This window comes from Gavia stellata, chromosome 8 (genome assembly GCF_030936135.1).
Source record: "Gavia stellata isolate bGavSte3 chromosome 8, bGavSte3.hap2, whole genome shotgun sequence".
Taxonomy (NCBI): domain Eukaryota; kingdom Metazoa; phylum Chordata; class Aves; order Gaviiformes; family Gaviidae; genus Gavia; species Gavia stellata.
The window spans coordinates 44,978,472-45,120,640 of NC_082601.1; the positions used below are offsets into that span (position 1 = coordinate 44,978,472).

Below are 142,169 nucleotides of genomic sequence, written 5' to 3' on the forward strand. Positions count from 1 at the left end.
CTGTTTCTTCGACTTCTTTTGTGTCTTCTTTTTCTTCTTCTGCTACTTCTTCTGCTGCTTCTTCTGCTTCTTCTGCTTCTTCTTCTTCTTCTGCTTCTTCTGCTTCTGCTTCTTCCGCTTCTTCTTCTGCTTCTGCTTCTTCTGCTGCTTCTTCTGCTCTCGCTTCTTCTTCTGCTTCTTCCTCTTCTGCTTTTTCTTCTTCTGCTTCTTCCTCTTCTGCTTTTTCTTCTTGTGCTTTTTCTGCTCCTGCTTCTGCTTGTGTTTTTCCTTCTGCTTCTGCCTCTGTTTTTCCTTCTGCTTCTGCTACTTCTGCTTGTGTTTTTCCTTCTCCTTCTACTACTTCTGCTTGTGTTTTTCCTTCTGCTTCTACTACTTCTGCTTCTTCTGGTTCTCCTTCTCCTGCTTCTTTTTCTTCTGCTTCTTCTGCTTCTTCTGATTCTGATTTTTCTGCTTCTTCTGCTTCTTCTGATTCTGATTTTTCTGCTGCTTCTGCTTCTTTGTCTTCTTCTTCGTCTTCTTCTTCTGCATCTTCGTCTTCTTCTTCTGCTTCTTCTGCTTCTGTTTTTTTCTGGTTCTGCTTCTTATGCTTCTGCTTCTTGTTCTGCTTCTTAAGCTGCTCGTTCTCTTTCTATTTCTGCTTCTGCTGCTTCTGCTGCTTCTGCATCCTCTTCTTCTGCTTTTCCTGCTTCTTCTGCTTCTGTTTTTTCTACTCATTTTTCTTCTGCTTCTTCTTTTCCTACTACTGCTGCTACTGCTTCATCTGCTTCATCTGCTTCTGATTCTTCTTCTGATTCTTCTTCATCTGCTTCTGCTTTTGCTTCTTCTGATACTTCTTCCTCTTCTGCTGCTTTTTTACTGTTTCTTCTATGTATACTTCTTCAGATTCTTCTGTTTTTTCTTCTGCTGCTGCTTTTTCTTCTTCATTTGCTTCTACTTCTGCTTATTCTTCTGCTTCTTTTTCTGCTTCTTCTTCTGCTGCTGCTTTTTCTTCTTCATTTGCTTCTACTTCTGCTTATTCTTCTGCTTCTTTTTCTGCTTGTTCTTCTTCTACTGCTTTTTCTTCCATTTCTTTTTCTTCTGCTGCTTCTTTTTTTCTTTTGCTTCTTCTTCTTCTTCTTCTGCTTCTTCTTCTTCAGCTTCTTCTACTGCTTCTTCTTCTGCTTCTTTTTCCTGCTTGTTCTTCTTCTACTGCTTTTTCTTCCATTTCTTTTTCTTCTGCTTCTTTTTTTCTACTTTTTCTTCTGCTTCTTCTTCTACTGCTTCTTCTTCTGCTGCTTCTTCTACTGCTTCTTCTTCTGCTGCTGCTTTTTTTTCCTCTGCTTCTTCTTCTTCTGCTTCTTCTGCACCTTGTGCTTCTTCCTCTGCTTCTTCTTGTTCTTCTGCTTTTTCTGCTTCTGCTCCTTTTTCTGCTTTTTGTTCTGCTTCTTCTTTTTCTGCTTCCACTGCTTCTGCTTCTGCGTCTTCTACTTCTTCTTCTTCTTCTTCTGGTTCTTCTGGGCTTCTTCTTCTACTTCTTCTTCTGCTTCTTCTTCTGGCTGACTTTTGCATCTTCTTCTGCATCTTCTTCTTCTTTCTTTTGCATCTGCTTAGCAACAAATTGATAAAAATAACATAAAAATCACATGAAATTGCACATAACAACATAACATAATATAAAATAAAATAAATAAAAAAATTAAATAAAATAAAAGAAAGTATAATAACATAAAGCAATATAAAATAAATTAGAAAAGAAAGAATTTAATATAAAATTTATTTTGCAATAATACAGTATAATAAAAAAATCATAAAATAAGAGAAAAACGCATTAAAAAAGAGAGAAAAAAGAAAAGAGAAGAAAAGAAAAGAGAGGGAAAGATGAAAGAAGAAAAGAGAAGAAAAAAGATGAAAGAAAATACAAAATGAAAAGAAAGTAAAAGAAAAAAGACAGAAAAGAAAAGAAAAGATGAGGAAAAGAAAGGAAAAAGAAAAGAAAAGAGAAGAAAAAAGAAAATAAAAGAAAAGGAAAGTAAATGAAAGAAAAAAGAAAAGGAAATGAAAGGAAATGAAAGGAAATGAAAGAAAAGGCAAGGCAAGGCAAGGCAAGGCAAGGCAAGGGAATGAAAATAAAAGAAAAAAAGGAAAGAGAAAAAAGAAAAGAAAAGAAAAGAAAAGAAAAGAAAAGAAAAGAAAAGAAAAGAAAAGAAAAGAAGAAAAGAAAAGAAAAGAAAAGAAAAGAAAAGAAAAGAAAAGAAAAGAAAAGAAAAGAAAAGAAAAGAAAAGAAAAGAAAAGAAAAAAGAAAAGAAAAGAAAAGAAAAGAAAAGAAAAGAAAAGAAAAGAAAAGAAAAGAAAAGAAAAGAAAAGACATATGAAAAGAAATCCTGCTTCAACCCATAACCTTTGTGATTTGTGTGCTTGAAATTTCTTTTTAGAGCTGAAGAACCCCTGGCATTACAGGCTCAGCCTGTCGACTGATCCCAGATGTCAGAGGTGGTCTGCCATGGTACATTCCCTAACATCCCTCCCCTCTCAAGCCTTTTGACACTAATTTTTACATTACAGGTGGAGCTTGAGTGACTCTAGTCATACATATCTTTGTTGGAATTGGTGTCAAAGTTTCTCGCTTTGCTTGTAAAGGTATAGACCAAGAAAAATTCAGAGCGCAAGCTCAGCGAAGGGTGGTCACACCTTGGAGGCGGGTAGCTTTTGGGATGGAGGTGTGTTTTGCTGTTATGATGAGATTATAATGAGCAAAGTTCACCCAAGGATAGTATTTTGTCAGAAAAGTGAGAGTCTGGGGGCCCATTCCCAGGCATATTTATCAGATTCAAAAATGCTTCACTGCACAGCATTACACACACTAAATAGGTTCTTGTATCTTTGTACAGTAGCATTGTCTTTGACCAGGTACGCGTATCCTGGTTACCAGGGTGGGTCTCCATCTCTGTGTCCCATAGTACCTTCCAGTTCCCGTCTTATCACAGAGCCTGGCCGCAGTGTCTCCACGCTGCTCCACCCTCCGTACAGTTTCTCTCAGAGTCGGCACACCATGTTCCCCAGGTGTTGCCAACATCTAAGGTTGCCTAGGGAACTTCTGTGGGATGGAAGCCTTCCATAACCTCCATGCTCCACCCTGAAAGTTTCTTCAATGCTGTACCTTTCCTTAAAATGCGAATATAAATTTAATTTCTAAGTCACCTCCAGCAATAATTCCAGAGACCTGCACTGCAGAGAGCCGCTCTCCTCGATGGAGCAGGAGACCTTACCTACATTGTAAGGAATGGTGAGGAAATGCTGCATGCTGTATTGGGTTTGCGTGGCAGTGCTTTGGTAGCGGGGGGGGCTACAGGGGTGGCTTCTGTGAGAAGCTGCTAGAAGCTTCTCCTATGTCTGATAGAGCCAATGCCAGCTGGCTTCAAGACGGATCTGCCACTGGCTAAGGCTGAGCTAATCAGCAACAGTGGTAGCGGCTCTGTGATAACATATTTAAGAAGGGGGAAAAAAAATGGGAAGCGGCAGCCGGAGAAGAGAGGAGTGAGAATATGTGAGAGAAACAACTCTGCAGACCCCAAGGTCAGTGAAGAAGGAGGGGGAGGAGAGGCTCCAGGCGCCGGAGCAGAGATTCCCCTGCAGCCCGTGGTGAAGACCATGGTGAAGCAGGTTGTCCCCCTGCAGCCCATGGAGATCCACGGTGGAGCAGATATCCACCTGCAGCCCGTGGAGGACCCCACGCTGGAGCAGGTGGATGCCCGAAGGAGGCTGTGGTCCTGTGGGAAGCCCATGCTGGAGCAGGCTCCTGGCAGGACCTGTGGAGCCGTGGAGAGAGGAGCCCACGCTGGAGCAGGTTTGCTGGCAGGACTTGCGATCCTGCGGGGGACCCACGCTGGAGCAGTCTGTTCCTGAAGGACTGCACCCCGTGGAAAGGACCCATGCTGGAGCAGTTCATGAAGAACTGCAGCCCGTGGGAAGAACCCACGTTGGAGAAGTTCGTGGAGAACTGTCTCCTGTGGGAGGGACCCCACGCTGGAGCAGGGGAAGAGTGTGAGGAGGAAGGAGCGGCAGAAACAACGTGTGATGAACTGACCGCAACCCCCATTCCCCGTCCCCTTGCGCCGCTCGGGGTGGGAAGAGGTTCGGGAGTGAAGTTGAGCCCGGGAAGAAGGGAGGGGTGGGGGGAAGGTTTTGTTTTTTTTTTTAAGATTTGGTTTTACTTCTCATTATCCTACTCTGATTTTGATTGGTAATAAATTAAACTAATTTCCCCAAGTCAAGTCTGTTTTGCCCATGATGGTAATTGGTGAGTGATCTCCCTATGTCCTTATCTCGACCTACGAGCCTTTTCCTCATATTTTCTCTCTCCTGTCCAGCTGAGGAAGGGGAGTGAGTGAGCAGCTGTGTGGTGATTAGTCCGGCTGGGCTTAAACCACGACACATGCTCTCTACGTCTCTGCAGAGTTCATGCGGAGGGAACCAAAAGCCTTTCTTTCAGCTCGGGCATCCTCACATCCAAAGGCATGTCTATGGTGCAAAAGCCCTTCTTTACCTAGTCTGGACACGCAGATGAATTGAGAGGGATGCCCAGCAGCTCTGCCCAGTGCGTGGCCACCAAGGGCAGGGACGGCCCGCTGGGCCTCCAGGGCACGGGGACTGCCTCGGGGCCAGCACCGAGGAAGGGTGCTGGGCGGAGGGTGGAGGGCGGAGGGCGGGGCTGCGCATGGCGGGCCTCGTCGCCCCCAGGTCACAGGGCCACCACCCGGCAACGGCGCAATCACAATGCCCTGGGACAGGATAAAAGGGAGCATCGTCCCCTGTCCCGCTGCCAGAGGGCAGCCCGAAGACACCCGAGAGGAAGCCCATGAGGAGACGGTGGAATTACTTGGAGAGGGGGCTGAGGGAGGAAGAGCGGAGGAGGTGGGACGAGGCTGCTGGAGGTTCCCCACTGCCAGGCCAGCTCCCGACAGGGCCCCCTTCACAGCCCATCTGATGGATGAAAATCCTGCCTCAGCCTTCAGGGATCAGACAACGGCTGCTCAGGAGATGAGAAGAAGCACCGAGGCCTGGAGGTGCCCAAGGCTCTCAGGCCTCTTCAGCTGGATAAGCGGTGGCAAGACCAAGGGAATGCCTTCTTGAGGAGCCCTGCAGAGCTCGCCGTCCTCACCCTCTGCGGAGCCAGCGGCAGCAGCCGTAAGAAATGGGATGCAGAGATGTTGCCAGGGGTCCCAGCGCTTTGGAGCACCCACTGGTGCCCTGCCAGGCGTGGGAAGGATTTTCCCCCATGGTCGATCAGGCCGGGGGCCTTTGGCCACTCTAGGAAGCCCCTGAGGTGGCTCCAGGGTAAGGGAGAATAGGGCTGGGGCATCTCCTGGGAGGCGTGAGCAGCCTGTGGGAGGAGGAGGCAGGTCTTGCTCACATGCTCAGGGACTAGCCGATCGCCAGCACTGGGGTCAGGAAGGAATTTTCCCCCGGGGCAGATTGGCACCGGTCCCCGGGGGTTTTTTGCCTTCCTCTGCAGCATTGAGCACGGCCGCTTGTCAGGGCTCCTCAGGTCCCTTTTGGCTGGGTCACTCATGCACCACGAAGACGGCCTCTCGTGCCCTGCAGCTGGGGGGAGGAAGGCTTTTTTTCCCCCACGGTGGGCTAGCGAGTGTTCCCGGGGGTTTTTTGCCTTCCTCTGCAGCGCGGAGCCCAGCCACCTGCCAGGGCTCCTTTGGCCATTGTGGCTAGGTGCCTGCTGCTCCTGCTCCACGAAGGCGGCCCTCGTGCCCCGCATGCGGGGGGAGGAATCTCTCTAGACTCCCAGGGCGGGCCCCCAGGGTGGCCCCCAGGGCTTGCTTCTCCTCCTCTGTAGCATTGAGCACAGCCCCTTGGCAGAGCTCCTCCGGGCCCTTTCGCCTCGCTTCTTGCCTGCTGCTCTTGCACCTCCGAGGCGCCACTCGTGCCCTGGCTTGCTCGAGCGCTCTTGCCCAGGGCCACTTTGGAGCGGGAGCGAGCTCTGCTCTTCCCTCGCCTCCATTTCCCCAGGGGCTCTTGCCTGCGCTTGGAAGGGCTCCAGGCTCGCTGCACCATCTGGAGCTGCCACTTTTCAGCTGTCCCGGCGAGCACTTTTCATGCGTCACTGGCCAAGAAGCGCAGCGGAGCAGGTTTGGGAAGGCAGAAAGTGTGCTTGTCATCGATACGTGTCATCCTTTGGAAAATACCCCACGGTACCACACACCTCTTCTTCTTCTTGTCCTTTTGTGTGTGGTCGGGACCGATGCTCATAGTTCAAGTTGTCGCTCTTCAGGAACCAGGGACTGCTTGGCCTGTATTCCTGCTGCGACTTTCCGTGGCTCTGTGGCATTCCTTTGCCAGACAACAAGGGCTGGTTTTTTCAAGCTACACTGAAGAATGCATCTGCCTGCTCCTGGCTACACACGCGCACTGTGTTAGCGCTAGTGAGCATTGGCTCTGCAAGGGATTCAGAAAAACAACATAAAATCACACAAAACCACATAATAAGCCTTAAAATAACAAACCATAAAATAACATGTCATAAAATAAAACAAAGCAAAGTAAACCCAAACAAAGTAAAGGAAAAAAAACCTAAACTAAACTAAACTGAAATAAAATAAAAATAATTAATATAAAATACGTACAGTAAAATAAAAAATTATAATAAAACAACATAGTAAAATATAATAAAATATCATAAAATAAGAGGAAAAAATGTGAAGAAAAAGAAAAGAAGAGAAAAGAAAAGGAAAGCAGAGAAAAGAAGATGAAATGAGTAAATGAAATTAAATGAGATTAAATTAAATGAAATAATGAAATGAAATGAAATGAAATGAAATGAAATGAAATGAAATGAAATGGACAAGGAAATGATAGAATGAAATGAAATGAAATGAAAGAATAAATTGGAATAATGAAATGAGAAAATGAAAAAATGAAAAATAAGGTGAAAGAATGAATCAAATGAATAAATGAAATGAAAGAATGACAAATTTAAATTAAAGAGAGAAATGAAATTTAAGAATGAAATGAAATGAAAAAAAGTGAACTCATTAAATGAAGGAATGAAAGGAAATATAATAGTGAAATAATGAAAAAAGGAAATGACTAAAATAATTAAATGAAAGAATGAAAATAAATGAAAGACAGAAAATATATGTAAAATTGAAAAATGAAATGAAGAAATATAATTAAAGGTAAGAAAATTTCATTTCATTTTGCCATTTCTTTTCATATTTTCATTTCATGATTTCGTGTCATGATTTCATTTAATCTCATAATTTTATGTCATTTCATTTCATTTCATTTCATTTCATTTCATTTCACTAAAATGAAATGAAAGAACACACAGAAATGAAAGAAATTTAAATGACAGAATAAATAACATTAATAAGATTTAAAAAGAAAGTGAAATTAAAGAATTAAATAAAATAATGTACTATCATGCAGTAAACGAATCAAGGGAAATAAAAAATGAAAAGAAATGAAATGAAAGAATGAAAAGTAAGAATGAAATAATTAAGTCAAATAATAAATGAAGGAATGAAATGCAATGCAATTAAATGATATGAAATAATGAAAAAAAACAAAAAAAGACTTGAAAGAATGAAAAGAAATTAAATAAAATCATCAAACGAAACTAAATGAAATAATGAATTCATTAAAAAAAGGAAATCATGAACTGAAATGAAAAAATGAGTTAATGAAATAAAATTAAATGAAAAGAAAGAATAAAATAAAAATAAAAAATAAAATAAAATAAAATAAAATAAAATAAAATTACATGGAATGAAATGAAATGAGAAAAAAGAATGAAATCAGATGAAGAAATGAAGGAATTTTTTAAAAATATTGACATTAAACAAAGGACTAAACAAATCAAAGATTGAAATTAAATGGAAGAATAAAAACAATTGAAAGAATGAAACTAAAAAAAGCAATGAAATTAAATGATGAAATGAAATGTAAGAATGAAATGAAGTGAAGCAATTAATGGAAATCAAACAAAAGAGTGGAATGCAATAAAATAATGAAATGAAATGAAAGAAAATGAAATGAAAGAAAATTAAATGAAATGAAAGAAAATTAAATGAAATTAATGATAATGAAATGTAAGAATGAAATGAAATTGAAAGACTGACATGAAATGAAGGCATGAAATGAAATAAAATAAAATTAAATGAAATGAGAGAATCTATTTAAAGATTGAAATAATTAAATGGCATGAGAGAATGGAAGAAAATTATAAAATGAATTTAAATGACTATCATGAAATGAGCAAGTGAAATGAAAGGAAATGAAATGAAAAAATGAAATGTAAGAAAAATTAAATGAAGGAATTGAAATGAAAGAATGAGATGTAAAAATGAAATGAAATAATGAAACAGTAAAGGAATAAGAGAATGAAATGAAAAATTACATGCAAAGAAAGAATGAAAAGACTGTATTATATGAAATGAAATGAAATGAAATGAAATTAAATTAAATTAAATAATGAAATAACCGAAGAATGGGTTGAAAGAATGAAATACAATGCAATGCAATGCAATGAAATGGAAAAATTATAGGAAATTAATTGAAAAATAAAAAATGAAAGAAAGTAATGACAGGATTAAACTGAAGATAATATGAATGAAATTAAAAGAATGAAGTGAAAGTATGAAATAATGAAATTAAATGAAATAATGAACTTGAAAGAAAAAAGAAATTAAATTAAATTAAATCATATTAAGTGAAACAAAACTAAATGAAATTAAGTTAAAGAATGATATCAAAGAATGAAGTGAAAAATGAAGGAATTAGTTTAAATGTAATGAAATGTAATGTAATGTAACCGAATTTAATGAAATGAAATGAAATGAAATGATTAAAAAAGGAAATGAAATGAAAGAGGGAAATTAAAGGAAAGAATGAATTTAAATAAAAGGCATGAAAATAAATGAAAGAATGAAAGAGAATAAAATGAAAGAATGACTTGAAAAATGACATGAGAGAACAAAATGAAATTAAATGAAAAATGAAAAATTAAATGAAAAATGAAATTAAAGAATGCAATGAAATGAAATGACATTCAATGAAATAAAATTAAATATTTAAATGAAATTGAATGGAAGAATGAAATGAAATCAAATGCAATGAAATTAAATTAAGGAATGAAAGGCAATGAAATAAAATTAAAAAGCAAAAGAAAGTAATAAGTGTAGTAAATGAAAGACAAAAATGAAAGAATGATAGAATGAAATGAAAGAATGAATTCATGAAATGAAATCATGCACTGAAATGAAATGATGCACTGAAATGAAATGCAAATATGCACTGAAAGGAAATAATGAAATAATGCACTGAACTGAACTGAAATTAAACTAAATTAAATTAAACCAAAACAAAATGAAATTAAATGAAAGAATGATATTGAAGAATGAAGTGAAAGAATGTAGGAATGAAATTGAATAAAATTAAATGTAATTAAATATATCGTAATGTAATGAAATGAAATACTGAAATGAAATAATTAAAAACTGGAAATGAAGGAATGAAATTGAAAAATGAATACAGATTAAATGAAAAAATCAAATGAAATTGAATTAAATTAAATTAAGGATGAAATGAAATGAAATTAAATGAAATGACACGAAATGACATGAAATGAAAGGAAAGAAGGTAATGAAAGAATGAAATTAAATAAAAAGACATTAAAATAAATGAAAGAATGCAAATGAAATGTGAAATTACTAGAAATTAAATTAATTTAAATGAAATGTAATTAAATTAAATTAAGTTAAATTAAACATTGAAATTAAATGAAATGATGTTATGAAATGAAATTATGAAATGAGATGAAATCATAAAGTGGAATCATGAAATGACAATATGAAATGAAATGAAATGAAATGAAATGAAATGAAATGAAATGAAATTAAATGAAATGAAAGAATGAATTGAAATGAAAATATTTTATTTCTTTATAGCATTATTTAATTGAGTTATTTAATTATTTCATTATATCTTTACAGTATGTCTTTATTTCATTGTTTCCTTATTTTATTATTCTTTTCATTATTTCTTTTTGTTAGTAGTTCATTTTCTCATGTCACTATTTCATTCTTAAGTTTCATTTCATTTCATGCCATGTCATTTCATGTCATTCCTTCATTTAATTTTTCATTTCTTTCATTCATTTGGTTTCTTTCATTTTTTCTTTCACTCTCTCTTTTCATTTTCCATTTTCTTTCATTTTTCATCTCCTTCTTTCATTTCCTTTCTTTTCATTGAATTTCATTTTAATCTTTCATGTAATTTGCCGTTTCATTCTTTAACCAGGGGTTTTACGGCGTCATAGGGGAAGACAGGGAGTCGGACATACGCTACCCCTTCGGCGATTTAGACCGTGCAAGAGAAAAGCACCTCAGAGATGACCAGGAGGCGGCCCTGAGGCCCCTTATAAAGACAGAAATAAATGTCGGGGTGTGGAATTTGGATAAGGAGGTGGGACTCCTGTGCTCACAGAACCATTAAGACTGACCTTGGCATCTCTTGGCATCTCTTGTGCGACCCGGGGGAGTGGAGACTCGCCTGCAGATAAGGAGGGGGCCCCGTGGAGGCAGGACAGCTCTGCTTGTGGTCAGCAAAGACAGCGAGATAACAGGAACCTGAATGGGTCTTTGTTTCTTCCAAAGGCTTCGTGTCCCATCACTGACCTTTGCCTCATTACCGGTGAAATGCATATTCCAACTCACACCCTGCATATGCTAATGAAGACTACAGAGATCATGCTAAACATGTATGACTATAGCACTCGTCTCTCCACCCAAATCATGCTACACATCAAAGATGTGGGGGGGAACCTCGTAGTTTTTGGGGATGAAAGACAGAGAAAATGATTGTTAAAGTGGGAGAGAAGAACCTGACACCTGACGGAGCAGTCGACGGGCTGCGTTCTCTTCCCCCACCCCAGGCAGGGACGCCTCTCTGGGTACGCGCTGCGCCTCCCACCCTCCGGGTGACAGTTATCCCCGGGTTCGTGTATTACTGTCAAGTTTGCTAGCAAGATTAACCTTAATTAGTAGCACTATTGCAGTTAGTGAATTTATCAACAGCAATCTCGAATCTGGTTCTGTCGCTTTCAATAAAATAACTGATTTTCATTTTTGTGCACCTGCTCAGTGCAAGTCCTTTCTCTGGGGCTCTGATAAACGAATCAGTGAAAGTCCCGGGACTCTGACAGACAAATTTTGAAACCACATTCCTTTTAACACAACATGAGGCTGATGAGGAACCGGAAATAACAACCCACACCGTTCCTTATTCCCCCACCGATGTAGCAAAAATTCAGGAGAAATACTCAAGAGAATCAGGAGAAACAGAGACAGAATATGTGTGGAGAGTCTCGCTTACGGGTGGGGATACCATAATGTTGTCCAAGGAGGTGCCCAGGAGTCACTCAATTATGGACAGAGAATGGGGTTTATGAACACAGGAGGGACTAAGTCTCAGGGAAACCTCCGAAGGATAGCGGGACAAGGGGAACGGAAACAGCAGCATCCCACAGGCCCCTGTTCCCAAACCCATCAAAGAAGGATGCTGAACACTCGGGATCATAGGAGATACGCTCTGTGGGCCGAAGGCATTGCAAAAGGGATTCCAAGGGAGGTCATGGACAAATTGCCCACGCCTAACCTGGAGGCATTAATCAGGACATGGAAAGGACTCCAGGAAAGCCAATGGCTCCCTCCTATCCTGAGAAAGGCCGGAGCCAAACGCCCTCTCCAACCCACCGCATAGGGACTTGATTGATTTAAGGGGCCCTGGTTTGGGAAACTCCCCTTAACCTGTATGCCTGCACAGCCACCGATGCCCATAGAGGGGAGCATAAAATTGACACTCGGTGCATTATCCCTTCCTTTTAAAACCGGTCCTCGTTGGACTGGGGTTTCTGGTTTTTTTCTGTTCTCTTTTAGGAGGAAATATCACAGGTGGTTAGAGAAGACCTACAGTCAAGCCTATAATGAACAGTGATTGTGAGCATTTGCAGCCGGCGTAGATCGACAGGCTAGTAACTGCACAAACCATAGCTGCTGGCTCGCTGATCTTTGCGGAATGTGTCTATTGGCACCACAAACGTTGGTTTGGGGGATCCTTTTCCTCGCCCTTACTGCCACAAGCGGCTGGGGAGATGAGGCCCCAAACCTTGCCTGGGAAATGATAAAGGGCTTTATGAGAATATGGGGGCAACCGGATCAAGGAGGATATATTACTTTACCCCGAGCAGCTGAAGAGGGGCTGAGATTTTTCATGATGCCGGTGAATTTGAGGTTTATTTTGAACACGACTAATGCCACCTCTCTTACATTTTTGGCAAAGAAGTGGACGACTGTAAACCCTGATAGCCAGGTACGATGGAAGGGTAAGCCACTGATGGGAGGTGACATCTGTGAAACATGGAAGGAGCCTCCTAATTTGTCGAGGAATGCCACGTTAATGAATCTGCTCTGTAATGTTACCAGGCCTTTGTTTAATGTAACGGACCTGTCTCCAATAGAAGGATCAAACCCTTTGTTACGATGTGGCAATTTGTCTAGCGGTAATATTAATTTTGAAAACAGTAATTGTCAGTATCCATGTAGACCTTATCCATGGGATCCGATGCTCCATCCTCTCCAGAAGCCTGATGCCTTTGAAGCCAACTATACCACAAAGTGGGAACCAAGTTGGCGCATCCAGCTCCCCAAGAGAACATAAAGGTCTCCAAAAGACGGAACTAATCTGATCTGGGCCTGGTCTGGATCTACCACAACGCAACCGCCCCAAGACCCTCAATTCAAACCACCCATTAGGGGGGCACCCAGTCCTCTTTTTAACTGTACCAAGGTGATGACATGTGACACTGGACCTGGAGATCCTCCTGAAACATGGTTGATTAGTAGGCTCAGGACCCTGATCAGAGATATGTGCACCTGTTGGGGATATGCATCAAAAGGGTGGCAAAATCAAGATTCACCTTGTAACACCACCAATACCTCCTACATTCCCTCAGGCGGCATGCCACATACGCATTGTCCTATAAAGGGAACCCCCCGGAGACAGAGCCGCAAATAACTGTCGTAAGGTTTGCTGACCATTATAATTGCAAGGCAGCTGTATACACGGCTCCTCTGGGATTGGCTTGGGGATGTTCCGATGGAAAGTTCTAGTCATATTTAACACTGGAACAACGTGCGGGATTGAAGTGTGGTGTTGGAATCCCCTCTTTGTGTCCCTCTAGAGTATTTAGTTTCACATCCCACCACCACAGAACACACACAGAACACAGTAATAACCCCACAGCACGGCCCGGGTGGGCGACACACGGAGTTGAGATACCTGACTGTTATACCCCAGGGATGGTAATTTCTTTAATGTTGTAAAACATGTTTATCCTGTATCACAGAATCACTAAGGTTGGAAAAGACCTGTAAGATCATCAAGTCCAACCATCAACTAACACCACCACCATTAAACCATGTCTCGCAGTGCCACGTCCACAAGTTCCTTGAACGCTTCCAGGGAGGGTGACTCCACCACCTCCCTGGGCAGCCTCTTCCAGTGTTTCACCACTCTCTCAGTAAAGTTTTTCCTAATATCCAGCCTAAACCTCCCCTGGCGCAACTTGAGGCCATTTCCTCTAGTCCTGTCACTAGTCACTTGGGAGAAGAGACCAACACCCACCTCACCACAACCCCCTTTCAGGCAGTTGTAGAGAGCGATGAGGTCTCCCCTCAGCCTCCTCTTCTCCAGACTGAACAACCCCAGCTCCCTCAGCCGCTCCTCACAAGACTTGTGCTCCAGACCCCTCACCAGCTCCGTCGCCCTTCTCTGGACACGCTCCAGCACCTCAAGGTCCTTCTTGGAGTGAGGGGCCACAGCATTCGAGGTGCGGCCTCACCAGCGCCGAGTACAGGGGCACAATCACCTCCCTGCTCCTGCTGGCCACACCATTTCTGATACGAGCCAGGATGCCTTCTTGGCCACCTGGGCACGCTGCCGGCTCGCATTCAGCCGGCTGTCAATCAACACCCAGGGGTCCTCTTCTGCGGGGGAGCTTTCCAGCCACTCGTCCCCAAGCCTGTAGCGTTGCGTGGGTTTGTTGTGACCCAAGTGCAGGACCCGGCACTTGGCCTTGTTGAACCTCATACAATTGGCCTGGGCCCATCCATCCAGCCTGTCCAGATCCCTCTGCAGAGCCTTCCTACCCTCCTGCCCAACTTGGTGTGGTGTGCAAACTTGCTGAGGGAGCACTCACCTTACTCTTCCTTCTTCACACTTACTCTTCCTTCTTTTTCCTTTTACCCCTTGTTTGAGAATTATATAACTATACAGGGAGATAGGGATATTCTATCACTTTTGTCTGCAACTGATAAAGGATTTCTATTGACTCTCCCGGTCACTTGGTGTTAAGCTCGCCTTTATTTCTCTGCAGGGGATCACAAAACCAAAACAGAACTTGTCCTTTAACCCAGGGCTTTAGGACTCAGCTTGCAATAGAAGGTGCAGGTTTTCTTCTTGCCGTTCATCCTGGCACTGAAGTTGATGAGCGAGGCAGGGTAAGTGCTGGACTTGCTGAACAGGGCTTTCACTGACACCCTTACTGGGATGATGGCAATGGTCTCGCCTCCTTCACAGATGCTGGGCTCAATCACCTGCAAACGGAGGAGGGGTTGGTAAATACAGCAGAGGACAGCCTCTATCTCTGTCCCCTGATGCCACCCCAAGTCCCCATCAGCTCACCCTCCCTGCTTAAACGCCTCCTCCAGAGCCAGAGCTTCAGCTCTGCTTAGGAAGCATCACAAATGGTTTCTGAAAGACTTGATTGATTTCATATGGATGAGAGAGGGTTCCCCAAATAAAGCCTTCCTTCCTGAAGACACAGGTCCTGCTTACACTCCCAAGACACGGTGTGCTAACACCGCCTGGCCCAGGCAGCTCACCTGGCACTGCAGGATGGGTTTGTCCTCAATGCTCATTTCCATCTTGGGGTGGAAGAGCAGCTGGACCTGCACGGGGTGCCCGGAGGCAGTCAGCACGCCCTTCTGCGGCTGGAGAGTGAAGTGGGATGCCAAGTCACGTATGTCGGTATCCATGGTTTCCAGCTTGAAACTGGGGTGAAAGGGAAGGAACAGACCTCTGCAGTTAAAAATACCGGTGCCACCAGCACAGCCGGGACTTTGCATAGGACCATAAAAAGTAATACAAGGTAAAGGGTACAGCTCTGCTCGGGGAATCCCAGATCTTGACACAGAGAGCAGACAATCAGCACTGCTGTAAGCTGACACCAAAGTTCTTCATTCCCTCCTTTCAAGAGTCTCATAAAGAGAAATGAGCTGACCCTCAAAGGCGGCAATGAATCTCAGCAGTGAGGGGCTTACATTTCAGGGTCTCTCCTTCTGGTTCCTGCTGAGCTGTGAAGAACTGCTGGTGCGTGGCTGGATGCTCTATTAAAGTATTTGAGATTAGAGAGCCCAGGTTTTGTATTTACTTGCACCATGAGGTAGCCAGCATGGGAACAAGTTCTAACCATGGACAGAAGGAGAATGCAGGCCTGGGCAGGTGGTGGCACCATGCACTCATGGACCAGGCAGCTGGACCCACCTGCACGCAATCTCGTACTTCCCTTGGTTCTTCAGAGTCAGCACTTGCTTTGCATCATCCAGGACCTTAAGCATCCCAAAATCCACGCTGCCACCTGCACCTGCAGAAAACCTGCAGAGAGAGGTAAGAAATGGTGAGTATTTGTGAGCTGCTGCAGACTACACCAGGTGACAAGATACAGATTTGGAGTTCTCAGGTGGCACAAACCCCTTCTCGGCAAGTTTCCCTTCTGGGAAGTTTTCTCTAGCTACTTTGCTGCCCCTTCCCTTACTCAGAGAATATCTGCAGGGTTTAGCAGCTAAGGAGCTCGCTTTCCATCTCCTTGCTTCCAAGCACAGATCCAACCACTCTATGTGCCATGCCGAGCCTTCAGAAGTTGCCAACTGCTTGTTCACATCACTGTTGTTTCAAAGCCCCCAAATCCATCTGCACATGAAGTTGCACACTTCAAAGTTTGGAGGTGGGAGACTCAAGGCTCTCTCTGTGCCCTGACAGTGCTTCACTCCACGCAGCTTGGAGGATACATGCGTTACGTATCCGTGCCACGCTTGCATGGTACCCCATCCCGTCCCAAGTGCTTTGGTTGCCCACCTGCCAAGGCAATGCCATGCACCCGGACTACTTGGCTTCGGGGGCATCCACTCACCTTTAGACATGCTGATGCTCAGAGCAACATCATACACCTCCGCAAGGATTTGGATATTTTCAATCTGAACGATCCCCAGCATGTTTTCTGCACCTGAAACCTGAGGTGGAAGCAAACAAACACTGCTTGGACCATTCTCCTCAATTCTTTTGCTAGACAATATACGAGGAGGCCTTGCCTCTGCCGGCTGCTTCCACCATGGCCTCCCCTGCTTGACAAGCATTTGTGGACTCCCAAGCTTTCCTAACCTGTTCATCTCATGGGCTGACCCAGCGAGATTCTGACGCAGGAAGAAACCCTGTCAGCCCACCTCGGCACTCCTCTAGCAGCAGTGTTGCTGCTAAAGCGCCCTGGGAAGCAAGGGGATGTTAGAGCAACCACAAGAAGTGTGAGGTGTCCCAGAGCATTGACGACCAACCCTCTCCTCTTCAACCACCCAGCACCCTCACTGAAACACAGCCCCTAAACCATGGGGAACAAAATCCCAGGCTGAGAGTTTGTTGCTCTATGTTAAGAGCCCCAGATGGACTCCAGGATGGCTGCAGGGAGCACACCCAAGTCTGGACAACCAAACGACAGCATTCAACCATGCACAGCAGCAAATTTATGCATGGGCTCAGGATGAAGCCTTGTAACCCAGACGTAAGCCATGCAGAGGCAGCACCTCTTCCTGAGGTGCTGTACAGCAGTACATCTCTTCCGGACTCCACAGAGTACTTGCCCTGTGAAGCTCAGCTACAAGAGCACCCTAGTAGTCACCTAGTTTCCAAAACGTTATCCTTCAGTGAGAGCTGCTTGCTGCTAAGGGCCTGGCCCTCAGCAATGCAGGTAGAAAGGAATCTCGGGAAGGCTCATCCTTTTGCCCTCTTGGCAGGGTACCCTTCAAGCACAGTCTCCCTCCCTAGGAGCACAGCGATCACTCTGCCCTGCTCTGCCAGGGAGGGCACAGTCCCCCTCACCTCTAGTCGGATCATCTTCTTAATGCTTAGAGCCTTCGTGGCCTTGAAATAGAGATGCACACCAAACTCTGTGCGGGGAGCAACGATGCCCTCATCTTGTGACGTGGAGAAGTCCTCGCCGAGGTTTTCCAGCCCACTGACCCACCAGGCCACGGGCAGTGGGGTGCTGTTTTGCAGCACCAGGGTCTCGCTGTCCCTCCTGTAGAGACAAGAAGACACTCAGCACTGGTTGCTCGACGGTCATGCTAGCCTTGGAACTGAATGCAACTTGGAGTAGCCCTAGCCATGCGTATGAAACCATACTTTAATTGTTTCTCTATGTCACAAGTCTGAGAGGTGAGGTCCTTGGGGGGCAGCTTGGTGTTACAAGTGTATCCAACAGAAGGGAGATAAGGAGGAACAACTGGACTGCTCTGCAACCAGCAGACAAGATACAAATGCATCGAGATGCCCATGGCACAGCATTGCTGGGGGGCTATGGAGCTCGTGGCTGTTACAGGATATCGAAGCCAGCGAGGAATGGTGAGCAAGAGACTGGGAATTGCTGGGAGAAAAAGGGATGCTAGCCCAGCCAGCTGGGCAAAACCTCCCTGGCCTCTCCCTTGTCCCTGCCCCAGACTCTTCTCAGGATCCTACAGACTTCATATGCAAGAGTGCATTCAGGGCCCACAGGAGCAAAGATGGCACCAGGCTGCAGTGAAGTGATGGAGATGACAATGAAGTCCTCCACTGAGGCCCTGTTGCCACAACAGACATAAAATAGGTGAAGGGCTTTGCGTTATTACCTGTCCCATGTCTTTCTTCAGTGCCTTCCTCCTCCTCCTCCTCTCCACATTCAACTTTAGAGTCCACCTTGCTGGACTGGCTTTCATCAAGAATGGAGGAGGGAACGACTGAGTTATGGGATGAGATGGTGTGAACAATCCCAGCAGAGTGCTTTCTTCCTTGATCTGACAGAGACTGGACATCTTCAAAGTTTGCTGAGGAGGAAGGACATGGGGAGGGAAGAGGAGGGTGAATGTGGCCAGGCAATCTGCTCTTGCCATTCGTCACTTTGCACGGCCACGTGCAAAAGACGGAAAACTTCCCAAGAAGAGAAACTCCCAAGGCAGAGTTTCCCTGCCCAGGCTGTCTCTGCCCTCAGAATTTTGAGCTTGTGCTTTTGTTACTGGGAAGGAGCGAATACAAAAGAGCTTGTGATATTAGACCTGGTTCTACCGGCTGAAGAACTCATCCAGTCCTACTCTTTGTGGATGAGGGACACAAGGGGATATCCTGATTATTCCCCCAGTCCATGGTAGGCAGATATGAGCTTGCTTAGACTGCACGCAGGGCTGGTAGAGGGTGCGCATTCCAAGCCACAGACTTTCACCCGGTAATTCCTCCACCAAGCTGGGGAACTGGTGGCTGCTAAAAGCATGGGCTTTCCATGGAGAATGAGGTCACGGAGAGCTCAGGGGAGGTGGGCTGGACTCCCTGCTGTGTCCACACTCAGGACAGCCAATGCCAAACCCTCACCGTTGTCCTGGCCTGCTGGTTCCCCAGTCTTGCGCTTTGCCTGCTCATCCTGCAGTCTTTTCTGGTCCTGATAGTACTCCAGCACCTCTGGGGGCAGCTTCTCACCCGGGGCATGTGGAAGCAGCAAGAAGGTGGTGTGGCAAACGCAGTCCTTGAGCATCCGCAGGATCTGTGTGCGTAGGGAAGAGAAACCATAGACGGGATGTGTTTCTTCACCTCCATCCCATGAACAGACTCCCCACCCAACCTATCTTCTCCCTCATTCCTTCCTCCCAACAACACAGACTATCCAACCCCGCCACAGCCTGCCAGCCCAGTTGGCTAACCCTCAAATGCCACCAGATTTTGCCCTGGGGACTGCCTCCATCTCCCCGGCACAAGCCTGGGAACGCTGGAGCCCTGTGGAGCTACAGGAGTATGCACGTGCAGACCAGACCTTCCCTCTCACCTGCTCCTCAGCAAGTACTGCTGGTCGAACTCCAGCGAGTAAAACTCGATGGGGAACTCGCATGGGTTCTTCACCACCACCGTCCCCTCCGCCCCACAGCTGTACGGCAGCACCGGGGGCAGCAGGGCAGCAGGGGCTACGGCACCTGCATGCTGGCTCTGAGTAATTGGGATGCATCCTGCTGTGAAGTGGAACTGCGTATTTGGGGATCAGATGGATCTAAAACAGACTACCACATGTTTCCACTAGTCATGAGGGAGCGCAACGCTCATAAGAAAGGTCCTCATGGGTGGACTCAGCTCCCACAGGACTCAGGGGCTGCTTCACCTCCTTCTTCAGGGTTATGTTGCCCAGACACAGTCCTGGCTCTGCTGCATCAGGGAAACGTCAGCTACGTGAAGGAGGCAGAGGAGCTCTCACTGGCTAGAAATAAGGGTCTTCCTCTCTGCTCAGTGCTTGGCTCTGGTTAAAGCCAGAGACAAGATGGTTACAGCCTGCAAGCACGCCCATGCAAGGAGGAAGATGAGGGGAAACAGGCAGATTTCCCCCCATGTGCTGAGAGGGAGCCACACCGCAGTGCCCTGATGCTCTCTGTGCCAGCTCCCCATTGGCATTTCAAAGACCCTCTCAGAAGAGTGCGCTGCAGGGGAAACTGAGGCACCGTGGGTACGGGGCTTGCAGAAAGCTCCGTGTGCAGGCAGACCTCATCTCCTCCTCCCTGTGCTGGGCTCTTGTTACCACACTGCCCTGCCACACCTCCTGGGGGTGACACCTGCCAATCTCACCTCTTCTGGGGGTGAAAGCCTGACTTGCACGTTGCAGTGCTGTCCTGGGGCCAGGGCTCCAGCCGAGGGCAGCACCTTGAAAACACAGGGCTTGGCCTTCGACTCCTGCAGCAGCTTCTGATGCACCCTCGCTGGCAAACGTTTGTCCACCTGAGCACAAAAAACAATTGTGGGAGGTCTCCCTGGTCTGCGAGAACAGACCCTCAGGTCCTGCAGTGCTCTGAGATACTGTCACGGTGCTGAGAGCATCCACATTCAAACCAGCCGCGGCCACCACTGGTCTAGAACTGGAGGGAAGACACATAGGCAGGGCAGGCAGATGGGGAGGCACTGTCCTTGGAGGAGGAATGGGGGAAGATGGCAGACAAGTGAAGCACCAGCTAGTGAACAGGTCCAGGCGAACCCGATTTGCTCGGTACTCTCTAAAGCTTCCTCAACGAGCTGTAGCCCAAGTGCTCAGGCAGCCACAGGGGCAGAAAAGGCAAGAGAGGCAAAGAAAACCCAACCAAGAAGTTAGGCGCTACACGTTGTCTGTGCTTTACCTTCTTAACAGGCTCATTCATGGTGATGAACCATTTACAGGGGACCTGGAGCTGATTGTGGAGCTGGGCGGTTTCTTCCTGGCACTGCCCACACTGGACAGCGGAGAACTCCAGTCTGTCCCTGGAGAGGCAGAGGGACGGCACAGTCACGTTGGCACGGAGGTGGACGTGAAACGTGGGGCCTCTTGCTGCCTAGTGAAGGACAGAGCATCCAGCTGAGAGCCCAAGTGACATCTACTGCTGTCCCCAACCTGCTGCCTGCCCCAAAAGGTGGTGTGGGCACAGGGAGGCAAGGGACCGTGAGGTACCTTGATGGGCAGGAGCACGTCCACGGCTCCCAGTGGCAGATTGGCACTTGGTGGGTCGAAGCGCACTTCAAATGTCTTGGTCTTGCAGCAGGGCAGGTGCTTCACAGGGTCCAGGTCTACGCTGAAACCTTGAACAGATGAAAATAAAGCAGCTGAGACACTCAAGCGACAGGAAATGTGTCACAAGCACGTTAAGGCCATACGGGTGTCCTGGCTGGTAGCTCTGTGAAGAAGAGGGCAGCTCTTTGCCTCTCTGGAGAAGCCTGCCACTCTTTCTCCCTTGCCACTGCTCAAGGAGAAAGGCTTTTCACAGCCAGAATCCAAGGTTCGCATGGTCAAAAGGAAACATAATAGCTGACGAGCACCGGTAATTCCTTTATCAGGCAACCCAGGGAAGGATGCGCAGACCTCTCCAAAGGAGAACTTCCAACTACGATTCCCACAGGCTGTGGTGCTCCCTGGAAAACAACTTAGAGGAGACACCTGACCATCCTTCAGACACAGCCAGTCACTGTCTGATGGCACTGCAGCCTTACCTCAAGGCCTGTTTCGCAAGCCTATTTTAATACACCAGAGGACCTCACAGGCTGTTTGCTCAATAAAGGCTGAACAGAAGTGCTGTGACATTATGAACTCTAAACCAAAGCACTTCCAAACCACCAAGGGGCCATCTGTTTGCAATGCAAACCCACTGCATGCACAAAAACTCAGATGATGCTCACGGTAGCCAAGAGCAGAAGATGCTCAGAGGTGACCACAGTGATCAGCACATCCAGCCCCTGCAATCACGTGTTAGGGCAGCCACAGGCAGGCCAGGTCTCTGAGCACTGCTGGCCAGGACAACTCAGGCTCCGAGGCACCAAGCAGGGGGTACTAAGGAGGACAAAGCTATACAAATAAGCACTCAGAAAAACTCCCCATGTCCAGTGGCTTAAGCTAATCTGTCAGAGGCAGCTCCTTCAAGCCCACGTGAAGTCTCCCCAGCACTGGTTACCTGTGTCACACAGGACACGTCCGTCGGTGTGAAAGGACACAGGGAACTGCTTGGTGTTGGTGATCTTCATGACGTGTGTGTGGATGTTCCTGAGAATGACATAGCCAAAGTCCAGGACATACTCCTCCGGCAGCTCAGCTCTGAAAGGAGGAGTAAGGAGCACCCTTAAACCACAGCCTGGCTATGTTTCCAAGTGGATGGAAGATGCAAATAAAGTGGGTATTTCTGTATTTACTGCTGTAAAAACTCAACTCTAGCCAGTGAAACCCGAGCCTTACCACCTGGTAATAAGTCTTTGGTAAGTCATGGGCAGTGTAGGTCCAAGGCTTTTTCCACTACCAGTGGGACCTTAACAAAAAATTCGTTTGTACTGCTCTGCAACCAGATCTGTCCCCAGAGGAGCACTGGTAAATGCAGTAATCAACACCTACAAGATTCATGGGAAGGTCCTTTGCCAGAGTAATCCCACTCACGAAAACACCTAAACAATCTGTTTTGCAGAGCCTCTTCCTCCTGAACTGGAGCCTACGGTGCCCGTCCCTCCTCATGAAGGAGCAAAAGGAAGGACAAGTTACTTAGGTAAGCCCTGCAGTCCCACCAGCACCCAAGCCACCTGATGTAGGGCTTGTCAAGGCTTTATCAACCTGTGCCATTGCCTGCTCTTTTTGCTTAGTGGGATCTGTTAGTTGGAACAAAGATGCCAGCTTTGAGCTGCCTCTTTCAGAGGTGGTCAGCAGGGATGCTGTCTGTGCTGTTTGGATGGGCTTGACGGTCAGCACTGGACCCCCTCAGCTCCAAGAACAGAACCCATCATCGGTGGGGAGCTGAGTGCCCAGCTATTCCCAGCTCTGCAGGCACAAGGAGCTCTCAGGAGCAGGGGTGTGCCGCCGGGTGTTACCCTCAGGGTGCCTGGAGATAGGGTACGGGAGTCCCCACTAACTTGAGAAGCCTCCGACGAGCACGCTGGTCAAAGGCAGTCTCCTCAGAGGGACCGGAAGCGAGAACTTTCTGCTGCTCCAGGGCGTGTTCCTCCATCAGCACCTGCTCCGTCTGCATCTGCAGCCGAGTGTCGAACTGAGGAAAGCAAAGACAGTGGCTGGTTAGCAAAGGCCCTTCCCAAGGGAGAGGCTTGTCTATGAAAGAGGATCCCACCCTGCTTTGTTGAGAGGGGCGATGGGGTCCTCCTGTCTCGCTGCTCAGTCTCTGTGACACCTCCTGCTCTCTTAGACAGGACCTGAACTGGGGGGAAATGAACTCCAGCATCTTTGCCTGTCCGGTCACTGTTATAAAAGCTGATCTGGCCAGACAAACAGACAGACAAGCCAGGAACCTTTCAGCGCTCCAAGTATTTGCCTGCCCCCAGCCACTGCCAAAGCAGCTTGGACAAAAGCTCTCTCCAAAACGGAACCACAACAAAGCTGGTGCCTCTTGGAGACGAACACTGACAGCGCAGTCCCAGGGCGCAGTCAGGCTGCTGCTATGAAGCTCTGTAAACCTGGCAGGGCTTGGCGTGTGAGTCACAAACACCCCAGCGATGACCTGCATCTCCATTCACAGAGTACCATAAATTCAATCACATGAGCATGGTCTTCAGGATCTCTCCCTGGGGTAGTCCGGAAGCTGGTGCATCTACAGGAGGGACAACTACCAGAGGTGGGCAGCCCCCGGGGCAACGCTGAGATGATGCGTGATCATGGCCAGATGCGGGCAGGGAGGTCCCAAGTGCCAGCAGGGTACCGGGAAGCCTGCTGCAGGGTGCAAGGGGCCCAAGTGACACGGCGGGAGGGTGGCACGTGACAAACGGGGCAGCAGCCTTTCTCACCACGGTGCCCGAGTCGTTCGTGGGTGGCTCCACGGCCGCAGGCTCCCCCAGAACCACTGCTTCGACCCTCTGGCTGTCTTCTTCCACCTTTGCTGTCACCTCGGAGGATCTTCTCATACTGTTTGTTTCCTGAAGGAAGAAAACATCCACAAATAGAAGTGTGGGCGCAGCACCATGCCCACTTAAGCTGGGAAGTCCCACTCCCCCGATGCTGGCCTCTCCCAGAAACAAACTCCTCGAGCAATCTATGCAAAATGGATGCTGCTACTCCTCTCTGAATCCTGATGTTCACTCCCACCCATCTTCCGCCCCACAGAGGAGCATCTCATCCCCTGCAACGCGATGCAAAGCCAACCCTGACAAAATCCCTGCCAGCCCGCATTACAGCTTTCCCAAGCTTTTCTGTCTAGGCATCATCTTTGCAGGCCACCAACAGATACGCTGGCAAGCTCTGCAGGATGGTTCCCGGGGCAAAGCCCACATGGGCTCATCTGCTAGACACTCAGGAAGCAACCAGAGGGTTGAGTGTTGGTCTGACAGCCCTGAAACCTCCAGGCCTGGTGGAGATGGGTGGGAGCTGCCCTATGGGCATATGATACGACATGGGGGAAAAAGCCGGGGACCTACCTGGGGAGCAGACAGGCAGTGCTCACCTTTGGTGTTCTCGGGCAGGTCCAAGTAGGTCCTGGGAAAGATCCCCTCTCCTTTGAGGGAGATTTCTTTCGGCTCCAGGTGACCCACTTGGACCTGGAAAGTCCTGCAAAAGACTCCCGGCACTCCTGGCAGGTAGTAGACTTTCAGCACTTGCTCCTTTCCTGGTCCAATGTAACCCTGCAGGGCACCAGAGAAGAGGGAGGAAATGTAAACCAAAGAGGGATTGGTGGAGGGATGGCTCAGACGATAGACACGCTGAGAAGAGAAGGCAGGTTCTCAAAGAGAAAAAAGCATCAGACAACATCGCCTTCTAGCTCTCTTCTACCCAAAAGCTCAAGTCTCCTACACCAGGATGCACTGTGTCCTTCAGAGGGCCTGTAGGGATGCATTCTCACAGCACAGACTACCCTCAGCATGAGCACACCTCTGCTAGCAAGAGCCAGACCGAAGAAATAAAAGCTCTTTTACCAGCTGCTGTGGAAGATGAGTGAACTGCCTGCACTCTCAGCAGACCCAGCAGCTCCTCTCACAGCATGTCAGTGGTTCCCAGGCTGCTGTCGAAGGGCCTCACCCCTTATTAACGACCCCAACCAAACATCTCCTGCCTGTGCGGTTACACCGAGGGTGCACGAGCCTATCTGGACTCACGATGACCCGCAAACATACATCTCTGGAAACGCAGGAGCAGAGACCAGGATGAGATCTCAGGAAGAAGGTGTTGCCAGGAAGGTCACCTCCTCTCCGGGCTTCCAGAAGGACTGTCCGATCCCCGGGCTGGGCTCACGCCAGCCAGGTCGAGAGCAAACTCAAGCAGATGGCAACATGGCTCGGGGTGACAGGACACAGCCGCAGCTTTCCTCGGCTCGCCCTCTGCACGCGGGGCTGGACCCTCAGCTCCCCGCTCCCCTCCACGCTGCAGGGACAAGCTCCTGAGCGGGACACATCCTGCCACTTGGTCCCCCGAGCCCTTATCCAGCGCACAACACAGCTGCAGCGAAAGCGAGCCCTGTCAAGCTGCCAGGGCCGACAATGCTGCTTACGGCAACAACTGCGCGGGTCTGAGCAGAGCTGTGTGTTGGGAAGCTCGCAGGAAGAGGGCATCTACAACCCTCTCCTAGGCAGCCTGACAAAGGGCCAGGGTTAATCGCTTGTGCTACCTCCGTACTCACCGTGCTGGGCACAACCAGGGGCACGCCGGGCAGAGGGCTGTTGGCAGTGGCCGCGCTGGGGCTGAGCACCGCGAAGGTGAAGCCCACCTTGCCGCTGTTCTGCAGGGTGACCTCTGCTTTGGTGACTTTGTTAAACAGCTGAAGAGAGGACAGAGGAGCGGGAAGTTACAGACACAGGCCTGATGCTGGGCATCTCCTTCCTCTTTCATTGGCTTGAAAGGAAATGAACACAGCACAGCAGCAGGGACTGCAGAGGACATATGGGCACTTGACTCTCCCGGGTTAACCCGGGGAACCCACAGCCGCTGGGTACCTCTTAGCCCGACACAGGAATAGATATTTACGGCAGCACGCAGAGGTGCAATAACAACCATGTAAAGACCAGTAACAAAGAAACGAGGGGATACAAGCCCTCTGCCCTTTAAGGTGTCATCCAACATCTAGCTGAAACAAAGAAGGAGGCATCGAGGCATTTCAGAGGAAAAGCCATCTGCATACAAGTACTTGCAAGCAAAATACCAGCAAAAAGGGAGACAGACGGTGCAACACATGCAGGGCCAACAGCTGGAAATATCTGTGGGGTTTTTAACCAAAAAGAAGTAAAGTGGGGATTATTCTGGGACATTCTCTCCAGCTTCAGTGACAGGAAGCCCAAGTTAACTTCCTCCCTGGTTTATTTTGTTGATTAATCGAGAGCACTGAAAAAGAGCATCTCCTTGCACCTCAGGCTTTAGGAGCGGATCAGTGGATGGATGTCTCAAGGCACGTCCCTCTGGAGATCACCGCTGGGATCCTGCCTGCCCCAGGAGGCAGCGTTAGGAACCTTGAAGAAGAGCAATTCCCAGCTTTGGGGGGGGATGGAGATGGCCATTAAAAACCACCTTGGATGCAGGACCTATCACTCAAAGGTTGTACAGCTGACAAAGTAGCTGGGAAGGGGAGAGACCCCTAGACCAAGGTCAGCAGCAACCCACCGGTGATGGTTTTAAAGACCGCTGCCAAGAGAAGTGCGTGGTACCTTCAGCCCGCAGTCGATCTCCGTGGTGTCTAGGAGGTAGTCAATGAGCGAAGCCTCCCCACTCAGCCCGATCTCATAGGTCGGGCCTCCCTCCACCTTGCACAGCGCCGTGACGCTGGCCACGATGTTTGCGTGGCCAAAGAAGGTGAATGTGACCCGCTCGCTCTCGCCCGGCTGCAGCACACCATACAGCGGCAGGATGTCAAAAACCTGGAGGGAGGGGAGGAGAGATCAAGATGTCAAGCATCCAAATTGATGCAGAAGAAGAGCCATGGCTTGAAGCAAAGGACAGACATGACTGGAGGGGCCTGTTCCTCAAACACAGGCAAAATCATCCTAATGTCATCCTGCATCCATGACACTTTCCACTGGAGAAACCATGGGAAAAATCTCCCATACTCACTAACTAATACATTCATTAATACAGTACATCAAAGTAACTTGGGATGTCTCCTCTCTCTCTCTGATTTGCATGCTGCTCTCTCAAGATGCTGCAGCAAAATCTACTGCAAAAATTTCCTATCGACCACTTGATTAGTAAGAGCAGGACGAATAATGCCCTCCATAGGTGCCACACAGGTAACGTCCTTGGTCAACCCTACGACATGTTCTGCACGGCCTCTCCAATGACCGGTTGCTTCAGCAGTGCTGTGCGACGTGCTGGGAGGGCTGTGACGCCACTCTGTGAGCAGCGCCGAGGGCCACCAGTGGGAGCGGGGGCTACATAAGCAAGTCAGATTCCCACTTACCTCCTCCACTCCCAAGGTGAGGGGCTCTGCCTCCGTGAACGGCATCAACTCCTTGATCTTCACCCGGCTCTGAGTCTCCGCAGCACCCTCCATCTCTGCAGCACCTTCCAGCTCCGCAGCAGTGGACGGCAGCAACTGGAAAACAAGCACCATGAGCTGCAGAAAGCAGCTGCCTGGTCTGGGTGAGACCACTCTGCTGCAGGCTCCACCACCTCACCAAGCCAGGAGCAGCTGAGATGGGACCTGGGCACAAATCAAGCAGGGGTATGTCCCTCGCATCAGTTGAGCGTGGGTCCGAGCCCACCCACAGATGAGACATGGGCTCCATCTGCACTTCCTACACGCAAGCTTGCACGAGGAAGCTGTGTGCGCCCAGCACTGAGTCCTGGCAGAGACCTCAAGGGTACTTTGCACCCTCGTGCCAGCCTGGCTTTGCTCACTCCTGCCCGAGGAACACACCGAGAACCCCATGCCTTGACGGGTTAGGTTTCTGTGACAAAAAGAGGAACACAACTGCAAGTGAGATGTATTAAAAACAGGAAAATAAGGACTTAGAAAGTGCTCAGCACAACTATCCCGTTTCAGATGGTGCTTAGGCTTCATCTCATGCACTCATCGGTGCTGGAGAGCTGAGGATCTCTGCTCGGTCATTCTTCTCCAACAGCACCTTCCTGAAGAAGGCAGCTGAGATGTTTTTCTGTCTTGCAGCAGCCAAGAGCTGGTATTGAACCTCAAAGGCACCATGTCTCAAGAGGACCCTCATCCCTGGACTTCTGACCCCTATTTATAAAAGAGGGCTTTGCGACTGCTCTTGACATTTAAGAACACCCCCTTGTTCACTAATGTGAAGAAGTGCTTTGTGCTGTGGCCGTGACTTCAGCAGAATCTGCAAGAATATTTACAGGACATCCTTAGACCTAATCAGAGGCTCCATCTCCCCAGTAGATAAAGCACTGGGGAGGGAAGAGTTTTCTCTCATCTCAATGCTCTTTCTGTTGTCTCTACGTTTTCAAGCTTAGCAAAGCTTTGTCAAGTGTATATTCCCAAAGATGCTAACCCACATCTTTCCTAGGCCTGTGGTCTCCCACCTCCCCAGGGAGGTTATATGGCGATTGCCTTGATGGAGTGACACAAGCAGGAGACCAAACTGCAATCTAGAAGCATCCTTTGAATCCAGAAGAATCCTTTGAAGCAATTTTGGATCCTACTTAGCCACGTCCACTTGTATTTCCCTGGTTTACTTCCCATGCATACATGTCAACAGAGCACGAAATAAAGATCTTTTCATGCTTCTATCCAAAAAACATTCAGCCACACTATTCTTTACGTCTACAGGGTATCATTTCTCCTGATTCAGAAAAAATGTGCAGAGTTACAACATTAAAACTGCTGATATTTGGATGTAAGCATGTGCAGGTCCCCTCCTTGAACTTAATGTCAATGCTGGCACTTTCAGAGCCTCTCGGGCTCTCTTACACCCTTTTCCATGGCCCTAGGAGCAGCCTCTGTCCCACATGATGCACAACAAGGTGCCAGCTCCCACTAGTACCAAGGTCAAGCTCCAAAGCAGCGAGGTTCACCAGGAAGGTCAGCACATCAAAGGCAACTTTGTCTGCAAAGCCTTCTTTTATAAAAAGTCATCTCTGCGGCCATCACTGCAACACGGGCTCTTGGGGGAAGGCAGAAGCGTGAAAGCGGGTGGCTCCAGCTGGGCTTGAGAAAGTGCTACATGCAGATCAGTACTTGGCACAGCTTGAGACAGAAAGGAAACTGGAAGCCCTCACATCATGATGCAGATACAAACCTCCTTTGATGTTGTAAACAAAAAAACCCAAAACCAAACAAAAAACAAAAAAATCCCAAACCCAACATAAGTCAGGAGAATCTGAGTGGCCTTCTCCAAGCAAAACTGTCCTATTTCTCCCTCCCCAGAAGTCCCGTGTCCAGCCGCTGGCCCTGCTGCCCAGCCCGCTCTCAGGGCATGTGGCAGCAGGGCAGCAAAAAGGGAGGTTGGCACGAGCACGGCTTTTCAGTGGAAAGCTGGGGGAGGCAACACAGATGGTAGGCAGAGAAGAAAATCTACCTTTGCTTCCAGGGAGTCATCTCCAACTGCTGGCTCTTGGGCAGGATCCCCCACTGCTGCCAGGGCTTCGGCTGGCTCCTCCGCACCCCCGTCCCTGGAGCTGCTCTCTGCAGATGCTGAGCGCGCCGACCGGCCTCCCTCCTTCTTAGGTGGTTGGGCTTTGATGAAAAATTTAGGTGCTGGAGGGCTGAACCTGGAAAAGAACGTAACTTTGGTCACAGACCTGCAGTGGGAGGAAGGGGAGCCTGCACCAGCGGCCCCTTGGCAGGATGCGGCCCCTGGCTGGGCACTGGTGGTGTGAGCTCAGTGATGGGTCTGACCCAGCAGCTCCGAAACCAGGATGGAGCAGGACAACGCTTGGGGCTGCCCAGGGACGATGCTGGTATAGCAGCTGTGCAGGCAGCTGGCAACTGGCTGCAAGGAGAAATGGAAGAGGACAGAGGGGAATGGCTTGTAGGGAGGTAAAAAGTGCAGCAGAAAAGAAGAGACACAAACTGTGCAAAAAGGTGAGGCTGAGATGCAAAGGGGCAGATCTGGACCGCGATGAGCCAGTACAGACCCACCGGTGCCCTCCTGAAAGCACCCACCGCCGCGGACCATGCCTTCCTCACCCAGAGGGCCAAAGCAAGAAATTTTGCAGCTCTACTACACCTTTATCCTGAATATTTCCCCTGATAATTACCCGCAGCCACAGGTCACTACGAGCAAGCAGCGATGCTGGTGGCTTTCTCAAAGCACCATCAGGCAGGAGCAGGGGTGGAGCCCGCAGCCTGCTGTGCCCGGACCGGACAGAGCCCAGCACCGCTCGGGGCACCCACGGAGCCCAGCGTGGGACACCCTCGCACGCGCAAGGCAACACGGAAAGACACGTCAAACAATTCCAAGCAGGGGCTCGCAATTAAACAGCCCATTGATCCCTGATGAGTGCCAAAGCAGCAGCGATTAGTACTTTGGGGAAGGAAGCTCTGGCCATTTTTAATCAATATACAGCAAACGTCGATGACATCATTCAGCTCCCTGCTGTGCCGCAGGTATTCCCCGATCCCAGAACAATGGCTCCAACAGCACCTCACGCTAAAAGGGCAGCAGCTCTGCTGAAAGAAGGTTGGAACCGACGTGGCATTTACCGATGGCGTGGTTACCTCCCCAGCAGTTTCTAAAAGCAAACTGGTTGAGGACCAATTTGGCAAATGATTCAGCAAAGCAGTTCTACGGCTCGTTTTACAAACAGAGCTGAGTTTATGGTTTGACCAACATCTCTCAGGAAAAAGTACATGGTATAACTTTTTCAAATGTTCCCAGGTGACTCAGATTATGTTCCCTGTTTCAAATCGCACAGTAACTCTGCTCCTATTTCAAATGCCACGCACTCGAACCATGCCTGCCTGTCACCGTGCCTATTTGCAAGTGTTCCCCATAGGCAAACAAGGCAGATTTTTTTACAGCAGCCTGGGTGCTTCCTTCCCAGCTGGGAATTTGGTGCCTTTAATGACACGCTCCCAAATGAATATTTCTCTTTAGCTTTGTAGCTTGTTATTTAAGGCTGGTTTTCTTTTCTGGATTAGAGGCTCTGCTCTTCACAACCCCCAGGAGGTCTCACCTGACTTGGCCTTCCTGCAACCACATGCAAGAACAAGGCTTGGCCCAGGCAAGCTTCCCCAAGCAGGGACCGATGAGCAGCGGTGCTATCACCCCTCCCCAGCCCTCCCTCTGCCTCCTGCTGGGACCCCATGGGGGACCCCAAAGACAACCGCGGCACTGTCTGCGTGGAAGAACAAACCAGGACTGGAGGGGACGAAGGCGTTCGCTTGCCCCTGCAGAGCGTCGCCCATCTCCAAGCCCATCTGCACAACCTTCACTCCTCTCATCCGAGGCACCTTAATATGTGTTGGGGTGCACCGATGGGCGACCAAACTGCTCAACACCTCCAGCAGCCACGATCTTGGGCATCTACATAAGGATGAAATAAATTGAGCTCAGCTGCAACAGCAGTGCCTCTGGGCAGCCTGCAGCTGAACACTACTTCTCCTGGGTGAGCAGGGACATGCCTGCAGCATGGGAGTACAAATATCCAGGGCCAGGAGCACCTTGAAGCCCTCCAGCTACGCACCAGGCCACGCACCAGTTCGGCGCATGAGCCTGGCCATCATCACAGTGGCTGTCCCAAAACTGCTACCTGTGATCCACCCTAGCAAGGAAATGAAACTGCGGCTCTTAGAGCGCTTCTGATGAATACTGTGGGTTAATATCAACTCCTGAGAGTTATTAATAACAACTCCAGCTCCTTTGCAGAGCCCCATGAAATCTCCCTGTGAGCTGAAGTCCTCCCCAAGCTGCTCTGCTGTAGAGAGCTAAAGGGTTCCCCTCTCTTTGCCCCTGCCTGCCTCCCTCTCCGAGTCAGGAGATGTAGATTTATGGTGATACCTCCTCAACATCCCAAAGTCCTCACCCGAGCTGTTTGAACACAGGGGCCATACACTCTTAACACAATTGCTACTTGGTTTTTGAGTGGGCAAAGACAATCCACCTGCTTCTGCGAGCAGCACGGCAATCTGTCAGAGTTCAAGGATCGTCTGGGCAATGTTCTTAGGCATATGGTTTAGTTTTAGGTAGTCCTGCGAGGAGCAGGGAGTTGGACTCAATGGTCCTTACAGGTCCCTTCCAACTTGAGATATTCTATGATTCTGTGAATCAATGCTCCTGTGCAGCTACGAGGGCAGAAGGAATGGCAGTTCTTCACACTGTGGCTATTTTCAGGGATAAAGAGATGGGCCAGCTGGATGAGAGATTTTTTTTTTTTTCCACAGGGACCTTTAACAGAGTCTATCGCAGCACAGAGTGGCTCCTCACCTACAGCACATGGAGCTGGTGGCGGTGGCCAAAGAAATCATTGGCAAAGAAACCACTGAGGACCAAAACACTGGCTTTGGCCACCTGACTTTGAGAGGAACAGCACGCATTGCTGCTACTCCACGCTGGGACAACCTCCTGCCTCCTCAGTGATACAACAGGAAAACAGAGCACTGGCACATGCCAGACAGATCCCGCCCTTTCTAAAAAAGAAATGTGTGATGATGTCTTGGGAAACGATCTCCCTGACTGGTACTCTCCTCATCTGCCTTAAAAAAATAAATTAATTAAAAAAAAAAAATTAAAAAAAAAAATCAACATTTTGTTTCATAAACAGTAAAGCTCTGCGGAGACGGGGCCTTGAGCAGCAGCCCAGCAGCAATTAAAGCATGAGCCATCCAGGCAGCACAGGCATAATGGCATTTATAGGGAGAGGGATGCGTTTGCAGTGCAAACGTACCGCGGGTTCCCACTGTGAGCCTTGGGTAATGAAGACATTCAGAAAGCAAAGAGAGAAGTCGGCTGCTCCCCAGGTTCCCTAGCTGAACATTGCTGGCACAGCAAGAAGTCACCTTCCAACCAGCGTTTGCTGGCCAGCTGTAAAACCAGAAGGCAACCCCCGTCCAACCGCAGCCCACTCAGGGCGTGGATGACACATGGACATCTCCCAAGCTTTGTCCTGATGGCACAGGACAAAGCCAAGGAGAGAATCAGCTGCCTGACAGCACCTCAGGGGGGATGTGCAGCGCTTTTCACCCAAGCAATGGGTTCTCCTTCACCTCCCTTGCCCTAAATCCACTCCTCCAACTCCCTGGGGCTGCTCCCCCATCTGCCAGGGCAAAGGAAAGCTCTCGGGGTCTGTCACCCTCATACAAAGGAGGAGGCTGAGCCTCAGAAAACACAAGTGTAATACTTGAAGTGATTCCCACGCAGCCATTCTGGGCTCCAACCTCCATCGCGATGGCCCAGGTAAAAGTCCTCCAGGTGCTCAACAGTGAAACCGTTGGTCAGAAGCCCCGGGGCAGCAGAAGCTGTCTCAAACCTGCAGCTTCCCAGCAAATGAGCTGGGAAAAAGCAGTGTCGTGCTGGAAGGCACAGAGCTGGAGGGTACGTGGTGAGGGTCACCATGCTGAAGGGGAACGCAGAGAAGCAGCAAGCTTACAGACATGTTTCAAATAGGAAATCATCACCCTCCAACCTTTGTTCTGATAAAGCATCACTGTACACACCTAGTATATGGGTTTATGTCTCTAATACAGACTTGGTAACAACATATGCTCACTTACTCCTGGCTCCAAACCCCTCCTTGGCACTCACTGTATTTACTTCTCATCCTTTCTGGAGGGGAACAGGTCGCAAATTTCCCCAAGTCTCCCTTGCTTCAGCTCCCCAGTGCCTCTGTCCATGAGTACAGAGCCTCTCCGTAAGCTGCTCACGGCAGCCGGACTGCCACCCCAGAAGTGAAGCCTGCCCGGCACCCAGCCCTTGCTCCAAGAGACTTCGTCTCCAAGAAAGAAGAGGCCACTTCTCTGTTACACTGAGCAAACCGCTTCTCGGCTGCTGCCAAACCACACGCAGCTGAAAGACTCCTTCAGCAGCACATTTCCATCATGACTCAGTCCTCCTTTTCTGAGTTACCCATGGGATTGAAGCAGGAGAATGAGCACCCATAGGGCTACCAAAGCCCAAAACGTACTGCCCCAAGGAGCTGATAGCACTGGGGGGTGACAAGGGGGTATGCTCTACTGTCACCCATCCCAGACTCCCCAGCAGCAGGGGCACGGTGGATGTATGCATTTCTGATGTATATTCTCGCTGCTCATGTTGCTACCTCTCCCCTCTGGTTGCTGACAGAGCACTGCTGTCAAATTTTTGCCTTGCCCGGTTTCTCACTCTCTACGTTTTCCATCTTCCTTGTTATAAAAACATCAGCAAAGCAAAAAACTCATCAAATATAACACAGACTTGGGGTTGTGGGGTTTTTTTGTCACTACCAAGTGACAAAATCTGGCTCGCAGGGTCCCTGGAGGGCAACCTGCCAAGGGACATGCACGGAGAGATGGCAGCGGCATAAGGAATTCCTAATGCTATAGGAAGATCCACTTGGGAGGAGATAAGGCTGCTGGTTTGTTCAAAACAAATTGGCTGAAAAAATCCTGGATGGAAAGGGAAGAGTCATCTTCTACATGTTTAGCCCAACAATCCCTTTCCCCAAAGAATCTACCGGCAATTCATTACGCTGGATTTGTAGCCAAGACGCTCCCACTCTCCAGAGACGTCGGATCAACACACGGAGGGGACCTGACATGTGCCACGGAGGTGCACAGCTCCTGCTGATCCACCCTGGCACACGGACCGCATGGCGTGTGTTAGCTCTATCCCAGGGAGGGAACATGTCTCGCGTGAAGGGGACAAAGAGGTGATGCAGGAACAGCAATGCTCAAAGGAAATGACAAGGCATGGATCCTTAATAAAGGATGGAAACTCTAGAGAACAGCTAAGTTTGGGGAGGAGCCTTTGGCAGCCTTTGTCACAGGTCTCTAAGAAATGCCTTGTATAGCCCTTGGATTTAATGTCTTCCTTTTGATGGGAATCCCAAACAAAGCTGAGGAGCTGGGTACTGCCCTTAGAAAGGGGAACAAATCTGCATTTCAGGAAGAAACCTTTAAGATAAGAAAGATGAGGAAACGTTTGAAATTGACTCCAGATCTATTATCTCCTGCTGGGCCATTCTGGAGGTCCTTTCCAACACTGCAGAAAACATCTTGGTGCAAAGGCTTAACTTGGCTTTGAGCTAGCAAAGGTCCAAGAGGTAAGGAGAGCCTATTCCTACTCTGTCTCTAACCACATAGAAGAAGAGTAACCAGGAGAGAGTTATGGCTCAGCCGTATCAGAGAAGGGGCATGGGTTGGCATGAGTTCGGCAAGTCCAACCACACAGCAACGGTTGGACTCTGCTGCTTCTATGATTGCTCTGCTCAAAGTAGCAGCAGTGACTGAAGAGTAAGGAGGAAAAAATGGGTTGAACAATTAGAAGAAAAAAAAAAAAAAGATCTAAGCACACAGCATCCCTTCCAGGCAGAGAAACAACACTCTTCTCTCCTGTCCAAAATAAACATGTGTGTCTGATTGATGCTGCTGGGAGTCTCTGATGATTGGCTCCAGCAAGGTTAGATGTATGGACGGTTAAATTCTATTGATCTCACCTTCGTGAGACCTGATGTTTGATTCCCTCAGTGTCAGACTGAGTGACCTTGATCTGACAATCTAGAATATCAACAGTGCTTAATGTGGACCAGAAATAGTATCTGACATGTTGCCCTTCTGCAGGGCTCTTCATGAGCAATTTGAGGTGTTAATAGCTTGGAGACAGTCTTCATTTCCAGCTCTGCCACAGAGGATCACATGGTGTCTGCTGAGGGACCCGGAGAGAGTACATTACTGCATAACCAACATGCAGAGCAGAAAAGGGAGCTGTCGTAACGTCCACAGTGCTAACGAGCCAGCAAAGGGGCTATGCCCAACCCTGTGGAGCCAAGGCTGCTATCCTGCCAGATGCTTTGGACCCTCAACTGCTACCAACTCAGCAGAGTTGGGTGACTCTGCATCCACTGGAAGAACGAGCACCTGCAGGCTCAGGTCCAGCAAAGCCCATTTCGGTGGAGACCAGGGTTATCAAAAGCTGAAAACTGAGTCAGCATTCACATTTCCAAAAACCTAAACTGGTTCTAAAAAAAGAAGAGGCAAGATCAACAGGTAACCAGCCAACAAGTGGCCCTAGAGGAAATTAATTCCACACAGCTTCACTCTGTTTGTTTCTCTTATTATAAAACACATGCATTGTTCTATCATCAAAATTAGATTTTCCCTTTAGCTGGTAATTAAACACTAATCTAATTTACCAGGGGATGACAGGGGCCTCCAAGCTGAGCTTACAGCCCTGCTCCTCTTCCCCTGCCCATCTCCCTCCACCTGCTTTTGCAGACTTTCCTCTGCATTTTAGGGTCTGTTCTTGAAGGTGCCATGCATCAAGAAGGGCCACACTGAAGACTTCTTGTTACTTGGCAAGACCCAGCTGTGAATGGGCTACCCCAATGCCCAGGTCTTCTCCTCCAAGCCCTCCTCATAGCCATAGCTAATTTCCACTTCCCAATAGGTCGTCTCCTCTGAGACAGATCCCAATGCCCTAAACAAAACTGTTTATTGATGATCTCTAGTATTTCTAATAGCAGCACGTCAAGGCACACTGGCTAACTTTGCTCGGTTTCCTAAGGCATTATGGAAAAACCATTTGCTACTGTAATCAAAACTGCCCAGACTAGACTTTTGTACTATGTAGAGAGGCCACAGCATGAGGAACTGCTAGAAACGTGTTTATAGACATGCTCCGGCAATACTGCCAGATTGGCTTGGAAACCACAGACCAGCGCTGGGTGGCCCTGCTCCGAGGGGATGTTCAGACAAGTCCTCCCACCAACATCTACAGCTGTACCCGAAGCTGCAGCAGAACCTGCCATTTCGCTGTAAAACACTGAAGAGCTGTTTGGTGAATGTGACGTACCATTGAACAGATGAAAACTCACTTCACCAAGGTGGTGTTTGCCTCAGGCCACGAAGGTCTGAGAAAGCAGCTTTCCATACCAGCTTTCCTTCCCAGGGGAACCAGTACAGGGGCTATGGTAAAGCAGCAGCAAGAGACTGGGGCAGCGGCACATCGTTCTGGTGGCAGTGCCTGTGTAAGTTTTTCGTATGGCATGACAACAAATAGGGTTGGCAGGGAAGGAAGAGAGCTCCCGTCACAGATCTGCTTCTCCAAGTGCCTAAGCGTGGCTTTGTAGCTCCAGAGACAAAGCAGGATTCTAGGTTACGGGCTATGCAAAAAGTGTTGGTAGCGTCTTACAGTCCCAGCTTGGCTGGAGAATGCTGCCTCTTTCCCAGCATCAAACTAGTGGAGATCACCTATTCCCTGCGCATCTAGCCTGACCACAGCTGGTAGGTGTTCTTTCCACAAAGGAAAGTTGAAAGCAATTTGTCAGATGCCAGGCAAACAGCTTGGTCTTTGCAAAGTACAAACAGGACACTGGGAAGAAGAGCTTCAAGGAGAGGGTGGAGGCGCACATACCTCATCTGGTTCACGTGGCTGTCCATCAGGAAGGACCAGTGGTACCGGACAGGAAGTGGGCTGCAGTTTGTCATCCTGACATAACGCACAGCTTCGGTGTCATTCAAGAGGCACCCAAAGTCCACGGCCATGGTCGGGAAATGGAGATTGGGGAAGTAGACTTCTCCCCGAACGGTGACCTGCTCCTCCTGAGGGTGCTCGAGAAAGCGTATCTTCAGAGCCTTCTCTGCTACCCAGGTATTCAAACCCTCTTCATAAGCAGGGTTAAAGCTGATGGAGAGATGAAGTTCCTCTCCTATCTCCAGCTTCATGGGCTGCAAGGAGATGAAGAGTATTAACCACCAGTGTGATGAAGTCCCAAGTTCTGACGGCATGAAAATGTAAATATTCAACGTGTGACCCCAACGTGGCCGCCTCAGTTCATCCTTCCTTTTCTTTACAGTGGGCACCTGCCCACAAGCACCACAACACTCTGGTCTGAGACTATCTCAGGCTCATGCCTCTGGGCTCTGCATCAGTACAAGAGGGAAAGAAAGACTGTCCTCCTGAATTCTGGACCCACAGAAGCTATATGCTAAATACATAACTAAACCAGCACTCTGGCAAGCCCGGGCCTTTTGCCCTGACTCCAGAGGAACATCTTTTTCCTCACAGCACAAGCGCAACGGCATTGCAGCCTCACCCTTGCAGGTGCTAGTCACTGGCACGGCACAGAAATGGTGGCCGTGCCTACCACAACACGTTTAGCAGAGTCCATACCCAACACCTTCCACCAACAACGGGGCAGGTGCCAGGGAGCAGCTGGAGGAGCATCCTCAGCCTTCCTGAAAGCAGGGCTGCCCTTGAAGGGAGCAAGCTGCTCTTGAGGTTATCCAAGGATGGCTGCTGGAGAGCTAGGATGGTTTCCAGGAGACACCTTTACTACATGGCGTGCCCAGACCTAGTTGCACGCTCCCCTCTCCTCATGGCTTAGAGCCAGGACATATTTCCCCAATTCAGATGATATTTCGTTTCCTTCAGCAACTCGTTTCAAATCTGATTTAGTTCAGGCCAGTCTACTGCTGATTCTAAAGAATAAACCTCTCTACCAGAGGACCTCCCAACAGAAATGCACCACCACTCTCCTCCCTCTTCAAACCCCACCAGCACGAAGGTCCACGGCTGCTCACCTGAACATCTGCGGGGAGGGGCTGCCGGTCCGCATCGCAGATCACGAAGGGTTGCTCCAAGGCCAGGACAACGCTGAGTGGCAGGGAGGACATGTTTTTTAATGAAAGAGGCTTGTGCTGAAGAGTTAGGACATCACTGGGTTGCTACAGAAACAGGAGACAAGGAAAAAAACCAACCTGAAGCGGCCACGGACCTCCTTCCCTTTTCTGATGCATTTCAAGGTTTTCAACCCCAAAAGAGCATACATCTCTATTTACTATTTTTATTCACTTCTACCCTTCTAGAAAGGTTTCCTTGAAGGAGATCAGAGGCTTTTCATCTTTAGAAACTACAGCATCCCCCAGGCGACAGGGAAACAGTCTCACGTACAGATGGGGGGATAGGACCCCGAGAGGAGGCAGCTGCTTGAACAAGATCAAAAGAGAAAGTGAACCCAGAGCTTTTGTCTCTGCGTGGTTTATATAAACTAGACAGGCTTTGGGAAACTACTTTGGGGTGTACTGACATCAATCAGCTGCAGCTTCGTAGTACTCGATAAATCAGAGCGTGTGGCATCAAGCAGACCACAGGCAGACATCAGGCAGAGCTGAAAAGCTTCTAATTAAAGCTGAACTGCCTGCTCACAGGATTTTGTGCTTCTCTGGAAGCCTGGGAACCAGAGGAGAGACCTGAAAACGCAGAAACTAAATAATGAAGTATCTTCTCTTTTTCAGACACCTCATGGGAGAGAGAAAGATGATGCAGGAGTCAGGATCCAGAGACTAGAGGGCTCCTGTTTTGTGTTGGTATTACCATCACTGCAGCGGAAGAACATCTGCGGGTCCTTTGAAGAAAGTGAGGCTTGGGGAAATGCAAAGAGCACACCAAGAGCAGAGAAGGCAAAGAGAGACAAGAGATGACAGTTTTCCCTCATCAGCCTGAGGAGCTGACAGCTCTCTCAGTTTTTCTCAGCTCCCCTACAGGATCAGTGTTCAGACTTCACTGTGCCTTGAAGGAGGATCCTCAAAAACCTCCCTTTATACTGAGTACAGAAACTGGTGTCTCTCTAGAAGTGGCCACGATCCCCCTCGGCAGAGCAGCTGTAATCTCAGTTTTACTTCGGTGAAGTTAAAAACCAGTCCCATCCCTGAAAACGTCCTCACTTACTTTACAAAGCACCTCAGGAGGGGTGAGGAGCAGGTTTAGCATCACTCAGCTGCAGCTCTCTGCTCTCCCACCTGCAGCCCCAGCACACGAGGGGGCTGCGCAAAGCCCACGCTGTTCTCGTGGGTCCCACACGTCTCACCCTGTGCCCTTGGCTCAGCAGCTCAATTCTGTATCCACCTCAAGAAAGGCTGAATACGGCTGGTGAGACTGTCCCCAAGCCCAGAGAAGCGAAATAATGATCTCGGTGTTAATGGCAAAAGCTTGGTCCTGCTCAAATCAATAGTCAAAGCCCTGAGGACTCGGACAAGATATTTAACTTCCCCCTTTGAACACAAGCACACACACCCCACGGGCTCTCAGTCATCAGCCAAGCTATTCAATGCCAGCATGCAATCCAAAGACTTACCTTCTCCACCCGGAAAGTGATTTCTCTGGAGGATATTTGCAGAATGGGAGCAACAAACTCACAGGTGACGTCCACTTGCATGATCTGTGCCTTCCCTGCCTTGCTCCCCACCATGGCGTGACACAGCAGCCGCTCCTTCACTACCTGCATGCAAGAGTCACACGTCACCCAGCGGGTGCTAGCAGGGCATCCAGAAAACACCCTGCATTTGCTAGCCACCCGACCGTGGACATAAAGGATTTTGATAGCCTGGATAAAAACTGTGCCATGGGATCTTGGCCATCAACCATCAACAGGTATTACTGCCCTAAAGTGACAGTCACTCGTCTCCTCAACAGCCCTCTCTCTTTCTATGCTACACCCTATTTATGCTGCACTCAAACATCCATACCGCTACACCCCAACATCCACAAAAGGCACTTGAGTCACGTGCTGTCTACAATCGTAATAATCCCTGCCCCAAATGATGCTTGTTTTGATGTGCCCCATCGCTAAGCATAATGCTTACAGAAAGCTGTAGGAACTGATTAAAAAAATATATAACTATACTAAGGGAAACAAGTGGTACAAGGGCCAATGCCAGCAAACCCTCCCTTGGAAGCTTAGTAGAAAGGATACATGGCAAAAACCCAAATAGCCAGCCTGCCTTCAGGTAAAGAGGGGATCACTCATTCCTAGGATGTACTGTGCCCTCCTAGAGCTGCTTTGAAAAGAAATCTCCCTAGGAAAGAGATGTCTTGCACTCCACACAAAAACCCTCTGCTGAAGCTGGATGCTCTTATGTTCAAGACTTTTTCCTGATTTCTCATGGTTTCACTTTCCCAAATTCCTCCCGTCATTTCTCATTCTTCCCTCTGGTACAACACCACAACCCAACAACTCCTCGGAGTCTACAGCCTCCAAAATCATCTGTGCTGCACGTGCAGTGCAGGCAGTTGGGCTTCTGGCCAACCTGAAGAGAATTAAGTTCCCAAGACCCCAAGTAAGGTGGAAAACCCACTCCCAGGGTCTGGGCTTTGACTGCACGAACCAGGCAGCCACAGCTGAGCTCACAGATCCCCTTTGGCCTTTCCGGGCAAGACACCCTCACCAATACCCTGATCATTTTCCTTCCTTTCTAGTACCTTTTTCCCTCTTCAGCAAAACCTTTGGGCTCAGAACTGCACAGGGACAATCCCATCACAGTCAATTGAGTGAGTAATCAAGTCTTCCTCAAGCTGCCACTCAGGCAACCCTTTAAAAAACCTTTCAAAGCACTGGTATCAGCAGGAGCTTAATGCAGATTTAGTCCATAGTTGCTTAAACATCTGTGCCCAGTGGTCCTGGAGCCAGGGAATGCACACCAGGGGTAGCTGGCAGTTTCTCTGCAGAGTTGGATTCCCCCTGGAAAGAAGGGTCCAGGGAGAACACCCAGTGACCCTGCTGAAATCCCTCCCCTCTCAGCTGCCATCCAAGGCTGCTGCAAGACCTGGCTGCCCTTGGGACACCGGGGCTGGCTAAGAGACTGGGGCGAGCTGTTCTGGAAATATTGACAAAAGTCAAGCTGTCAATTATAATGATCCCTGGGAAGAGACTCCCACATGGGGAATGATCATTAGAGCTGACACACCCTGTTCGTTTTTTCTCCTCCAGGACTCAGTGCTAGACAAGCCCTCTGCTTACGTTTGTCTACAGAGGAAAAATGATGCTGCTCCCAGACACTCCCGCCCTTCACAGGTGGTTTGTTTTGCTCACTGCTTCCCCCAGATAGATGACCTTGCATTTTTTAATCTACTTTCTGCCTGTCCCCCTAGTCCAAGTATAACTTATTTGCCCTGCCCTTCCTTTCTGCCTCAGCACATGACACCTTATAACCTGCCCTTGGCCCCTGAAGTAGCAATACTTCCTTCAGCCCCCATTTTGGTGTCAGCAAGTTGGGTTTATGGTAGCTCTAGAAACACAAAAAAAAGCCTTAGCAACTGATGGTGGCCAGCAAGAAAAGCAACTGGTGCTGCCGTGGTAACTTGTGGCATTAAAACAGTTTCTGGAAAGTTCTTGCTCATTTTCGCAGGCAAATGTCAAGGGGCTGCAAAAGAACTCCCAGTGGACGTGATCCGATGGGAAAGGCTCAGCCCTCATGGGGGACCTCACCTGTGGAGTGCTGGAGAAGCCTTCCAGGGTCATCTCCACAGTCTTGCCCGGCATCAGCTCCATCCTCAGAGGCCGAAGCTTAAACACGGGGCAGGCAGGTTTGGGGTTCTGGGCGGAGTCTTTGCCCTTGGTGGTACCAATGGCAGGGAGACGATGATGCCGGTGAAACGGGCTGAAACCTTCTGTTGTCCAACACAGGTACTGGGTGCGTCGCCCTTTATTCGTCATCTTGAAGTGGTAGCAGCAGGGGTCCAGGCTAGAAGAGAAGCAGAGATGGAAAATGTCACGGGAGCTGCCATTTCCCAGCGATCACCCAGCTTCAGCACCCTGAAGGCATTATCCGACTGCACACTCAGCAATAAAGGCACCTCCAAAAAGGCTGACCTAGCTCAAAGCTACAGCAAGAGCCAGACCTTGGTTGCCCCGAAGTTTATCACCATCCAGCAGCTGCTCTGGTTGTGCACAGCAAGGAAAAGCTTCGTGAAGAACATTGTGGTGGGTTGACCTCGGCTGGATGCCGGGTGCCCACCAAGCCACTCAATCACTCCCCTCCTCAGCAGGACAGGGCGGGGAGAAAATAAGATGGAAAAAAACTCGTGGGTCACGAGAAAGGCAGTTTAATACGGCAAAAGCAAAGGCCGTGCACAGAAGCAAAGGAAAAGAAAAGATTTATTCTCTACTTCCCATCAGCAGGTGATGTCTAGCCACTTCCCGGGAAGAAGAGCTTCAGTACGCTTAGCGGTTGCTCCACAAGACAAATGTTGTAATAACAAATGCCCCCCCTTCCTCCTTCTTCTCTTAGCTTTTATTGCTGAGCAGGCGTCGTATGGGATGGAACATCCCTTTGGGCAGTTTGGGTCAGCTGTCCTGGCTATGACCCCTCCCAAGATCTTGCCCACCCCCAGCCTAGCGGGGATGGGGGAATGTTGGAGAGACAGCCCTGGTGCTGTGCGAGCACTGCTCAGCAGTACCCAAAACACCGGTGCCTTATCAGCACCCTTCTAGCTACCAATACAAAGCACAGCACTATGAGGGCTGCTATGGGGAAAATGAACTCCATCTCAGCCAGACCCAACACAAACATCATCTCAGTTGCTGCAGACAGAGCATCACCAGCCTTTGGGGCTTAATAATCCGAGTATTTTTCCAAGGGGCTTCCTGTAGGTCTCGCTGCATCAGACACTGAGCTGGCCTGGCCTGGCTGCAAGTGGAGGGAGGAACAGCTTCGCTGCCATTTCACCTTCCCCTTGGGAACTGCTGCCTCAGGTGGCTTCCTCCAAAGATGCTACTGGGGAGGCTGCAGGGTATACAGACTCATCTGGTGACCTGGGCACCACCTGCCTCACTGGTGGGATCCCCCTCATCCCCCCATCCCTTAGGGAGCAGCCAACCCTCATCGCCCCCAACATATCGCCCTTTGCCTCAACAGTGCAGCTGGTTTTGTGTTTTAGGGAGATAAATGCACTCTGAGAACACAGGATCAACAGAAGTTTTCCCAATACGAACACGGCAGCAAGACCAGCTCTAGCTGCTGAGGGAACGGAGCGACAACCAGAGATGAAGAACTAGAGCTAGATATAAAGCCAGATGAATATTCAATGGAAATTGATTCCTTCAGGTAAAGAAACACTAACCGCAGGCTAGTCTGGAGTAATTATTTTACCCTCTATAAAGCTGAGCATGACCAGGAAATGAAGAGTTCCTGGAACAGTTATTGTCTTTTTGAAAGGTACAGAACATGTGGCTTACAAAATGCATGTCTGCCATAAGCAGCTAAATACAAACACACAAGCATGTACTATAGAACAAACAAGTCTGTGAAACACACTGTTAAAAAAAAAATAATGAGGTTTACAAGTTTAGTATGAAATGGTGTGTGTTGTGGAGAGCAACGGATGAAAGCTCGGAGCAGCTCTGGGGAGATGCAGAATTTGTGGCTCTGGGAAAGCCCAACTCATCGGAGATGTTACCGGGGTCCCACCACAGCTCACTCGGTGGCAGTTCTGCAGCCGACACCAACGGCAACAACTCCAAACAGAGCCTGCGGGTGAAGGGGGGCAGAGCACAATGACATGAGCCACCCCAACATTGTCCCCTGTGTTGTGTAGCCAATCTGCGGCTGCACAGAGCACAGGACACGCTGGACAAGCACCAACCTCCCTGCAACGTCCCTGCTGATGTGGATGGCTTGTGGATGCATATTTAAGTTGCTGAAAATCTATCCTAAATGCTTAAGGTAGGATTAACCTGCTCTTTCTAACCAAAAATGTAGGTATCAGAGCACTGTGGACCCTCTTTGCAGCCAGGGAAAGGAACAGGCACCTCGAGAAGATGATGCCTCTCGCCCCAAAAGGTCTCCAACACAAGGCAAGCAGCACTTTGCAAAGGCTTATTTCCCTCCCCTGTTTAGAAGGACGTGCCTGGTTTCAGACACACACGGAAGCATCAACAAATCCCCTCCTCCGAGCCAAGCTCTTTCAATAAATACTCTCAATTTATCCCACCCAACCTCTCCTCCTCTCCCTTTCAGAGCTGGGCCTGCAGCCACCCTCACTTGCCCGTGCCCCGGGCTGCTGCTGCGGTCTTGACAGAGGAGACAGGGAGGAAAGCAGGCAGGAGTGACGAGGAAAGAGCAACTACGTCTCATAAAGAGCAGCCTGGCAGGGGAGCCGGGGATGACGAGTGAACTAAGGCATGATACAGGGCAAAGACAAATTCTGCTGCTCCTCCAGGACTCCCGGCAGAGGGGAAATAAAGCAGCACCATTACTTTACTCGAGGAGTTGCTAACAAGCTACCTCCACAGTTTTCCGCTGCTGCAAGATGATACTCCACAGTGAGTGAAAAAGCAAGCCATGTTATTCCAAAGGGAAATATGTTTATACTCGTGATGTAGTGTTTTCCAGCAGGAGGCTTCGGGGACCTACTGTTCTTCCTCCGTATCTTTATTTGATAAAGTGAGGAAATAAAGGTATTATAAGTAAGGGCAATTCAGTGACAATTTAGCAACTGGTGTCCATTTTGGTGGCTTTTGATGGCATCTAACATCTTTCAAATGGCCATAAAATGCTTCTAAAGGAATTCTTGTGGCTTCAGTGAAACGGAGCCAGGACCTTGAGCACGGAAGGAGAACTAGCCTGAAGGACTACAGCAAAACTCCTCCTGGCTGAGCCCACGGCAGAAGCGGGAGCTGAGAGGTAGCCTACCTGAAGTGGCGTCCCAAGTTGAGCTCCGGACCAAAGGGTTTGTCAGTGACAATGGTGGTGCCAATGCCGACAGCCCGGACGGGGATGACATAGGAACGGCTGTTCTCTATGAACAGGTTCACCTCGTCCCTGAATTTCTCCGTGTCATCCAAGTTTGCGATGATGGTCACAGACACCTCAGTCTCGGGGGGGATCACTCCTTTACTGGGTTCAATCCTCCAGCGCGAGCGTTTGCCAGCCTGCAAGACAAGCCAAACACTAACTTAGCATGGAAACCATGGACCCTGGTCTCTTGTAGGGTGCAGGAAAAGGAAGGACTAAAGATACGAGGGTAAAAACCAGAAAGGCTTCATTTCCCTAAATCTAAGCTACGGTGTCTGCAAACAGCAACTATGCAGGAGCTTATACAACCTGTAGTTTACCCTCCTTTAACAGACTCACTTCATTAACCCCGTTTTGCCCAACCCAAGAGATGCTCATCCTCAGGAGAAGGTTATTCCCCCTCCTCTTTTGGTCTCTCTTTTGGAGTGCGCACCAAGGGAAGCTACTTTATCTCTCCTGGCTTCCCAACAACGGTGGCCGGGTTTGCATGAAGGCTCAAGGCCAGAGGAAGCCAGAGGACTGCTCAAATCCCACCGTGGCAGCCACGTGCCTGGGGGATACTGCTGAGAGCCTGAAGAATAACTCTGCAAAACCGGTCGTCTCTCCCAAGAGTTAGGCAGTGCTTCTCAACAGCCCCTGAAGGACTGAAGCACTCGGTCCCCACTGATCACCAGCTGCAGCGAGGTGTCCCACTGTCCTTGGCTTTGAAACACTCAGCTGTAAGTGTTTACAGCAGGGCAGTAAAGAACTAAGCAGAAAGAAAGGGCAAGACATGCCCTGTGGGCATGGCCCGGGCTTCCCAAGCATTCTCCTCCTCTGGTTTCTCATGCACCTTGCGCTACAGATGGGGCAATGAGGGGGCTGGACCCCCGGTCCATTTAAAAGCACAGTTGCAGGGAGCAAGCTTGCAGCGGACAAAGAGAAACGCATGCAACATCCCCTGGCCAGCATGAAATGCACTGGGATGTAGATGTACGGCTTCAAAGTGTCCATCACGGTGTTAGTGGCACACGCACCCCACAGTTCAGTGCTGTGTTTGGGACGACAGGCACTACTCACCCAAAACACCGCAGTATTCTAAGAGAAAAGGCTTTTTTCTTCTTTTTTTAATGAAAAGCAAGGATGAGCTTGCAGGCCTGACATGATCCAAGTGCCTGATCCAGGTGAAGTCAGCTTGAGTTTCCATCTGTCAGCCTGGTGGCACTGAGCTCTAACAGGACACCAGACAGCCCAAGGGAGAAGAACACCAGAAAACCAAGCAGCACTTCAAAGTCATGGAAAGCATTTTAAATAACCCCCCCAAATGACCTCTGCTAACGAGGGTAAGACTAGCGGGAGGACAGGGAAGCAGTAACTTGCTGAGCATTCAGGGTCCCGGCAGCGTGGGGAGGTGCCCCAGCTATGAAAACTCCTTAGGCTGACTGCACGTCAGGTCTGCATGCCTGCATCCCAGGATGGAGCATGCCAAAGGCATCAAAATTATTCCAGGCACTGGCAAAACTAATAAACTCAGTTCCAGGCTCTTCAAAGCCTTCCCTCCCCGCAGCCTGCGCAATTCGCTCAGATAACAACAAAATCGCACATCAGCCAGAACAAAAAACAGAATCACTAAAACAGCATCTCTTTATCGGCACTGTTTTGAAGTTTATCTCCCTGTTTTGCTGTCTCTCCATATGACCATTTCTTTAATAAAGGGCATGTCATCAAAAGCTTGAGATAATATGCAATGAAATCAGGAAATGAAACAAAACCTGCACTAAATGAGGAGAGAAGCAAATATGGGAATGGGAACTGCATGTTCTCTCCTTGCTTACACTGAGTTTGACCAAAACTCTTTATATGCTGCCTGAAAATCACTTGATTCTCTCTAGGGAATCCCAGTGAGAAGATAAACAGGTGCAGCTTCTTTTTTTTTTTTTTAAATAAACAAAACATGGTCTCTTCTGCAACATCAGCTCCAGTTGAATCTGAGGGCAGCTCATCCCTGGGAAGGTGGAAGGGGATCTGCTCCCCAGGTGCTCTCCTGAAGACGACAACACATCTGGCTGGATGACCGCTGCTGGAGACCACGCGGCAGTGAGCTCCATCAGGAGCACAGGGCTCTGGATTAGGGAGGTCAAGGATCCCGTCAAAGGAGACAGGAACCCAAAATTAGGAAACAGAGCACCGTCACTACAAGGGGAAGTCCCAAGAAAGCTTTCCTCTCTCCTCCCTCATTACAAGGCACCAGGAAAACACCGTTTGCCTCCCTGCGGTAGCACATAACACACCCAGCACGGTGGTTATGCAGGCAGAAGAAAGCTGCCGCTGATTAACAAAAATTGCACCCTAGGCCTTGTCTTTTCCTTCCTGATCTCACAGGTGTGATACGCAGCTGCCTTCTGTGATGCTGAGACATGTCATTCTTGGTAGCCAAATAAAAGATGCCTGAGGAGACAGAGTGACAACAAACAAGTAGGAAATGATCAAAGAAAGATGCTTTTTTCTCTCTGCCTTTCTGCAGGGAAAGCAAACACTTCCATTAATCAATACAACTCTTTTGCACTTGTCAATACAGCAAAAATCAGATACTTAGGGAAACAGGAAAAGACGATGACAGCGACAGCAAGGAGGAGAAACGGCCACTTTTTTCAGCAGGTCGCATCAGCCCCCAGCTAAGCTGCAGCAGCTCCTTCATGTTGACCTATTCCTCCAGTCTTTTTTACCACAAAAAAGGCAAATCCTCCCCTTGCGGGATCCACAGGATGCTCTAACAGGGCTGCCTGGCAGCTGGGAAAGCAATCTGACAAAGAAAGGTACGTCAGACAGACACAGGATTCAGTGGATGAGCATGGGATAACACGCTGGCCCCAAGGGTCACAGCCCTGCAGCTACCCCGGCAAGCAGGGATAAGTCAACCAAGGACTAGGGTATGAAGTCCCTACACTCCAGTACAAACCCAAAAAGTCCCATCTCAAGGCACAGCTTTGGAGGGGGTTTTTATTTCCTTCCTTCTGGTGGCAGAGATGCTCAGTGCTGCTCCCCGCAACTCATCCGACAGACACAAGAGGGGCACGGGGAAGCCTGTGCATGATGAGGAGTACTCCAGGTAATTCCTTAAGTCTCTATCCCAAAGTGAAGTTATCCACAAAAAACATCTCAGCTTGCTCAGATAATGCTCTTTTCTCCCATAAAGCAAGAAGAAAGCTCGACTTGACAGGAACAGCAATTTGCATGTGGTGGTTAAGGATACCACCATGGCCATCTGCATTACAGCATTTTCCTTTTCTGTTTTGAACAAGACACCAGCCTTTTATTTGCCCTGTTGCTGCCCCTTAATCTAATCTCATTCAGGTTGTTGAGCTGCCAGTCAGCATGCTGTAATGTTGCTGATCCAACACTGCTCTGAAAATTTCAATCAAGAGCTCTTTCTTTCGAGTGGGGACCGTGATCCAGAAGCCTAACTGCAAAGAGCCAGGGTTTTGAGATTAGCCATCAAACGGGAAACAGGGAAATCCCAGCTCGCTGTCCTGCGGCAGTCTCCAAGCAGGAAATCAAAGCAGCAGCTTTGGCATCTTCGAGAACACAAGACTTGGGTTCAGGGGCGCAAATGAATGAAGGATGCCCACGTCACCCATCAGCTAGGCTAAGGGACGGCCGGAGCCAGTTCTGCTCTCAGATCTACATGTGCAGGTCACCCTGACACCCGACTGCATCTCAAATTTTATCTCCAAAATTATTCAGTCCCTTCTTCCCATCAATAAACTGCCAGGCAGCAGCAAAGGGCAAAACTTCAACCGAGGCAACAAAACAGCACCAAAGTAGGCAGCTGCTGAGGGCAAGGGAGGAGCTGGAGCACACCTCGCCTGCCACGGTGCTGCTCCCATCAGGCAGGCTCAGCATCACCGTCCTGAAGGGTCTGAAGAGCCCTTGCTGAAACGGCTGATCCAGCAGGTTCCCAGCACCTGCCTCCTTGAACATCTCCAGGATAGCAGCAGCTATCCTGAGAAGCTGAGATGCTCACCATGGGGTAACTCCATGCTGGGGAGTCAGCAGAGGGGCTATGGAACAGCAGAGGCCATCTTTGCTGCAGGAAAAGAAGTCATCCCTGAACCACCTCATATTACTGTTTGAGTTATTGATTAGCACAATATTTGCAGAGATCGCAGGGAAGCAGGATGGGATTTATTGCCCAGTCCCATAAGTTAGGGCACTGAGGCAATGGAGAGGCAGATACACCCCTGCAAGCTCCCTGGGTGCACTGCAAGCTGCCCAGGGGAGGGAGGGAAGGCATCACACCCCGACGGTAGTACCTAAACGGAGCTCTGAAGGTCAGTCTTGGGTACAAGCATGCAAACCCCATCATTTATACACCAGTACCACCCATCCGAGGTGGCTTGCTCTCTGCAGAGATGGAAAGCAGATTTTCTTTGTGGAGCCAAAGAAAGCTGCCCTGGGAATCCCCCACTTTGAGGTTATGTTTATGCTCCGGGGCACAGAAACTGGAGCGAACAAGCTGCAAAAGCAGCAAAAGGGAAATTCAGCCTGGGTTAACCAGCCCCAGAACTTCAACCCACCTAGCACAGAGAAGCACAAACCCCCTCCAAACCCTGTTTTCCTGCCTCCATCCCCCCTCCAGTGGGGAGCACATCCCACCCAGCCTCAGCACCCGAGCCCTTCCCGCCTGCATCAGCCCCACTCCCCCTGCCAGGGAAGCAGCCAAGCTCTCCTCCTGCTATGCAGCTTGTCACACTAGGCAGCCTCCATGAATTAAATAACCTTCTTCTGCAGCTACTCTCCAGAGATGCTCTGCAATGCTACGGAGTCTACAGACTCTGTCGCTACACCACCCTTACAAGCATATCTTTGGGCAACAACCCAGCTGGGGTGACCCCCAGTAGGGGTGAAACTCACCTCACCACCAGCAGTTGGAGGACAGACCTCACACCCTAGTCTCTATCGTCAGCTGGAGGTTGAGGCAAAGCAGATGCAGATGGAACAGGGAAACCACAGGGAAACCCATGCTCTTTCAGGAGCAAAGGGCCACAGGGTTCCCTTCATCGCCTAGAGCTCCAAAAGCATAACTCTCAGAGCTAAATACCTTCCACAAAACAAAGGGACAACTTGTAAAAGTGATCCAGACTCATTTCTGCTCAAACATCTATGCAAACTTTCTATTTTACTGAGGGGTTCCCCAGAGAAAACCGCCCCCAGAGCCAGGCTCCTCTTGCCACGTTGTGATGGAATATCTCCCTTTCTCCCTCGGGGAGCAATATGGAAATGTTGCATAGAAAGGTCAAGTCACAGGCTGCTATGGACCATTTTTGCTGGAAAAGAGCCCCACAGATACTTACCATCTCTGCCCAGAAGGATGCAGGGATGACAGTCTGATTGCAGAGGCGGAGAGTTTGGGAAGCATCTTGTAAAACTTGGATACGGCCAAAATTTATTTTACTCGGGTGCACGGAGACAACTGGTCCTTCTCCAACGCTCACTAAATGGATCTTCTGCTCCAGGAAGCAGGTAGGAAAGATCAAAGAGAACAGGGAAAGTTGAAAAAGATTAGACCACTCTAAGGGTACTCCTAGACTGAGGGATGATTAGGGTGGTTTGAAATTTCCAGTGTGGTAAGACTGAAACAGAAGGCCTGGAGCACGTGTGGGATCTGGAGCCATCCCATCTGAAAGCCACAAGCTCCCGGTATCAGGGGGTAAAGAAACCCAGTTTCCCACGCTTGCTTTTTCACACCTCCTCCACACTGTTAGCTCTCTTCCCTGTACCCTGTGCCTGCTCCCACCCCTTTTCCTGCTCAGCCTTGCCCCAAACCACCCTCCCTGACTTCTGCTGCTGCACAGCCCCACTTGGAGACTAACTTCGTTAACACTCCCAAAGCGACACCTGTGACAACCAGCACAAGTCAGAAGCAAAGCAGGCTCTTCAGAGTACAGATCATGCAAGTTACTTGCCTCTGATTTGTGCTTGTGTGTATTCCTGGTATTATATGAATAACAGACATAAATTCTAGTGGGGGGAAACCCTTCTTTTGAAGGGAAGCATGCCTTATATTTACGAGCAACTCTTTTGTCAAACTTCACATTTCCCTGCAAAGCCTGCGTTGCCTGGCCTTCCCGTTGACTGCTTTACATGGCACACCCACAAGGGCCTGGGTTGAGAGGTTCAGTGGCATCCAGGGGATTTAGCAGCATCATTTCCATTCCTTTTCATGGAAGTTTAAATCCCGCAACTACTTTCAACATGTCAGCCTTCCTTTCTGTTACAGAAAGCCTCAGGTTCCCAGCAATCCTCTGACATCCTCCTTCATGCTCAGACAGATGACAAGACATTTTAAAACAGCTGCTTCAAAAGTTAGTATCCTTTTAATTTAAAGTGTAACTAAATTTCATCTAGATTTCAGCTAGATGAAGCCAGGACACTACATACAACGGTCTCTTGACCACATTTTGTTGTCGCTGCTGCTGTTGTGTATGCAAATGGTGTGGAGACTCACATGTTTTCAGCTGGGACTTTTGGCAAAGAGATTTGATGGATATTTCTCAAACATGATGGGCCTGACTTCAGAAAAGCTTAAATCCAGCTTTGCACAAAACATCACTTCAGCATGTTTTCTTACGTGCTTGCTTTAGCAGGATTCAGGGAGATCCCTGTGCGCTCCTGAGCAAAAGTCCTAATGAAGCAGCGGTTGCTGCTCATCTAATAATACAGCAGAGTAGGAGAGGCAGGGATCGTGCTGCATTTTAGACTGGGCTTGTTATCCCATCTCACATATCCATAATGAAATGCTGTGTCAGACACTTGGATTACCACCTAAGAGAATACCACCCCTCCTCTTCTCTGGGCATGAGCCATTGCTCATGCCACGGATCCCTTCTTTCCTTGTCCACGCCAGCCATATATTACAAGTTCTTGTTTTCCCAGGAAGAATCCCTGTACACTTTATGCCCCACCAAGATGAGTCGCACAAAGGCACACATCTCCCCTAGCACTCACCAGCGGGGATCCTTCGCTCCCAAACACCGCGACACGAGCCACTGTGTCCTGCTCTCCCGTCACCTGGGCTTCCAGTGTAACCGGGACCTCCACCAAGCTGCGAGGCTGGATAATCCCGCATGGCGTGGGGCTGGAGTACCACACAGGAGCATCCTTCTTGTGTTCCTATAAGGCACAGAATCAAAACCAACTTTAAAGCTTCCTCAAAGGTCACTCTAAACTCCTTGACATCTACCACAATGACAATTCACGCACATTTTTAAAAATCCCTAGGAGAAAGCAGAGAGGCACAAAAACAGATGCAAGACTAGTATGGGCTTAGCATCCTGAGGGGGTCCGAGAGCTGCTGCATGCACAAACACCCGCTCCTGTGCTGGCAGCCTCCTTGCAGCAGCCTTTCATGACCTTCTAAGTTCTCCTACGGGAAAGTACCCCAAAGACTAGACTATGAACTGCTTCCTAAAGTTTATATTCAGGCAGGTTCCTATTTAACTGCTTTCTAAAGTTTCTATTCAGGTAGGTTCCTATTCTCAGCAAACCTTTAGGTTTGACTATAAACCAGCAAGGTCTTCTCTAAAACTCCTTTTTTCCTAATATACCCCTTGACAACATTTGAGGAAAGGAGGTGGATGCGATGCCAAACCTGAGGAAGAACTGCATAGCAGCCTGGGAGATTGCTGTCGTTCTCAAGGGTCAGCATCTGCCGATACGGGTACTTTAGAAAGCACCGTCCAAATGTCATGACCGGGTTGAGCACTCGCAGCTGAGGAACGATGCATCTAGGCAAAGAGATGACCAAAAGGGAATTGGAGATACTGAGAGAATGTAGAATTTATTTACTCCCCAAATAGCATGAAATGGAGCATAACACGTGTCACTGTCAAATGGACGTTTAAGACCCCTACAGCAATCAATTGCCTTTAATTTCTTTTTATACAACAACCTCTTGTAAAGGAGGAGCAAACCCTGAGTCTCAGCATTGTAGGGGCTGCCAAGTGCCCAGGCAGAGCACTGTGCCCTGTCCCAGAGCTGTCTGATGGGCACCTTTGCCCCAGGAGGCTTGCAAAGACACCTTGCACCCTCCTGACGCTCCCAGCAAGGCATGAGCTCCAGGGGAGCCTTCCCACCCATGACCAGGGCTCACCAAGCCTCAGGGAACACAAGACCCCACAATCTCAGTAAAAATTACTCCCTCCTCTCCCATACCTCTCTTGCCCTGCCTGAAAACTCAGCCATTTACCCCAGCAGCAGAGGGCACAAGCCACCACCTGCCTCACGCAGTGGCTGGTCACCCCTTCCCCACTTCTGTAGCCACCTCGCTCCTTGACCCTCACGGGTCCATACACTGTCTGCTCCCATTTGCACTTCTTTTACGGAATTGCAGCCCAGGCACTGACTGGAAGACTCTGCCTCTTGCAATTCAACTGACACCCACTGCAGCACAACAGCATCGAATCTGGCTGCAGCAAGAACAGCTTTTGGCTTAAATCTGAGAACAGTACGTCTCAGAAGGACCAGAGGAAAGCAGAGAAACCTGAGCTCACCTTCCACATCAAGGACTATTTTCCCCGTCCTAAGATCTTGCCTCTACTTCCCCTCACCAGTCCTGACACAAGCCCCTTCCCCATTTGCACATGCCTTCGTTAACTGAACCAGACACCAGCTTTCAGCAGGCTGATCACTGTGTCCCAAATGAATGTTGCATTTTGGTTGCAACCCAGCACAAGTCCACCACTTGCAGGAAGAAGGAGAGGCAGCCCTTTGGAAATTTCTTACACCTCAAGCACCAAAAGCCAGGCCAAACATGAATATAATTACTGTTCCCTTTAGAAAAAGGCTCAGCCCCATGCCTGTCCGTTGAGCACAGGTGCTTCTCAACGTGGGCTGCTTTCAAAGCACTGCTGTTCTCCTAGCTAGCTGGGTAGAACTAGCTCATTAAGCAACGCTTCTCATTTGGAGATGGAGCCAGAAAACCGCGTGCAAGGCAGTGTGCTGGTGGGGGGTGCACGAGGAGAGACGATGAGCTGCAAGGGAAGCGGTGATACCTGGCTGTGAGAGGCAATGCCAACATCTCCTTGCCAACACCGTCCACGTCCACCACCAGTGCCAGCTCGTATCTCTTCACGGTGTTGGAACACAGGGTGACCTGGCGGAAGAGAAGACCATCAAATACTTCATCGCTCCCAAAAGCCATCGTCCATGTGTGGTGTCCTCCGGTTCTCCTTCCACAGTAAGGAAAGGGAGGATTTTGCCCTAATTCTTCTGCTGGTCCATGTACAGAGCACAGGCTCTGCGAGTAATAAAAGTCTTCTGACAAGATCTGCTCTGTTAAATACACCGTGCAGTTATCAGGGTATATGCAAGCTAAATTAAAGCACAATTAGACTAATGCTCTACTCACCACTGTATTAAAATTAAGGGACCAGTTTGTAATCTCGACTAGAATAGCATAAATCCAGAGGAAATCTGCTGACTTGAACAGAATGAGTTCAGCTTTACAGGGGGAAGCTGAGAGCAAAACGTGGCCCAGCAGATGCTGTGCAGTTCACGGCTGCCAGAGCTTTTGCAGTCCCCCTTGGGGATCGCTGCAGTGAATACAGCTCCTCCTGCTCAACAGGACAGGAGAAATTAGACTGGGAAGAAAGGCAAACTGCTTTATCCAATGACATCTCTCTTTTTAACAGCCACCTTCTGTCCTCATCCTTCCTCTGCCCACTTTAAATCCAAGAGATCGCTCTAAGCAGCTCTCAAAAACACAGGAGTGGCTTCTGTACCTGACTATACGGTACAAGACCTTCCGCTCAGGATTTTGGAAACAAAACGGTGCTCCTTCTGAAACGTCCCAGAGTAACCCAGCCAACAAAAGCCTAACACTAATGCATATATCTTACTCGCGTTATGCTGGCAGCACTAAAGCCCTCTCATGCATCAGTGAAGCTTCAGCTCCACCTGCTGAAGCACGTATGGCCGGACTCTTTCCATACCTGGATATCCACGACCCCCTGGGAGCGGATGGTCCCTCTGCACGGCGTGATGGTAAATTCGGTTGGCTTCACAAGACCTTGGGCTCCCCTTCTCCAGGATGAGTGAGTGTTGTCCGACACAGGAACAAAACTGGTAACACTGGGCTCTCCCGAGCCGTCCCCAGGAATGCGAAGGTTGAAGGTCATGGGCACCAAGGAGGTGTTAGTGAGGCGACACGACAAGGTGCGAGGAAAGCCTAGGAAATGACACAAATATGAATTTACACCCCAGTTATCCCCCTGAGTCCTGGTGTGAATATCCTGTTATGATAAAACTGTGCCTGGAGTTCAGCTCTTTTCAATCTGAACCACAGCTAGTTGAGAAGCTAAGCAAGGAATTCATCGTCACTTAAGCTCTCTTTTATGCTGATCACAGAGATTGTTTCCTTGGCAATGCCCACTCTTAGCGATGCCGAACACCAGAATTTTGTCTCTCTTTACCTGAGGAGCGCTCTCACATGCCCCAAAACCAGCATCAGTTATTTCTCGCTTATGAGCGTACATCCAGACAGACCATTTTTTCTGAAAATTCAGTCCGTAACATTCCCTGTTAACTCCACGAACACCCCCACAGTTTTCAATATATAAAAGCAGTGTATTGTCATCGAGGAGAAGCTCCAGTAAAAGAAAGGATGGATGCAATTGGCTACTACAGCACGATGCAAAGCACTCTAATGCAGTTTCTCTAGGCAGCATCCTCAAGGCATCTCCTGTTTGGGGGCAATCAGACTCAGCTCGTGACAACCTGCAGCCCACTTCACAGGAGGCAAGCCTGATGCTTGCTTAGAAATTAGCAGGAACCGTGTCTCACCTTACCTAACAAACAGGGACATCGCATGCATGTTGCACACTGGCTTTGGTTACTGCCGCAAGGGTTTACGTCACTTTACCTTTGATACTTGCTTTCCATAATGGAAAAGCAGTGATACAACCACACCTGGTGGGGATGTGCTGCAGAGACAGGACATCAGCCCACAGCCTGCTCTGGAGTGGACATCTGCCTTGGATGGCCAGCTCTGTGAGAAGGAGACATCTCCCATGGCCTGCTTACCAAGCGTTACTTGAACACAGGTGGGGAGGAAAACCAACTGCAGACACAGCAGGTAGTTCATCCATGCCCATCGACAGTGACCACTGCCCACCTCCAGCAACTACTCCAGCAGGGAGGCAGGAGACACACAGAAAGGACAAACACAGACTTCACAGTCCCAAAGGAGACCGAAGTCTCCAGATGCAGACAACAGTCAGCAGCAGAGCTAAGAGAAGCAAAAATACAGTAGCTGCCTTCAGCTCAAAAGGCCTTATTAACGAAATCAGATTAAGTAGGATGAAGCTCCTATTACATAACCATATTTCTGCCTGCTGCGTTTCTGGTTTTATTTATTCAAAAGGAAATAAAGAAATAGCAGAGTGGTGATGTAGGGAGGGGAGGAAGCAGCTCAGGAAAGGTAATGAGTTTTCTTAGAAAGTCCATGAGCAGCATGAAAACACAGAGGCATCCTGGGTGCAGAATGATAATGGCCCTTCAATCACAATTGATTTCACAATTCAACTTTAGAACATCTCAGTACAAAGCCTTTTGTGAGACAGAGGTGGAGAACGAGAATCTGCACTTTAATGGAGATGCTCTGGATGCTCAGCCACTGGCTCCATCAGCAGACCTGGGCTTTTGGCAGGGAAGGAGAAGGAGCCCAGATCTCGGAGGACATCAGTGCCTGATGCCGAGCTATTGCTTGGGCATATTACCTGGGAGGTGAGAATGAGGTGCCCTCACAGCACTAATCAACAGCTCACACTGAAGGTCAGGTGGGGGAAATGGTGTCCTCCCCTTGCAACACGCACATTGACCCAGAGCAGCTACAGGCTAGCATGGGGCTTCAACTCCCTTCTCCTGCAGTCCCATCCCCTGGGCCCTTCTGGCACAAGGACTTTCACAGCCATTCTGCTGCCAAGCATTGGGAGATTGGGGCTGAACAGACTATGAGGGACACCAGAAAACACTGACTTTCTGTTCCTTTGGTCCTATCTGACCTCATGATGGCACAACACTGCCTAAGCCACCAGCAGCCCTGGTTTTAACACCTCGAAGGCTGCTACGGAGGAACACAAGTGACAGGTGCTCTTCTGTTCAAGTGCTCTGTTTGGTGATGCACAGACCTCTCAACCTATGCTCCAAGCCCAGGGAACACTCACCGAAGGAGACGTCACCAAAGCGGAGGGAAGGTACGTTGAAATGAAAAGTCGGTCCGATGACACAGCCCCTGTGAGGACAAAGACAGGCAGAGGAGGCATTGGTTTAGTTAAAGAGAAATGCAAAGTGTTCGGCTTTCGTTACTGCTCGGAGGGATAAAAGCTGGTCTCAGAACCACAGTGGGTTTCAAATCAACCCGTCGCCTTTCTGCTCAGCACAGCATCCATGTGGACAGGAGACAGCCAAAGCAAAGTGGTCAGCAGCTGATAGCTGCTGATGTGCCTTAGGGCACCATGTCAGGCAGGGTATGCCCCCAAGTTGCTGCTGGCCTGATGAAGGACCCTGAACAAGTGATGGCTCCGTGCCTCAGTTTCCACATCTGTAACATGATGACACAGAGGTCTCCACACAAAAGTGGACCCATTGTACTAGCTTTGCCAGCTGCAGGTTCTCTGCTTTGGTATTTCTTTGCTGGAACTAGTATTCCCATGGAGTATATGAACATCTTGTCCTCAGATCATCTTGACCCATGCAATCATGAGGCATGCAGGATTTGGAGGCATGAAGCCAGGGGAGCTCCCAGACACCCACTGGCCACAACAACAGCAGCAACAGTTCTACACAGCGGACAGCTGAATCTTGGGGGAAAGGATCAGCTTGTCACCAGTGCACCAGCTGACACATCCAAGAGCAACACACGTCTCCAACCACCAAACACGGGTGTCCTGAACCCACCACACCTCCTCACCTGTCCTTAAATTCAGCAGCCAGGCTCCAAACTCCAAAACTCACCAAAATCCCCTGAAATCAGCACTTGGAGCTGCACAACAGCCATTAATTTATTTCATGGTTGATGCCAATCAATGCCAGCTCTGCCTCTTAGTTAAAAATCAAGGACCACAGTGAACGCTGCCTTCTAGTTTTAGTCACAGGACTGCCACTGGCTCTGTTCGGCACATGAACAGACCCCAGCATCCCGCAGGAGGGACCTGCGTTCATCTGTGGTGTCCCATTTCCAGCATCCCTGTCTAAACACCAAAGAAACAAGCATTCAGGACCTTGTAAGGTTGGGTTCCTTCCCAAGAAGAATCACCTATGGTTTGGGCATCTTCTGATTGCATAGTTAAAAAGCACTCAAAAACTGACTTTCAGGAGTTTCAATCCAATACTAATTCTCGATTCTTGGAGCTGAAGCAGCTCCTGAGACTAAGTCAGGGAGCAAATCCCTGATGATGATGAAGAAGTTCCCTCTCCAAGGACCTCACATAACCAGACCTAACCGCCCAAGCCCTAACACCTTGCTTTGGACACAGCAAAGGGAGCAGGCATGCTTTCCGCCACAGCACTTGCCACGAGACGATGGAAAACTACCTCCAAACCAACCATGACTGGGCATCACACTGGGAAACTGCCAAGGATGAGCCTTGCCAGGCAAGCGGAGAAATGACTGCCATTTCTGCTGAGTGCGCCGTATCTGTGCTCAGGGAAGTTAAACCTGAATGACTGCCCAGAAGGCTCGAGCAAGGAGCCAACCCAGAACCCTGTGCACCACAGCTGATAACAGTACAGCTAGCAAAAAAATGCAGGAAAAAGCAGTGGTTTTGGCAACTACCGCGTTTTACAGTAGCATTAAATAATGCACTTGTGAAGGGAGATCAGGGTCCTTGCAGAGCACGAAGGATAACACAAGGTGGGAGAGGAACCGCTTCAACACTCATCCCCATTCCTTCCTTCCTTTGCAGCCCAGTCTCCCACCAGCCAGCTTGCCTCCATTCAAAAGAGCTGGGAGTTTTTCTCCATGGAGGACTAAATCCAGTGCTTAAAACTTCCCAACGAGGGAGGCTCAGCTTGACCTGGTGGGTGGACATCTCAAAGGCCTTTGAAAACAAACAGCTTGAGCTACGGGTCTGGAGAATGAGAGATAAGGACTGGATAGGGATCCCTGAAACTAAGGCAAGGCAGAAGTCAAGGACGCAGATGACATCTCAGAGCAGAGTGGACTGCAATGGGAATTACTGCTGAGGGACAGCTGTACCGGAGCAGGTGGGCATGCTGGGGTACCCTCAGATGGGCTGCATAGGAGCCACCACCTAGAAAGGAGGAATACAAGGATGGGGAAGAAATAAATAAAAAAGGACCAGCAATCCTCTTTCACTGAGACATAAGGTCTGCACCGAGCTCAGGGCCGTGCTGGCAGAACAGGGCAGAGCGGCCGCAGAGAAGGGGAGGACATGCTGGGCACTGGCAGCCAGGGCACCAGTGGGGAAAAAAGGACCACTTCAACCAGCCCCAAAGCTCCAGAGCACCCAGCATCAGCTCCCCTGCCTACACCACATGATCCCACCAGCTCGTGGTTAAGACTTGCTGGGACAAGTTTGCATGCTGCTGTGGTCCTGAGAAATGAGCTTTGCCTCTCCTTTCATCAGCTTTTTTTTTTTCCCCTTCTCCCTTCTTGCTCGGTGAGGATTCTCTTTTGCAATGGCACCAGCCCAGGGGATGATGCCCAAGTCCTTGTGACAGTACTTGCTGCAGAGCTTCCTGTCTCCTGCATCAGCACGTTTCTGGCTGCAGAAAGGAGGTACCGTAGCACTCGCTGCACAAGAGCCGGGAGGACAGCTTGTCCCAACGCATTAGCATGAGAGATGATGTTGAGGCTGCTGCTACCCATTTTGTATGGAATGTTAACAGAGGATTTTAAAAACACTGCTTCTGGCTGCAGAATCACCCAGGCTGGCCCCTCTCCAAAGCCCTCTTGGCCCTGCTGGGTGTTCAGGGGGACATCCCAGAACATCTACTGCCCAAAGCTGATACCATCATCACACTGTCTGCCATGGCCCAAGGGGGAATGAGCTACCTGTAGCAAGGAGTCACTTCAGCTCCTGGGTACCGGGACAGGGCAGCAGGCATCTCCACACCTTTCCCGTACGGCCTCCAGTCAAACTTTTTTCCAGCACGGGCAGTCACTTAAAGCCCCACGGTCCTCACACAGAGATGTCAAAGGGTCACAAAAGGAATCTGCTGCTGCCAAATTCTGGGCAAACAGTGTCCTAGAAAGTCACAGAGCCACCCTGGCTCAACCATGAAGGTAAAGCTGCTTCCCAGAGGAACCCAAGACTTTGAAAGTTAAACTGCGTATTGAGAGCAGAGGAGGCATGGTCACAGGTGGCCAGCAGCTCAAGGGAGGTGATCCTGCCCCTCTACTCCGCTCTGGTGAGACCCCACCTGCAGGACTGGGTCCAGCTCTGGAGTCCTCAGCACAGGAAAGACACGGACCTGTTGAGGCAGGTCCAGAGGAGGGACACGAAAACTATCAGAGCGATGCAACACCTCCCCTATGAAGAAAGGCTGAGAGAGTTGGGGTTGGTCAGCCTGGAGAAGAGAAGGCTCCAGGGAGACCTTCTTGCGGCCTTTCAATACTTAAAGGGGGCTTATAAGAAAGACAGGAACAGACTTTTTAGCAGGGCCTGTAGCAATAGGACAAGGGGTAATGGCTTTAAACCGAAAGAGGGTAGATTTAGACTAGATAGAAGGAAGAAATATTTTACAATGAGGGTGGTGAGGCACTGGCACAGGTTGCCCAGAGAGGTGGTAGATGGAAACATTCAAGGTCAGGCTGGACGGGGCTCTGAACAACCTGGTCTACTTGAAGATGTCCCTGCTCACTGCAGGGGGGTTGGACTAGATGACCTTTAAAGGTCCCTTCCAACACAAACCATTCTATGATTTCCTCTCGTAGACAATTACACTTTCTTGGCTGCTGCAATTGCAAGGTTCAAACTGGAGTCAAGGTTAAAAAGCCTTGGCTCTTAGTGGGGGGTGCTAGGATCTGAGCCAAGACAAAGACCTTAGACAACCCCTTTTTTCTCTGCTCCATCATCAAATGAGGTAGGGGGGAGCTGATTACCCAGAGAGAGCTACAGATGTGCCCACCAAGCTCCTATAACCCTCCTCACCTGATAGTCAAGGTCACAGGCTCAGGGGATCCATTCACACTGAACTTGAATTCTTCTGTGAACTGCCCCAGGATGGTGGAACTGAAGGAGATCCGGATCACCTGGAGCCCGTCCGGCAAAATGGTGCCCTCCCGGGGCAGAAAGGTGAAGCAGGAGCCCAGAGCTGTAGCTGGAGGGACCAACCGGAAGAAAGCATCGATGGCTCCTTTGTTAAACAGGACCGCCTGCAGCAGCAAGAAAGCAAAATGGAAATACATAAGGAATCTTCCTTTCTTACACAAGGCTGACTTGCTTTCCCGTTAAACAAGTAACATCTGTAAAAAGACAGAAGATGCCGTGTGCTGCTGCTTGGCAGAAGCCAAAGAATATGCAACAGGACAAGTTCTGCCTTTGGGTTTTTACATGCAAAGCAGTGATAACTTCATCTAAACAGAGTCACGCTGGGTTTATTCCACTGATACAGAGCAGTCCACTCTGACTTGCAGTGCAGAGGACCTGCTCAGCATCAGCGAGTTGATTCAGACCTGTCCCTAAGAGCAACGAAGGGCAGTTACTAGTGGGTCATCACACAACTGCTTCTGCTCCTGATGAGCCTGGTCCTGCCAAGGGCAGAACATGGGCAGCTTCCATTGCAGCCAACAAGTTCACTGCATGTAGAAGACCCCTCAGGCTAGCACTATAACCAACTTCAGAAGCACTCCCCAACTCTGCTACAGTATAGAAGTTAGGTTTCTCTTCTTTCTTCTTTAAGGTGATACTTTCTTAGTCTTTGCTCCAACAGACATGTCAGGAAAGAATGAGCGTGAGGTGCATAGCAGCTCCATCTATTCCAAAGAAGTTCTCTTTCCTAAATATACACAGCCATCATCTAAGATTTTACCATTATTGGAATAAACTGCAAATTTAGAACCAAGCCATATTTTGTTGAACGCTCGAGAGATCTACTGCCTCGAACAAGTAACACAATCCCGCAGCGTTTGTTGAAATTCAGCTCTTTTCATGTTGGGCGAGAAATGCCCACATCTGCCTGTGAGTACCAGCACGCTGTCCATCACCAACAAACCTACCCAAAGCAAAGCTGTAGTTTCTGATTGCTGCAGGGTGAAATCCTGCCATTTCCGTGGACTTAGCTATCTGCTTTCAATTTCTTTTCCCTATTTTTTGTCCTTGCAAAACCTGTCAGAAAAACTGAGACAGAAGCATAGAAACATCCTTTGCTTTTCAACTTTGCAGCTGCTGCTGAAAATATGCATGTATTCAAACTCCACAATGGTAACTTGAACACTACTCTCGCCTCTTGTGTGTTTTACACCTTCGTTACAAATTGCACTTAGGGATCCTACGCTGAGCTGAGGTTTACCTCCAGTCTAGCTGCTTAGGAAAGCACTAACAGCTTCATCTACTTCATCACATTTTCTCAAGTAATGAAAATCATAAATTGATAGAGAGAGAATCAATAAAGTATCAGCATTAAAAATGCACAGAGCACACAGTATTTCCGTAAGAAAACACCTTAATGTGTCCTTCCCTGCCACAGTCAAGGTTTTGAAAGTGTCTGGCATGATGTATTGCCTCGTCTTCTACCTCTTTCACTTGCTCTATCTTTTTTTTTTTGCAGAAGACTTGACACCATTAGGGGGAGGCAAATATATAGAAAGTGCCTTTGCTTCATTTCCAGAAATGCTTTGCTCTTCATAGAGCCAGAGGTGCACCAAGCCCGAAGCGTGGTGAGGGGCTCGTCAGCGAGGGGAAGCACTCCCAATTTCTTTCCTAGGGACAGCTCGGAGCCAGGAGGCTGGACGGCTTTCCTCTGACTCCCAGGAATCGGTAGGATGCACTTAACTGAAAACTCTTTGCAAGGGACTTGAGTTCAAACACAGTAAATTTGTTCCAGCTGCTTTTTAAGAGCCAGAGTACAAAGGTGCTTTGCATCTAGGGCTGAAACAAAAGCCTCTGAATACTTCTCTTTTTGACCCAGTGCTGCTTTCATGTGTCAAGGGGGGTTTTTTTGCATGAAGCCTCCCAGCTGATCTCAAATGGATGTTGCCAAAAAGCGGGGACTAGGGCTTCACGAAAATATACACCTTTCAGACCCCACCAAAAGTATCCAGATTCTGTGAAACCCCCCAAACTTGACTAGTATGTCAAATATTCCCTGCTCACAACTGCCTCAGTTGCCAGGAATCCCCCAGGTCCATGAGGCTCAGCGTTGCCCCGGGAGCCGTGAGGATCCAGCCCAACCCCTGCAAACCCCTCCTGTTCACCTCATAGCTGTGGGCTGATCCAATGAAAACCTTCCCGATGTCCAGCTGGTCAAAGTTGAAGCGGAGCCGGGGCCCTATGCCTTCACCTTTGATGCGCAGGGGCAGCCTGGCCTCTCGGCCTGGGGAGAGATTGCCGTTTCAGTACAGTAATTCCCTCTGTTGCCCTGGATTTTCCAGCCTGCCTCAATGCTAGTCCCTGACTCCACGATGGATGGGACCAGCTCTAGATGCTCCAGGGAGAAGATACGGGACCCTTCTCCTCCCTCAGGACATATGCCCTTGGGCTGGTTTCTAATTTAGTGATCAGTTTGCACCCTGAAAACGGGATGCTGAGTTTAAAACACGATCTCTGAATTTCTTCCCACACACTTAGATGAGCTTTGAAATCCATGCAGTGAAGGCACAAAGCTCACAAAACAGAACTGAAGATAAAAATCTGCCATCTATACTGATGCAATCAGAGACAACAGCACAGGAGCCGAGAAGTACGAGCCCAAGCAAGGCGAAGCTCCCTGCTAACGGCCATACGCACATCAACAGTAACCGCTCCCAGAAGAAGACTTGACAGCACTTCCGTAAGACAGGATGGGCATAAAGCTTGTCTAGTGGCCTGCTCGGATTCCGATTCCCAGGGAGGACGTTCACCCTGCTCAGTACAGCAAGGCCTGTGCAACGCTACCCGTATGCACCATAGACACCGAGCCACAAGGTGACAATTCCCACACAGGGAGAGAAGCACGGGCTGGCCAGAAGTGGTCTTTTCGCAGACACCCCGCACTCAGCGGGGCTCAGTCACCTGAGGTCTGACAGCATCTGGGGAGCGGGAGGTGAGCCAGGATCTGGGAGCACATTTGTAACTCAGCTCCTGCTGCCTCAGGCGTCTGATGATGCATCCGTGTAATAAAGATTCATCTTGGAAGTATATGGTCTATAGGGGCTTAGTGCTCGTCCACGAAAGCTGTTCTGCTGTGTCATTCTTTGGCCTTTCCAGGCACCTTGCAGCAGAGCAAATGCTGGCAAACCCATGGCATGAAAGCTTATCCCTTCACTGCCTTGGTTGGTCTGGGATCAGTGATCCAAGCTTGTAGCCAGGCATCGCGAGGGCTGGCCTTGGACAGGAGATGACCTGGAAACCGCAGGGACAGCGGGCATGTGCCAGCCCTGACCTGCTGACCACCCACCCTTCCCAGCAACTACATGAGAACCGAGGGGGCTGGAAGACTATTTGTGCCTCACCTTCACCATGGGTAACAGAAGCAGGAGAAAGGAGCTGTACCTGAGATTTCACAGTAGACCGCTTGTTGATACACTCTGGCTTCTCGGGGTTTAAAGATCACCTTGATTTCAGCCGAAGAATTTGGCCAGACATCTCCCTCCTAAAACAGAAGCGGACAGAAAACCATTTATCTTTAAACGTTACATGTCTTGTTTTCAAGCACAGCCCTGTAGCCTATATTTAGAGCATCAGTGAAGAGCAAGGAGCAAGCAACACTTGCCAACAACATTTATAAAAGAGTCTGGAAGCAGCTGCAAAAAACTGTCCCAAGTCCCTTACCTTTACTGGCACCCGGGAGAGGCATTTTGTTAAATTAGGGCTACAATGAAGCAACCCAACTGGCAAACAAATTCCAGCAAATCAAGCAGGATTTCTTCAGAGGTACCAGCCAGTCTAAGGAAAAGGGACCTGGCTACACTTCATGTCTGTACATCATTACATGGAGTACCAGCACACAGTACTGTGGGCAGCCAGACTTCTGCACCTCACCTTAATGCACTTCAGGAGCTCAAGGCGGGGTTGAGCTAGTTCTGGAGTCATACTCCAACTGTAACGAAGCAGGAGCCCTGGGACACACTCCAAAATCAACTCTAATGCATCGCACGATGCCCTTCAGGCTCAGCTCATCAGCTCCCACTCTACAATACTCCTACTGCTCTGACACAATCTCTTGGTCACACCATGCTGCTGTCAGCTACAGTGGTGTGAAACTGCAGTTGTGCTGACATTGCTGGCTCTCAGCCTTCGATGGGCTAAAGGAGTAACCAAGAAGAGAACACGATCCCCTTCCTTGGTTAAAAAAAAAAATTAGTTTCACCTATTTTAAAAAAAGAAGAGGTTGGGCTTATTCTAGGGTTCACTCCAAGATGAGAAGGGATTTTGCACTGCTCAGGCAGCAGGCATTCTTCGTCTCAGACCATGCAAATACTCAGAATCAGAGCTCTGGTTGATTGAAGGGCATGGGGTTTTGCTTGCAGAAACAGAAAAGCAAAGATTTTTCTGTACCTATGTGCCATACAACTCAAAAAAACCCTGCCAGTCTTGTGTCTAGGCTCACAGATGCCATTGGAAGGGAGATTCAGACATGGTGTAAGTCCAGGTTATACAAAGGGATTGGTGTTTCCATGACTAAACTTGGGCTGAATTTGGCCTCCTTTCCACAGAGGACCATTTCATTCTTCAGGTCAATACGTGAACTGACAATGCTCTAATACCCTTTGTTACTGCCCATACAGTATGCGTCAGGTGTGCCCTTACATATAATAATCAATACCTCTGAACACTCTAAGAACACTTATTTATAGCCCTTGCAGTAGCTCAGCTTTAGGCAGGCTCTCGCTGCCTGTCAGGAGCCCGCAGTTCAGAAGTGGTTTTTGTAACAAGCTCTCCCAGCCTCACCAGAAACCTGACCTTTTCTCTCGGCACGTCAAGGCAGCTGATGCAGGGATCTGCCAAGTGACCTCATTCAGGGAGGAGCAGGAGGAGGAGGAGGGGAGGTTCTCAGCTACAGCTTACCATCGGCTCAATGGTGAAGATCTCATCGGAGAAAAGCATGGAGTCTCCTTGCACCTTTGCCCTCTGGTTCCGGAAGGTGCGGGAGAGAAGGGAAAGGCGTTCTCGGAGAGTGGGGTCCACCGTGCACTCCTTGAGGAAGCAATCCGTCTTGACCTCTTCCTGCCTCTGCAGCCTGCGACACAGCCTGCGGCCACGGGGAGAGACAAACCAAACAGATAATTCAATAAGCAACATATTTGCAGAGACTGCCAGGTAAGTGCAGGGGCAGCAATGCACTCGGGGAGGAACAGCAGCACCAGCAGCAGCTCAGCAAGGGGCTGACCCCGAGCCATGGGGTCCCAAATGGATCAGATGATCACTTGTTGCTCCCTGGCGTGGCAGGTAGTTTTACTCCACACTCACAAGTTAAGAAGAGGTTTTGGAAAGCTAGCAGCCCTCAAGAGAGCCTCCTGGCTCAAAGCCACTGCCACAACTGATGGAGAATCCACCAACCTCAACTGGCTTTTCCCACCATAGAGCTGCTCGGGGGAGGCAGATAAAGATCAAGGAGCACCCACTGCAGGGCTTCACTGGCAAGGGGAGAAGCACCTGGGGTTCAGCTGCAGGTTACGAGCATCACTCTTTTTCCTTCCTTTTTGGACCAGCGGGGATAAGCAAACAACGCCTGCTCCCAGTTCCCTATACTGCCTTCCACCAGGGGATCCCTGCTTCTCTGACAGCAGGACAGTGGCCTTAGAGCTATGACCATCCCTAAGACTTCCAAGTAAGGAAGAACAAAACCTCCTGCTCAGACTCTAAGACACAAACTGGCACGAGATCAAATGTAATTGGAAAAAAAGAAAAAAAAATCCGGTTGAAGTCTACTGTGGGGAAACCTGGTTGCTTCTGAGGGGAAAGAGGAACACTCAGGGTCCAGGCTGAGACAGGCAGCTGGGAAGAGATGGTCAAGGAATGGGCCAGGGAAGTACCAAGAGAAGGTCAGGAGGTTTCCTTTCAACACACTGAGCATGCACAGAAGTCACACACTGTGTCATTAAAAAGAGAGAACAGTGGAAAACTAGTTTTGGCCTTCAAGGCATTTCTGACCTAATTACGTTGCACTTTATTTGCTCAGAGGCCCTCAGAAAGTGCTCCACTTTAAGGCAGTTTCCTGATCAGCTATGGGTTCACACTAACTCCTATATACCTACATCCATCCAAGTCTGAGAAGTCACACAAGGATTCCCTAAATCACCCAAGCTTTGAAGTGTCATTTCCAATTCACTCCCCCGGGCTGCAAGTGTTTCTCTGCTGCCTGAAATGGGAATTTCAAAGCTTGAGCAAAGACACACTTTCAAGAACCTGCCCCATCTCTCACCACCATGAAGACACGGGGGGCTGAAGCCCAAATGCGCTTCCAGGTCCTGTGCTGCCCTACCTTCCCTGCAGAACCCTCCACCTCCAAACTCTCCCCAGCCTCGAAGGAAGGGCACAAATACCTCCTTGTGCTGGAAACCAGGGCAGCGTGAGGCAATTAACACCCTACAGCAGGGTGGCCTCAACTTTCACCCTACCCTGCACATTGCTGGAAAAGGAGCGTGCCACCTTATCAAAGCTGGAGTGGAAGAAACTGCAGTGACTATCGTAATAGTTACGTTATCTGCAGCTACATTACATCCCAGGTAACGAGTGCTGACACTTTCCTCAGCCTCATGGACCCTCTGTAGCCCAGGGATGTCTGGACCTCAGTGCTTTGTGCTCCCACAAACCACCAATTTGCTATCCAGTCATTGCAACCAACCTTTCCTCTCCAAAACATCTTCCTCAGCTGGAGTATGGGTGGAACTGGAATGGGAAGTGCTGAGCTCCAGTACCCTGAAGCTCAGTGACACGCACCCTGACGCTGGGGATGGTTTACTTGTCCTAAACCATTCAAAAGCACCAACACCCCTGGGGCCACATGTCAGTTTTACCCTTGGGCAGCGTATCTTATGGAAGCGAATCTTTCAAACGCACCTCAGCTTCCGCTGATCCTCCTCTTCCTGTGTAGCAAAAGCCTTCCACTGGAAGTGGGCTATGATTTCACTCCGATTGTGGATGACCACGGATCCGTGGTTTGACAGCGAGAGGTAAGTCTTCTCAACTGCCAAGGAGTTCCTGTCTAGCCTGATGTTGACATCTCCAGCTGCTCCATAAAGGCTCGTGTGGGTATCTTCACCTGCAACAAAGCAAAGGGCAGTCTTTGCTCACCTCACTTGCTGATGGAAGTACCAGGAAGAGAGCAAACCACAGGTAACAGAAGAAAGCGTTACAGCTTTTAGCTGTATTAGCAGTTCCACGGATCAGCACATTTATCTCATCCTGAGAGCTGCCTGTGTACAGCACAAGGATGTCCTGGACACCATCTAAACCACCTTATTTCTGGGTGTGTTTGTAGAGGTTTATCCCCAAGGTGACAGCATTTACAGTGAGATTTTTCAGACGTGCCCAGGTGGCCTTTGGGTTGCCATCCCGCTCAGGTCATGGGGAATTCTGCATCAAAGTCATTCAGGTGACTCTGAGGAGTCCCACCACAGTCATAGCTTGACCAGGGTCTCCTGCAGGCACACCACCAGTGGTGGGTCTCTCCTGAGGATCCCTTGTTGCTAGCAAGCAAAGATGCCTCGGGGCATGTGGGCAGAAAAGGGAGGTTCAGAGGAACAAGTGAAGGGACAGCCCACCGCAGGATGGCACGCAGAAGAGAACTTCACTGCGTTGTAGAAGCAGTACCCTCAACTTGCTGTTTGTGAAGATATGTCAAAATGAGACTGGTAGGGCACGGACCACACCAGCCCGCCCATTACAGTCCTGCAAGCCCATTTCTTCAGCCTGGATCCTGTTGCTTATGCCTGAGGGTGCAAGTCTACGCTGCATATTCCCAAGCTATTCAACGACCAGAGTGAGGACATCTTTGCTTTCCACCTCAGAACAAGCTGAAGAGGAGAGAGCCTTGCCTGTGCACATCAACTGATTAATGGCTGGAGTCTTGCTGGGGTACCTGCCAGCATTTCACCCTCCAGAACAGACTCCCACCAAAGGCTCCCTCATTCCCAGAGCTTTCAAACCTTCATTCTTCCCAACCAACAAACTCCTGGGAGTCAACCGAGCTCAAACGTCACTACCAAGCCCACTCTTCCTGTTGTGGGTGAGTGTTTCCCAGGTGAGATGCAAACAGCAAACATCAGACATGCTCTCCAGAAATGGCATTTCTAGGGAGTGGTGCTTAAAGCCTCCGAGCCAGCCCCAACTGACAAGCGCAGCAACCCGGCCATGGCCTGGAGGGCATCCCTCTGCAAAGGCACAGCCTTCTCCTCACTGCAGGGCTTACAGCAAGGCAGCCAGTGGATGGACCTGCCTTTAAAAGGCTGCCATGCCACACCACAAGGGGAGAGCTGGACGGACTCCTTAAATCCTAAGCCAGGCAATGCAGCAGAATCACATTCATTCTGGGAGCCGGGTTGGGGAATGAGGCAAGACTCGCCCTTTAAACAGTAGATCTCTACGGTCAGTCATTCATGTCTGCACATGGAGAATTCAGCCTTCATGCCTGTACAATCCTCCATTTCTTTGCTCTTAAGGCAGTCTGGAGTGGCAGGGATTTGTGGCCAGAGCTGAGTTACGTTGGGAGAACACCAGCAATGTTTCCAAGGACTGGACAATCTGCCTCCTAGAATGGACAATTTAGCATATAAAAGTCACTGAACTTCAGAAGAGTTACAGAGACGGCCATGCTTTATAAGCATTACCTTCCTCCTGCGCTGAATCCTCGGCATACGTTGGCAAGCAGATGAGCCAGGACCCAAGAAATGGGAGACAGGCACAGTGCTTCGAGCATGCACAACTCAGGTTTATGGAAACACAAGCTAATCCTCCACAACGATCAACTACAAACTACTACAAAAGAAACACCGTGAAAACTGTCACCTCACTGTCTAAACCCATGGCCACGTGGGTCTTGAAGTATTGGGTATAGTTCTGATCTCAAAAACACTAGCTGAAGCATTTGAAATTAATAGAGAAGGGCAGAAAGTACGATTAAAAGTATGGAGCAGCTTCTACATGAAGACTGAACAGATTTCTTGGTTGAGGAATCTGTATGGGAGATAGATGGGAGAGGTTTGTAAAAGCACGAATGGCCCAGGAAATGTGAATAAGGAAAGACTTGTCATGATTTGTCACAAAACAGGAACCTGAGGGCCTGAAATAATCTTATTGGTCAGAAATTACAGAAAAGTACTAGTACTTTTCCAGGGAAAAGTTAGTACTTTTCCAGTACTCTTTGTCAGTAAGAACAAGAGTCAAAGAAAGATCTAGCCCTCGGAATACCCTATAGATTCTCTAGATGCATACAAATGAGGCACTTTTTTGTGCTTCTCTACCCAAAATTTCAGTAGTTCTTTCAAGAAAGCGCTACCCATCCCATGAGCTTCTCAGAGTGAGCATAAACCATTCTCTGGGAATATGTCATTAACTGACAAATATTGAACAAAGCTGTGACAACTCATAAAGCCACGAAGAGCATTTGGAAGATAAAGGAGCATTTTTGTAACTCCTACAAACTCGAGACAACTAAAATGTTCACTGCTGGGCTAAAGCATCACACTATCACCTGGATTAGGACATCATGCTCTCCAGGACCAACAGTCAGGAATAGGGACAAAACAAACCTCTCTTTCAAGCAAGAGAAAACGCACACCAAATGCATACATGCAACCGAGAAAGCGTCTCGTTCAGCATCACGAGATACCTCTGCTGAACCAAGGCCGACAGAAGCATTTTAACATGTCGCACCTTTTTCTTGAGTTTTCCCCACTTACTCTTAAAGTGACTTACAAAGCTGACGGTATTTCTGTGGCCTGATCTTGGCTTCTCGTACCCTAGCATACATTTCACACCTATCTCGGGAGGCACTGAGCACTTCCTGCCAAATCCCAAGAGCCCTCAACTCCTGGCTACTTTAGTCCTGATTTTGGGAAGCATGGGCTGTAGATGGGTAGAGGGCAACATGGAAAAAAAGGTCTGTGGCAAGACGATGGAGAAGCAGTACATGGGACAGAGGTGTGTAAGAGACAGCAGGCACTGGAGAGAGTCTGACAGAGACATGTGTTCCCCACATTATGCTTCAAACATAGCGTTGTCATGGACTAAAACTTTATGTGTGCATACGCATGCTGCAATGGAGAGTCGAGGTTTCTCTCTCCTCCACTCAGCAACTCCCAGAAAAACAGCATTCCAAAATCTCATTCCCATTCAAGGGGATCTACTTTAACAACCCCCTCAACACCAACTACTCTTCACTTTTATCCAAGGTAAAGCTGGGGCAGGGCAGGTACACCTGGAGAGGGAATTGAGGTGGCTGGGACAACGGGGAAGGATGGCAGAAGACTGTCACGAGAAGGTGCTGGGTGCAGAACACCATGCTGACACCAGGCTCCCCCAGCGAGGGACCAGTGCAAAGGACATACAGAACAAGGACAGGCTCAGCCTCTGCCCCTTATCTGTTCACTTCTAAGCACTGAAACATGCAGAGCTTTTGGAAGAAAATGTTTTAGAAGTTGCCCACAAAGCAAACTTAACATCATTCTGCTTAGAAAGGGCTCTGCTTTGAAGGACGCAGAGAGCGTGCACCACGCAGCGCCCAGCACTTACCTGTGTCGTAGTGAACTACCAAGGACCTGGAATGGTGCCCCGTCTTCAGTGGGTGAAACTCCACTGTCACTTGCATGGCATCACCAATCCCAAGAGTCCCGACGGAGGGATCGACAGAGAAAGGGCTGCAAGGCAAAGAGAGCTATCAGGACTATTGCGGGAGATTTGGGGACTGTGTTCCTTTGGCAGTCTAGTTCCCTTCAGCTCACTTGCGCAAGCAAGGAGCAAACAAACCACAGCCAGCAGAAGACAAACACAACATACAGGATCAGAAACAGAGCGACTGACTCCCGCTTCTGCAGAGATCCAGCCCTCAGATGATCCCATGGCATAAAATGACCTCATCTCCCCCATGCTCTGCATCCGATTCTCTGCAGCCTCAGGAGTCCAACTGCTAGCAATACCATCAGAAAACGGCTTGTGAAGAGCACAGAAATGGTAAGAGCTATTCGCATGCACGACCTGATGCTGATTTCTTCAGGAATTTTTCTTTTCCTGCCACCCAGAAACCTCACCTCAAGAGATGCAAATGTCAAGGCAATACCTGTTGCAATGAGATCACAGCCTAGAAATCAGACACAGAATAAAAGTCTTTTTGAAGACCCGGGACTAGTTATGGTTCAATTTGCAGAATCCTTTTTTTTTTTACCTTGAAAGCATCCTGGTTTAGCCTAAGAAAGGGCAAGTTTTATCGGCATTTCAATGAAAGCTGCTCTAAGAAGAAAAGAACAACAGGAAAAATCTGAATGCAAATGCAGACTGGAGTGATACCACAGCATGGAAACAAAACACAAAAGGAGTATCCCATTTACAGCCTGAACAATTAAATCCCTAGCGAAATGAAGCGCCATTAACAGGAGCATAGCAAGGCGAGTTTAACAGGAGGTCTTCTCTCTGTTCACAAGCAACACAATCTGGGACTCCGGGTTGTACTCCAAGCTCGGTAACTGTTTGCCTGGCCCACCAGACAAAGTCTGTGCAATGTCTTGGAAATAATTATGAAAATGTGTTGGCATACTGTGGATTTAAGATGAGCAGTTATGATTTGTCACCAGGTAAACAGCTCTTGGCTGATAGAAACAAAACTCGATGCTTTAATGCTTAGGGCTAAGTCAGGTAAAACATGCTTCTGCACAACGGCAGCTGAGCTTCATGGCTCTTGTACAGCCACACTTAGAAAACAAAAGTTACTGGGTTTAGTGCTTTGCTGGTGGTCAATTCGTCACCTTAAAACCACGTTCTGGAGAGTTTTACCATGATTAGAGGACGCAATGCGCACACCAAAATAATGAGGACAACTGGAGCCATGCGCCAGCTGAACTTTGCTCACCTAAGTAGTGACAGCTGATGACATTGCACTCAATAGAGCAGTTGGCAAGGACACTGCAAAAACATGCCTGACTTTACTGGGTATTTAGTTTGGTGGTGACAACTAGATCTGGACAGCCCCGAGGAACACTGTACACCGATTTGCAAGTTCCTGCTTATGTATTCTCCACAGCGATAAGCAGCAGCCTGCTGAAATAGCATCCTGGAGGCCTGCTTAAATAGCTTTGCCAGGCTTTGGTGGAAGCTCCTCTTGGACCCTCACGTTTCACAGGACAAAAGTAAGAAGTCTTCTTTCAAGCCCTGCTTTCCTGGGGAAGAAATTGAGGCTACTCAGGTGCACCAAGTCAGACAGTGGGTCTTTGCTGCATTCTTGACCTCGGCTCCTACACCAAGACCTCTGGGACCAAACAACTCTCAGCTCATTATCAACCAACTGAACTGGTTTCCTTGCAGATGCGGTGTCAAAAACGCATTACCCTCTCCAATTCAGCAAACCCCAAAACCGGTGACTACCTTCTGAGACCAAAAGGAACAGCACAGGCTGACTGCAACACCACTCACATCAGGCATTTGATAGGGGACCACCGGAATACCCTGTGCTGTGGCCTCCCAGAGCACGGGTGTATTTGGCTGAGAGTGGTATGCAACCATTTCAGAAGGTACTTACCATCAGCAGGTTGCAAGCTAGCTACTAACATTCTAGCACTCTCCAGGAAACCTAGGAGAGATAAAGCTCTAGGAGAAAATGCCCCCAACCCCTGCACCACAGAGTTGCTGCATCTTTTGCCTGGGCCCTCAGTAGCATTCTGCTTGGGGGCTGTAGTGCAGTCTTGAAGCCCGTGTCTGCTCGTCTCCACTTAAGAGCTCATTCTACGTAAGAATATTTGCACCCAGGGACCAGACCAAACCTACCGGAAAACAAAGTTCCTGGACCACATGTTGTTACTGTCAGGACCTCAGTACCCTCAGCTTTGATCGACTGATCTCCAATTGCTCAGAATTACTTGCCAATAGAGACACAGCTGCTGATCAACTCTTCAATGTCTCTTCCACCAGCTCATAGCTGGTCATTTTCTAACACTCATTTGGTCTACACGAACTGAGCTCCTAGAGTTGTCATCTGCCACGCACTATCCCATACAGCCCAAGGGCGGTCAGGTTGCCTTCCTTTACTTGCTCTTTCAAACTAACAGAAGTGGTCTTGTGAGATGCTGTGCTGGAGACACCACTGCAGTATGAAACTTCCCTGCAGCTTGCCGAGTTTCATCGAAGGTTGTATCATGCTTAAAACACTGTAAGCAACTGCCAGACCCACATGTCCTGCCCAGTTCCAGCTATGCCTGCAATACAGCAGCTCAGATGCTCTGGTTCTTTTTTGTTACTGCTTACCAAATCTATTATCACGCAACAGTGTTTTGCACAAGCAAGATGTTGAGTTCCTTTACCTCTGAGTGCTCATGCGGTAGCGGGCCTCCCGGTTCCCGATGTTGCGAACCAGCAGTGTTTTCTGGGTGCTGTACTTGACGGGACAGACACCGAAGTTCAGCTGGTCAGGGAAGTCCAGGATGGCTCGGGCACCTATAGCTCGGATCGGCACAACGAACTTTTCCCTTTCCGTGATGCAGGTGACCTGGTGGAAGTAATCCTGCAGGGAAAGAAGCAATCTCAGCACAGTCCGTTTAGTACCATCCCCACGGCAGAAGGAAAGCTGCTGTTTTCTAGGACTCCAACAGGGGCATTCAATAATATAATAGTCCTTTTTGCCTTAATGACCTTTCAGTCCAGTAGCACGACTTGAACAGGGCTGCTAACTCGCAAAGAAGGAACAACCCCCTTGAGTCACCTGCTTTCTCAGCAAGCTGCCAGATCCAGACAAAATCATCTGACACTTGGATTCTGAGGCACCAAAATAGAGTCATTTCATGTACGGGATTACAGCAGTAACAAGAACCTGCCTTGATCGCCACTGCAGACTATTAAAGGCACCACTAAGAACCCAGTTGTGCCACAGGGCCAACTCCAATCCCAGCAATGCAGTGACCTCCTTGAAGCTTGGCAGGGGATGCTCAGGTACACTTTCAGAAGGACTTTGCCACATGCACAATCAAGAGTCAGTCTGGTGAAATACTTAACAAGTTGGACACAATAATTGGTTTATATCAGCTGAGTGTAGGGTACAGGTGTATTTCCCACCCCTTCCCATAGCATTATGGAGACAAAGCTGGGGACACACACCCTTAAAAGGTTATCTGATCCACCTCCCCACCCCAGAACTGGCTCAGCTCTGTACCCACACTACTCAAGAGATGTTTGACAAGTACTTGAAAGCACTAACAACTCCACCCCTGCCCTCAGCAGCCTGTTCCAGCTCTGCCCTAGGCTTAAAGAGAGCTCTTCCTCTGTCTAATCTCAATTTCCCTTTACATCTCCTCCTAGCCTCAGCGGAGGCAGCAAACAGCTTTGCTTCCTCTCCGCTGCATGGCTCATGTCTTCATCACCTCTCTTTTGTACAGTCTCCAGAATAAGCGACTTGCTGCCTTGCTAGCACGCCTCCCTGAGGCAGGTCAGACATCCCGACCAGAGCAAACTCAGCTCTGCTATTCCCAGTCATTGGCTTGCTCAGAAAAGAGACAGACAGACCCCCCCCTCAAGCTGTCTGGCATTTAGCAGTAGGGAGGTGAATCAAATCACCAAAATTATTCTGCTGTAGGGTTGAGCAGATCAATCTCCAGATCTACAGTGTGGCATAGCTGGGCTGGAAGTATCACCTTGCCCCCCGCTGAAAGCAGTGGTAAAACTGATTCGTAGGGCCAGGAGCCATTACCTCCAGCAGCTCTTAGTGACCAGTTGATAAAAGCTCTGCCTCTGATCACTCACTTGTTCTCCTGATCTTTTTTCCACTCAGTGCTTTTATCTCGTTTGGTATTTTTATAATTGTTGAAGCAGCAAGCAGACAATTTAGGATTTGCACACAGCAGCAAACCCCCTCAACCAGACAAGATTCGGATTCCTCTGCCCTTGGGATTTCCTGCTCCCATACCCACCCTCTCCAAGCCTGCAAGGGACCTACAGCAGCCAGACGAGGCACAGACACAGAGCTACAGCTTTAGCACAAAAGTTAACACCCAGCGCTTACCAACCGCCTGTTTGGCTGGGGTTTAAGGTTGCAGTAACAGACGCTGTCACATCCAAGGTGGAAAAAGAATCAAGAAGGATCTTTTATTCTGGGTATCTCAAATATTCACACTGGATATTGCAGAAGGGCTTTTGCTTCTCATATTTGGAAGGCAAAATACCAGGAAAGGAACTGCAGCAAATGACCTACAGACTGGAAGATCACATTTCAGGAATGCGTTTCATCTTCAGCAAGTCCTTCTGAATTAGCAATTTTGTACTCAACCTTGCAGCCTAAGCCCTCTAAAATAAAAGCTATGGGCAGTCCATGTGAATTTAAAGCACCTATTAGCTGGGTACTTCACATCCTGGACTGTTTAGATCCTCAGAAACTGCATTAGCAAATAAAGAATCCTATTTACATTTTTTTTGTTATTTTGGCCACACTACTGTAACAAAGGCATTGTAAATCCAATTGAAATCTGCGTGCCTTATTAAGTCTGGGCATGCCATATTTACTTATCTCTCCCTTCCAGATGCCAGATAGACAGAGGAGGATGCAAGGAGTTCAGATCAGCAGGGGGATAAAGAAAAAAGAAAACTTCAACAACTGGAGCCATTTGAGGGAATTAAAAGGAAATAATTTTCAAGTCATTGTCATTGCTAAGGAGGAGATCAGCAGCAATGCAAATAAGAGCCCAAGGAATCAATCCTCCCCAAAAGCAAGCACAGGCAGCCTTCCCAGCTCCGCTGCCAGTGAGGGGCACTGGGACTGCCTGCACAGCAGCGCCTGGGGAAGGGACTTCTCCAGGCGTGCGAAGACAAGGCTAAAGCAACAAGGATTTGGTCTCGCAGAGACAACCGTCACCTTTGAGAGAGAAAGCTGCCTCTTGTCATTCACATACACACATGTTGTGTGCTGAGCCCCTTCTCCAGGGACTCCCTGGGACGCTGCATCCTCTACAAATCTTGACTCAAAGCACTTCAGCACGTGCTGACCCTTCAACCGCGCTCTAGGACCCCAAAGTGGGACCTCACAGCAAAGTTGAATGCAGCGTCAGGCCAAACGGGGTGGGGGGGGAAAACCAAGGAAAGAGGGGTGCTAGGCAGAAGCTGGCTGCTCATGCTGCTGTGAATCCATGGTCCTGTAAGCTTTTGAAAGCTGAACCGCCCTCTCCTGGAAGATCAAGGCTGCAATTCTCCACAGCAGCACTGCCCTGTCTTACCAACTCTGCTATGCACTTACTCACAGTCTAGGGGTACAGTCCAAGCCAGTTTAAAATCTTGTTTGACTTTGCAACTGCAAACCCTTAGCAGGCTGTTTAAAACCAGGTCTCTAAGTAAACATGCCTGGGTGAGGGAGGGGTTGCATCACTTCCATGCTTTAAAGACCGTTGTGTTTAGATGCAGCTTCAGGCTATAGATTTTCATGAAAATACAACTTCATGCTTCATACAGCTCCGCTCTCAGTTTCAGGGAAAATACAGTTCATTGTACGATGGTTCCTCTTCTCTTACTCCCCTTTGATAAGCAGTAAGTTACAAGCTCTGGCCTGCAAAGCATCACCGATGGCATTTGAATTAGCATCCGCTGAAATTAAAGCAACTGCTTGTATCAAAGGTGTCACTTCAAGCTCTTTGCAAACTCAGGCTAACATTCATTACTGTCACAGGGATATCAGCCTTAACTGCCCAGTATGCCAGCAAACTCGGATGTCAGTTTTACTGTAGAACCGATCCTAAACACCTCACTGGGTTCCTTGCAGCAGGCAACTGCAAAGAAGAGATCCTTGTAGCAGGAGGTAGCATAGTAAGTCAAATAGGGCAAGCTCCCTGCTGAAACCATGATACCATCAAGGCTGGAAAATAAGGGCTGTTAAAAGAGGGAGGCTGGAGGATGAAGATGGCTTCAGACGAGAAGGGGTACCCCTCCTCCTGCCTCCCTCAGCTACCAAGTCACAGGATGCTTTGAAATCAGACCCTTTGCTCCAGGTTCATTTTGCGCAGGGCCATTTGCCTTGATCTTCTGCCCCTTTCCTCCTCCCCGGAGTCTTCTTGAAAGTATACTTGGAATAGCTTCCGTGTGCTACAAAACATCTAACACGGCTGGACTGAATTTTAAAGGAGTTCATTTCAGTAATGGAACAGCTCATCGTCCTGTCATATTTCATATTAATCAATGAGCATTAATTCAGCCTCCACTGAGCATCGGTAATGAATTTTGCAAACCTTACAGACTGAACCTGGATTGCCCGAAAATATTGTATTGCTACAGTGAAAAGAACAAGAGGACAAAACAGAATAGGCTGTGCTGTGGTTCTATAGTCGTCTTCCTTCCTTCTTCCTTTAAGATAATCTATTGATAAGCCTAAAGGACACACAAATGTCAGTATTTCTGGCTGTTGTTTATTCGCCAGTCAGTTCCATGATGGTTTCCAGTTAGGCAGAGACTGTCAGACCATCGCGCAAGGACACCCGGGAACACAGGTGGCACGAGAACACCCCCGCTGTACAACCGGAGCCATAAAACAGAAATGCGTCAATCAGAAGCAGCAAGAACAACTAATTGCATATGTTCCCCAACAGAAGAATTAACATTTCATATTTGTAACACAAGTGCCAATAAACAAAGAGACATGTCAGCTATTTCTTCACTTTCTGACAGTCCAATCACGTGGCACATTCCCAAATGACTGCGAGACAATAGGAAATGGCTCATTTTTCAAGAAAGGCCTGCATGGCACATGGCATTTCAGCCACTAACAACTCCCATGGTCCTTTTAGTTAGGGCTTAGCTGCAATTTTACTCCCCTGAATCGTGAGCGACTTCACTGAAGTCAGACGTACCCTGGGGAAGAACAGATTCAAAGCAAGAGAATTACAGAAACCAGCTCCACACCAGGAAGACTTGCCAACCTTGACAGAGGGGTTTGTACCTGCATCCCGATTCACTGGGTTGTCCACAATCCCAGTGGATCATGGAGCAGCAGAGAGGCAGAGGTTGTGCCAAGGGAGCACTCATAAGCCTTCCACAGCTAAACCACAGATATTCTGCATGCCAGCAACTGCAAGCCCAACGCAGGTGGCTTTACAGAACCATTTCCCAGAGCCTGCCTCTTCGCTAAGGGGTTTTCAAGGTGCTGTACACCTCCTGACCGTGCTACTGATGCATTTCTAGCCGAGCTACAGCACTCAGGTACTTCGCTGACTCACGCTCCACCAAGGACGAGACAAAATTTTCGATTTGTACAAAATTCTGATTCAGCTGTATAAACCCCCAAGTGCTCCTCACTGAGCAGCACGCACCCCTCTACCAATGCCCTGCACAACCCCTACACGGGGCACAAAACCCAGTTCAGCAGAAACCCGCCAGGCTGTCGCCAAAGCTGTGCAGAGGACCTCTCGCTGGCAGAGCTCCCTATCCAGATGCTCACCTGTTCAAGGGCAAGACAAGGGACAAAGTATTGATCATCAGTGCTCTTGGGGGTTATCTCACCCTACTTCTACTTGTGGTGATGTTCACGTGTTGCTCTGCTGCCTCTCGAAACTTGAAGAGCAGCACTTTGCCGCCCTTCATGGGCGCCCGTTTACCTCTTCCACCCCAAAGATGAACACTAATTTATACTAATAAATCACATTTTAAAGGCACCAGTGTACTTTGCAAAGCCTACCTCAGTGACATTAAGCTCTCGTGTCACTTGGGTAGCATGGAGAACTGCCCGAGGCCAACATAATTTTTACCCTAAATATTAATGATGTTAAATAATTTCTCAGTCCCTCCAAAGGAACAGATTATTTCACAAGCATGGGGAGCCAGGCACCACAGGGCATTCCCTCTTTAGTTTTCTATATCCATACTGTTTGAGGACAGGACAAAGTGTTAAACTGAATCTAAGCCGCAAATGGAAGATGAGAAAACAGCTATGCCCAAAGAGATCTTGCACCTCTGGCCTGCTGCAGAAACACCAGCTGGCTCAGAGCTATCCCCTAACCTTGCCTCTCCAACAAAGTCATGCGAAAAACAGTGCTAAGGGGTGGGAGGGTGCTGGTGGAAGGAGTCAGCCTGCCTGTCTTTGTATGCCTGCAATGCTTCCTCCCTTCCCTGCCATGGACTAAATCCTCTGTATTAACAAGCCTCCAGGTAACAGCACTGACCCTTCGCATCACAGCACTGAGAATCAGACTTGCCAGGGCCACGGCACTGGTGTTCAAACCTCCAAGCAAAAGTATGTGTGGCACGGAATAGGCGCCAGGTGACAGAGCAACCACAATAACACGCATGAAGACACAGCCACACCGGTATTACTGCCCACAGGCTCTGGGGTAAGGGGTCTGCCTGCAGACTGTACCTGCCCCTTTAGTCCTAGACATGCTCTGCCAGGCAGATGTCTCACCGTCATCTGCAGCACATCAACCTCCCGCTGAGTTAAGGACATCTAGAGCTCAGTGGCTCTGCACCAGCCTGGCTCCCTGCCATGGGCACAGCACTCCCTCTCCCCTACACTCGCAGCTGGATCGCAGGCAGGCAAGTATCCTCAGGGACAGCACGGCTGCAAGGCTTGGAAACACAGGGGATGAAAAAGCATCATCTTTGCTCCAGTCCAGAGCCAGGCAGGGAAGTGGCTGCCAGATGGGAAAGAGAAAACCTCTCTGGATCTACTCATGCCTCTAGGATTTTCCATAATAATTACACCCCTGCCATTGAGATGGCTAAACATCTTATCAACACCCCTCCCTGCCACTTTCCTACTGTTCCACGTGCACCTTCCCTCACGAACGCTCAAGAAAGCACAGGGAGGGAAAGCACAGCCTGCGAGTCCCTGCTGCAGCGTCTAGCAGCACCCTGCAATGCCAAGATGTGACCAACTGCAGCCTGGAGCAGACCTCACAGCAGGGTGTGGACTAGAACCGGCATGCAAAAAAAGCGATTACTTTAGACACAACGCTCAGCTGTGTCACTACTGTGTCCAACGTGATATACATTAAGGTGACTGCAGTTTTCAAAGGTGGTGGTCCTCACTCTGATCAGGCTTACTTCGGGTCCCCCAAATAACAGGTCACTTTTAAACAGACCTTTGTATCTATAATTAGTGGAGCAAACCCATAATTATGCAGCAACGCACAGATACTACAAACCGACACCTTGAGAGGCTGCCCCACCACAGACAGTAGACTCTCTTATCCCTGAAGCCTATAGACATTACATTAAATGTGCCAGCGCTGAAGGATAAAAACAGTCTGGAACACGGAAGAGCCTCCAGCCTGTGAGAGCATAATCTTCACCATGGGGAAAGAGTTTCCCCCAGTTCTAGATCCAGCGCAACCCCACCAAAACCAGGACAGTTCCACAAAACCCACACCAGATGCCCTGGTCTGAATCCGGCCCTGCAGGTGCAGCTTCCCCTGAAGGCACCAACCTCTTGGCACCTCCACTCTCACCTTGTTCTCCTCAGGGGTGAAAAGGATGCGGAAAGTGGAACGCATGCCAGGTGCTACCTTACGGTACACATCCCTGGGGCCGATCAACTTGAAATAAGGTGAGCTCTCCAGGACGACCTTCACCAGCCGAGGAACCTGCAGGAAAGACATGAAACTATGACTTTGCCAGTTGTGGAAACACGAGGAGAAGAGACCTAGCCATGCCCTGGTGACATCCTTCCTCAACCACCTTTCCAAAGCACTTTTACCTCTCGAGGTACATACACATAATACACAAGGGTGGACCTGAATCCCTTCGGCTGGGGCAAAATAGCTCCAGGCCAGAGGCAGTAGGGCAATGCCCTGCTGTGAAGGAAGTGCCAAGCAGATAAGACACCAGCAGCATGGCGATACGATACCAGAATCAAGTCATCCACATAGTCAACAAACCCCGAGAACCTGCTTGCTTCTGCCTGCGCACATCCATGCCATCACACTTCTAAAGGGGGAATGTATCATCTGAAGGCAAAACAGGACGTTGTTATACTGGGGCAAGGAAGAAATTCACTTCTAACATACCGGGTTTGAGCAGGGCAGTCAAGCTGCAATGCTACAGAGTCATGCAGGCAGACCAACAAGAGAAGGAGACCACAGACATTGTGGCCTTACTGGGAATAAAAGCAAGCTGAGGAGCAAAAGGAGGAACATAGGAAAACAAAGGGACAACCCCAGAAACAAGGAGATGGCTAAGAGAATTTAAAGGGGGCTGTAGAGAAGCAAGGAAGAAGCATGATACTCTACAAGGAAAGGCTGATGCAGAAGATCAGAGCAGTCAACTTACCACAATAATGGCAAGCCAGACGACCCCCCAGGCTGTGCCTATCAATTATGGGCTTCAAAGGCATTTTCTGCCTTGAGATGCATGACCAGCACTGACTCACAGTGTGGTTTCATTATTAAAAGCCAATCTCAGCTCTCCGGAGCCTCTTGCTGCCTGCTGATTGTAGCCAGGCAGCTGCCAGTGCAGGCAAGGCAGATCTCTGGGCATTCCTCCCCACACCCGGGAGTCCCTGCAGGCACCCTGCTGCAAGTTTCTGCCCTCTGGGATGCCACAAACACAGAGACTGCACACAGGCATTTTCTAGCACACGGATATCAACCCCTGAGCACCAAACCTCATCTCAGAAAGTCTAAAACAGGTGATTTTGACTGACAGGCAGCTTCACTGAGAAACAACGAACCCACATGAGGCTTGGCAAAAGTGGAGATCCATTCTGCACCACCCACCCGAGCCTGATAACCCACGGCTGAGGCAGTCCTGAACTCTCCAAACACTCTTTCCTCCCAGCAATGCCCTGGGGCAGCGAGTTCCCAGAGCCAATTTCACACTGCAGACAAACATTTTGGTCACCAAGTCCCTTGGGAGATGAGTTAAGACCTTCAGCAAAAGCCACCCAGAAGACGTGAGGAGCAGCCTGAAGACAGAAAAGCACTTGTACAAAACACAGGTACAAACAGGAAGTATGTAGCAAAGCGCTTCTGTATTTGAATGATTACAGAGCCTCTCTTTGGAATACACTTTGCTGTCAGCTGGATTTTGATGGAGCAGACAGCACCAGGCTACCATGCAGTATAAGTCAGTATGATTCAGAAGAATCTGGGAAACTGGTGAGAAAACTGAGACAGAGCACATGTTGCTTTTCTCTAGGACATTATCAAAAGCCAACGAAAGTAAAATATAATAACCTCTCTTAGGACTATCATCTCTAACTTTGTGTACTTAAATATGCCAAGGATTTTCCTTAGAGCCGATCTTACTTTCACACCAGCACTATCCAATGGTTGAGGTCTTACTAGCTTCAAAACTAATTCATTTTGGAAAAAAAAAAAATCAGCAGTTCACACATTGCCTCCTCTTTCCAGGGCATACAAATCCCAAGGTGCAGCTGTACAAGTTTATGATTTTTTACTGGGAAAGGCAGAAATGTTGATGCAGATGTTCTTTTCCACTTGAGGAAGCAGGAATAGAGCAAATTAACTGTTTGCCTGTTGGCTGGTACTTGGCAAAGACAAACATTTTGAAGTGCCACTTGGATAACGGAGCACCTGAAGCCAAAAGACTTAGTGGGAATGAAGCAAAGCCATAGGGAAAGAGAAACTGAGGCACACTTTAATCAGGAAAGGATACCTACAGCAAAGAGTGCCCAGAATCACTGTGGACCACATAAATGGTATCCGTGGGGCATGGGTATCCACGCTGCATCTTTCCAATATCCCCGAGCTGAACGCCAGACCAGGAATGGCGCAGCACTCTCCAGGAATAACTGAGGGACCACGCCTGCATCCTCCCTTGCCAAAGGGTCTCCTTTTCAACCGTGTCCCTGTCAAAACCTGGCATCTCACAATATACTTTGACTTCTCTTGCTTTTCCTCCACCTGCCATATGCCCCAACAGCGCTTTTTTGTCCACCTGTTTGTTTCCCCCAACAGGGAGATTTGGAGAGGTGGTTAATTCACCCGCTCTCGTGCACACTTCCATCTTCCCATCCTGCCGCCCTCCTCTCATGGATACGTCTTACTCTTCAGTACACAAGACTGTCTTTAATTACACCTTTCTTTTTCTGACCCTTCTCTGCTGCCAGCACACTTACTGCTAGGTGTCAAGAGAAACCCTTGCCTGTACAATGTTCTCTCCCAGAGCACCTTCTAACTCAGCTCCTTTCCTCGCTCCTCTCTTTTCCCACCAGCTTGCTCTTGGCACATGCCTCACTCCATCAAGTATTTCCCCTACTGAAATTCAGAAGGTCTCAATTCTCCTCTTTACAGTGGAACAAAATTGCTGACGTTTTTCAACTTTTCCCTTCTCAACTTCCTTGGGAAATCTCAAAACGATCACAATTTTTTCAAGTAAAGGTGGAGACCTTCAAGAGCATGTTACTGTGGATGGGCTGTGGTTCTCCAAAGGGAAAGCAGAGAGCCACGTTGCCTTAGAAGAACCTGGGCAGAACTGAATTAAACTTAGCAGGAGCCTAAAGTGGCCCCTAAAGGCCTCCCACTGCTCCTGCTAAATCAGTCCGCTTCCACTGCTGTTTCAAAACACCCCTTCTGGAGTGCTAACACCACTAATTGTAACTTATTCCAACATAAAGCAGAGAAGACTCAACCCCTGTGCTCTGACAGTGAGCTGCAGAGGCAGCTAAACAGGTTGTGAGAGGCAGAGATGCCCTGCCAGAAACCAAGGTTAACCAAGGAGCCACCAGGACACGATACACACTCGAGGTAAAGCATGAGGGTAGGTACGGACTGTACAGCCCTCGACATTCCCCTCAGTCCGGGGATTTCGAGAGGAAGGATGCTCACTAGAAAAGCTCCTTTGGGCTAGATACCACCAACGCGTGGCCAAAATCAGGGGGAGAATCTCCAGCATGGGAAGATTTCCACCAGCTTGCAAAATAAAGGTGCTGAGACATTTGATTCTGACGTGCTGCGCTGCAGCAGATAACTTGCTATGCTGTATACCACGTGAATTACACTGCTCTCCTCTTCCAGCACGGCATTAAACCTCCACGTCCCAGCACTTACCTTGTCGGTGTTCCTCAGAATCAGCGGCGCTTCATAGACCTCGCGGGGGACATAGCTCTGAAACACCACCTCTGATGGAAAAGGCTGAAACAAGCTCTGGTCCAGGTCAACTGAGGAGAACTGGAGATGCAAGAGAGAGCAGTGAGAGGTTCAGCTGTTGGGAAAAAGATTCATGAATGAGATTCCTACATTGATCTCCTGGGAAGTACAGTCTCTTGGTGAGTACGTCTGCCCAGCTCACACTAGGGAAACAGGAGCTCACCCACCTGTGTTCTGAGCTCAGCAAAAGTTTCTGGGCCACGCTGAGCGCGCTCAAGCTAATAAGCTCCTTTGGGAGGTGTTTCTCCAGGTTTCCTTCTCCAAAATGCAAGGCAGCGCTTACCTCCAGCAGAGCCCTGTGCTAACGGGGTCACACAGCTCCGGAGCACTTACTGAAAGAGCCATGAGCGCTCACGGAGAAAGCGAAACCCAAGAATTTACGTGAGACTCCATGGGAAACCATTTCGGGATGATCTTTGCTCTGAGACAGAGAGACCAAGTCCCACACATCCCCAGATATCATTTTTTGATACAGAGCCTAGAAATCAGTAAGAAGAGAACAGTACCAGAGGAGGTAAGGCCAACAAGAAAGTAACAGTAGTTAGGAAAAAGACATGTGAGGGGAACATTGGATGGTGATAAGGTTCAGCTCTTTTCTCAGCATTACTGGGCAACTTGAGTAAGACTGGACTTGAGATCTCCTTTTGCCATGAGCTTTAAAAGGGATGCTTTACTGTATTCTATTATTGCTCTTAATTAACACCACTGCAGAAGCATGGCTGAAAACATACACAAACAGCAAATGCTTACAGAGCAGAGGCATTACTTTGAGGAAATTCCTCCCTGCTTTGTCTCCCCTCTTCCAGCTGCACTGCTCCCCCTCGAAAAACATGGGCAGGTCTCCATGTGTGGCGGCGGCACACTGCCAGTTAGTTGTGCACTCGTCTGACGCATTCCCAACCTCCCGTGCTGTCTAGGGCAATCCTTAACCAATTCGTTACAGGTCTCTGGCTGGCAATTTTCCACTCAACAGCCTACTTCAGCAATCTACCCATTTGGACTGCGTGTTGTACTGAGCAGTCCTGTAAGAAAAGCAGCTTTAAAGTAAACGTTGATCCAGATAAAGCACCTCCACATCGCCTCTGCCCGGCGTGATTCCCCTGTATATCTGGCACCCTGCAATTTCTAACACCCTGCAAGGGTCCCACACATTGTTCCAACCCAAAGCATTAATGCAATTGGTTTTGTTAAATCTTGAATAATTACCGTAGGCCCTCAGCTTTCAAAGGCCAATGCTGCCACCGTTGAGGGAGTCCGATGACCCCAAGCATTTGACAGCAACTGTACCGAAGCGAGATATGACTATTTCAGCAGGAGGATGGAAAATGGCAAGCTCGCACCCTGGTGTCCTGCCCCAGCCTTCCCCCAGTGTCGGGCTTTAGCACTGGTAGCTAAATTCCAGCAAAACCCACCAAGTTCAGCAGAGGTTATTTGTATTGGCTACTAAGCATATCAGGACTTCAATGTCTCATGGGGGAAAAATGTTTTACTTTTCCCCCAGCAGAAGGAACTCCACCACCACCAGCACTTCACAGAATCACTAAGGTTGGAAAAGACCTGTAAGATCATCAAGTCCAACCACCAACCCAACCCCACCATGCCCACTAAACCATGTCCCGCAGTGCCATGTCCACACGTTCCTTGAACACCTCCAGAGATGGTGACTCCACCACCTCCCTGGGCAGCCTGTTCCAATGCTTCATTGCTCTCTCCGGAAAGACATTTTTCCTAACAACCAACCTAAACCTCCCCTGGCGCAACTTGAGGTCATTTCTTCTTGTCCTATCACTAGTCACTCGGGAGTTGGAAAGGACAACAGGACCTAGTCACCGAGGTATTCAGAGAAGCTGGAGTCAGGCCTGTCACAAGCACGCACCCTCTTCAAATGTCACCCACAGCAAGGAAAAGGGCAGGAAAAGGCTACCTTTTGATGGGAGGTTTCACTCATGTCTAGAAGCTGGATAATCCGGGGCCGCCTCATCTCCCCAGTGCTGGCCAGCCTCTGCTCCGTGGTGAGAGACATCTCCTTCAGGAAGGCCGAAGGAGTCAGCTGAAATGCAAAACACCAGCAAGAGTGACACAAATGCCTTTGGTCAGAAAGGCTTTTCTTCTTCAACTGCCACTGATGAATAATTTGTGATCACAGCCACTAGGATAGTCCTGGAAGTCCCCTAAGTTACCTGCTGAAATATTTAACATCAGTAAATTAATGATATAGAGCCGAACACACACGCTCTAACCAAGTGGCTCTGCCCTGCCGTTAGCTTCTCCTTCGTGATTTGATGTGACATGTTTGGGGATCTCTGCTCTTCGGGCATTTGTTTTCTTTTTAGTTTTGCTGCATTGAGCCAGTGACCTTTGAAGACAGTGGGGATGAGTTATCAGAAATCCCCAAACTCTATCCTTGCACAATTCTCACAACCAACACGTGTGTGATGTCACAGCTGGGTGAGTCAGAGGAAAGCAGAAAAGCAGCATTGTGCCAAGACTGACGTGGAGAGGAATGGGCCCAAGTTTTAGTTATTTCTTCTTAATTAGCACTTGTTTTCTCTCTGTTCTGGCCTCACAGACCCCTCTGCAGAAGTACACAGAGATATCTCATTCACAGACCCTGAGCACTAGGTCATCTCCAGTCAAGTGAGCTCCAGTCAGCAAAGGGGACATCTTGGATGGGAAGGAGGAATCGCCCTGACTCCACTGCTGTTTGCAGGGCTGGATCCGTGCTCCACACAGGATATGAGATACAATTACTGTTTTGCAACCTGTTCTGTCTGGGACCAGCCACGTCTTCAGGCAGAGCTCAAGCAGCCCACCACATGCCCGGCTGCCTGGAGGGCAGGTACGGTCAGAGCAGCACTGGCAAGTATGCCTACGTGACAGAAGATATTACTGCCCACACAAAGAGGATGGAACGAAGCACACACTCACGCTTCAGCTATGCCAGTGCAATGCCCAGGACATTCATTTAACTTGGCATCCAGGCAAGACTCTGGACTTTCCCCAAAGCAGCACGCACTCCATCCCCCACTGCACCATGACAGCCACCTCCGGCAGAAGCCGGGCAGCAAAGCGATGGGGAGGTGGGGTCCAGCTTCACAGTGCTGCTAGACAACAGGAGGGGAAGGCGAAGGAGGGACACAGGGGGAGTTTCCAGCCTTAACACAGGTCCTGCCCAGCCACAGCAGGTACTTACAGTTACAGACTCCTCTGTCTCTCTAACTAGCTTTGGAAAACGAGGTGCTACCACTTTGCTCTGGAATCCATCAGCCATTTTGGAGGACCCCATGGACAGATGCATCTTGCCAGTGGCCATCTCTCAGCTCACCTGGAAGGAGCAACAACGGAACTTTGAAACTCTAGAATCCCATTCACGGTAGAGCCAGAGGACACACCCACGTCTCCAGGCTGCAGCATCCTTCCGAAGTAGAGAACTTAAGGCCTCCCCACCCTGTTCCGTGATTAGACCGTATTTAAGTGGCACAGTCAAGATTCATAGCAGTAAAACCCCAGAACAAACATTCCCTGAGCCAAAACAGCCTTTTGCTGTGGGTGCAGTCCCACGAGCCACAAACACACACCAGGGCCTGCTGGCATTTCTCACCTTCCCCCGCTTCCATTGCTTTTGGAATCCCATTTACTGGCATTATTAACCCAATCTCTAGTAGTAGCCAAACTGTCCTTTATTCCTTTTTACAAGTTTTCCGGTGGGAACAGAAGGAAGGGAAATGTCACTTAGCTGCTTCATTTTGCCAGGGCAGCTGACCTGATGTGACTGTGTGCCTGACCCTACTAAGTGCTCGGAGTACTATGAACAACCTTAAACCCAGGGATCGCTGCTGCCCCCAGCGTTAATAAAATCAGACTACTTGCTGACTTTGCAAACCCGATGTCCACCCTTTGTGCAAGGAGCCTGGTGATGCTTCCAACTAATGGAGCGTAGAGTTCAATACTTTCATTAAGAACTATAGTTTCTCAAGGCTAATTTGGTTGGTTTAAGTTACAAAAATTATACAGCAAATATGACTCCTTCCAGGCATTAATTACCACAGTGCCCAAGAATGTTTCTCCGTGGAGAACGAGGGCCCTCATTTTCACTTATTAACACCCAAACTGAAGGCTCTGGTGAGCAAGCAGAAGGGGACCGGTGCTCTCTGCAAAAAGCAGCTTTCTTGGATTCTCTCGGCTTTTGCACACAAAGCCCTCGGGGGGGCTCCAGCGTTTCCCAAAACACACACGGTCTGCCAAAGCTGCTTAATTTCCGATGGCAGAGAAGGTGAACACTACAGATTATTACTTTTTCGAGCTAACGGGGACTTTGAGGGGTAGGAATACACTGCATTCCCAGAGAGCACAGTGGGGAGGTGTCGCTGCAGCTGTACGCTACCAGCCAGAGTGCTGGCACCTGAGCAGGGGGAGGCCACAGCCAGCTTGTCCAGTAGCTTCTTCACCATAACCATGGCTCTTGAAGGATACAGACACCAGGCAGCACTGCCAAGCTGCCATTTTTGAACAGCAACGGACCCGAAATTAAAACCAACATGGGTGTACATACTTTGCAAGCCTACACACATGGTTCAGGACGTCCTGCAGGATGTAGACGACTGCAGCCACCGCTTTCTGACCCAGTCTTGGGCTTCACCATGCTTGGAGGTGGAAAGATCATCCCTCTCACAGAGCTTGCTGCCAGAGACACAGGTGTAGCTGAGACAGGGAAGACCAAGTCCCTTCCAGGCTTCTTCCTCAGGACAGGGCTTATCAGTTCCAAGAACACTTGCAAGCTAGCCACAAAGTGAAGCATCAGCCATCTTCCCCAGGGGAGACCCACGCTTTCAAAAGGAGAGCCCAGAAGCTGAAATTCACACCACCACGGATGCTCAGGACCACCAGCTCAGAGGAGGTACAGGGTTTACATCACTGCTCCTTCTCCATTCCTGGGGCTGTACATACAACCCCACAGGGACCAACAAGCCCCTCTTCCCTTGCCAACACCCTCTCTGCCCCATGAGCTCACCTCTGTTTTCCTTCACAATATCCAACTCTCACCATCAGGTTCACCTTGGAGCCACCATTCCCAATTCACACTTGGCTCTCAGTTGGCTGCCTGCGTTTCTGGCTCAAAGGACACATTTCAAACAGCACAGACTGCAGCTAGTCCCAAGGAAGCAGAGAGGGGGGGATCACACTTGCACACAGCCCAGCACAGAAGCAAGCCACCCACCTCAGCACTTCAGACAAGCCACCCTTCTCCACCCTAGCAGGGTCTGACCAAACCAGGCTCTTGGCCCTGGTCTCCTTAGAGGCACAGGTAACAGTCCATGCAGGGAGCTGCTCTACAGGGCTCCAAATCCTCCCCCCCATCCCCTGAGAAGCGTTGTTTACACAGCTCTTACCCTCCTGCAGAAACAAAAGAGCATCCAGCCAAGGGCAACAGGCAGCCATGTTGCATTAGTAACCTCTCCTTTGCTGCAGTGCTAGAGGGACACAGAGCACTATCAGCCACCATCCCCAAAAGCCCTGCTGCAGGCTCTGAGATGAGACCTGACAGCACAGGCACTGTCTAGCTTCCGAACACCAACACCAGAGCCCCTGGCGGGGGTTGAAACAGGCACATCAGAAACATAGCTGTCCTGTCACCAGTGCTGCACTCACCAGCTCCACCACAGAGACAGCCTTGCAACTTTCCCTTACAAAGCAGCACGGGGACTCCCAGGACAACCGGGCCACAGAGAAGAAACCTTCCCCATTTTCTTAACCAACCCAAAACCTTTTCTCTTTCCTACAGATAGAAAAAATCCCTCCCGTGCCACAGGCAGCACAGAAGATGCACCAAGGATGACATTGACGGTCACAGATTCGCACTCATCTAATGACAGCTCTGCCAGGGACCAGGCAAGGTGTTTGATCTCACAGGGACTCAGCTCTCCTACCTGCGAGGCAAGTCCAGCAATACTTATTTGGGAAAAGGACAGTCACAAGAGCTAGCAAACAACTCACATTCAACACAGTGCTGTTAATGCTATGGAGAGACTTGTCTAGCCTCTCTCTCTGTAATTAGCCCCTTTCTCTAATGTCTGAGCAGCCCAGTGTTTTTAGCAACATATAGAATGAGCTTTCTTAGTAGAAAATTATCTCTTTTACCAGTCTAACTTGGTGGGAAGAAAAAGTATCACTGAGAAACCTGATCTTATCCATACCCTTACAGCATGCTGGCTAGATCAACATATCTTTAAAACACATGCCTGCAGCAATCCTGAAAGGCAGGGGAAAAAGCATCTCGGCTTTGTGGATAGAACTGCAATGCAGACGATACTGCACAGGAAAATGAAGGTATAAGTTTAACACGAATCAGCTGTTCTCCAGCAACTGCCTACAAGCAGGGTCTTGTCCCATAGCAGACAAAAGGTCTCATACTCCACATTTGCTGTGGGGTTAGATGTCCGGCATATCTGCAGTCAGGTACAGCCGCCTGCCTGGAGAGTTTCACGAACTCTCCAGTTTGTGAAAAGTGGAGGACCGCCGCCAAAAGATGGTCCTTCCATGTCTCTCTTTTTTAATGCTTGCCTAGCTTTACCGTGCTCAGAGACAGAAGATGAAGCCCCATTCAGCCACGTGGCAACATGGGCTAGAATGAAATAGCACCCATTCATTCACAGATGACTTGCAGCTCAATTACTAACAGACCGAGAAGCAGCAAGGTGGAGAAAGGCACTTCTGAACACACACACACACACACAGAGACACACACACACAAACACACGCACACACACAGACACAGAGGTAGGAGGGCTGCTGCACTTGGGCAGCTCTTTCCATCCAGTTCTTTTCTGAGCAGAGCAGCCCCAAGTGAAAACTGCCCTTCTTCAGCCATTTCAGGAGAAAAAGGGGGTCCATCTGCTCACCATTAGAATGCAATGTGCATGACTCAACATTGCCTTATTCTTACTGACTACAGCCTTCAGGGCATTTTCATTAACTAATGGCCCTGAAAGCAGCAGTCACCAATTTAGGATCTCAGGGGAGGTTTTGAGTACACATCTGTATTAGTTGCAAATCTGACCTAACTCCTATTTACTTCAGACACAAGCAGGAGCAACTGACACAATTTCAATCAGAATTGGGCAGTCTGGATCAGGTCTTGATGTTACAGAACATCTTGAAAAACAAGGTCAAAAACAAGTGTTAAAAACAAGCAAGAAGAATCAGAAGAATGTAAAGAAGATACTTCATAACAACTGCACCTGGCACTTAGACATACTGAAGATAAAGACTGTCTTCACCAACTCTCTACTAACTAACAATAATGATTAACACAAGGACAAATCTTAGAAAAATAGAATGGACTGCCAAAATAGTGCCCTAGAGTTAACCTGTCTCACTATAATCTCATTCTAATGCTAAAGAACACACCTCCTAGCTAGAAAAGACCCCAACCCAATTAAGCCCCCTACTCTCTCAGCAGGTGTGGTGAATTAAAAGAGAACTGTAACTTTAAGATGAAGTAAGAAAAGTATTAACCAATAGTTAATCAAGGGGTAGAACCAGTAGGCCTAACTAACTTTGGTAATTGTTTTAAATACCTGTCATGATTTTAACCTGGTATGCATGTTAGGAGGAGAAATCCCCCATGCACCCGCTGCTGCAATAAACCAATGTCGGCTTTCTAAACTATCATTTGGTTTGGAGAGTTTTCTTCGTTACGATTTTCGGTAACAGAATTTGGCGACCCAGATGGGACCTGCTCTCCAGAATCTTGATGGACCAGACGAATTGTGAGGACTCCTGAGCGCACTGGAGCATTTTCGGGGAGGCCCTCCGATTCCCTGGTCGGGTGAGTTTCTGTGACAGCTCTCTGGGAGACTAACAACATTGGTATTTGATATTAATATTGATATTGGTATTGGTTGCTTGCAAATAAGTCATATCCGAATTCAGTACGCATTGTTAAGTTGCTGGTATTGATATCGGGAGTACACTACTGTATAATTTTGTGTGATTTGTATGCTACTACAGGGACGCCCTGAATCTGGATTTTGATTTGGACACATCTACGTGGTCATTTTACATCATGGGTGCTGGACAATCTACTGAAGGGGGGGCATTCTTAAGTGTTCCCCTTTGGGGTGTATGCTAAACCACTGGAGCAAGTTTGGGGGTGATCCCCTTACTCGGAAAAAACGGATAGAATATTGCAATCACTGGTGGCCTCTGTATACTCTGGATGATCAGGAGAAATGGCCTAAGAACGAAGTATAAATTACAACATTGTGTTACAGTTAGTGCTGTTCTGTAGGCGTGAAGGAAAATGGGATGAGGTACCATACGTGAATTTGTTCTTTGCTTTGCGGGATCATTATAACATACGTAAGGAGTGTGGCTTGAGTGCAAGTGAAAGTGGTGTATTAGCCCTAGAGGCAGAGAAAAAGAAAGCGCCTAAGCGTTGTTGTTCAGCGTGCGGCATCAGCAAGCGATGCAATAAATATAAAGAGAGTTGTGAAGAAGAGCAACAGGAAGAGGTAGAGATGTTGGTTGTACCAAGGAGGGGTAGGAACAGAAGGAGAGAAGAGTGAGACAATGATTCTGACAGTTCCAGCGAAGAGGATTTTAGTCTGGTGGCGGGGAGAACTAGGAGGGGAAATGCTCGGAATGTACAGGCTAACGTACAAGCCCCCCTCAGACAAGCCGTAGGACCAGACGGAGCACCAGTTTGGGTAAAAGTGCCGTTTTCGGTATCGGATTTAAAGGCATGGAAGGAGATGGCAGGTGTATATAGGGAGGACCCCGAGCAGGTGGCAAAGGTTATGGAGACTATAATCAAAAATCAGGATCCGGACTGGAAAGATCTGCAAGTTGTCTTGAATAATTTAGTTTCTTATGATGAGAAAAGATTGATTTTTGGCTAAAGCTAAGGAGGAGGCAGAATGAGTGCATGTTCAAGCTGCAATAGCAAGATGGATATAGGATCATTCCCCTTCCAATAATCCCAATTGGGATCCTAACGTCCAGGCTCAAAGGTTATTATTATCCAAGTACCAACGAGTGATTCTGTATGGTGTCTGGAATGCTATTCCAAAATCAAAGAATTGGTCTAAATTGTATCAGGTCTTTCAGGGAAAGAATGAGGACCCCTCTTCTTTCTTTGAAAGACTAATGGAGGCTGCAAGAAAATACACTGATTTGAATCCAGACAATGAAGCAGACGCTGTCTCGTTGGGCCACATCTTTATGGGACAGTCTACATAAAACGGAAATTACAGAAACTAGAGGGGGCAGATGCCCGCTCATTGCACAAAGTGTTAGAGCGTGCCTGCAAAGTGTACAACAACAGGGAAAAGGTGGAGGAAGTAAAGCAGAGAAAGGAGAGGCTTAAAGATAGTAAGATGCTGGCAGTAGCCATAGCCCAAGAAACTAGCAAGTTCAGAGTTCCCATAAAGCGAAAAAGATTTCCTGGTGGAGTACGGAGGGTCGGAATGCTGCTGGAGATAAATCCGTGTGCTTACTGCAAACAGAAAGGACACTGGAAAAGGGAGTGCCCGCAGTTAAGAAGACAAGGTCGTGAGAAGATGCCAAATCAGGCTGCTAACATGATGACAATAGATTCAGACTGAGGGAGACCGGGGGAAGAATCGGAACCCTCCCCAACAGAAGCCCTGGTTAGAGTAAAGTTGGGGAATGAAAAAGTACAATTTTTAGTAGATACGGGGGCCACTTATTTGGTATTGAATACATGCAAGGCTAATTTGAGTAATCAGAGTACATCAGTTATTGGTGCCACGGGGCAGAAAGAAAATCGGCCATTTTTCCAGCCTTTGAAGTTTACAATTGGGAAAAGGGTGTTAACCCATCGATTTCTCTGATTGCCCTGTGCCGCTAATTAGGACGAGACATATGAAGTCAATTGAATGCACAAATTACTTTTGAAAAAGGAAAAACCCAAATCCATATTCCTGACAAGAAAGCTTTGGATGCTCAAGTTTTTATGTTACAGAAGGAAGCCGAGTTACAGGAAATACCAGAAGCAGCTGAAAATGCTGTAACCCCTCTAGTATGGGCTTCAGGAGCACCAGGACGATCCCGAGCGGCAGAACCGGTAATCATTCAGTTGAAACCAGACACCAGACCGGTAAGACAAAAAGAGTATCCAATTAAATTAGAGGCAAGAAAAGGATTAGAACCATTAATAGAACTATTCATAAATTTTGGATTACTAAAAGAATGTCAACCAGAATACAACACCCCAATCTTGCCAATTAAAAAATCGCATTCAGAAGAGTATAGATTGGTCCAGGACTCAAGGGCTAGAAATGAAATTGTACAGGATGTTCACCCAGTAGTGGCAAACCCGTATACTCTCTTGACCACCCTGAAGGAAACAGACAAATGGTTTACTGTACTGGACTTGAAAGATGCTTTCTTTTGCCTTCCGCTAGCAGCCAGAAGTCAAGAACTGTTTGCTTTTGAGTGGGAAAGCCCTAAGACAGGTAGAAAAACTCAATTGTGTTGGACAGTATTACCACAAGGATTTAAAAATAGTCCTACCATCTTTGGACATCAATTAGCCAGAGAATTAGAAGACTGGCAAAAGAGGCATAAAAATACCACCTTACTGCAATATGTAGATGGCACACTGCTAGCAACAAATGACAAGAAGGATTCCATACAAATGACAATAGAACTCCTCAACTTTTTGGGGACGGCAGGGTACAAAGTATCCCGGAAAAAGGCACAGATCGCTCAGCAGGTGGTAATATAGTTGGGGTACACAATTTCACAGGGCCAGTGTAGTCTTGGAACTGAAAGAAAAGAGGCCATTGGCCAGATCCCCGAACCTAAATCGAAACAAGAGCTCAGAGCATTTCCCGGAATGGCTGGATGGTGTCGCCTGTGGATAATAAATTTTGGACTCACTCCCAAACCCTTATATGAAGCTGTACAAGGGGAAGGAAATCTCCTTTTCTGGACTCAGGAGTGCAGAGATGCATTTATGAAATTGAAACAAGCTTTAATGAATGCTCCAGCTCCAGGCCTTCTGAATTTGGAAAAACCATTTGCATTATTTGTGCATGGAAGACTGCATATTGCCTCAGGGATACTGGCCCAGAAGCTGGGATCCTGGAAAAGACCCCTGGGGTATTCTTCAAAACAACTAGACAATGTTAGCAAAGGATGGCCAGCATGTCTCCAAGCAGTGGCGGCTACAGTATTACTGATCCAAGAGGCCTGAGAATTGACCCTTGGGCAAAAATTAACTGTATTTGTACCCCATGCAGTTACAGCAGTGCTGGAACAAAAAGGAGGACACTGGTTGTCACCAAGCTGGATGCTGAAATATCAAGCCGTTCTGCTGGAACAAGACAACGTGGAGCTGAAGGTAACCACGATCCTGAATCCAGCGACCTTCCTAACTACTGATCCTGCTGGAGAAGAATTAGCACACGACTGTTTGCAAACTGTAGAACAGATGCGCTCCAGCAGACCAGACCTGAAAGACCTACCGATAGAAAATGCAGACTGGGACCTGTTCATAGACGGTAGCAGCTTTATGCGGAATGGAACACGAAAACCAGGTTATGCAGTAGTAACTGGTAAGGAAGTGACTGAGGCCAAAGCTCTGCCATCCAACGCTTCGGCCCAGAAAGCAGAACTCATAGCCTTACTGAGAGCATTAGAACTGTCAAAAGGTAAAATTGTTAATATATGGACAGATTCAAAATTTGCCTTTGGAGTGGTGCATGCTCATGGAGCCATTTGGAAAGAAAGGGGACTCCTCACATTTCAGGGATCCCCAATCAAATACGGGCCAATGATCCAACAATTACTACCAGCAATTAATCTACCCCGATTAGTGGCAATTATGCATTGCAAGGCACATCAAACTGGAAATAGCCCAATGCATATAGGGAACCATGTTGCAGATAGAGCTGCGAGAGAAGCAGCTGAAGGTCAAATATTGCTAGTTTTGCCAGAAAGGGTTCAGAGCTTGGGACCTGAGAATCCGCAGTATACACCAGAAGACAATCCATTGGCTAACCTACTGAAAGCAAACAAAAATTAAGAAGGATGGTGGGTAACTCCTTCACACCAAGTAATAGTTACACAAGAAATCATGCGTGAAATAGCCAATAGGCAACACCAAGAAACTCACTGGGGAATTCAAACAATGGTTGAAGCATTAAAAACACAAGTGCTAAGTGTACGAATGACTGGAATAATTAAGAGCATAGCGAAGAAATGTGAGCTATGCCTGAAGAATAATCCTCGCCTACCCTGAAGACCTTTACCAGGGGTGACAAAGAGAGGAAACAGGAGACTACTGGCAAATAGACTTTTCCGAATTACCACGGCAAAATGGATACCGAGATCTTTTAGTAACGTTAGATACTTTCTCAGGCTGGCCAGAAGCTTTCCCTTGTCGCACCAACAAGGCAAAAGAAGTAGCCAAAGTGGTACTTAAGGAAATAATACCGAGATTTGGGGTACCCATTGGACTATCTTTGGATAGGGGCCCACACTTCATAGCAGAAGCTGTTCAAAGTTTGACGAAAGCGTTAGGGATAAAATGGGATCTCCATACCCCACGGAGACCTCAATCAAGTGGAAAAGTAGAAAGAATGAACCAAAGCCTAAAAAGACAGAGAAGTAAAATTTGCCAGGAGGCTCAGATAAAGTGGCTGGATGCTTTACCCTTAGCTTTGCTACGGATACGCATCCAGCCTAGAACCAAAGAAAAGGTTAGTCCTTTTGAGATCATATATGGTAAACCTTATCAGATGACTGAAACAGGAGTTAATCCTGAAATTGCAGGAAGACATTACCTAAAAGAATATGTTATCTCTCTGGGAAAGTTTTTTGTCCTCTCTCCACAGGTACATCACTATGAGCACGCCACTATCTTTGGACGTGCCTGTGCATCACTACCAACCAGGGGACCGGGTGTATCTGAAGACATGGTCAGATGAGCTGTTGAAAGAGAAGTGGAAAGGACCTCTTCAAGTTTTACTCACCACCCATACTGCTTTCAAGCTTGAGGGAGTCGCTCCGTGGATACGTCGCAGCAGCATCAAGCCAGCCGCGTCACCACAATGGGCTGTCAAACAAGAGGGACCTTTACATTTAAAATTAACGCGGGAATCATGAAGTTCTGGGTTATATCTCTCGCAGCGATGTCAGGAAGTGCGGAAGTTGATACAGATGGAGAGGTCAATACAGATTTGGATGAAAACCTAATTCTAACTTTGATACAAGGGTTTGGCAAAATGCATAGTCTTACCAGTGTTACAGCATGCGTCCCAGTCCCTCACTCGGCTGCTCAGCCCATCCCATGGGGCACTATACAGGTAAATTTATCTTTACTAGAGGAACACGACAACATCACAGGAGCCTTTAAGCAGGCCAATGTCTCTTACTATTTAGACAAAGACAATAAACGTAGACAGAGAGGAAGCGATGTTTTACAAGATGCTACTTTTTGGAGATCAGGGGACAACAGAACAGTATTTGGGAGAGGCTCAGAAAAACAATGCCCCAAGGGATCACATCCCTTACATGCCCAGTTTCTGCAAATAGCATTGGCAGCCTCCGGCGGGCAGGCCGCAGGATTACTGAAACTCTGTGTCACTAATAATACAGTACCTAACGTAACCACCGCTCCAGAATGTACTAACCTTAGAACAAAACTCAGAATTTGGACCAGACCTTTGGAAGGACATTGGAAATATATAGGGAATGTGGACTGGGGGTTTAATTGGGGAACGAAGGCTACTTATGTTAGCCGAAGCAATTGGATGTGCCCCAGTGTTCTAAATTATAGTGAAATATCAATCCTAAATTCTACCTTGACAATGACAGAATGTTGTAAAAACCAAAATTTTTCAACTAATGATTGTAAACAAGACATTCCATCCCCAGGCTACACGACCTGGGTTACATCAGATGGGTATTGGACTACCCGACTACGACTTAGTACAATAACTAGACAAGCAACTTCAGGATTACTGACCTTATGTCCTATATGGAAAAAGAGTCCAATCAAAGCTCAATATTGGGGATGAATTAAAAGGGATACCGAGACAGAAAAAGACCCCGATATTTGGACGGAGCCTTCCGCAGCAGTACAATTTGAGTGGGGACTCCAAAGTTTCCCATTACCAGGGCTGATGCCTTTAGAAAATCGAATGTTAATAGAAAATCTGACTTGGCAGGTGGAAGCCTTATCGAGAGCCACTCAGAAAGGATTCCAAATTATCAACAAACAAATCCAAGCTAACACTAAAATGACTTTACAAAATAGGCTGGCCTTAGACTTGCTATTAGTCAAAGAACAAGGAGTGAGTGGCTATCTTAAGGTAGACAAAGAGCACTGCTGTATCCACATCCCAAATATCACTGATCACCTGCAAGAACAATTAGACAAAATGAGAAAAGTAGCAAAAGACAATAGAGCGATAAAAGAGGCGGCGGAAAATAATCGGTTCAACAAAAATCTCCAAGAATTAGGTGGGCGGTCTCTAAAAGGATGGTTAGCTACATTGTTGGAGGGAGTAATTTATGTGATCGTGATTGCGATTATTATAGGAATCTGCATAGGCTGTACTAAAAGAACCATTGAAAGAAACATATGGAAGTAATAAAAATCTAACTACTTCAAAAGGGAGGATTGATACCAAAGAATTAAGAAAAAAACCAAAGTTGCCAAACCTAAACCGTGATCATATACGAGCAATTAATGACCCTAACTGTGAATGAAGGGTTAAATCACTGACGGTCCCTGGCTGAGACACTACTGTGATACATAAAAGCTTTACTTGCATAGTTTTAGTTACTCCTTGAGCAGAACTGATAATAGGATGTTTCAAGATATGTAACTCCCTTCCTGATAAGATCAAATGGGCCTTGAGGTAGCTCGTTAACATTCCGAGGCCAAAGGATGGATAAGCCAATCCCATGACTATGTATGGACAAAGGAAGCCCGAAGTTCAACTAGCAGACAGTGTGAAGAAGACTATGAATGACCACCGGAGGGTGAAAAGACCCTAATCCTAATTTTACTGCGCATGCTTGGACTATGCAAATGAATTCCAGGAACTCATCTACATAAGACCAGATAAGACCAGTCTTTGTAGAAATCTGATGAATATGTATGATTTTTCTGTATATGAACTGAGGTGCTTTGCTAACCTGTTGGAGCACTCATGGTGGACAAATCCCCAGTGCTGCCCAGCGCTGTATTAAAGAATGCCTGCTTAATAACAAACTAGTTGTTATTGAGTTATTCATCTCGGAAAACCGTCCCGATCGCGGGCTCGGTACCGACTTTGTTGTTTCAACTGCATCGCTGAACTGATATAATGATAATCCCAGAACTTCAGACTGCACTAATATCCAAACCACTGAGAAGACTTGGTATCGACTATGCATAAGATAACTGATTTTTCCACAGAATTGCTTCAGTAAGGCTCTTAGAAATTATTATTAATAATATTGATCCTATTATAGTATTAATAATATTAATGCGTGCATAATCAGGTTAGAATTGAAATATTTTATATTCTATTTCTTTTTCCAGGTTGTAAGAGGACAGGTAGATTTGAGAATGTGTGACAAGGTTAATCACCTTCTGTTTAGTTGGTGAAATCCAGGTAAGAAGGATTGAGACTTATGGAAATTATAAAATATATCCATAAGTCTCAAAGGGGGGAAATGTTACAGAACATCTTGAAAAACAAGGTCAAAAACAAGTGTTAAAAACAAGCAAGAAGAATCAGAAGAATGTAAAGAAGATAGTTCATAACAACTGCACCTGGCACTTAGACATATGACAGATAAAGACTGTCTTCACCAGCTCTCTGCTAACTAGCAATAACTATTAGCACAAGGACGAATCGTAGAAAAATAGAATGGACTGCCAAAACAGTGCCCTAGAGTTAACTTGTCTCATTATAATCTCATTATAACACTAAGGAACACACCTCCTAGCTAGAAAAGCCCAACCCAATTAAGCCCCCTACTCTCTCAGCAGGTGTGGTGAATTAAAAGAGAACTGTAACTTTAAGATGAAGTAAGAAAAGTATTAACCAAGAGTTAATTAAGGGGTAGAACCAGTAGGAATAACTAACGTTGTTAACTGTTTTAAATACCTGTCATGATTTTAACCCGGTGTGCAAGCTTTGAGGAGAAATCCCCTTGCACCCGGCGCCGCAATAAACATGCCTGCTTTATAACTCTGTGTGAGTTGTGAAGTTTGTTTCCGCGTGTCAATACCTCTTTCCCAGGCTCTCCATTTTATTATTTCCATTCTCAATCATTGTCAATACAAGCACAAGGGAGAGGAACATTTGAATATGCACAGGCATTCTACAATTAAAAAAATAACTCTATAAATAAGGGGAATGATATACTTGGCAATGAGGTATAAAGCATAGAGGAAACCCACAAGACCAAGGGCTGTTGCTTAGCACATACATCACACCTGGCAGAGCCCACAAATCAGGGGTCTTGCTGCATATACTGCAATGGCACCAAAAGATCCAGGACCAATATGGCACTTGTCAGAAAAATCACTACCAACTTCAGTAGCGCTAAGGAGGTACGCTACACACCTTGGACTTCTCCTCCTCCACAGACATTTGCAGGGAATAATGTGCAGAGCATAGCCCATGCTGCTTGTAACTCACAAACTCACCATGTGGCTCCGTCTCTTTCCTCAAGGGTGGACCAAATTTTACTTGACCAACTAAAGAGGAGAAAAGGAAAACAAGAATCTAAGCTGGACTGCAATTAGACCCAATTCAGCTCCAAAGGCTAACAAAAAAGACAAATCCCGTTTAATGAGTGCATCATAGCCCCACTGATGCAAACTTCTGACACAGGCACACCCCCAACTTGTGCCTGCTGGAAGCTAAGGGGCACAGAAAGTACTCTTCCATCACAAAGGCTGCACGATCGCCACTTGCCCCACCTAGTCATTAGAAAGAGGAGGAAAACCATTCAGCAAACAGGGCCGTCAAGTGTCCTCTTTAGAGCAGCAATACAGATGTAATTTAGATAAAACACACAGCCATTGTGGGAATTCCCTCTGGGACCTGTTCTCTGGGGGGATTCACGAGCACTAAAGAGCCATGAATGGAGTTTGGAGAGAGCTTATCGCATCTTCCAGGAAAGCCCTTTGGCAGACGCTCATTAACACTCCTCCCCTCAATTTTAGCTTCAGGAAAGACAACTAAAGCGCCAAGGATTGCTCTGATTTAATTCAAACAAAAGAATGACTACAGTTTGGGGGATGGAGTCTGCTTGTAATGGCCAGCGATCAACCACCTCCTTTCCTGATTTCTACAGGACTGTTTCAGTTGAAACTACAACAAGAGACTAAATTAAGGCAGAAAAATCTTCCTCTGCCATTCTGCTACCTAGCACAATCTGGCATCACTCCGAATATCTCTGCTGCAGTGGCATATGAAGCGATACCAGCCAGCTCTCAGAAGAGCTCAGGTTGCGTCCTGTTCAGTTAAGATGAAGCAATAGTGAGATTTGCTGAAGTGCTGACAAAAGGTGTATTCAAATGTTTTACACTAATGTTTCTTTGGCATAGTCATCTAGAACCTATATCCGTAAGTGAAACAGCATAAGTTTTTCTTTTCCTCTGTATCACTAAAAATGTTTCTATATACATCAGCTATGCAGAATACTAGTTGAAATATGTGAATATCAATGATTATTTTAAGAATATTTAATGTTGTCATATTACACATGCTTACAGTTTATTTCAGAGCGTGTCTTTTCTCTTCTCCCATTTCTACTTCTCGAGTGTATCCTATGAGGCACTACCAGAGGCTAGAGGTGAACAATAAAAGACTTCAATACCAAAATATATTCACTTGAAACCCAGTATTGTGTACCTGGTTTTTAGCAGGTTTCTTTAGCATAATAGCAACAAAGAAAGACAGAAATCAAACAGAAGCTAAAAATAAAGATTGCATGTACGTTTTTGTACATGAAAGTTAGAATTATTTGGAGACATTTTATCTGTAGAGTGTCCTCACCTTCAAGACAAGGGTTTTTAAAACACTGGATTTGAGCAAGTAAAGACAATGCTGGCCAGCATTTGTCTTTGCTCAGGTAACATTTCCTTTTTGGCCTCTCAGTTTAACGGTATTGATAGTTGGAAAGTCTTCACTAACATACAGTTAAGTATGAAGACAGGATGCAGTAACAGAATATCTGTTTTCTCTTGTTTATGAAACACTTCAGTCCTGCACTGCTTATCATCTTACATAAGCGTGTTGGTTTTTCCCAGCTGTTAAAGCAGAAAATCAGAAATTTTGTCTTTGACAAAACCGTAGGTGAAATGGAGTTTCAGAGTATTCCAAGATAGAAAATAGAATCTGCAAGAAACACATACCAAAACGCTTGACAAAAACAACTACAGGATCATTCTCTTCTTCTCATAGGAAAGCAAATTAGGAACAAAAGAACAAGTTCTACAGAAGTAGAAAATTATTTTTATGAATGCTTGCTTTGCAGACGAATGGAAACGTAATTCCACAAAGAAACAGAAAGCAGAATGCACGACAGAACTCGGGACTGCAGAAGCAGTCCACACATACTGCTGCAAAATTGTTGAAAGACAACCACAAACAAAATTTTAAAGTGTTTTCATCTCTTTCTCTTTGAGCGTCTCTCCCCCAAATATAATGAATTTTGCTAAGGGCCTGGACGTGTGACAGAGCAGCACAACCAAAAGTAAAAGCAACCCTTCAGCCTGTTCCCAGATCACAAAACATTCTGTGCCTCAATGAACCATAAGCATTTAGTTTTGTCGGCAAATGAAAACTTAATCTGATCCTGTGATTAAAACGTATTCCTACCTCAGGATCATTGTCATCAAAATCACGGTAAGTGGAATGATCAGGATTATTCATTTTATCCAAAAGTTCAATAGCAAGACTTGGATTTAATGGCTGGGTAACAAAAAGGATGCTGAAAGACAGGAGGAAAAACACCGATTAAAATTCCAACCGCTCATATTAAGCACATTTTAATTTTAGAACTTAAAAAAAATCCCACACATAAATTTATACCTGTAGTAACTTTTCAGCTGTCGGTCTTTTTTCAGGATTTTTTTCTACGTACCGTTTTCACAGAATGATGGAAACTATTGGACCTGTAAAAGGAAGTGGTAAACATGAGAATCAATTGCCCAGTGAAATACATGATCATTATCTACTGAAACAGAAAAGTACTTGCCATTTCATTTTGTCCTTTAATTCAGGAGGCTGGCAGTTGCTTTTCATCATTAGCAAAAGCGCTCTAAAAAAACCAACAGTATTTCTGTGGGTGACATGGCAGTACATTATCTGCCATGAATTTTGAATACATTGTTTAGTTGGCAGGAAGAAGTCCATCCGTTTAAGAGACGCTACCAGGACAACATGACGCATTTATGCAGCAAAAGGAGTTGTCCCAATTTCTATCACGTACATCCAGAACACTTACAACCCAACACCCTTGCAGTACCCCCAAACACCACAAGCACCCATGCAGCCACTACTCCAAATGGATGATTTGGGAAGCTGTACTTACACACCACGCTTTAACCCTTTGCTAACCTCACGGGATGTAGGTCAAACATTGGAGGCTGAAGCTCAGCGAGCTCTGTAGCAGTTATTCCAGCTGCCCACAGATCACAGAGGTGCTTATAGCCACCTTTTCTTCCTACTGCAGCAACTTCTGGCGCCATCCTAAAGGGTAAAACACATTTTTAGATAAACTCCTCGCCACAAATCAAACATTCTTCTGTATGCAGCGGTTTACTACTCTTTTTCCTAAAGCTCTCAATCTATAAGCTCACCGCATATACACTTCCACATGTGGATACATACACAGGCGTGCGTGTGTGCGCGCACATGTGTGTGCAAAGTTACGTAATGTATACATGAAGTTCTCCTCAATCACCTTCTCGTAACTAACAGGCAGTTTCCAAAACAGCTATTTCGCTGTTGTCAGTGGATGAAACCAATCTGCCTCAGGCTGTTCTGCAGGCACACAACAAACCGCCCCTCCACAGCCAAAGAGCCTAAGGGGTAATTATTCAGCTACAGTAAAACCCAAATTCACACACTGCCCCAGAAAGTGATCGACTGACTTTGAAGAGAAGAATTCTAACCAGAAAGAACTCACAAAATGTCAGCGGGGCTCCTGTCATTCCGGCTCGGCTGCTCCGGGCTCGGCTCGGCCCGGCGGGACTCGGCTCAGCTCGGGTCGTTTCGGCTCCGCTCCGATCCGCGGGCTCGGCCGGGCTCGGGTCGTTTCGGCTCGGCTCGGCTGCTCTGCGCTCGGCTCGACTCCGCTCGGCGGGACTCGGCAGGGCTCGGGTGATTTCGGCTCCGCTCCGATCCCCTCGGCCCGGCGGGACTCGGCGGGACTCGGCGGGGCGGGTCTGGGCCGGGCCCGGTGCCGGTGCCGCAGCCCCCGCCCAGGCGAACCGGCCCGGGCGCTGCCCACGCAGGAGCTCTCCTCGGGCGGGTCCCGGGACACCCCTGCCGAGCTCCGCCGAACCCCCCTCGCTGGGCGGCAGCCGGCGGGACCGAGAGACCCCGGCGGGCGCAGGGCAGAGGCGCGGCGGTCCCGCCCCTCCCCTCCCCTCCCCTCCCCTCCCGGGACAGAGGGGTCCGCAGCGGCTGTCCCGGGGCTGCTGCCCCACGCCCACCCGTGCGGCGGCACCGAAGCGGGTGGAAGAGGCCCCCGGCTGCCGACCCCAAACGCGCCCCCCCGCAGGAGCTCCCGGAGCGAGGGGGCCCTGGCCGGGGACGCCCGGCGGGCTCCAGCACCCTTCCCTGTACCGAGTTTATTTAAGCCGGTCCTCTGAACCCGAGCGTGGAAGGTTTGCTGCTTTTCCTCAGCTGTGGACGCAGGGCTTCGCAGTACGGACCATTCCTGTCCGGTAATGTTACCGAAAATCGTAACCAAGAAAACTCTCCAACCCAAATGATAGTTTAGAAAGCCGACATTGGTTTATTGCAGCGCTGGGTGCGTGGGGGATCCTTCCTCCCAGCATGCACACCCGGTTGAAATCATGACAGGTACTTAAACAGTTAACAAAGTTAGTTACGCCTCCTGGTCCCACCCTTCAGCTAACTATTGGTTAGGATCTTTCTTACTGCATCTTAAAGATACAGTTCTCTTTTAATTCACTACACATGCCCAGAGAGTAGGGGGCTTATTTGGGTTGGGGGCTTTTCTAGCTAGGAGGTGTGGTTTTTAACAGTATAGTGAGGTAGGTCAGCCTTAGGGCACCCATTTGGGGCATTTCACTGACTTGGCTGTTTGGCCAAGTCTCAAGTTTGCATATCGGCCATTATCAGGAGACCCAGAGGCTATATCAGGTGCCAGGTCTGCTTTTGTCTCCAGGTAGACAACATTAACATAACCCAATAGAGCTAATCGCCACAGCCAGCCTGTTTCCGGGAAAACTAATGCATATTTCAGTTTGTGTGACACAGTATCATCTTAACTCATCTGTACAAAGTTTGCACAAAGGGATCTGGGTTTTTTGTATGCTAACTAATTTGTTTAAGTCTTTGGTATCAGTAACACGTTGCCTGCTCCCCAGAGCCACAATCGCAGCCACTGGGTTAGACCTGCAGAAAGAGGTGCCTTTCCGAGGGGTATTTTCTGAGCACGCTCAACATAGACCCATCAGGAGCCCCACGGCCAAGACAAGGAATGATCTCTGGCGTTACAGGAAGCGATAAAAGGGTGACAACCTCTGGGCTCAAGAGAGCAATTGCAGCAGCAATTCCCATCACAGGCATCATAGAATAATGGATGCTGCCCACCCATGTCTAACTCGCATTAAGTCACCCTAATCCCCAAGACACTTCTCTTCTAAGGAACTGCAAATCAATTAAAACCATGGAAAAAAAATAACACTGGGTTAAAAAGATTTATACTTAACACACACAAAAAACAGACAGAACTGAACAAAAGCCAATGTTGGATATACAGCTAGAAAGCACAAAACAAAGCATTTATGTGACAACTGAAGACTAAGCGCTGCTTCCACATTAAAAGGTTAGTCGTCATGCAACAAGCTACAATTATCACAAGCACATGGACACCCTCTCACAGCAGAGCTTTGCTGTTGCCTGCACAACAGGGAACAAAGTTTTGGGAAGGTAGAAGGAGTTTCTATAGGAGACCTGAGTAAATGCAGAAGGATCCGAGAAATAAAAATGCTGCTGCCAAAATTAAGAATTGTTCTTCCGCTTCAAAGGAATAAACACTTCCAACATGCAAAAAATCCCTACTTCCACCAGTAACTGTAAGCCACAGTGCAGCTTGGAAATGAGTGTTGGCTGCCCAAGTGCTGAGGGCCGCTATCCTGAGGGGAAGCCCAAGTACACTCTGCTGCAGAACAGTATCCTGGGGCGCAGGACAGCTCGATCCCATGAAGGGATACGCCGCAGGGGGAAGGAAACTTCAAGTCCCCCAGACAGTGCATCTCTAATGGGGGAGGAGAGAGGTGTTCCCACTGAATTACCAAGCTGCCTTAACCTGGGGCACTTACTAAATAACAGAACTTGTTGCCAGTGAAACATTACATTTTAGGAACCATTTTTCTTCTGCCAGTTCAGAGTGTTCTCAACCACTCAGTAAAGTAAAAATCATATCCATAAAACACATTCTTCCAGTAGGAAACTTCTCCCCTCTAACCGCACACCAGGGAGGTGGGAAGACTTACACCCTCGCTGTGCTGATGCATTTGCTCCTAGCCTCTGCCATACGATCAAGTGAGAGGGCTAGGCCTCTTCTTCCAAGCTTCCTGAGGCCCTTCGTACCCAACACTTCCACTTTATTCTTGGCTGCTTTCAGAAACCTTAACGGCTTGGGCACAACAGCAAGTTCCTCTGAGCAAGCAGGGCTGTAGCAAGCTCTGGAGATATGCACTAAGCTCTTTCTTACTGCTGTTACCAGGGCCCAGCTGATGCAGAGCAGCTCAACCCAGGTACTGTTCTTCTACCAGTTCTTTCATCTTCCCCCACTTTCAAGCATCCAGGGGGAGGGGGGGGGGGGGGGGGGAAAGAATAAAAAAGAGGGTAAATTGGTGTGAGAACCAAGCAGACAGTACAACTGCTGCTGCTGTCAATAGGATCTCACTTCACAGGTATGCAGCGCACGTCTCCACAGCCCACCCCTGACAGTTTCTTCTCAGATGAGCTGAAACACCACGGCTGCATTTTATTTGCATAAGCACAATTACCTGTGTTTACGCTGACACACACTGAGTGTTCAGTGTTCACGGGCATCACTTCAGTGCTGCTGTATCCCTCTTACTTAGTATTTTAATTAGGCTTTAATGGATTCTAGTGGAAGCCAAATGCTTTTGTTCCACAATTGTTTTCCCCTATTAGGCAGCTCACAAACCAAACGGGACTGCGTTTCAGCTACTAATGAAAACATCACATTCAAGCTAGGCAGCGATCAATATGGGAAGCAGGAACAGGCTCTTTGTTCTGCGACACAAAGACTCCACAGCCTGCCTTCCAGGTAGTACCTCACCGCTAGGTAAACTGGAGCATTAAGTAAACTGAAAAAGGGCTCCCCTATAGCTCGAAAAGAGCCCCCAAAACCCCCAAAAGTCAAAGAACACCTGAAACTTCTGCTCCTGTGACCCAATTGTTAAATAAAATGGCTTTGGGGCATGCATGAGGCACAGTTTTCCAATTGCACATTGTTTCTCTCTTCCATTAAGCAGTTTCCTAACCAAGCAGAAGGGCAACGCATCCTCTTTTTTTAAGCACCAGCTGCAGGAGTCTGTATAAAACCAGCTAAAGTTCTCCGGCTTTTGCTTGTAGTTAGCCAAGATGGGTGCCCCTACCAGCACCTTCTGGCCCTATCCTTCCCTGGCAATGCAGAGCTTCTGAGCTACCTGCTGCTCTAAAGCCAAAAAAAAAAAGCACTGGGTCTACCGGAATCACAAAGAAGAGGTATTTTATGTGCATATGTTTGCAGCAGGATGATTTGGGAATCTGAATACATCTGCCCTCTGAGACAGACTGCTGACATTTCAAACAGCAAACTACAAAAAAAAAAAAGCCCACAGATTGCTTCATCAGTTCAACTTGACTTGGCAAGTTTCATTTAAAGAGGAGACAACTTTACTTTAGAAGCACCTCCAGCAGTCAGATTTTCTACTGCATGCTGTAACAACGGGAGACGGTACAGGGTACATCAACAAATAAAACAGTAACGCAGAGATTAAGACCCTCTGAAACAACACATGGATATGGAGCATGTTCTCCAGAATCCAACATAGTACCTGCGGGAGACGCGGGGTCCTCTGCTTTGTTACCCTGTCCCTAACACCTCACCTTCCCTTTAGCTGTAGCCTCTCTTGCTCTTTGCTTTGTGGGTAAACAAGTTATAGCACATCAGATTTAGTTTGTTATTTATCCCTTGCAACAGGTTTAAGTGTGCATTGGGGTGTGCACTGGGATATTCTTCCTTAAGGAAATCAAATTGGAACTGTGAGAAAACCCCCTTGTCTGAAACCTAAATCGGCAGAACTTGACTTTACTTACTGAAGCAGTAGCACAGAAAAAAAATTCTTTGTCCATAATTGAAAAAAGGCTAAAACCAGGGGAATCAAACACCACCAGATGAATATTGCTATGAAGAGGGCCACTGTGCCAGTGCGAAGAGGGTGTAAGACCTCCACCTCAAGAGCTGTCCTTGAAAGCTGATGGAACTGCAGAAAAACCAGTGAATCTCTGCTCAAAGACTATTTTTTTCCTCCATTTTTAATTTCACTTAAGTAGAATTTAGTAGCCAGAAGAGATGGCTGGTGTATGAGGTTTAACCACCCCTGTCCTTCAAGAGCTACAGTCTGGTTCTCTGTCCTTGTTCACAGAAGATTGGAGACAAATTAGCCACTGTCTTTTCTTGAGATTAACAATACCCCAATAGATCATTTGAAATGCGCTTTCCTTCATACACTGTCAGCTCTTTAAGTGCATTCACACCAATGCTCTGGGCCTTCTAGCTGGCCATCTCACAAACTCCAATTAAACTGGGCAAAAAGATGTGAAAATCTCCTGGCAAACCTACAGCCGAGACATTCATCATGACAAGTAATTCTGGATGGCCAAATGCATCCATTTTGGAGGAACCCTGTTGGTAGAGAACAAATGCTTGTGCTCTCAAACATGTGGGCTCCTTTCTGTACTCTCTGTGTGAGCATCCAAGATCTGAGACCCATTAAAAAATCCTAGTGATTTTCTTTTCATCTGCTCAAAAAAAATCTCATCCATCTATTTACCTAGGGCATAGGGGAGATGTTACCATTTGGCAGGCTGCTCAGAAATGTTTGCTGACCCTGCTAACTTCACAGCAATCAAAACCCAGGGATCTTTTCAGTATCAGGTGATAACCAAGAACTGTGGACCAAACCTGAAGCACCTGCAACCCGAGTTCCCCATGGCTCAACTACAGATCCCCATCTGGCATCTTTCCAGTAGAGTGCTACTGAACCACACAAAAATAATTTTTACCTATTGGAATCATGTTGTTGGGCAGGAGAGACTGCTCAGGAGCTGAACACAAATGACTGCCATCATGCTTAGGAACCATTTAAAACACTGATTTTCTGCCATCTGCAGCATAGCTAGTTCTCCTCAGCAGGAGGATATTGTCCTCTACAGGCCTCCCAACACTGAGGGCAAATTCTTAGGCAAATAACTACCTGTCAAACTCCAGAGGAAAGCCAAGTGTGGGTAAGACATACCCTTGTCAGGTGGTGCTCTGCTGACAGGGCAAAATCCACTGAAATTCGCAGACTGTCTGCATTCACCAACTGCAACTCACACATCAGCTTTCAGGAACAGCTCCAGGACACAGCAGCAATGGCACAGATTGATTTTAAAAGACCAGAGGGGTTATCTCTGGATGTCACAGCCTTCCCCAGCCAGCCCCCCTTCTCCAAATATCCCAGGCACACCCTCTGCTTTAGCAAGAAGAGGCCCAGCAAAGCCTCTCCACACACAGAAGTGAAGAGAGCGAGCACCAGGGCCAGCACATGCACACATAGACGCACATTACCTGGGATGAGGACTGCATTCACATCAGGATTATAAAAATAAACACAGCACAATTAAAATGGGCATTTCTTTTCCTCCCTTTCCCCATCCCATCCATTCCCAGTCCCTAGCCACATTTCTTATTAAGTTTTTGAACCCAATAAGAGTATTTTGACAACACAGGAAAAAAATATTAGGGTGGGAGAGTATTGGCCAGGTAAACCCACAGAAATATGAACTTCTCTGACTTTGATCACTATTGCAGAGGGTGCTGTGACACACAGCGGGACAATATCGCTGTGCTGCTGCGGGAGGTATGTGCTAGCTTTTGCTGGCCCTCCTGGCTGTGCTCCCACTAGATGGCACGTTTCAGAGATGGGAATTCCAGCTCTGCGCTCCGGTACACCGGAGTGAGCGGCCTCACCAGCTGCAGAAAATGCAGCAAAACTCCATTACGAGGAGAGGTGGAGTAAGCCACCAACCACATTCCTAGTTCCTCCAAAGACAAGCCAAGGCAAAAGCTTAACAGCCCTTCCAAAACTGAGACAACTTTGGATCTCATGTCAGTAGGCACCTACCTAGTCCCCATCTCAAGTCCTGATGAGTTCTTGGTTTTCCTAGCATAGTAATAATTTATTCATAACTAATGATTATTAAAGTGATGTGTTTTATCAGATCACAGTTTTCTATTTTGCTGTGGCACAGTCTGTATTCCATATTCCAAGGCTGAGGACAGGTGCTCTCAGATCATATCCTTTTATAGCCCTTTTATAACAGAGACAGAAAATGCCTGTAGCCTCAATGCTGAATCCAGGGCAGAGAAGAGGCGCTTATCTCCAAAGTCTCACCCCTGCTTCTGTCCTAAACGCGCATTTTAGACACAGAGGCTACCTCAGCAGTGAGAAGGCCTACAGATAGGTGTTTGATAGCCAGGCAAGAGGATACACAGTACAGCAATCCCCCCCACCCCTTCAAGAACTCACCTGGTCTCTTGAGTGGCTTTTTGGTGGGGGTGTCCTTCCTTTTGTTCTGAATGGCAGGGGAATATGGCACTCCAGTGGAGGAGCTGTTCTTACGGAAATGGTCTTCCAGCCCCTTGATGGAGCGGTCAAGCTGGACAGAGCGGATTTGGAAGTAAACAGTCATAAAATCTAGGGAGACAAGGTAGAAACAAGATTATAGGCAAACAGGGAACACTATATGATAAAACAAACCTTTCCTGAAACACTCTGTGCCCCTAAGGGGCCCTAGTAGCATTGATGTGGGACCCGAGGTGGTTTTCCCTCCCAGAGCCTCTCCTATTTTCTTCAAAAACTACTACTTCTTCTTCCTTCCCCCACAATATTCATTCCAGCCCTCCCACCACACACAACAAGTCTGTGCACCAAGAGCACATCAGTTGTGGAACTGATGGGAGACATTTGCGCAAGACATTGTCAATTCAAGTGCTCAGTTTCTAACATGAGAGACTTTACACACTTCTCAGGATTCAGGGCATTCAGGAACTAAATGAGGCGTTCACCATTTGAAAGCAGAATACAAACTGACTAACAAAATACGCTATATATGCTTCAGTCACCTTTGATCATGGAAAAGTTCTTAAGAAGCTTTTAAAAGATGTTTGTCATACTTGGTAAGCACAGTAATCCCCACTCAGAAGCAAATCATTGAGGTGGGGGGTGATTCTAGTAGCTATATGTATGTGAAAGTACAGGTTTCCTGTAACAAGTCCACAAAATTGTTCACTCCCAAAGAAAAAGTTAATAAAGGAGTATAAAGCTGTAGGCAGATTTTGATGCTGCAGAACAGGAAAGAAGAGACATGTACTGACTGAAGAAAGTCTTCTGTGCTGCTTCCCCCCCCCGCCCTTGGTCACATTTACTACAAAAAGTTCTGTTCATAAATAGTTCCCAAATGGGAATAAGTGACCAGTGTCTCACACATTTATAACACTTATAATGATGGAGCACTAGATAGTTGCAGCTCCATCAGAAGGCATCACAGATGCAAGTTAAATGGATTTCTGCTATAGGACAGGCAATGCATTAAGACAATTTATGCTTTATTTACACAGCTCGCTCTCTCATCATATTCACCACATCATTCTGTTCAACTGACAAACCATCACTCACTACAAATGCTGTAAAAAAAAAAAAGAGGATCTTAAGAAGGTGATTGAAAGGAGACTGAACTACTCACCTAAAAGGTGCCGCTAAGGCAGTCACTAGTTTTGCTAGCGCTGCTAGCTACCAACGGCAGTGTGAGTCATGGTTTGTTAGCCACAGCAGCACCTGAGCAGAGGCTTCAAGGCTGAAGGTGTGTGATCTACAATCAAAGCTGTACAGTGCTACACACAACCCTCAACACCCTACTTTTGGTCTCAGCCACATGCGGTAAGTAGTTGGAGAGCGCTCACCTGATACAGAACTACAAGGGAACAACACACAGCACTACCAACCTTGATTCCTGCCGTTTTCCACCAGCCAGCCAGAAATGTGGATGATATCGTGCAGGACGCTCTCCGGGAGGTGCTCCAGAGACGTCTCCTCCTGCGTCTCCATTTCATCATCCCCGCTGATCAGGTCCAGGATGAGGATGGGTGGGACCGGCTTGGTGTGTCGTGTCATCAAGCTGCGGAACTCTGACTCCAGGGACTCCTTGCCCCTCTCAAAGAGGGATTTCTGGCACAAAACAGCAGAAGGACAGAAGCAGCACAGGGCTTCTGTAATCAGTCACTCACAAGTATTTCTGCAGCGTTTCTAACCACATGCTTCAAACTTCGACACCTGTAACTAAGAAACTTTTAAAGCAAATTAAATAAAAAAAGGCTTGGGAGTTGCTCAGTTTTCAAGTGGGATTTAAACAGATCTCCCATTCCGTTCAAGCAGTTGAAGGACTGACAAGAGCTGCTCAGGAAGAGGTTCAATCAACTCCACCACACGTGCAAGATGCCCTTTCAGAAGCCCTATGGCACAATGCGTAGAGAAAGCAAAACGCCACAAGCAGAAACGCTGCCGAGTGCAGACTTAAACAGAAGCCAAAACAATTGTTTCTTTAGCTGTGCCCAAACACCTTCTTTACAAGGCAGCAAGCAAGAGGGCAAGCAGCAGGGCTACATCTGTCCCTCTTACCCATGCCAGGTTCCAGACCCATGACCTACCATGCGGTTCAGCTCTGGGCTGTCTGGATTGTTGTCCTGGAAGTATTCCACCGCCTTCTGGATTTTGTCCATGCAATTCAAGTACTCCTCCAGCCTCCCAGTGGGGCTGAAAATAAAACCAAAAAGAAACAGAAGAAGCAAAGAAAGAACGTATCAAGAAAGCACCAGACCAAACTCGGGATAAAAATAACAAGGAACATTTAAATTGCCTTTTCTTCAACTAGGAGGAGGTCATGGGATTCCCTTTTGCCTCCACTCAATAGCACCGCAGAATACCCAATTCATGCAGCAAGTGCAGAAGTACTGATGATGGAGCAGCACACAACTCTCAGCCTTGCCATCCTTTCCCAGTCAGGCCCTGATGGGAAGGTAGAGGAAGCTGCACATCCCACCCCAGAGAAGGGCCATCACAGCACCTTCCCAGAGACTGAAAGCAGGCTCCAGAACAGTTCCGATTCATCCTGGATGCAGCGACAACATCAACAGGGCAGGAAGAACCTTTGGGAAAAGGGTGGAGGAAAGAAGAGAAGCCACCAATGCTCATCAGATTCATATGGCAGCATGTCTGCAAATCCTGGAAGAGACACCAGGGTCTGAGCAGACTTTGCCCTCTGGGGATTGCTGAAGGTCAAGTCAGGCAGCTTCACTGTGGACTGACAGTGGGAAAAGAGTGTGGGAAGGGTACAAGGAACATTATGATGAGTGTGTGGAGTCAGGTCCCCTACCAGAAGTTCAATAGGATGAAGCACCCCAGTAAGATCTAGCTGCTCAACTCACCCTTCCTTTATGATCTTCTCTGTGTCCTTAGCCACATGGTAGTAACTGATGACGTGATCCAAGCAGGACAGGGTCTTCTCCACGTTCTCCTGCAAGCGCTGCAGGTTCTCTCTCTGTTTATGGACAGGGATGATCGAGTTCTCCAGCTTCATCAAACGACTTTCAAAGGAGGAAAGAATAGAAACCTACACGCCAAGAGAGAAACAGAGAGCTGAGGACATCCTTCCACCTGGATCCATACAGTTGGACAGCAGTTAGAGCAGGGCAATCAGGGACCTTCAAGTCCCAGCTTCACTTTTTGGGCTCTGCTACTAATTTGCCATGGCTCCTAAAGCAGGCTGTTTAATCCCTCTATGTCCGAATTTGTATTAATAATCACAAAATAGATCACCTGCCATACAGAGACGGGCCAAGCTTGAATTAGATGTTTGTAAAGTGTGAAGCTAATGTTTCAAGACAGTACTAAGGAGGAGCAAAATTTTATTTGACAGCAGAAAACAAAACCACAGGAACTGCCTAGAGGTGCCCTAGGTAAAAAGAACAAAAACATAAACCGGCTGCCACTTTGCTCCATACCACTAAGACCCAAATATGAGATGCACAACACGACGACACAGGACCAGTATAGCGAGAACCTTCTTTTCCATCATAGACATTTAGTTTTTAAAAGGGACTGCGATATTGCTTCTGAAAGGTGGAAAACCTCTTAGTAAGCTCATAAATGGAGCCTTAATGTCATCTTTTCCAGGCAAAAATGTAATTCTTTCAAGACTCACTCCTACGTTATGTTTTCCACACTTCTCTGGCAGTGCCTCTATGACCTTCTTGAAGCACTAAGCCCAAAACGGGACATAGTATACTAGCTGAGGGCTTAGGAGCAATTAGAGCATGGTTATTACTTTCTACCTCCTAAGCAGAACATTCCCAAAATAAAACTCCAAACGAGACCTGACTTTATGAAGCAACAACATGATGCTGTTGCACAAACTAGTCTGGGGTCTATTAATACCAATTCCCAAGAGAGAGGACAGACTCATTTGAGCCCTCATCTCCTCAGGAGAGAAGCTTAGGATTTAAACATTCATCAGTTTCCCACTTCGCCCAGCCACTGAAGTGTCAAACACAGATGCAGAGCAAGTGGTTCATTACTCTGCATTCCTCAGATAGGCACAATGACAGCCTTGAAAACAGATTGTCCTAAGAAAAAGTAAACCGAGGCCCAACATTAGGGCTGAACTTCAAGGACCTCCTTACCATGTTCTTTGTAAGCTGGTCACTCTTCTCAAGGCTCTCTTTGATAAAGGACAGGGTTTCTTCTTCCTGTCAGCAGGATGAAAAACTAGTCTTCAATTCTGAACATGGAGCATTTAAGTCACTACATGCTACACGTACGTTTTTACAAGTCCTGGTAAACACTGCAGCAAACAATGTTTGATCTGATGCTGACACCACATTTTAATATGCCACCTCTTCGCAGAAATCACAACAACTGACCCGAGGCGAGAGACGCATAACAGAAGTGAGGGGTTTATGGATTACTCATTTCCCTCTAATAGCCCAAGCCCATGAGCCTTAGCACACTGAAGTCACAGCACAATATAACATTAACACCTTTACCACAGAGGCACACTGGCACAAGACCACATTTGCCTGCCACAGCACAACACAGGTGTTGCACAGGCACCATCCAAATCCCCCACACAGCCGTGAACTCAAGCAGCCAACGCAAAGCAACCACCAAGGGCTGTTTTCAAGTCACCAAAGCCCAGAGATGGGGTGGGGGGGACGGACGGGACACAGCAACCTGCAAGGGCTGGCCCCACAGGCTGCACCTGAGGACCTGAAGGGAGAGCCCCCAGAAGCTACCAGGCCCTAAGAGCAGGGCCCCAGCCCCAAAGCGGGGGGCAGAAATACCTCCTGACCCTGAAAACTAAGGGCCCTCGGCCCTGAAGGGGACCTGGGGATGCTGACAGCCCGGAGCGGGGTGACCAGGCCCTTAGGGGGCCGCGGGACGCTCCCAGGCCCGGAGGGGGCCTCCGTGCCAGCTCCCAGGCCCATCTCCCAGGCAACGCGCTGGGGCTGCGGGCCCGGGACCAGGCCCCGGCCCCGGCAGGGCCCGCAGCAGGGCCCTAGCCCAGCCCTACCTGCTTGAGCTTGCCCTCGATCGCCCTCCTGCGGGCCGACACCTCCTCGGCGGGGATCATCCTGCCGCGGAGCGCCGGGGCCGCGCTCCACCGTTCAGTCCCACTGCACACACCCTCTTCCGCCCTCCCGTCACTGCCGCGGCGCCATCTTGGGAGCGGCAAGACACATTGAGCATGCGCAGCACGACCAAGGGCCCTCTGGGGAGTGGTCTCCATTTAAGTAGGGGCCGGAAAGGCACCAGCCCTGAACGCGCATGCGCTGTTGTCCCAGAGGGGAAGAGGCGCATGCGCACTGCCCCTCGTGACGGGCAGTTTGGGAGTAGTGGGCAGCTGCGCCGCCATGTTGGAAGTGGTGTGGCGGGTGCCAGGGGGGCACCCCATTTCTGTCAGGGCAGGACTGGCTCCCCAGGCCCGCCATCCCCACTGCGGCCTGGCCGAGTCGAGCTCCTCCAACCCCAGTATCACCGACGTCCCCACAGGACACGACGTCCTGACGGGGGTCCAAAGCCACCCAGCCTTCCCCCCTGCCAAGCTGTTGGGGCGGCCAGGCCCAGGGCCACTCTGCCACACACCGTGAGGGGGAAACGAGGTGTGGAGGAAGATTACAGGGGTTTGAGCCCAGGGAAATTAAATTGTAGAGATTTGAGTATGAATTATGGAAATGTAGACATTTGCAGGAGTGCAGGTCACTCCACTCCCATCCAGCATCCATTTTCCAGAAAGAAAGGCTACCACCACAGGGAAGGTGCTGCCTTCTCCTGCGGCATAGGTGGGGATGGCTGGGTTTATCACACGCTGAGGCAGTTACGGGGCTCTGCAACCTCACAAACCACATCCAGCCTGGCACAGGGAGCTGGTTTTATCAGTACAGACAGTCCCAGCCTGCCGTCTCATGGTGCACCGAGGCAAGGCCCCTGCTGCGTGAAGGGACTGGTGTGTTCTCATCCATCTTCCCCTTGTCAAACCACCCCGGGCTCTGGAAAGGAGCTGAAACAGCCCGACTGGTCTCTTTTGTTCAACAACTTCGGTGTGTTTCATAACCCACCTTATCATGCTGCAAGCAGCTGTGACCGGGCTCTGGCTGCTGTGAGGGCCGATGCACAGCCAGGGCACTGTGTTTTCTGTGTGTGACATTGCCCAGCCATGACTGCCTGCCCGTGTTTTATGGGGACACCTGCTAGAGGGGATCTTGTCCTGTGGGTACAAGAGAGAAGAGCCCTGTCCAGGGTCAGCGCTCAGCATGTCTTGTGCTTTTCCCCGCTGGGCTGGTGTGATTGGGAAGGTTTCTTTTTCTCCGTGTACAGCAGAGCCATCTCTTTTTTTTATAGCAATCCATGCTTTTTCTGCTAACACTCATCCCCTCATTCAAAGAGCACCCAGGGCCAAAATGAAATCTCCCCTCTCTGAGCCTGGGCAACAATTGTGTGTGCTCCCCTGAATAGTGCTGTATATCTCCTGAAAACCCAGCAAAAATGTTCCCTCACCCCTTCATGGGGTGACTGAGCCCTCAGAGCAAAGAGGGGGAGCTGGGATAGAGGCACCCAACCCATGTCGCCACTGCCAGCTAGGGTGCAAAGGGTGAATAAATATACAGAAAGTCAGTCTGCCAATAAATAGTGTAAAAACTACCAGAGTGTGCAAACGTGAGGTGCAACGCCACATCCAAGGGGAGGCAGCAGAAAAAACCTGGCTTGCTGGTCAAATGAAAAAAGTCAAAGCAGCAGAGGTTATTTCTGGTAAAATGAAAAAGAAAGGGTAGAAACACTGCAGTTTGAACATGTTAAAATACAGTGCAAAAGGGCGCAAAGCACACCTGGGATCTTTGGGTTGTAAATACCCCCCGGCTCATTGCTGGCAGTTTCTCCACAGTCCCTTTCCAGCCCCTTCTCCCACCATCCCAAGTGGCAGCACTGCCCCACAGCTGTGGGCACAGAGAGGTACCCACAGCCTGGCCCTGGCCAGCCTCGCACCCAGCCCCACATCCCTGAGCCAACCTGCCCTCCCCATGGGGCTCCCCGAACCTGCTGCCCCCAGACCCGCCACCCCTCACCCTGCCTGCGCCGGCCGGGCTGGCAGCTGAGCGTGCGCTGCTTTTCTTCCCTGCCTTGGCAGAGCCCAACCGCTCCTCGGCGTAATTGGCCTCGCGAGGGCTTGGCTATTCCTGCGGTTTCTGTGCGGCTCCTCTCACCGCCCTGTACCCAAGAGGGCTCTGAAGCCACTTGTGTTTCTCAGGGCATCTACAGGGCCAGGTGGGGACATGGCACAAGCAGAGGGATAGCCCCAGGCACTGACACCATGTCACCCTCAAGAGCTCCCCGCAGGGGCAGGGAAGGATGCTCCCGGGGTTGGGAGCAGCTCCCAGGACTTGGGACCCCGGGCACAGCCACCCTTATGTCGCACAGGCGGGGTGTAACCATTGTCACGCATGTGGTGGTTTGTGCCTCAGTTTCTCCGCGGGGCATTGCTGTGCTACCGTGGAGAGGGGTGATAGCACCCATGTAGCAAGGCTGTGTGTGCAGCCAGGGCTGGGCTGGTGAGATGTCCCCTACCTCCAGGGGAGAGGATCAGGCAGAGCCAGGCTGTGCTGGAGGGAAACAAAGAGGCAAAAGGGTTTTTTCTTCTCCATTTTTTTCTTTTATTTATTTATTTATTTATTTATTTATTTTGATAAATAACTTTCCATGGAAAAGGTTAAATTGCACACATATCGCTGCAGTTCTTCAGCATCGAGGCCCCGAAACAGGAAAATATAACAAAACCAACAAATAAAAAGGAGCATTGCCAATACAGATATAAACACCTACACTGACCCCCAAAGCCCCCCAAAGACATGGCCTTCACTCCCCAGCCCCGGGACACCGTCCCCAGCTGCGCGGTGGCATCCCAGGGCACTTCAGGTGCTGGCACCTGGGCAAAGCAGTGGCCCAGTCCCAGCTCTGCTGCTTGCGTGAGCCGAAGATGTTGGTTCTTAGCCTGTCCCACGCTTTACCGGTGGGATGCGGGACCTGCACTCCCACCTCCACGGCTCCAACCCTCTCCCCAAATGTGGGTGCAAATTACTCCAAGGGTAATTTATATAGTTTTTTAAAGGCTTGTTTATTGATTCTTGCACTACAACTACACTCTCAATAAATTATATTGCTCACATTAAAGGTCCTAAGTGCTTTTGTAACCAAACAAGAAATTCTTTACAATCTTCCATGTTTCAGTAAGTCTAAGACATACAACTAAAACTACAGCTTCTACTTACTCCTACCTAATAGCTACTCTAACTCTAATAACCTACAGCGAAGGAGAGGCAAAGGAGAGGCGAAGGATCCCGTTCTTGAGAGCTTCAAGTCAAGTTTCAGCAGAGTTTGGCTCCACTCCCGAAATGTTTCTGAGCTGCTTTGCAGAGACCTTGCCACACTCTCGCTGTGCTCCAAGCCAAAGGGCCAAAGCTTTGGTTTGTGTCAATCCCGGCGGCTCTCCCGGATGATGAGCTGCTCCCGGCTGGATGGAACTTCATCTCCACTGCCATCCCCAGAGCCCGTGGCACTCACAGTCTTTGGCCTGAGCTCCTGGATGGAGCCTGAATGTGGATTTCCTTCCTCCTTGGTCTCAGCTGGGAGCATTTGATGTGGAGTGACCCCATTGCCACCAGCTGATGGCCATGCCACAGTGTTTTCCTTACAGCTCCCCCAAAAACGCATTCTTAATCGGGGTCCTGCGTTGCCCTGGCAGCCACTCATAACCTGATGGATGAGCAAAAGAAGTGGAGAGCAACAGTCTCAGACCAAAAAAACAGAGAGGGGCTATGTCAGCTGGTGAAAGACAGAGAGGGTTTATGGTGGCCTAGACCCTTCAGCAACTGCAGCGAGAATTTTGGCTATAAAAAATACGAAAGCTCGTTCTGGGAGCACCTCGGTCCCTACTGCTCCTCTCCTGCCAGGGCCAGTTCCTGGATCTTTAACGAAACCTGTTGCTGCTGCTCCAGGAATCCTCCCTCGCCTGGTCTTGGTTTACAGAACAATGAACACAAGCCTTTAAAAACAGTGAAAATATAAAACAACTCTCAAACTGTATTTCCCCTATCCCCCCCACTATTAAGAAATTCTAGTGCTAAAAATATAGGTTTCTTTGAATATATAATATATAATATATTATATAAAAACATCTAAAGAGGCAGACTTGCTGAATTTATAAACCTTTTCTTCTTCCCTAGGCACAAGTCGGGAGGGAGGTTGAACTCGGAGAATCCAGAAGGGACCTCTATTTGCTTGCTAGCTAATTATCACACTATATCTACTAACTACCCTAGATAGAGAAAGGAAAGAGAGACAGAAATGGAGAGACGAAAGGGTGAGGAAATTGCATTTAATCTATAGAGTCCTAAGCCGCCAGGAATCACATGTCTTGGATGGAATTTAGCAGGTGCTCTCCTTTAGCCCTGAAGGAACAGATGTTGTGTCCATTTTCACAGGAAAAAAAAAAAAAAAAGGATAATTCACATTTCTTCCTTTAAAAGTAAAAAAATAAGTAGTGTTCTATTTCTTCTCTCATGGACTAGAGACTTCTGATGTGTCCTTTAAAGATCTATCAAGCAGTTCCTGTGGTGGTGTTTTTTTCTCCCCCCGGTGTTTCTGTGAATAATCTTATGATGAAGCTGGTAAAAATCACTGTGGATGTCTCTGTCTCTAGAAAATCTTGTCCCTTGTAAGTCCCAGCAGCATGGGGGGAGCATCCTACTAAAGTCTGTGTGGGCTTGGAATGGCGACTGGCCTCTTATAAAAGGGACGTGAGACTGCTCCAGTCGCTCACATCCACTGGCAAAGAGGTATCGTTGAGGTCAAACAACTGATCTATGTTGATGCAGTTGGAGAGGAGATCGTCTGTCTCTTCATCCCAGGGATGCTGCAGGAAAGACGTGGCCATCAAGGTTTCGTCAAAGTCCAGGTTGTTCAGGCTGGGTTCAGTGAGGACCTGCTCCTGCCCCTGAGGACAGTCGACGTGGTGCCCTTGTACCGTCAAGTCCGGGTTGCGTGTTGCGGGGCTTAGTGGAGGTGTGAACTCCAGATCCCCGAAAATGGAGAGGTCCCCACTCAGGTTGGTGTCTAAGATGGCCTCCCAGTCAAAGTCACCTTTCAGCGATCCCAGCTCGGTCTGCTCTTCCTGGGTCAGCAAGGCAGAGCTGGAAAGCCGCGACGCCTTGGCCGTTCGCTTGGGCAAGGGCTGCCTGCGCTTCTGGCCTGCTTTGCCATCCTCTGGATTCCGGTTCTCGTTGCCAGTGACTTTTTCAAATTCTTTCAGCAGCTGCTGCGACTCCGTGTTGACGTAGAGGATGCTATCGGTGGTGCAAGTTGAAGTGGCTGAGTTGGTGACGCACCGTACTTCTTGCTGGGCTCTTCCGGTGAAGGACGGGGGGATCTGCACTGGGGGCATCCTCCGCTTTTTGAAGGCACCGTTCTTGAGCCGGTCAGCATGTTGGGGGTCCAGCTTCCAAAACCCGCCTTTCCCTGGCTCGCCCTTCTCCCGGGGGACCTTGATGAAGCACTTGTTCAAGGAGAGGCTGTGCCGGATGGAGTTCTAGACCCAAAAGAGAAAAAAAAACCAAGGCTGAATGCTTGTCTGCTACTGCAGCACCTACCTGTGTGGGAAGGCTGGTGGAAAAGCATGTTTTCAGCAAGGACCTTTGGGAAAAAGAAAGCAGAAATGGCAACGTCAAGACATCCCGGGCTTCTGCCCAGCAGAAGCTCCCCTGCCCCGCAGAAACTCCCCTGCCCCGCGTCACCAGCAGAGTTTTCTTGCCTCCTGTCTAATCCAGCCAGAGGTGGCAGGAGCCAAGGGGTTCAAGCTAGGACTTGCCAACCAACGGGAAGCTTTTGGGCAACTCTCCTTGGCTGTAAACGGCGGCCATGTGGCCTTGAATCATGCAGAGCACTGAGAGAAACCAGCCAGACTTGCTCTAGGCCTGGAGCTAAGCTGGAGGAGGTCGGGTCCTCCTTCATGGGTAAGGAGGAAGAGGAGGGTCTTTACACCAATGTGGCCACGGCTTCATTAAAAGTGGCAACACATGGCAGCACCGTGGGGGACGGCATCATCAGGGCCCTCCTTGCATCCCCCAGTTCATCTGTGCCTATTGCTAGGAAAAATATTTGGCCAAAAACCAGGCAGCATGCCTCCCCGCAGCCAGGCTGACACAAACCAGACAGGCAAAACCGCAGAGACACGTGAGCTGTCCCACCTCAGCCCTGTGTGTCCCCAGTGGTGCCTCCTGGCCCAGGGAAGCTCGGTGTGAAATCACTGCATCTTCATCAACCACCACTCAAACAAGCCGGGGGGAAAAAAAGAAAAAAAAAAAAAAGAAAAGAGGAGTTTCTGCTCCCGTCGAGCTGTTCTGAAACCCTGAATGTGCCTGGAGTGATGTGAATAATCAGAAAGGAAACTCAGTTATTGGGTAAATAACCCAGCGTTGGACTCCACAAAGCCAAGACTGTATTAAGAGATTGGATATGGTAGAGGGTTTTTTTTTTTTAATGTTGCCTGGATATCTTTATGCTTATTCATCCATAATCCGTAGTGCCGAATAGGAAAAACAAGGCTTGAATGCTTAGAGCTGTTGAAAAACACGCATACGCACCCCCCCCCCCCCAAAACCCTCCTCTGGGCTGAAGCTCCTTGGGTGTGTTGGCTTTTCTCCAAAGCACTCAGCTCCCACAGGAATATATCCATCTCCCCCTGGAGTATGGGTGGCATGACCTTTCCTGGCTGTCTTCACGTATGGGAATTGGGATAGGGGATGAGAACACAGCCTCGAAAAGAAAGAAAGAAAGAGGAAGAAAAAAGGAAAGAAAAAAGGAAAGAAAGAAAGAAAGAAAGAAAGAAAGAGGAAGAAAAAAGGAAAGAAAGAAAGAAAGAAAGAAAGAAAGAAAGAAAGAAAGAAAGAGGAAGAAAAAAGGAAAGAAAGAAAGAAAGAGGAAGAAAAAAGGAAAGAAAGAAAGAAAGAGGAAGAAAAAAGGAAAGAAAGAAAGAAAGAAAGAAGAAAGAAAGAAGAAAGAAAGAAAGAAAGAAAGAAGAAAGAAAGAAATAAGAAAGAAAGAAAGAAGAAAGAAAGAAATAAGAAAGAAAGAAAGAAAGAAAAAGAAATAAGAAAGGAAGAAATAAGAAAGAAAGAAATAAGAAAGAAAGAAGAAAGAAATAACTAGAAAGAAAGAAAGAAATAAGAAAGAAGAAAGAAATAACTAAGAAATAAATAAGAAAGAAAGAAAGAAAGAAAGAAATAAGAAAGGAAGAAATAAGAAAGAAAGAAATAAGAAAGAAAGAAGAAAGAAAGAAAGAAAGAAATAAGAAAGAAATAACTAAGAAAGAAATAACTAAGAAAGAAAGAAATAAGAAAGAAAGAAAGAAATAAGAAAGAAAGAAAGAAATAAAAAAGTAGCAGGAACACAGATAGCCCTGCAAACAATCCAGGCTGTGGTAACTCTGAATTTACAGTTTAACGAAATTTTACAAGGGTCAGAGACTTGCAAGCTGAATTCTCTGCTCCCCATCTCCCCTCCCCATCCCAAACTTCATTCAGCCTGGGCTGCCCTCTGTTATTACCCGGCCGGTTAACATATTTATCATTCCTGCCTGCAACAATCCTGTAAAGCCCCTGCATCTCTGCAGAGAGCGATTGAAAACCTTCTTTCTTTTTTTAATAAACACATTTAATTAAAACCGTGGTGATTACCCAGCCGTGAGTTTGCAGGAGAAAGTCAACGGACTGGCACACAGCTCCTCCTCCCGCATTGCTCCCATAGGTCCCCCCAGCACAGGGGAGGCTGGGGGACCCAGGTGGCCCTGGAGAGGGACCGGAGGGTTTCCTTCCCCGTGATGGGCTTCAAGAGCCGCTGAAGACCCACCTGCCTGGGGAGAAGGTGGGCAACACCTGGGCAGGGGCTTTGCAGAGGTTTTGCCTGGGTGAGCACCGCTGCCGGGATCATTGGCACACTGTGGATTTGGGCTGGGAATAACCCGAGCGGAGGGACGAGCCACCCAGGTCCCTCCTGCCCTGCCACATCCTAGAAAGCCTCACGTGCCAGAGGTCCCTTCGCATGATGGAGGAGGGCGGCGAGCCAAGGTGGCTGGGAAAAGCCCCTGTGCTTCAGGTTGTCCCCAAAGCTGGTGAGCCTGGGGGCTGTCCCCTACCCCCTGGGGACATGCTTGTGCTAGCTGGGGACAGCAGCTCTATTTGACCTCACAGTGGAGGCTGTGGAAAGCCCTCCCCAGCCCTGCGGGGAGAGGGGACAAGACAAGAGGGCTCCAAATCGCCTACCTGCCAGGTGGGATCAGCATGTCGGAAGTAGCAGAAGTTGTCAGTAATCCACTGGTAGATGGCAGAAAGGGTGACTTTGGGCTTATTGCTGGCCTCCATCGCCATGCAGATGAGGGTGGCGTAGGAGTAGGGCGGCTTGACGTGCGGGTTGGTCTTGTAGTCGATGTCGTCCATGAGCTGAGGGTTCACGGCCATGGTGTTGTGCGCCGTCCTCGAGGTGCAGGAGGAGATGGGATTGCAGGGAGTGTGGGGGATGCCCATGCACGCTGGGTCGGCGGCCAGGGGCGAGCATGGGGCAGCAAAGCTGGGGATCCTCTGACAGTTGTGGGGGTCCTGGCCGCTGGGGCAGCAGGAGGACTTGCCCATGCTGGGGTTGGCAATTGAGAAGTCCTGCAGCCACATGAGGCTGGTCAGGCTGTCATCCAGGTCGTCCGCGTCCCCCATGCTGCCCTTCTGCCCTCTGTTCTTTCCAGCTGGCAGGCGGCTCAGCCACCCCTCAGCCATGCCTTGGCACGTCAGCAGCTCTTGGTTCACGGGATACACGTGAAGAGGAGGGAGGGGACGGGGCAGATCCTGCAATAAAAACAGGGAGAGGGTTGAGGGTCTCTGAGGCGCAGCCGCTCTGCAGCACCCTGGCAGGGTTGGACCTGGGTGGTCCCGGTGCCGCTGGGTGAGACCCATCCCCGGGGTGCTGTGCACCGGAGCCGCAGTGCCCCACTCCCCCAGGGTGCAAAACATCTTCCAGTTCCCCTCTGGCTATCGACTGCCCTGGCTTTCATCCTATTTCTGCTCCTCCCTTCACCTGCCACCCCGAAAACACCCCGGCGGGGGCGAGCGCGGAGCCTCCCCAACACACCCTCGCTCAGAGCGAGCCGGGAGATTCAAGCTCCCGTTATCCCCGGGCTGGGGAGGCGGCGTCTGGCTTCGCTGCTGGGCTGTGATCCCGAAATCTCCTTTCTCCGGGCGAGCAGAGCGCTCTCCGAGAGCGGCCGAGTGACGCGGAGCGCTGCGCCGACTGCGCCGGGGCGGTTCGGGCCGGGGGTTCCACGGGTGGAATGACGCCGAACCCAACAGTCGGCGCGGGGGGAGTGGGAGTAGAACGTTCTCTCTCGTTCCAGCGAAAGAAACTTTTCCTGCAAAAAGAAGGCTCGGGGCAGCTGCAGCTTGTTCAGACGCCTGAGCCCCAGTGCCACCACCCCCCGGCCCCTGCCCGCAGTGAGGGAGAGCCCAGAAACGCTGGGGCGGGCGGGGGGGGGGTAACAATGACAAGAACAATGGCAATGACAATGGCAATAACAGTAGCAATAAACGTCCTCCCCTCCCTCTGCAAACCCACCGCCCCTGACGGCGGCTTCGCCCGCACAGCCCGGCTGAGCCCTCGGCACTGCTAAAAGGGGCCAAAAAAAAAAAAACCCAACCCCAAAGCCCTGGGGGTGGCGGGGGGATTGGTGCTTTCCCCCCACCCCGGTGAGCGGTGGCCCCGCGCGGTGCCAGGCCCTGCCCGCCCGGCCGCCGTGATTTGCCGGCCATAAAAGCATTCAAACGGTGAGTTGCAGTTGTGCATTCACAGGTTTTCTCTTAGGTAAAGTAGTTTACAGCTGTCAGAAATATTTTGTGTGTGATCTATAATTCTAAAATGACGACAGCTTTAGTTGTATCTTGGGCGGGACTCGAACTTCAGCCTCCCGCACTCCAGCGGAGTGACGGTCACTTTGTCCTGCGGTGTCTTTGCTCTGCCCCTTGCTCACTCGCTGTGCCCTGTTGTACCTTCTCTAGTCTTCGGACGAATGGTTCTCCTCGGGATAAAGAGAGACTCTTTCTCTCCCCAGGTATTTATAAGGACTGTGCAGTCGAGGCTGTGATCTGTAGTTTTGTTAATTCTGCTCTTCTTACTGCCTGTGACTGTTCTTCCCCCTTGCAGGCGATGGGAAGAGCCGTTGGCATAGCGCTCATGAAGCGGTTTGGGTGGCGGGCTTGTTGTAAATATTCTGATTTTTTTTTAATCAAAATATGATTTTTTATATATATATAAAAGGTTAAATTTAATTAATAAATAAATAAGTTAGGATTGTTAAGTTAGAAACAATAACCATAGGAACCTCACCAGGGAGTCGCCGTTCCATACTGAGGAACTAACAGTAACGAGATGGAACGATGAAGAACTGAATAGAAAAGTTTTGTTTGAGTCCTATGGCAGTGTGACCTGATATGCACCAGTGATGCTGCTTGAAAAATCCCCTTACCCTCCCATCTGATATGAATATCAAGAATGCCAATCAATAGATATTAATAGAAATAAACATTGATTATTCATAGGCATGGAAATTGACAGAAAATTATAAGCTAGAAAGTGATTATTAAAAGATTAAAGATTATATATATATATTCTGTATAAGGGTAACTAGGTATGGGCTATCCCTGATTTAATCATAAACTAGCATTTAACAATGTAGCATTGTGAAGAGGTAGAATTTGCTTGTCAAGAGAATGATAAGTTGTAGGCCTGGTCAGTAAACCGGGGAAAACTTAAGAAGATTCCAAGAATGGGATTTTGCAACCAAGCTGAGCATGCGCAAAGATGGGATTCAACTAGAGGACACCGTGAGGAAGACTATGGACGACCACCAGATGACCTTAGACGACCACCTGTGTACCTGGAGGCGAATGTGTCACGAGCATTTACATACATTAATGAGTTCTCGGAAATTGTATGAGTATGTTAATTGTTTCTTGGAAATGTGATGAATATGTATACTTTGATTGTATATAACTTCTGTAGCGGAGAAACTAAGCACGCACACGAGGTGGAGCGATCCCCTGTGCGTCCAGCGCTGCAATAAACAAGTGTCTGCTCACCCTCGTACATTGTGTAGGTGACTTTTTCTATTAGAGATTTGTAACATGTTTAACAGTCACGTAACCCAAATGCATGTTAAATAGACAAGTTTTGCCCTTCTTCCTGATCTGTCTGGGAGATAATTCTCAGGAGGTCATAAACGGTATGTTCTGCTGTGCTTTAAAATAACCTGTCGCCAGAAATGTCTTCCTTAGTGCCTGCGCAGAGCGAGAACCTCCAGAAGCGAGGGCGTGCTGACCCTCGGGCAGCTTCAAAGCAACGAATACTTGTAAAGAGGTTAAAAATCCAGTCCCCTGGTAGCAGCGTGCGTGTCTAAATCCACCTGACTCCACATCACTCAGCACTCAATCAAAAGTTTTTGTGGGTAGGGGTGGATGAAGTCGGTATACTCTAGAGGCAGGTGCTAAAACTGGCCAGGCAGTTCATCTAAATAAATCAAAATTTACCTTTGAATGGAGTGGCATGCCTTTAGATGTGGGGGTGGGGTGTGTATTGCTTTTTCCTTCCTTGGTCTGAGCACAGTGCAGTGAGAGGTGTTTCCACCTGGGGGAGGGAAACTCATCCAACAGCCATCATCAGCCTCAGGGCTTGTGGTCCTTGATGGAGGCCTAAGTGCTTGGGATAGCTTTAGTTGTGTGGTGCTTCTCATTCTGCTCCCAGCTTTTCCCATTAACGTTTGCTCTTTGGTTAATTTGTCTGTGCAGTGTTTAGTAAACATTCTCCATTCAGAGCTCTGAGTCCCTTCCCCCCCCCCCCCCCCCAGGCAGGTAAACTACATGTGCCTTTCTTTGAAACCCCATGAATAGCTCTGGAGTTTACCTTGGGAGCAGAGAAAATAGGGACCCTTTAGAGCAGAGAAGAGACTTTAATAGGAGAAGCACTGCAATGATATGCTGCTTGTGAGGAGGAAAGTACCTGCTTCAACTTCTTTTGGTAGCTTCTGCATTGTTTAGCAATAACGACTTAAAAGACTGATTACTTCTGTTACAGGACATCTTGAAAAACAAGGGTTAAAAGTAAGAAAGAAGAATGTAAAGAAGATGCTTCATAACAACTGCGCCTGGCACTTAGACATATTAGAGATAAAGACTGTCTTCACCAGCTCTCTGCTAACTAGCAATAACGATTAGCACAAGGACGAATCGTAGAAAAATAGAATGGACTGCCAAAACAGTGCCCTAGAGTTAACCTGTCTCATTATGATCTCATTATAATGGTAAGGAACACACCTCCTAGCTAGAAAAGCCCCAACCCAATTAAGCCCCCTACTCTCTCAGCAGGTGTGGTGAATTAAAAGAGAACTGTAACTTTAAGATGAAGTAAGAAAAGTATTAACCAAGAGTTAATTAAGGGGTAGAACCAGGAGGCGTAACTAACTTTGTTAACTGTTTTAAGTACCTTTTCATGATTTTAACCCGGTGTGCATGTCAGGAGGAGAAATCCCCTTGCACCCGGGACCGCAATAAACACGCCTGCTTTATAACTCTGTGTGAGTTGTGAAGTTTGTTTCCACGTGTCAATACTGGAATACTGTCAGTACTGTCAATACCCCAATACAGCCCGAGGGGTCCCGTCCCGGCACACAGAGCCCGGCGGAGACCTGCGCGGGGGACGGGCGGGAGCGGCGGCAGCAGGAACACGCTCCCGAGCCGGTCCCCTCCCGGGGCCGGCCCGGGCCGGGCTTCCCGAGCGGGGCGCGCCCCCGGGAGCGGGGCGAGCCCGGGCGCGGCTGGCTACCGAGCCCGGCTGGCTACCGAGCCCGGCGGCGGGGCCGGGCCGGCCGGCAGCGCCGAGCACCGGGCGCAGTCTGCCGCGGGTGCGGCCGAGGGCCGGCGCGGGCTTCGTCCCGGCCGGCACCGTGCGCCTCCGGGGAGCGCCGGGACGGCGGCAGCCGGGACACGGGGACCCCCGGGGCGCTCCCCGGCCCCCGGCAGCGTCCCGCCCCGCCCGCCCCCCCACCCCCGCCGGAGCGGGGCAGGACGCGGAGCTGCAGCGCCCGGTGCGCGGTGCCGAGGGGCCGGTTCCTGCCCGCCATCGCGCTGCCCGCCCCGCCCGCCCCTGCCGCTGCGCCCCGACCGGCCGGGGGGGCTCGGCTGGGCCCGGCTCGGCTGCTCTGGGCTCGGCTCGACTCCGCTCGGCGAGACTCGGCACGGCTCGGGTGATTTCGGCTCCGCTCCGATCCCCTCGGCCCGTTGGGACCCGGCGGGGCGGGTCTGGGCCGGGCCCGGTGTCGGTGCCGGAGCCCCCGCCCAGGCGAACCGGCCCGGGCGGTGCCCACGCAGGAGCTCTCCTCGGGCGGGTCCCGGGACACCCCTGCCGAGCTCCGCCGAACCCCCCTCGCTGGGCAGCAGCCGGCGGGACCGAGAGACCCCGGCGGGCGCAGGGCAGAGGCGCGGCGGTCCCGGCCCGCCCCTCCCCGCCCCTCCCGGGACAGAGGGGTCCGCAGCGGCTGTCCCGGGGCTGCTGCCCCACGCCCACCCGTGCGGCGGCACCGAAGCGGGTGGAAGAGGCCCCCGGCTGCCGACCCCAAACGCGCCCCCCCGCAGGAGCTCCCGGAGCGAGGGGGCCCTGGCCGGGGACGCCCGGCTGGCTCCAGCCCCGGGACGCGGAGCATCTCCCACGGGAGGCGGTTCCGCCGCCGCCGAGCCCCGCTGCGGGGAGCGGGGTGGGGAGCGTTCCGCCGGCGACCCGCCACGTCCCGGGTGGGCAGCGCGCGCGCGCACCCGCGTGTGCATTTGTTTTTCCCCGCGGCCGTTTCACAGCAGTTTGTAATAACGGGGCCGCGGGCGGAGCCGGAGCGAAGGGGCGGAGCCGGAGCGAAGGGGCGGAGCCGGGGCGGGGGCCGGAGCCGGAGCGAAGGGGCGGAGCCGGAGCGAAGGGGCGGAGCCGGGGCGGGGGACGGAGGCGGGGCGGGGGGCGGAGCCGAGGCGAGGGGCGGAGCCGGAGCGAAGGGGCGGAGCCGGAGCGAAGGGGCGGAGCCGGGGCGGGGGCCGGAGCCGGAGCGAAGGGGCGGAGCCGGAGCGAAGGGGCGGAGCCGGGGCGGGGGACGGAGGCGGGGCGGGGGGGCGGAGCCGAGGCGAGGGGCGGAGCCGGAGCGAAGGGGCGGAGCCGGAGTGATGTGGCGTGGCCGGAGCGAAGTGGCGGAGCCGACGCGGGGGACGGAGCCGGGGCGGGGGGCGGAGCCGGAGCGAAGGGGCGGAGGCGGAGCGAAGGGGCGGAGCCGGAGCGAAGGGGCGGGGCCCGTCCGGCGGGTTCTCTGCCGGGGAAGGGGCGGAGGGGGTGGTCCGCTCCCGGGGCCTGAGCGCTGCCCGGGAGCAGAGGCGGGACGGCGGGGAGGAGGAAGGGGGCGGCCGGGGTGCGGGACCCGGCGGGCGGAGGGCGAGCGGAGCGCAGGGCTCGTGTCGGCCACGTCCCGCGGCGAGAACCGGGCTCCCGCGGGGCGGCGGGGGGGTCACGGCCGGAGCGGGGAGCTGCCGGGGGGCGGGGAGCGTGCGGGACTCGCTCCGGGGGAGCGGGGGGCTGCGGAGGCAGCGGCGGGGCCCGAGGGGGAGAAGCTCTCGCAGCGCGACCGGGAGAGAGGAGACACAGACGGCAACTGCGGCAGAGGAGACCGACGCTCCGCTTTTATTGCGCGCACGGCCGGGCAGCGAGCGGAGGCTCCGTCCCGGCGGAGCAGCGCGCCCGCAGCCTTTCCGAGCGGGCCCTGTCCGGCACAGGGCAGGAGACCCCCGGGGACCTGTGCCGGTCCGCCCCAACAGCCAAAACGGTGATGCACTCCTCCAGGGCAGCGCTGTGAAGGCCTCCGGAAAACCTGTGTTTTGGAATATCAAAAAAAAAGTGAAAAGCCCTAAAGGGCTCCCAAAATAGTAAATGGTGACGCGCTCCAAACAAGCCCCAGAGTGCAGGACTACCTCCAAAAATTACTCCAAACTGTGCAGGGCTCCTACCAAAAAATTACTCCAAACGGTGCAGGGATCCTGCCAAAAAATTACTCCAAACAGTGCAGGACTGCCCAAAAATTCTCCAGGGCAGTGCTGTTAAGGCCTCTGGAAAAAACAGGTTTGGTAATATTCCAAAAAGGACCAAAGGTGTAAAGTGCTCCCAGAAAACTAAATGGTGACAAACTCCAAAGAAGCCCAAGGGTACAGAGGTACAAAAAAGAACCGGTTTGGAGAGCTCCCACAAAAACGAAACGGTGCAGGACCATCCAAAAAAATTAAAGGAGAACAGCTCCCAAAAAACCAAAAGGTGATGCATTCCTCTGGGAGGTCGGCGTGGCGATACAATCCAGAAATCACGGGTTTTGTAATATTCCAAAAAATAGCAAAACCAGAAAGGGCATCCAAAACCCCCCAAAAAAATGGTGACCCTTGCAAAACAAGACCAAGGGTACAGAGCTCAAAAAAAAGCCCCAGGGTGCAGAACGCCTTCCAAAAAATACACCAAAGGGTGCAGCGCTCCCTCCAGAAATTACTCCACAGCGTGTAGGACTCCCCAAGAAAAACTCCAAATGGGGGAAGGCTCCCCCAAAATACTCCAAATGGTGCAGGGTTCCCTCCAAAAATTACTCCAAATGGAGCAGGGTTCCCTCCAAAAATTACTCCAAATGGAGCAGGGCTCCCAAAAAAATATTCCAAATGGAGCAGGACTCCCCAAAAAATATTCCATGTGGTGCAGGACTCCCAAAAAATTACTCCAGACCGTGTAGGACTCCCCAAGAGGTACTCCGAATGATGCAAGACTCCCAAAAAACCCAAATGGTGATGGTCCCCTCCGGGGCGGGGCGGGGCGGCGCGGTGATACTCACCTCTGGCGGGGCGGCTCTCCGATGCTCTCCTCTGGGTGGGGGGGCCGGTGCGGTGATCCTCTCTACCAGGTGGGGTACGGCGCAGCGATGCTGTCCACGAGATGGGGGGTCGTCACGGCGATGCACTCCAGAAATAATGGGCTTTGTAATATTCCAAAAACCAGCAAAACCAGAAAGGGCACCCAAAAAACAAAACGGTGACCCTTGCAAAACAAGGCCAAGGGTACAGAGCTCAAAAAAAGCCCCAGAGTGCAGGACTCCTTCCAAAAAATACTCCAAACTGTGCAGGACTCCCCCCAAAATACTCCAAACTGTGCAGGACTCCTTCAAAAAAATACTCCAAACTGTGCAGGACTCCCCCCAAAATACTCCAAACTGTGCAGGACTCCTTCAAAAAAATACTCCAAACTGTGCAGGACTTCCTCCAAAAATTACTCCAAACAGTGCAGGGCTCCCCAAGAAATATTCCACATGGTGCAGGACTCCCAAAAAACCCAAATGGTGATGATCTCCTCTGGGGGGTGCAGGCGGAATGGTGATGCTCTCCTCCGGGGCGAGGCAGCGCGACAATGGTCTCCTCTGGCGGGGCGGGGCGGCGATGCTCTCCACTGGGTGGGGCGGCCGGCACGGTGATGCACTCCAGAAATCACGGGTTTTGTAATATTCCAAAAAATAGCAAAACCAGAAAGGGCACCAAAAAACCAAAAAAAACGGTGACCCTTGCAAAACAAGACCAAGGACACAGAGTTCAAAAAAAGCCCCAGGGTGCAGGACTCCTTCCAAAGAAAATACTATAATGGTGCAGGATGCCCAAGAAATTACTCCAAAGGGTGCAGGACTCCCCTAAAAATTACTCCAAACTGTGTAGGGCTCCCCAAGAAATACTCCAAAGGGTGCAGGACTCCCAAAAAACCCAAACGGTGATGCTCTCCTCCGGGGGGTGCAGGTGGCATGGTGATACTCTCCTCCGGGGCATGGCGGGGCGGGGCGGCGATGCTCTCCTCTGGTGGGGCGGCACGGCGATGCTCTCCTCTGGGTGGGGGGCCGGCGCGGTGATCCTCTCCATGGGGCGGGGCGAGCTGGCGCGGTGATGCACTCCAGAAATCACAGGTTTTGTAATATTCCAAAAAAAAGCACAACCAGAAAGGGCACCCAAAAAACAAAACAGTGACCCTTGCAAAACAAGACCAAGGGTACAGAGCTCAAAAAAGCCCCAGGGTGCAGGACTCCATCCAAAAAATACTCCGAAGGGTGCAGGGCTACCTCCAAAAATTATTTCAAACCGTGTAGGACTCCCCAAGAAGAACTTCAAAACAGGGGAAGGATCCCCCGAAATACTCCAAACGGTGCAGGCCTCCCTCCAAAAATTATTCCAAATGGTGCAGGACTCCCAAAAAAATATTCCATATGGTGCAGGACTCCCAGAAAAAAATATTCCATATGGTGCAGGACTGCCAGAAAAAAATATCCCATATGGTGCAGGACTCCCAAAAAATTACACCAAACTGTGCAGGACTCCCAAAAAATTACTCCAAACCGTGCAGGACTCCGATATAGGTAATCCAAATGATGCAAGACTCCGCAAAAACCCAAATGGTGATGCTCCCCTCCGGGGAGGGGCGGCGCGGTGATACTCACCTCTGGCGGGGCGGCTCTGTGATGCTCTCCTCTGCGTGGGGGGCCGGCGCGGCGATGCTCTCCAGAAATAACGGGCTTTGTAATATTCCAAAAATTAGCAAAACCAGAAAGAGAACCCAAAAACCAAAAAGGTGACCCTTGCAAAAAGAGGCCAAGGGTAAAGAGCTCAAAAAAAGCCCCAGGGTGCAGGACACGTTCCAAAAAATTCTCCAAAAGTTGCAGGACTTCCTCCAAAAATACTCCAAACGTGGTAGGGCTCCCTCCAAAAATTGCTCCAAACCGTGCAGGACTCCCCAAAAATTTACTCCAAATGGTGCAGGGCTCCCTCCAAAATTACTCCAAACCGTGCAGGACTCCCAAAAAAATTAGTCCAAACCGTGTAGGGCTCCCCAAGAAATAGACCAAAGGGTGCAGGACTCCCCCAAAAATATTCCAAATGGTGCAGGACTCCCAAAAAACCCCAAATGGTGATGCTCTCCTCCAGGGGGTGCAGGTGGCATGGTGATACTCTCCTCCGGGGCATGGCGGGGCGGGGCGGCGCGGCGATGCTCTCCTCTGGGTGGGGGGGCCGGCGTGGTGATCCTCTCCACGGGATGGGGGGGGCGGCGCAGTGATGCACTCCAGAAATCACAGGTTTTGTAATATTCCATAACCAGCAAAACCAGAAAGGGCACCCAAAAACCAAAATGGTCACCCTTGCAAAACAAGGCCAAAGGTACAGAGCTCAAAAAAAGCCCCAGGGTGCAGGACGCCTTCCAAAAAATACACCAAAGGGTGCAGGGCTCCCTCCAAAAATTACTCCAAATGGAGCAGGGCTCCCAAAAAAATATTCCATAGGGTGCAGGGCTCCCCCAAAATACTCCAAATAGTGCAGGGCTCCCTCCAAAAATTACTCCAAATGGTGCAGGGCTCCCTCCAAAAATTACTCCAAATGGAGCAGGGCTCCCAAAAAAATATTCCAAATGGTGCAGGACTCCCAAAAACCCCAAATGGTGATGCTCTCCTCCAGGGGGTGCAGGTGGCACGGTGATACTCTCCTCGGGGGCATGGCGGGGCGGCGCGGCGATGCTCTCCTCTGGGTGGGGGGGCCAACGCGGTGATGCACTCCAGAAATCACAGGTTTTGTAATATTCCAAAAACCAGCAAAACCAGAAAGGGCACCCAAAAAACAAAACGGTGACCCTTGCAAAACAAGACTAAGGGTACAGAGCTCAAAAAAAGCCCCAGGGTGCAGGACTCCTTCCAAAAAATACACCAAACGGTGCTGGGCTCCCTCGAAAAACTAGTCCAAATGGAGCAAGACTCCCTCCAAAAATTACTCCAAATGGAGCAGGACTCCCAAACAAATATTCCAAATGGAGCAGGACTCCCAAAAAAATATTGCATATGGTGCAGGACTCCCAAATATATTGCATATGGTGTAGGACTCCCAGAAAATTACTCCAAACCGTGTAGGACTCCCCAGGAGATACTCCAAATGGTGCAAGACTCCCACAAAACCCAAATGGTGATGGTCCCCTCCGGGGCGGGGCGGCGCGGTGATACTCACCTCTGGCGGGGCGGCTCTCCGATGCTCTCCTCTGGGTGGGGGGGCGGGTGCGGTGATCCTCTCTACCAGGTGGGGTCCGGCGCGGTGATGCTCTCCACGAGATGGGGGCTCATCGTGGCGATGTACTCCAGAAATAACGGGTTTTTTAATATTCCAAAAACCAGCAAATCCAGAAAGGGCACCCAAAAGCATAACGGTGACCCTTGCAAAACAAGGCCAAGGGTACAGAGCTCAAAAAAAGCCCCAGGGTGCGGGACTCCTTCCAAAACATACTCCAAACTCTGCAGGACTCCTTCAAAAAATACTCCAAAACGTGCAGGACTCCCCAGGAAAAACTCCAAACGGTGCAGGGCTCCCCCGAAGTACTCCAAACAGTGCAGGGCTCCGTCCAAAAATTACTCCAAACCGTGCAGGACTCCCCTAAAATTACTCCAAACTGTGCAGGGCTCCCCAAGAAATACTCCACATGGTGCAGGACTCCCAAAAAACCCAAATGGTGATGATGTCCTCTGGGGGGTGCAGGCGGAATGGTGATGCTCTCCTCCGGGGCGGGGCGGCGATGGTCTCCTCTGGCGGGGGGGGTTGGCGATGCTCTCCACCGGGTGGGGGTCCGGCACGGTGATGCACTCCAGAAATCACGGGTTTTGTAATATTCCAAAAAATAGCAAAACCAGAAAGGGCACTGAAAAACCAAAAAAAAAGGGTGACCCTTGCAAAACAAGGCCAAGGGCACAGAGCTCAAAAAAAGCCCCAGGGTGCAGGACTCCTTCCAAAAAAAATACTCTAAATGGTGCAGGACTCCCAAGAAATTACTCCAAAGGGTGCAGGACTCCCCAAAAAATTACTCCAAACTGTGTAGGGCTCCCCAAGGAATACTCCAAAGGGTGCAGGACTCCCCCAGAAATATTCCAAATGGTGCAGGACTCCCAAAAAACCCAAATGGTGATGCACTCCTCCGGGGCGGTGCACGTGTCACGGTGATACTCTCCTCCGGGGCATGGCGGGGCAGCGCGGCAATGCTCTCCTCTGGTGGGGCGGCACGGCGATGCAGTCCTCTGGGTGGGGGGGCTGGCACGGTGATCCTCTCTACGGGATGGGGGGGCCGGCGCGGTGATCCTCTCCATGGGATGGGGCGGGCTGGCACAGTGATGCACTCCAGAAATAACGGGTTTTGTAATATTCCAAAAAAAAGCAAATCCAGAAAGGGCACCCAAAAACGAAAACGGTGACCCTTGCAAAACAAGACCAAGGGTACAGAGCTCAAAAAAAGCCCCAGGGTGCAGGACTCCTTGCAAAAAATACACCAAAGGGTGCAGGGCTCCCTCCAAAAATTACTCCAAAGCGTGTAGGGCTCCCCAAGAAAAACTTCAAATATGGGAAGGATCTACTGAAATACTCCAAACGGTGCAGTCCTCCCTCCAAAATTTACTCCAAATGGTGCAGGACTCCCAAAAAATATTCCATACGGTGCAGGACTTCAAAAAAAAATATTACATACGGTGCAGGACTCCCCAAAAAATATTCCATATGGTGCAGGACTCCCCCCAAAAATTGCTCCAAACCGTGCAGGACTCCCAAAAAATTACTCTAAACGGTGCAGGACTCCCCAAGAGATACTCCAAATGATGCCAGACTCCCAAAAACCCCAAATGGTGATGCTCCCCTCCGGGGAGGGGCGGCAAGGTGATACTCACCTCTGGCGGGGCGGCTCTGTGATGCTCTCCTCTGGGTGGGGGGGCCGGCGCGGCGATGCTCTCCATGACATGGGGGGTCATCGTGGCGGTGCACTCCAGAAATAACGGGCTTTGTAATATTCCAAAAACCAGCAAAACCAGAAAGGGCACCCAAAAACCAAAACGGTGACCCTTGCAAAAAGAGGCCAAGGGTACAGAGCTCAAAAAAAGCCCCACGGTGCAGGACGCCTTCCAAAAAATTCTCCAAAAGTTGCAGGACTTCCTCCAAAAATACTCCAAACGTGGTAGGGCTCCCTCCAAAAATTGCTCCAAACCGTGCAGGACTCCCCAAAAAATTACTCCAAACCATGGAGGACTCCCAAAAAAATGAGTCCAAACTGTATAGGGCTCCCCAAGAAATACTCTGAAGGGTGGAGGACTCCCCCAGAAATATTCCAAATGGTGCAGGACTCCCAAAAAACCCCAAATGGTGATGCTCTCCTCCGGGGCCTGCAGGTGGCATGGTGATACTCTCCTCCGGGGCATGGCACGGTGGCGCGGCGATGCTCTCCACGGGATGGGGGTGCCGGCGCGGTGATGCACTCCAGAAATCACAGGTTTTGTAATATTCCAAAGACCAGCAAAACCAGAAAGGGCACCCAAAAAACAACACAGTGACCCTTGCAAAACAAGACTAAGGGTACAGAGCTCAAAAAAAGCCCCAGGGTGCAGGACTCCTTCCAAAAAATACACCAAAGGGTGCAGGGCTCCCTCTAAAAATTACTCCAAACTATTGAGGACTCCCCAAGAAAAACTCCAACCGGGGGAGGGCTCCCCCAAAATACTCCAAATAGTGCAGGGCTCCCTCCAAAAATTACTCCAAATGGTGCAGGGCTCCCTCCAAAAATTACTCCAAATGGAGCAGGGCTCCCAAAAAAATATTCCATATGGTGCAGGGCTCCCAAAAAAATATTGCATATGGTGCAGGACTCCCAAAAAATTACTCCAAACCATGTAGGACTCCCCAAGAGGTACTCCAAATGATGCAAGACTCCCACAAAACCCAAATGGTGATGCTCCCCTCCGGGGAGGGTCGGCGCGGTGATACTCACCTCTGGCGGGGCAGCTCTGCGATGCTCTCCTCTGGGTGGGGGGTCCGGCGCGGTGATGCTCTCCACGAGATGGGGGGACATCGTGGCGATGCACTCCAGAAATAATGGGCTTTGTAATATTCCAAAAACCAGCAAAACCAGAAAGGGCATACAAAACCCCCCCAAAAAACGGTGACCCTTGCAAAACAAGACCAAGGGTACAGAGCTCAAAAAAAGCCCCAGGGTGCAGAACGCCTTCCAAAAAATATACCAAAGGGTGCAGGGCTCCCTCCAAAAATTACTCCACAGCGTGTAGGACTCCCCAAGAAAAACTCCAAATGGGGGAAGGCTCCCCCAAAATACTCCAAATGGTGCAGGCCTCCCTCCAAAAATTACTCCAAATGGAGCAGGGCTCCCTCCAAAAATTACTCCAAATTGAGCAGGCCTCCCAAAAAAATATTCCAAATGGAGCAGGACTCCCCAAAAAATATTCCATGTGGTGTAGGACTCCCAAAAAATTACTCCAGACCGTGTAGGACTCCCCAAGAGGTACTCCGAATGATGCAAGACTCCCACAAAACCCAAATGGTGATGCTCCCCTCCGGGGCGGGGCGGCGCGGTGATACTCACCTCTGGCGGGGCGGCTCTCCGATGCTCTCCTCTGGGTGGGGGGGCGGTGCGGTGATCCTTTCTACCAGGTGGGGTCCGGCGCGGCAATGCTCTCCACGAGATAGGGGGTCGTCATGGCGATGCACTCCAGAAATAACGGGCTTTGTAATATTCCAAAAAACAGCAAAACCAGAAAGCGCACCCAAAAACCAAAACAGTGACCCTTGCAAAACAAGACCAAGGGTACAGAGCTCAAAAAAAGCCCCCGAGTGCAGGACTCCTTCCAAAAAATACTCCAAAGGGTGCTGGGCTCCCTCCAAAAATTACTCCAAACCGTTGAGGACTCCCCAAGAAAAACTCCAAACGAGGGAAGGCTCCCTCCAAAATGCTCCAAACGATGCAGGGCTCCCTCCAGAAATTACTCCAAATGGTGCAGGGCTCCAAAAAAAATATTCCATATGGTGCAGAACTCCCAGAAAAATATTCCATATGGTGCAGAACTCCCAAAAAGATACTCCATATGGTGCAGGACTCCCAAAAAAATATTCCATATGGTGCAGGACTCCCAAAAAATTACTCCAAACCGTGCAGGACTCCCAAAAAATTACTCTAAATGGTGCAGGACTCCCTAAAAAATTAGTCCAAACCGTGTAGGGCTCCCCAAGAAATACTCCAAAGGGTGCAGGACTCCCCCAAAAATATTCCAAATGGTGCAGACTCCCAAAAAAACCCAAATGATGATGCTCTCCTCCGGGGGGTGCAGGTGGCATGGTGATACCCTCTTCGGGGGCATGGCGGGGCTGCACGGCGATGCTCTCCTCTGGGTGGGTGGGATGGCGCGGCGATGCACTCCAGAAATAACGGGCTTTGTAATATCCCAAAAACCAGCCAAACCAGAAAGGGCACCCAAAAAACAAAACGGTGATTCTTGCAAAACAAGACCAAGGGTACAGAGCTCAAAAAAAGCCCCAGGGTGCAGAACTCCTTCCAAAAAATACACCAAAGGGTGCTGGGCTCCCTCCAAAAATTCCTCCAAATGGAGCAAGACTCCCTCCAAAAATTACTCCAAATGGAGCAGGACTCCCAAAAAATTACTCCAAATGGAGCAGGGCTCCCAAAAAAATATTCCAAATGGAGCAGGACTCCCCAAAAAATATTGCATATGGTGCAGGACTCCCAGAAAATTACTCCAAACCGTGTAGGACTCCCCAAGAGGTACTCCGAATGATGCAAGACTCCCACAAAACCCAAATGGTGATGCTCCCCTCCGGGGAGGGGCTGCGCGGTGATACTCACCTCTGGCGGGGCGGCTCTCCGATGCTCTCCTCTGGGTGGGGGGGGCGGTGCGGTGATCCTCTCTACCAGGTGGGGTCCGGCGCAGCGATGCTGTCCACGAGATGGGGGGTCGTCACGGCGATGCACTCCAGAAATAACGGGCTTTGTAATATTCCAAAAACCAGCAAAACCAGAAAGCGCACCCAAAAAACAAAACGGTGACCCTTGCAAAACAAGGCCAAGGGTACAGAGCTCAAAAAAAGTGCCAGGGTGCAGGACTCCTTCCAAAAAATACTCCAAAGGGTGATGGACTCCCCCAATAATACTCCAAAGCGTGCAGGACTCCCCAAGAATAACTCCAAACGGTGCAGGGCTCCCTCCACAAAT

General features: G+C 49.0%; 4 protein-coding genes and 1 long non-coding RNA gene across 5 annotated transcripts; all 5 read right to left on the reverse strand.

The window, feature by feature from the left end:
• Positions 1 to 14,457: 14,457 nt before the first annotated feature.
• Positions 14,458 to 17,324, reverse strand: LOC132317439 (hydrocephalus-inducing protein homolog). The gene is made up of 5 exons (XM_059820807.1): positions 17,201 to 17,324; positions 16,242 to 16,341; positions 15,596 to 15,695; positions 14,935 to 15,103; positions 14,458 to 14,646 (listed from the first exon to the last, which is right to left on the reverse strand). Exons 1-5 carry the CDS (start codon positions 17,213 to 17,215, stop codon positions 14,458 to 14,460), a joined length of 573 nt encoding a protein of 190 aa, XP_059676790.1. The 5' UTR covers positions 17,216 to 17,324.
• A 4-nt stretch (positions 17,325 to 17,328) lies between these two features.
• Positions 17,329 to 18,869, reverse strand: LOC132317400 (uncharacterized). Its single transcript, XR_009484075.1, has 3 exons — positions 18,719 to 18,869; positions 17,986 to 18,180; positions 17,329 to 17,399 (listed from the first exon to the last, which is right to left on the reverse strand). It is a non-coding gene; the product is annotated as an uncharacterized LOC132317400 (long non-coding RNA).
• Positions 18,870 to 19,162: 293 nt separating this feature from the next.
• On the reverse strand, positions 19,163 to 89,135 carry LOC132317440 (hydrocephalus-inducing protein homolog). Its single transcript, XM_059820808.1, has 34 exons — positions 89,031 to 89,135; positions 87,762 to 87,887; positions 85,739 to 85,858; positions 82,178 to 82,312; positions 75,071 to 75,270; positions 72,297 to 72,421; positions 68,625 to 68,826; positions 66,630 to 66,813; positions 65,115 to 65,214; positions 63,839 to 63,957; positions 61,575 to 61,798; positions 57,624 to 57,691; positions 55,392 to 55,627; positions 54,453 to 54,553; positions 53,051 to 53,186; positions 52,408 to 52,572; positions 50,754 to 50,906; positions 45,319 to 45,557; positions 42,114 to 42,369; positions 39,984 to 40,127; positions 38,431 to 38,574; positions 37,262 to 37,575; positions 29,291 to 29,483; positions 27,208 to 27,342; positions 26,459 to 26,668; positions 25,441 to 25,578; positions 24,271 to 24,448; positions 23,598 to 23,746; positions 22,736 to 22,869; positions 21,796 to 21,935; positions 20,792 to 20,929; positions 20,494 to 20,675; positions 19,952 to 20,101; positions 19,163 to 19,360 (listed from the first exon to the last, which is right to left on the reverse strand). The coding sequence occupies exons 1-34, from the start codon at positions 89,133 to 89,135 to the stop codon at positions 19,163 to 19,165; spliced, it is 5,541 nt and encodes a 1,846-aa protein (XP_059676791.1).
• A 22,569-nt stretch (positions 89,136 to 111,704) lies between these two features.
• Positions 111,705 to 118,058, reverse strand: LOC132317441 (exocyst complex component 7-like). Its single transcript, XM_059820809.1, has 7 exons — positions 117,988 to 118,058; positions 117,098 to 117,163; positions 115,844 to 116,028; positions 115,067 to 115,172; positions 114,365 to 114,587; positions 112,890 to 113,057; positions 111,705 to 111,940 (listed from the first exon to the last, which is right to left on the reverse strand). The coding sequence occupies exons 1-7, from the start codon at positions 118,045 to 118,047 to the stop codon at positions 111,705 to 111,707; spliced, it is 1,044 nt and encodes a 347-aa protein (XP_059676792.1). The 5' UTR covers positions 118,048 to 118,058.
• Positions 118,059 to 122,751: 4,693 nt separating this feature from the next.
• LOC132317424 (forkhead box protein J1-like) lies at positions 122,752 to 126,787 on the reverse strand. Its single transcript, XM_059820672.1, has 2 exons — positions 126,284 to 126,787; positions 122,752 to 123,552 (listed from the first exon to the last, which is right to left on the reverse strand). The coding sequence occupies exons 1-2, from the start codon at positions 126,785 to 126,787 to the stop codon at positions 122,752 to 122,754; spliced, it is 1,305 nt and encodes a 434-aa protein (XP_059676655.1).
• Between the last annotated feature and the right edge of the window lie 15,382 nt (positions 126,788 to 142,169).

Bases quoted from the DNA above. Each gene is read 5' to 3' on its own strand.
- LOC132317440 (XM_059820808.1), bottom strand. From the start codon at position 89,135: ATGCATCTGTCCATGGGGTCCTCCAAAATGGCTGATGGATTCCAGAGC. The intron at 45,558-50,753 runs GTAAGTATCTGT...CTTGTCTTGCAG, and splicing joins CATCCTTCTGGGCAGAGATG to GCTGGCAAACGCTCGCGCTG. The intron at 38,575-39,983 runs GTAAGTCTTTGG...CTGTTTCTGTAG, and splicing joins TCACTTTCCGGGTGGAGAAG to CAACCCAGTGATGTCCTAAC.
- LOC132317424 (XM_059820672.1), bottom strand. From the start codon at position 126,787: ATGGCTGAGGGGTGGCTGAGCCGCCTGCCAGCTGGAAAGAACAGAGGG. The intron at 123,553-126,283 runs GTAGGCGATTTG...TTTTGGGTCTAG, and splicing joins ATGCTGATCCCACCTGGCAG to AACTCCATCCGGCACAGCCT.
- LOC132317439 (XM_059820807.1), bottom strand. The intron at 15,696-16,241 runs GTGAGTGGATGC...GGTTTTCTGCAG, and splicing joins GAGCATCAGCATGTCTAAAG to GTGCAGGTGGCAGCGTGGAT. The intron at 14,647-14,934 runs GTGAGCTGCCTG...CTCCGTTTGCAG, and splicing joins AACCCATCCTGCAGTGCCAG to GTGATTGAGCCCAGCATCTG.
- LOC132317441 (XM_059820809.1), bottom strand. From the start codon at position 118,047: ATGATCCCCGCCGAGGAGGTGTCGGCCCGCAGGAGGGCGATCGAGGGC. The intron at 115,173-115,843 runs GTGAGTTGAGCA...TTTTATTTTCAG, and splicing joins GAGAAGATCATAAAGGAAGG to CCCCACTGGGAGGCTGGAGG. The intron at 114,588-115,066 runs GTAGGTCATGGG...GTTTTGTGCCAG, and splicing joins GCCCAGAGCTGAACCGCATG to AAATCCCTCTTTGAGAGGGG.